This window comes from Trichomycterus rosablanca, chromosome 1, assembly GCF_030014385.1.
Source record: "Trichomycterus rosablanca isolate fTriRos1 chromosome 1, fTriRos1.hap1, whole genome shotgun sequence".
NCBI lineage: Eukaryota > Metazoa > Chordata > Actinopteri > Siluriformes > Trichomycteridae > Trichomycterus > Trichomycterus rosablanca.
This window is the reverse complement of record NC_085988.1, coordinates 17,346,030-17,490,208: the sequence shown is the minus strand read 5'-3', so window position 1 is coordinate 17,490,208 and position 144,179 is coordinate 17,346,030. Positions and strand designations below refer to the sequence as shown.

Genomic DNA, 144,179 nt, shown 5'->3' with positions numbered 1-144,179 from the left:
TGAATTAGACATTCACAAATCATACACGCACCAAATTTAATGAAACTAAAAGTCATAATTAAAAGAATAAACAAGCAATTGGAGCGCTTCATTATTCAGTCCAGTCTGTGATGAAGTTCATAGTGAGTTCTGGACATTGAATGTGGACAGTAATAACTATGTTCTGTGAGTGTCTAATTCATTTTAATTAGTAGCTTTTAACAAATGCAGTCAAACAAGCTCTGTTTCTATGGCCACAAAGCAGAGATGGGGACTCGAGTCTCACGTAAGTCGCACACACAGTGACTTCAGACTCGACTCAGACTCGTTTCAAATGACTCAGACTCAACTCGTGGACAACAAAAGTCAGCAACATTAGTTACGTGTGATAATTATATATATATATAATATCATTCAGATCGTGTCATTTTCTGCTCTCTAATAACGCTCCGGCCGTCTTAACCCACAACGCACGCAATGGGTAAACGTTCCAGCCAGCTTCCGGCATAGTGATGAAGCGTCGCTCCCTACTCCCTACTTTGAATTCCAATCTCACTTAAAATGGTGGAATACGTAGTGCACTTCACAGTAACAGATATTGTGAATGGAACGCTCCTACAGATTTGGCACTAATTATTGAAAAAAAAGTATTTGGTTTGCAGTGTCACACAGATGATTGTCAATGAAACATTGGCTTTCTAACGAGTTCGTGTTTTACTTCACAACCGGGAAAAGTTTGGAAGTTTTTAATTCTAAGCACATTTACAAAATAACGGATTATATTCCTAATGGGACACACGCTCATAAATTTAATAAAATCTGGAACAACATAAGCTAAGGTAAGCAAAGGTTATGGATATGTTGCTGTGTTTGGGATTTTGGCCGCTGTGCCGTAATTTGCAATGAAAACAAAACATCAGTTGAAGCTTTTAAATGGTACCTAGGAAAGTAAAGGCACGAAGTAAAACAGCAAAATACAGTCGCCAATCTCTTGTTGTTTTCTATCTGAACTTACATATTATTTGTTTATTTCTACACTACATTTCCAATTTATGTTTTGTGTATATTATATTAACTCGTGACTTGACTCGGACTCTAGTCTAAAGGCTCGTGACTCGACTCAGACTCTAGCCTAAAGACTCGTGACTCGACTCGGACTCTTATTTTGTGACTTGTGAACATCTCTGCCACGAAGAAGTCACCAGCTATGGTCACTTGCAATAAGTAACAAAAAATTATGAGCTATCTGGACCTGCTTACCACAATCTCTTACAACCTCTCACATCATTAATAATCATGATTGCTGTATGTACATTTTGAACAGCATATTACTAGAAACCCCATTATTTAATAAACAAAGTACTTAAATGAATTGAATAATTTTAGACAGAGGAGTGTGTTAGTTACAAAAAGGACCACTGAAAGCTCAAGACTGCCAAGACAAATATCCCAAATAAATGTTACATTTTCTGCATTTAGCAGATGTTCTTATCCAGAGCGACTTTCAGAAGTGCTTCCACAGTACTCTAGTTTTAGTGGACAGCAGTCCAAGAATACAAATCTACTGAAACCCTGTTAGAACAAAGGAATAGGTAGAAGGTCTTTTTGACTGACAGTGTTACGTGTTCTGTGGGACACGTGTTTTTTTTCTGTTTTCTTGTATTTGTGTTTGGTTCTCTCTTTCTGCTTTCTGTAGTACAAAAGGCTACTGATTGGTTGCAGCCTGTTCTCCACTGCAACCAATGAGAGGCATGGTGGAGTGACTGGGGGCGGGGCTTCCAGTATAAAAGCAGCAGGAGGAAGTCACAATTAGTGGTGGTAAATTCGATTCATTTTATGGACTTAATTAATCAGTTAATCTGAGTCACTCAGTAATGTGATCCGGTTCACTTGAGTCACTTGTACTGACATCCTGATTTATATGCATTTTCGGGTGGCACGGTGGCTCGGTGGGTAGCACTGTCGCCTCACAGCAAGAAGGTCCTGGTTCGATCCCCAGGTGGGGCGGTCTGGGTCCTTTCTGTGTGGAGTTTGCATGTTCTCCCCGTGTCTGCGTGGGTTTACTCCGGGAGCTCCGGTTTCCTCCCACAGTCCAAAAACATGCAAGTGAGGTAAATTGGAGATACAAATTGTCCATGACTGTGTTTGACATTAAACTTGTGAACTGATGAACCTTGTGTGAAGATAAACTACCATTTCCTGTCATGAATGTAACCAAAAGTGTAAAACATGACGTTAAAATCATAATAAACAAACAAACAAAATATGCATTTTCATGCAGTAAATTGTCTTCCGTTCACTCATCTTCTGTAAATAAATCCCCCTCTCTTAATTCTCTTGGCACCTCACACTTCTCTTGTCAGTGACAAGTTGACACTTTTTTCTAAGTGGAATCTTGATTATGAGGGATAGGGACAAGGAGGGGGGAGAGGGGGGTGGATTCACCTACCAATCAGCTGGGTCAATGGTTCAAGGGGGATGGTCAACAACAAATTGCCATGGTAACTTGACCCAGTCAGGCAGCCACAGTGGCACCAAAACAAATGGCAATAAATTACCATGGGGGCTATGATACTCCCTAAGTGGTACAGTCCTAAAGTAGCCTGTAAGCATTTGCATTTTAATAATAATATAACTATATTTTGTTGTTGTTTTGCTTACAAGAAAATATGCTGCATTACTAATCTATACCACTACTACTGATAATAATAATAATAATAATAATAGCATGTGCATAAAATCAGCCACATAACGAACACCAGTGTGTTTAACCACTTGTTTATTGGAATATTTAACTTTGTGTTTGTTTGTGGCCACCACAGTAGTTATGGGAAGTTTTTCTTCTCCTTCCCCACTTCCTCCATTGTGAACAGGCAGGCAGGCAGCCATACCTTCATACACGTAGGTATTATTATTCTGTTTAGCCCACTAGGTAAGAGGTGGGTGCCACCTCTTGTATTTTTTGTTTGTTTGTTTGTTTGTTTGTTAGTTTAGGCCTGGCTAGACAGATTAGCTGTTTTGTTTCTTTCTTTTATTTGGCCCCATCTACAGTTCACTTTGTGAGTGGGTGTTTTGTTGGATTTTCAGTTCTAAGTTCTACATTTGTGTTGTGTAATTAGTATCCTTTGTTTGTAAAAACCTGTAATATTTAAAGACCTGCTAAGTAAAGTTGATTTAGCTGGGTACAAATCTGGTTTTCTACCTCCTCATTTCACACCATTTCACTAAGTTATGTAGCACCATGGCAATTTACTAATTTACCAGCAATTAAGTACGGTACCCTTTTATTAAGGCTAACTATGTACACATAACAGGTAGTATAGAGGATTAGTATGTGCATGTTAGTGTTAGTTCTCAGCTGAAGTGCTTAGTCAAGAGGTGATGAAGATCTTTAATCATCTTTTGAAGATGGTAAGACACTCAGATGTATGAAAATAAGCGCTAGTACAGAGAAGAGCCTTGATGCATGTCTCCCTCGAGTTCTGTGTGGAGGATCAAAATGAGCAAGACTTGTGGCTCGGAGGTTGTGTGCTGTTACTTACTGCTGTTGTTGGATCGGCCTTCAGCCTTCATTTGCCTGTGCCAAACTGTGAGAATTGAATGAGCAATCTGATCAAGCACTGACAAGGGAAGTGAAACTAGCCCTCTTTAACCAGTCATACATCAGTAATCAGTTTTACCCACTGGGACGACAGTCTGATTTGCATTAACAGTACAGAGTATCAGAATAGATCACAGACGTTCAGCATTCTGCAGTCAAACTCACTCAAGCACAATACACAATAAACAGGTGTGGGGCCCTTATAACCTGAATGCTAAACCCGTATCAGTTGTTTGTTTGTTTATTAGGATTTTAACATCCCCACCTGGGAATCGAACCCTCTTGCTGTGAGGCGACAGTGCTACCCACTTAGCCACTGTGCCGCCCTGTATCAGTTGTATAGGATATTGTGTGCTGACTGAGACACAGCCCTTCAGCTTTCTGACTAAATGTGTCCCTAAAGCTCTATATGTCAACCTGATACAGCAAGTTTAGAATATTTTACGTAAATATTTATGCTCAGTTATCATATACACATTCGTTTAAGTTAACAGCAATTTCAGACACCCAAAGCAATCACAATGTCATGTTTGTTTGTTTGTTTATTATGATTTTAACGTCATGTTTTACACTTTGGTTACATTCATGACAGAAACGGTAGTTACTCATTACACAAGATTCATCAGTTCACAAGGTTATATCAAACAAAGTCTCTGACAATCAATTTAGTGTCTCCAATTCACCTCACATCTTTGGACTGTGGGAGGAAACCGGAGCACCCAGAGGAAACCCACACAGACACGGGGAGAATATGCAAACTCCACACAGAAAAGACCTGGACCGCTCCATCTGGGGATCAAACCCAGGACCTTCTTGCTGTGGGGCGACAGTGCTACTCAAGTAAAAATGCCACTGTGTGTTTGGAGTCACAAACTGTTGGAGTCGTGTAATAAAATAAACCTTAAATAGAATTCTGCTTACAGTTACAGTACTGCAGATATTTTGTTTAATAAAATAATGATTATGATTGTAAAGCAAACCGAGCTGCATAGTGTCTATGAATACTATATAAACATAAAAATCATTGTGTTTTTAAAGCTGGTCACTTCTTAAATCATCTGCTTCAGCAGCCGTTCTCTTCCAGGTGTAATTGGGGAATTAACTGAATTGAAAACATCTTTGATATTTTCATACCTAGATGAGACTTTGCATTAGCATTTCATGCTTCAGAGCTCTGAGAGTGTTTATAACACCACGACTTTAACACTTCAGGACTGAAAGTTTCTGCTACAGCAGCTTCACCCACAGCTACCATGACTTTAATCCTCGTCTTCATCTGCACTCTGATCCTCTGGACTCAAGGTGAGACTTTTTATTCTCATATTTTATTCTGAATGTCCAAACAAACACATTTATAATATTTTATTAATGCAGTTTTTGATTTTTTAGAATCTGTAGGTCAAGTCACTGTGACTCAGACTCCTGCAGTGAAATCTGCTCTTCCAGGAGAAACAGTTACCATCACCTGTAAAACCAGTGCTGATGTTGGTTACAGCAGCTCATATGGTCACTACTTATTTTGGTACCAGCAGAAACCTGGAGAAGCTCCTAAACTTCTGATTAAATATGCTAATCAGGTTCTGTCAGGAATTCCAGCTCGTTTCAGTGGTAGTGGATCTCATTCTGATTTCACTCTGACCATTAAAGATGTCCAGAGTAAAGATACAGGAGATTATTACTGCCAGAGTTACCATTACATCAGCAGCAAGAACCTGTTCACACAGTGTTAGAGAGTCGTACAAAAACCTCTGGGTCAGATTGTAGAGAAGCTGCTGCAGCTGCAGGTGTTCAGTTAGAGGATGTGATGCAGCTGAATAAAGCTCTGTGGAAGGAAAACAAACACTAACACACTAACTCACAACTACTGTTTGAAATATCTGAATATTCATAATGTCATAATATATTCTGCACATCTACTACAACCCCAAATCAGAAAAAGTTGGGACAGTATGAAAAATGGAAATAAAATAAAAACACAGTGTTCCTTACATTAACTTTGACTTTTATTTGATTGCAGACAGGATGAACCTGAGATATTTCATGTTTTATCTGCTCAACTTCATTTCATTTATTAATAAACAACCATTCCTGCATTTCAAGCATGCAACACATTCCAAAAAAAGTTGGAATTTGGGGCAATTTAGGGCTAGTAATGAGGTTAAAAAAACTAAATAATGATGTGATGTCAACAGGTGATTGTAATCATGGTAATCAGGAAAGGCTGAGTCTTTGATGAGCAAAGATGGCCAGAGGATCTCCAGTTTGTCAACAAATGTTTAAAAACAATGTACCTCAAAAAGATTAGAAGGGATTTGCATATTTCTCCCTTTACAGTGCATAATATCATTAAACGATTCAAGGAATCAAGAGGAATTTCAGTACGTAAAGGCCAAGGGTGCAAGCTTAAGCTGAACACCTGTGATCTTAGGTCCCTCAGACAGCACTGCATCAAGAACTGATATAATCACTTGGGTTAAATAATTTACACTTCTGTGATGGCAACATTAATGCAGAAAAGTACATTGAGATCTTAGAGCAACATGTGCTGCCTTCAAGATGTCATCTTTTCCAGGGACGTTCATGAATTTTTCAACAAGACAATGCAAAACCACATGCTGCACACATTACAAAGGCATGGCTGTGGAAGAAGAGGGTACGGGTACTGGACTGGCCTGCCTGCAGTCCTGATCTGTCCCCAATAGAGAATGTGTGGCAACGAAGTGTGACAAATATGCAAAAATTATGCAAAGAACTTATACCTATATAGTACTTTTCATGGTACTATATAACAGTAATAGCAGTAACTGTTGTAAAACTATAACAGTCTCTGGCAGTTTGTCAGATTTTTGTTTTTCAGATCCACACCCAGTAAATCCAGTCACACCTAGTCACCCTAGCTTTTGATTTATCCTTGGTTTATTGTTTTCACCTGTTCCCGATGTATTGTTCAATGACTTGTTTTAAATGCTTGATTTTTCATATAGGTTGCTGTTAGCCTATCTTCACTTCCCTGCCTCAGTATTCCTGAGTTTCATATTGTTCTCTGTTCTTGCTAGTTTGTTTGTATACTTATCAGCCTCCACCTCGTCGTTCCCTGATTCATTCTCAGGTGGCTCGGTGGGTAGCACTGTTGCCTCACAGTAGAAAGGTCCTGTGTATCTGTCTTTAGCTGTATTAACTTTACGTGTGGTGGTTCTGCAGCTCAGGGTTCTGAATCCGCCTCTCGGGAAAGTCGAAAAAGCTTCACCCAAAAAAGCGTAACGTGGCTTAATGTACTAAAAGTACGACACAGAAACACTCCATTTCTCTCCATTATTACTGGTTATAAGTGCTCTCCCAAATTCATCAGTCATTGTTTTAGTACAACAAGCCACGTTATGCTTTATTTTTCATATTAAGGTCACTTTTACCATGTCATATCACACAGTTCAGGTGAATTTGAAAAGATGAAAGTGCAGTACAAACGAGGTTTAGCAGCTTCTCTCGAAAGCACCCAAACCTCTACACTGTGACACGCCCACAGATGACGTCACTGTTAGCACTGAAAATCCAACTATTCTGTGGTGCCAGATTAGAACGCTAGTTCGCTGTCTGGAACCTCTTTTTTCAGTGGAAACACACGGAACCGGTTCAAAATCAGGTTTGCGAACCGGAACGGAGCCAGATCCGCGTTGGTGGAAAAGGGGTATCTGTGTTTTCTCCAGGTGCTCTGTTTTCGCTCACAGTCCAAACACAAGCAGTCAGGTTAATTAGAGCTACTAGAATTGCCCTAAGTATGAGTGTCAATGGGTGTATGTGTGTTTGCACTGTGATGGACTGGGGGCCTGTCCAGGATGTTTCCTACTTTTCGCCCAGTAAATTTGACCCACCGTGACCCTGAATACATTTTACATTTACATTTTCAGCATTTAGCAGACGCTTTTATCCAAAGCGACTTACACAGTGAGCGGAACACAATGAGCAATTGAGTGTTAAGGGCCTTGCTCAGGGACCCAACAGTGGCAACTTGGTGGTGGCGGGTCTTGAACCGGCAACCTTCTGTTTACTAGTCCAGTACCTTAACCACTGAGCTAAAACTGGCCGAATAGGATAAAGTGGTGGTAAAATAGACAATGTATGAATGAATGACTGATGTGTTTTCAGTTTACTCAAGTAACTTATTCATCAAAGAGGTACAGTTGTGCATAATGCTGTGTGCCCCAGTAGAATAGAAACACCCCTGGCAGCAAGACCAAAATCATAATATATTTTGGCAGGGACATGTCACCCCCCCCCCCCCTTCCCCCAACCAATATAGATGTAAAAAATACAAATATTCACATTCCACTCACTAGCCTTGTGTAATGGTAGGATCTGTCAGTGTTTCCATCAGTTGTTAATATGGCAGGAATGTTTTAGAATGACCACCACCCTCTCCTTCCCCAATCACTGTAGACCCCCTCCCCACCACGTTCAATTCATGGCTACATCCTTGCCTGGCAGGCACTGTTACTCATCAGAGTGTGAAACTGACCCTGGTAGATTGCATTACACTGAGAATCACTTTACAATTTAGACCACTAGGGGGAGACATAACCATAATAATGTCACCTAAAAGTTGAAACGAATATTGAAATATTTATTTATTTTTATAAATATATTTATCCTGGGCAGGGTTTTACTAAAACAAAACCTTTTCTGGAAACTGAGTAAAAATACCATCCATTTGGAATATAATAATTTAAAGTATATATTTCCAGGTGTTTACTAGTTTTTTTACTAGTTATAAGCAAGTGGGTCATTATGATAAAGTATCAAACGTGTCCTCTGATTCAACCAGCAATAATCATTTATGCTGGAAACAGACACAAGTAGTCAAATGTGCTACATGGCCTAAAGAATGTAGATACCTGGCAATAGTCTTTCAAAACCATGGACACAAACTGTGGCTGTTAACAGCTAACATTCCTCTGGTAAGGCTGTCCAAAATGTTTGGAGTGTGTCTGTGGAAATCTGTGCCCGCTCAGTCAGAGGGGCATTTGTTTAGTCAGGCACTAATGAAAAGGATTGGCTTGCAATAAATGTTCCTGTTCATCCTAAAGGTGTTCAATGGAGCATGGCATCAGGGCCACGGTGGTTCAGTGGGTAGCACTGTCGCCTCACAGCAAGAAGGTCCTGGGTTTGATCCCCAGGTGGGGCGGTCCAGGTCCTTTCTGTGTGGAGTTTGCATGTTCTCCCCGTGTCGGCGTGGGTTTCCTCCTGGAGTTCCGGTTTCCTCCCACAGTCCAAAAACATGCAGTCAGGGTAATTGGAGATGCTGAATTGCCCTATAGGTGAATGGGTGTGTGTATGTGTGTGTGTGTGTGTCTGCCCTGCGATGGACTGGCGCCCCTTCCAGGGTGTTACTGTGTGCCTTGCGCCCATTGAAAAGCTGGGATAGGCTCCAGCAACAACCCACGACCCTGATTGGATAAGTGGTTAATAAAGTGAGTGAATGAGTGATTTTATACATCTGTTAGCAATAGCTCTGGTAGTTAAAACAACTTAATAATTAGGAGAGGTGTCCAAATACTTGTGATGAAACTTAAAAAGCCCCTGCTTCTGCTGTGTACTGAAAACACTCCAGCAGGGTGTGAACAGTTCTGGATTTAGATTAATACAGTAACTGTACCTTGGTCTGTTACACTCCCAGATGAAGGTAACATATGTACAGAATGGCTAACATGATGAGTCTTTCTAGTTCCTGTTTTTCTATGCAGGAGCATGTAATCACCACCAGAGCTTTTCAATTAGTGGCCAATGAGCCAGCTCCAGCCTATTAGCAAATTACTTTTTTAGCCTTATTTTGGTTCCTACCAGCTAATTAAAAATGGCAGTTGTCTGTGATATTCAGTCAGAATGTTTCTGTTATTTGGTGAAGTGCTTTATTCTGTTTAGAAGCTGATAAGACTCTCAAGTGGTTTCAGGTTTGAAGTTGAATACTTTCTTCCCAGTGTACCTCAAGGGTACTTTGATATCCTACCATCTTTCAAAAACTGTCAAGTAAATGAATTGGCTACTCTGATGTGAGTGAATTAGATTCACAGCTAGTCTAGTGTCTTTGCATTAGGCCAGTAATTCCTGACTTTACCTCCAAACACTATCTTTCAGGAAACATTAACCTTCAAGTTTGCTCTAACTCGTCCATTGATCGATTGATTGATTCATTCATTAATTGATTCATTCAGTTTCCTTAACTACCCACTTCAGTTTATCAGGGCCATGGTTTAGCCTGAAAATACTGACCACAGGGCAGGAATACACGCTGGACAGTGTGTGAATTAATTGCAGGGCATCACACACTTATCCAGGTACATATATAATCACATTTAAAGGCAGTTCAGAGTAGCCAATCCACTTGCTGGCATCCTTACTTGCCCATTTTTCCTGCTTCTAACACATCAACTTTGAGGATAAAATGTTCACTTGCTGCCTAATACAGTATATCCCACCCACTAACAGGTGCCGTGATGAAGAGATAATCAGTGTTATTCACTAATGTTATGCCTGGTCGGTGTACAACCCGATTTTATAAAAAAAAGTTGATACAGTATGGAAAATGCAAATAGAGAGATTGAACCTGAGATATTTTTGTCTGGTCAACTTCATTTAATTTATTAATAAACATCAATTCCTGCATTTCAGGCCTGCAACACATTCCAAAAAGTTGGGACAGTAAAGCATTTACTACTTTATAATGTTGCCATTCCTTCTCACAACACTTAAAAGATGTTTTGGCACCGAGGATACCAAGTGATGAAATGTTAGGTGTTATTTTGTCTCATTCTTCCTTCAAACACGTCTTAAGATGTGCAACAGTACGGGATCGTCGTTGTCACATTTTTTGTTTCAAAATTCTCCACACATTCTCTATTATGGACAGGTCAGAACTGCAGACAGGCCAGTCCAGTACCCAAACCCTCTTCTTCCACAGCCATGACTTTGTAATGTGTGCAGCATGTGGTTTTTCATTGTCTTGTTGAAAAATGCATGAACGTCCCTGGAAAAGATGACGTCTTGAAGGCAGCACAAGATCTCAATGTACTTTCCTGCATTAATGCTGCAAAAAGAGAAGTGTGACACAACCCCATACCGTGACAGACCCTGGCTTCTGGTCTGGATGGTCTGGAGCACAAAGACTCAGCCTTTCCTGGATGCTGCTTTTGTACCAAATCATGATTACAATCACCTGTTTGGAATCACATCATTATTTAGTTTTTTCACCTCATTACTAGCCCTAAATTGCCCCGTCCCAACTATTTTTGGAATGTGTTGCAGGCCTGAAATGCAAGAATGGAGGTTTATTAACAGATGAAATAAAGTTGAGCAGATAAAACATGAAATATCTCAGGTTCATATTTTGGGAATTTTCTACATTTTAAAACATTTTTATTACACATATTTTTTGTCCAATTTTATAAATGTGGCCAATGAAATTACCAATGTGGTCGAGCAGTCACAAAAGCATTTCACTGCCAGTTGTACTGTGTATGACTATGTGTATGTGACAATAAACTTTGATTTGATTTTGATTTCAACATTGCAAAGGTCTATCAAGTGTGTGCATGTATTATCAACATTAAGCAGAGTTAATGTTAAGATCTTAAAGTTCTTAAAGTTCCCCAGTAACATTACTGTACAGACAAAGAGCAGATACATGTCTGAGGAACTTTTCAATCTGAACAGTTCACTTTAATGCTCTTCCTGGTGTCTCTTTACTGTGGTAATGCTTTTAAATTAGATCAGTATTTATTAATGCATCGACTTTTGTCCATGCATTTATCTTCTGGTTTATATCTATATCAGTGTTTCACTATATCAGTGATATTAGCACTTTGATGATGCTGTAAGTGAGCACAGTCCTGACATAAGTCACTAAAACAGTGATGACTGGCCATTAAAAATTTCTCTACACGTCGAATATGGTTTGAGTTGAGCAACTAACAACTTGAAGCTACGTCTACGTCTGGAATATCACAGAATCGAACATCACAATTACCATAAAATACAATCACATTTACAGTGTAACATCTGTTTAAGGATAATGGTCCATTGTGTGTGTGTGTGTGTGAGAGAGAGAGAGAGAGAGAGAGGGAGAGAGAGAGAGAGAGAGAGAGAGACTCAGAAAATGAACATGCATTTATTACATATTTACATTTAGCATGTGTACAATTTTTAAACTAATTTCATTTTACAACCCCAAATCAGAAAAAGTTGGGACAGCATGGAAAAAACATTTTCTTACATTTACTTTTATTTGATTGCAGACAGGATGAACCTGAGATATTTCATGGTTCATTTATTAATAAACATCCATTCCTGCATTTCAGACCTGCAACACATTCCAAAAAAAGTTGGGACAGTAAAGCATTTACCACTTTGTAATGTTCCATTCCTTTTCACCACACTTAAAAGACATTTTGGCACAGAGGAGACCAAGTGATTTAGTGTTTCAGCTTTTATTTTGTCTCATTCTTCCTGCAAACACGTCTTCGCATTTTTTGTCTCAAAATTCTCCACACATTCTCTATTGGGGACAGGTCAGGACTGCAGGCAGGCCAGTCCCGTACCCGTACCCTCTTCTTCTTCCACAGCCATGCCCTTGTAATGTGTGCAGCATGTGGTTTTGCATTGTCTTGTTGAAAAATGCATGGACGTCCCTGGAAAAGATGATGACTTGAAGGCAGCACATGTTGCTCTAAGACAGGGGTGGGCAATAAAATTTTTGAAAGGGCCACATAAGAAACTGGGACTGTTGTGGAGGGCCAGACCAATAAGGTGAACTTAATTCTGCTCAATATTAGTTAAGGGCCAGCAGCAACCTGGTGGTGGTGGGGCTTGAACCAGCGACCTTCTGGTTACTAGTCCAGTACCTTAAGCACTAGGCTACAACTGCTCACTCTTTATTAAAAGCAGTAAATTGTACAGTTCTAATAAGCTGTTAATGTTTAGATGTTACAATCAGACAATTAGAAGTAGGCAGAGTAAAAACATCAACATTATTTTACTATTTAAACAAACAAATGCAAAAAAAAAAAAATTGAACAAAATGTGCAGGTTTTTAAACTTTACACTATTTTATTTTGAGTGTAATTACATCATTTGTTTTTCAGTCCTTTGTTATTGTTGGATATTCTTATTAAATATGCGGTTGGGGATGTCTTGCGGGCCGGATGTGGCCAGCGGGCCGTACAATGCCCAGGTCTGCTCTAAGATCTTAATGTACTTTTCTAAATTAATGCTTTATACATTAATTACCTCGCCAAGGGCACTGACACAGCTCCATACCATGACAGACCCTGGCTTTTGGACTTGTTGCTGATAACAGTCTGGATGGTCTTTTTCATCTTTGGTCCACAGCACACGGCGTCCATTTTTTCCAAAAAAGACCTGGAATGCTGATTCATCTGACCACAATACACGTTTCCACTGTGTGATGGTCCATTCTAGATGCCTCCGAGTCCAGAGAAGTCGATGCCGCTTCTGGACATGGTTGACACAAGGCTTCTTTTCTTGCACAGTAAAGATTTAAGTGGCATTTGTGCATGTAACTCTGTATTGTAGTGCTTGATAAAGGTTTGCTGAAGTAATCCCTCACCCATGTGGTTATATCAGCTATTGTTGAGTGGTTGTTCTTGATGTGCTCGATGTAGTGCCGTCTGAGAGATCACGGGCTTTCAGCTTAAGCTTGCACCCTTGGCCTTTAAGCACTGAATTTCCTCCCGATTCCTTAAATGGTTTAATGATATTATGCACTGTAGAGGGAGAAATATGCAAATCCCTTCCAATCTTTCTTTGAGGTACATTGTTTTTACACATTTTAATCATTTTCTCACATATTTGTTGACAAACTGGAGATCCTCTGATCATCTTTGCTCATTAAAGTCTCAGCCTTTCCTGGATGCTGCTTTTGTACCAAACCATGATTACAATCCCCTGTTGACATCACCTGTTTTGAATCACATTGTTATTTAGTTTTTCACCACATTACTAGCCCTAAATTGCTTCTAGGAATGTTTTGTAGGACGCAGAAAGCAACCAGAATGCTGGAGCGCTAAAACATCAGACAATTTCAGGAGTGTACTGTATATATAAAACATCACGTGTCAGATACGTTTCCTGTGTGATTTTGTGCTATTAAAGCAGGCTTCGGATCAGATGGTGAATTCTCATGGTCCAGACTGCTGCTGAACATGGCTTTGTGGAACTTAAACTTCACTGTGTGATCTGCACTGCTTAAAACTTGTGGAACAGAAACAATGTGATAGTTCTGTTGTTCACTGGGTCATTCAGAGGACATCCACACCCTTTCTCTTTTAGGTCATCCAATCAGTCCTTTCCTTCGACTCATTACCACTCCTCCTTCTCTTGTGTCCCACATTGTCTCATCCTCCAATAGTGCCTGTGTTTTTTTTACTCAGCCTTCTCTTAGTTTTTCCAAATTTAACGTCTCCTCTTTCTTGAAAACGTCACTGACTGATTACCCCACCCCTCACAGACGGACATCTCACACATCTTTGCATAGTCGCTTCACTCATTCATAGATTATATTGCACAAAACGGTTTAATAGTTTAATGATTTTAATCTATTTATTACTAAGATAGATAGATTAGATAAATCAAACAGGCGGATAGAGACATGCAGGCAGTTAGATAGATACGAGGGATCTTCAAAAAGTTTCTGCACTTATATATTTTGGTTGGAAACAGTGAGGGCGGGGGGAGTAGTTACTGGTCATGTCTGAGAGACTGAGAGAGAGCTTATAGTCCGGATTTAGCACCATCTGAGTTCCACCTTTTTGGACGCTCAAAGAAGCTTTAAGGGGAAGATTTTCATGTGATGATGATGTGAAAGCAGTAATGCATCGGTGGCTACACTTGTAGATGGACAAATGGATGACAGACAGACAGACAGACAGACAGACAGACAGACAGATAGATAGATAGCGTGGCGTGGCGTGTACTGTAGTTCTGTTCACCGATCAGTCATAAGATTAAAACCACCTCCTTGTTTCTACACTCATTGTCCATTTTATTAGCTCCACTTACCATATAGAAGCACTTTGTAGTTCTACAATTACTGACAGTAGTCCAGCTGTTTCTCTACATGCTTTGTTAGCCCCCTTTTATGCTGTTCTTCTATGGTCAGGACCCCCACAGGACCACTACAGAGTAGGTATTATTTGGGTGGTGGGTAATTCTCAGCACTGCAGTGATACTGACATGGTGGTGGTGTGTTAGTGTGTGTTGTGCTGGTATGAGTGGATAAAACACAACAGTTTTTAAACACCTCAATGTCACTGCTGGACTGAGAATAGTCCACCAACCAAAAAATCCAGCCAATAGCTCCCCGAGGGCAGCGTCCTGTGACCACTGATGAAGGTCTAGAAGATGACCAACTCAAACATCAGCAGTAGATGAGCGATCGTCTCTGACTTGACATCTACAAGGTGGACCAACTAGGTAGGAGTGTCTAATAGAGTGGACAGTGAGTGGAAACGGTATTTAAAAACTCCAGCAGCGCTGCTGTGTCTGATCTATTCATACCAGCACAACACACACTAACACACCACCACCATGTCTGTCACTGCAGTGCTGAGAATGATCCACCACTTAAATAATACCTGCTCTGTGGTGGTCCTGTGGGGGTCCTGATCATTGAAAAACAGGGTGAAAGCAGGTTAAAAAAGTATGTAGAGAAACAGATGGACTACAGTCAGTAATTGTAGAACTACAAAGTGCTTCTATATGGTAAGTGGAGCTGATAAAATGGACAGCAAGTGTAGAAACAAGGAGGCTGATCGGCGTATGTATTACACAGAATAGAAGTGTAACCCAGACAAAGTGAAACAGGAGCGTTTGGGACAGGACGTGACACGGTCAGGCCCTATTCAGGTTAAAGTTCTGAGATCTGAAGGACAAAAGTACTCTGCCCTGACAAGCTGAATGTAACTTCACACTGAATAAAGAAAGTAGCACAGAACACATCATGTGAATGCAACCATTGTGCTCTGCAGGCACTGTCAGTGTGTGTGTGTGTGTGTGTGTGTTAGTGGAGCAAGTCTACTGAGAGAAAGTATACTGAGATAGGTCACCACAGACTACAGTAACACTCTGATCTGAAAACATACACACACACTCACCAAAGGGAAGGTGGCTAAGGGATTATAATAGATGAAGCGAGTCATCTGGCTTCAGTGTATCAGAATCTAGTTCATTGAAGTTTACCCTCCCGATACTAAATCTATTATTGATATTAACTCTTTATTTATCTTTATTAACTGCTTTATCCTGGTTTCGGGTCTATACAGGGCACAGAAATGTATTAAAGCCAATACACACTCATACACACATTTGGTCACTCAACCACACACAATTAGGTATAGACAGTCAACCTACTGGCATGTTTTTGGGAGCCCACATGATCAAATAACAAGACACACTGCAAAATAACAGTAAGAGAAGACCATGTGACAAGGACCCATGTTGCACCTGCACTACCCAGTGCACCACTGTCCCACTCACAAACACTCACTCACTTTCTTAACCGCTTATCCAATCAGGGTTACGGGGGTGGGGAGGGGTTTGCTGGAACCTATCCCAGCTTTTCAATGGGTGCAAGGCACACAGTAACACCCTGGACAAGGCGCCAGTCCATTGCAGGGCAGACACACACACACACACACACAGACACACACCCATTAACCAATAAAGCAATTCAGTGTCTCCAATTAACCTGACTGCATGTTTTTGGACTGTAGGAGGAAACCGGAGCTCCTGGAGGAAACCCACGCAGACACGGGGAGAACATGCAAACTCTGCACAGAAAGGCCCGGACTGGGGATCAAACCCAGGACCTTCTTGCTGTGAGGTGACAGTGCTACCCACCGAGCCACCGTGCCGCCCCACTCACAAATCATTTTCAATCAATTCATTCATTTATTCACTTACTTTCTGGGGGTTATTAATTAACACTCGACAATCCACCTTTTGCATGTTTTTATACCTTGTTTTTGACCCCTAATTCATTGCAAAAAGAGCTATCCAAATACAGTATATGGCCAAAAGTATTTGGACACCTGACCTTGTTGAGTTTGTTGGACATCACATTTCAAAAACAAATACATTTGATCTTTTCAGCCTCAACAACAGCCACTATGCTGAGAAGGATCCTCACAAGACTTTGAAGTATGTCTGTGGGAATTTATGCCTATTCAGTCAAAAGAGCATTTGTATGGCTGGGCACTGATGTTGGTGTTTGTCCATATAGTGTAAATCTGACTTGATTTGAATATTTGCAGGTTCTGTTATCTTGCTCTTTCAAAATCATATTGCTTTGTTTATTGTTATTTAAAACCACACAGGTACAGTTTATTGCTTTTGTTCTGAATTTGCTGAGCATGGAAACTTAAATCTAGCCTGAACACTTTATTTGCCTGCTCATGACATGACAGATTACTAGAATAGTTAGAATATCTGCTAAAAAGTGCTGACTGAAGTTGTATTTTTAAACATTGCAAGATTTACCATATGAATGTATTAAATTAAAAATACATAATAATTTATAGCCTCCCAACTTTGCTGGATCAGGAAAGGGGCATCCCCAAACTGTTGCCAGAAAGTTAGAAGAAATATATTTAATATTATTTATTTAATATATACAGTGTATCACAAAAGTGAGTACACCCCTCACATTTCTGCAGATATTTAAGTATATCTTTTCATGGGACAACACTGACAAAATGACACTTTGACACAATGAAAAGTAGTCTGTGTGCAGCTTATATAACAGTGTAAATTTATTCTTCCCTCAAAATAACTCAATATACAGCCATTAATGTCTAAACCACCGGCAACAAAAGTGAGTACACCCCTTAGTGAAAGTTCCTGAAGTGTCAATATTTTGTGTGGCCACCATTATTTCCCAGAACTGCCTTAACTCTCCTGGGCATGGAGTTTACCAGAGCTTCACAGGTTGCCACTGGAATGCTTTTCCACTCCTCCATGACGACATCACGGAGCTGGCGGATATTCGAGACTTTGCGCTCCTCCACCTTCCGCTTGAGGATGCCCCAAAGATGTTCTATTGGGTTTAGGTCTGGAGACATGCTTGGCCAGTCCATCACCTTTACCCTCAGCCTCTTCAATAAAGCAGTGGTCGTCTTAGAGGTGTGTTTGGGGTCATTATCATGCTGGAACACTACCCTGCGACCCAGTTTCCGGAGGGAGGGGATCATGCTCTGCTTCAGTATTTCACAGTACATATTGGAGTTCATGTGTCCCTCAATGAAATGTAACTCCCCAACACCTGCTGCACTCATGCAGCCCCAGACCATGGCATTCCCACCACCATGCTTGACTGTAGGCATGACACACTTATCTTTGTACTCCTCACCTGATTGCCACCACACATGCTTGAGACCATCTGAACCAAACAAATTAATCTTGGTCTCATCAGACCATAGGACATGGTTCCAGTAATATATGTCCTTTGTTGACATGTCTTCAGCAAACTGTTTGCGGGCTTTCTTGTGTAGAGACTTCAGAAGAGGCTTCCTTCTGGGGTGACAGCCATGCAGACCAATTTGATGTAGTGTGCGGCGTATGGTCTGAGCACTGACAGGCTGACCCCCCACCTTTTCAATCTCTGCAGCAATGCTGACAGCACTCCTGCGCCTATCTTTCAAAGACAGCAGTTGGATGTGACTCTGAGCACGTGCACTCAGCTTCTTTGGACGACCAACGCGAGGTCTGTTCTGAGTGGACCCTGCTCTTTTAAAACGCTGGATGATCTTGGCCACTGTGCTGCAGCTCAGTTTCAGGGTGTTGGCAATCTTCTTGTAGCCTTGGCCATCTTCATGTAGCGCAACAATTCGTCTTTTAAGATCCTCAGAGAGTTCTTTGCCATGAGGTGCCATGTTGGAACTTTCAGTGACCAGTATGAGAGAGTGTGAGAGCTGTACTACTAAATTGAACACACCTGCTCCCTATGCACACCTGAGACCTAGTAACACTAACGAGTCACATGACATTTTGGAGGGAAAATGACAAGCAGTGCTCAATTTGGACATTTAGGGGTGTAGTCTCTTAGGGGTGTACTCACTTTTGTTGCCGGTGGTTTAGACATTAATGGCTGTATATTGAGTTATTTCTGCTCGGTGCACAGTATGTCTGACCTGTTTTACTCAGACAAGACGTACAATGGTGCATGCACTTGAGACGACGTGATAATGGTGCAGGTAATACTATAGCGGAAGTGTCTGACCTGCCTGTCTAACACACACACACACTGCTGTATACACCGATCAGCCATAACATTAAAACCACCTCCTTGTTTCTACACTCACTGTCCATTTTATCAGCTCCATTTACCATATAGAAGCAATTTGAAGTTCTACAATTACTGTATGACTGTAGTCCATCTGTTTCTCTACATACTTTTTTAGCCTGCTTTCACCCTGTTCTTCATTTACATTTACATTTTCTGCATTTAGCGGACGCTCTTATCCAGAGGGACATTTCATTTCTCAAACAACGGTAAAAGAACACAAATCTGCTGAAACCTGTTAGAACCAAAGTTTTTTTTTTTTTTTTTTTGGAAATGGAAAAAAAAATGTTAGTAAATAGGTACAAGTCAGCTTAAGTGTTTAGTAAAGAGGTGATGAAGATTTTTAATCGTTTTTTAAAGACAGCAAGAGACTCAGATGTTCGGACAGACAGAGGAAGTTTGTTCCACCACTTGGGTGCCAGTACAGAGAAGAACCTTGATGCTTGTCTTCCTTTAGTCCTGGGTGGAGGATCAAGTCGAGCGAGACTAGTGGCTCGGAGGTTGCATGGTACAGAGCGGGGTTTGATTAGGCCTCGAAGGTAGCTTGGGGCTGGTCCATTTTTTGGCTTTGTAGGTGAGCATCAGTGTTTTAAACTGAATGCGTGCAGCTACAGGAAGCCAGTGAAGAGAACGCAGCAGTGGGGTGATGTGGCAGTGTTTAGGTTGGTTAAAAACAAGACGGTTTTTCTTCAATGGTCAGGACCCCCTCAGGACCACTACAGAGCAGGTATTATTTGGATGTTGGATCATTCTCAGCCCTGCAATAACAATGACATGGTGGTGTGTTAGTGTGTGTTGTGCTGGTATGAGTGGATCAGACACAGCAGTGCTGCTGGAGTTTTTAAATGCTGAGTCCACTCACTGTCCACTTTATTAGACACTCCTACCTAGTTGGTCCACCTTGTAGATGTAAAGTCAGAGACAATCCCTCACCTTTTGCTGCCGTTTAAGTTGGTAATCTTCTAGACCTTCATCAGTGGTCACAAGACGCTGCCCACGGGACGCTGTTGGCTGGATGTTTTTGGTTGGTGGACTATTCTCAGTCCAGCAGTGACAGTGAGGTGTTTAAAAACTCCATCAGCACTGCTGTGTCTTATCCACTCATATCAGCACAACACACACTAACACACCACCACCATGTCAGTGTCACTGCAGTGCTGAGAATGATCCACCACCTAAATAATACCTACTCTGTAGTGGTCCTGGGAGAGTCCTGACCATTGAAGAACAGCATGAAAGGGGCTAACAAAGTATGTAGAGAAACAGATTTACTACAGTCAGTAATTGTAGAACTACAAAGTGCTTCTATATGGTAAGTGGAGCTGATAAAATGAGCAGTGAGTGTAGAAACAAGGAGGTGGTTATGGCTGATCAGTGTAATTGATACAATATAGTTGATTTCATACTTCTGAGAAATGGATGTGCCTAAAAACACTTAAACACCTAAACTCAATAATGAAAATAGGGGGCACTCACATGGCACCATTTCAAACTCGTCATTTCAAATCTCAGCTCTGCCATCCGGCAGGCAGGGCAGCTGCATGAACAACGATTGGCTGTTGTACAGGGTGGGAGCTGGACAGGGATTTCCTCATAACTGATGCAATTACGACCTCTGCTGGCATAGAGACGTGGGATAATGCGTTGATCAGGGTGTGGCTCTCCGTACACAAAACTGATCCACATATGAACCCACCTCATGCAGGTGAAAAAATGCAGTCGACTACTGCACACGTGTCGGAGGGGGCGTGTTGTCCATGTTGGACAAGAAATCCTGGCTCACAGTTAGGATTCCAATGTATTCCAAAGGTGGTTAACAGGTTTAAGGTTAAAGTTTTGTTCAGGCCGCTGGAGTTACATCCTTTACACAGGTGTAGTCAAGGGCCTTAAACAAAGTTTTGCCACTAAATTAAAAACATTGCTTTTATATAACTGACTTTATTAATCTTATAGCAATGTGTGGCTGAAATGCTTGGACTCAAGAATTAGGTGGGATGTCCGCATACTTTTGGTCATCTTGTGTATGTAGGTACTGAAATGGTATAAAAATATACATGTTGGGAGGACCTTAAAGGATAAAGCATGTGCGTCTGCAAGAGCTGACCTGCTTTTCCAACACACACACACTTCAGTACGGTCTAGACGCTATGTAACGACAGTGTGTTTAGTACAGACTGACCTGCTTTTCACATTTAAACATGGAGCAAAGCTTCCATATGGAAACCCACAGTCTCTCTGAACCCACAGTCTCTCTGAAAGGCTGCGGGTGGTTCTGCTACAGCCAGTTGATTAATAAACAGACAGCTGACCTCCACTGGAGGACTGTACATGGGCCACTGGCCATAAACAGACATCTGGTTCACTGTAATTCCGGTGCTTTGGAGGTTGAATATTTTGTTCAGAGTCTGCTTTTTACTTTTTTTGTAGAGCGAACACAATTAGACAATTTGGTTTTTCCTTTTGGCTAAAGTTTTCTCTTTTCAGATTTTTTTCCTGAAAGGCCCTTAGCTCTTAAGTTGGGACTTCATGGAAAATGCAAATAAAATAAAAACACGGTGTTCCTTACATTTACTTTGACTTTTAGTTCATTGCAGACAGATATTTCATGTTTTATCTGCTCAACTTTATTTAATTTGTTAATAAACCTCCATTCCTGCATTTCAGGCCTGCAACACATTCCAAAAAAGTTGGGACGAAGCAATTTAGGGCTAATAATGAGGTGAAAAAACGAAATAATGATGTGATTCCAAATGTGATGTGATTTACTCATCTATCATTGTGTTTATACACTCACACAGAAACTGCAGAGCTCTTAGATTTTAGAAACAAAAACAATATTAAACTGCATATTAAAAAGAGTATCTAAGAAATAAGTGACTTTGTGAATTGAATTATATATTTAATATAAAAACAGAATAAATAATATACAGTATGATATGTATATATGTATAAATATAAATAAGGAATTAGACAAAATACTATATCAATACTATTTTTTTTACCCTGCCCTTGATGTTCTTGTGGCAAACTCATAATGGCCACTTAGATATCATTTTTGGGCCTCAGAAACTCTCACTTGCTCTAAACCAGAAAAATAACATGCAGTAGAATGAATTACGAGGCATTTCGTGAGCCAAAATACGTAGAAGTGTCCATTTGTACCCCTCCAGGTTCTTGTCGACTTTCGGATCTCCACTAAGGGATGAAGGAAAGTTGGTCAGATAATTGTCTGGGTACTGCAGGTCAGTAATGCAGTCCTTTGATGTTTCAATACTTGTGAAAAGCACCCCGTGGCCCTTTAGGGATCAGTAAAGTTTAATCTGTCAAGTTTTACTGTATAGAGTTTGATATTTGTTAAATTAAAGTGTGCAGTGAACTCTGTCGGGCTGAAACTCATTCTGGCACTATTAAGTTGCTATTCGCTCCCAAGTTTTCTTTCCTGCCAATATGGTGGTGTAAACAGAAGAAGTCACATGACGCCCAGGACTGACTTCTGATATTATGCTTAACTGTTTTGCATGATCTCTTCTTTTTATCATTTTTTTAATCTATTCAGTATTTAATTCTTTAATCCTTATGGATATAACAGGAACCTGACGTGTTTGCACCAAAAATGTCCAGAACTAATTTAATGTTGTGTAAGTATGATTTGTGTAAATCCTGTTCAGATCCTAGGCCACCCAAGGATGATGAAGGTCCCTGTAAAAAGCGCTATACAAATAAATTTGACTTTGACTTTATTTATACAGTATTTTAATCCTAATTTGATTAATCAACATTCCATCTGTGCAGCCCAAAGGCCCATTTGAGTCCTTTTAAGATTTCTTACTTATAACACTTTTCTTGTCACTTTCATTTCTGGTTTGTGCATTAAGGTTTGGGACTTAGATTTTCTGATGTTCTGTTATATAAAGGGATATACAGCGGTACCTCAAAACTCAGCGTCAATTGGTTCGGGGAATGGCGTTGAGTTTAAAAGACGTTAAGTTTCAAGGTATTTTTCCCATGAGGATGTTTATCCTTATCCGGTCGGCTGGGCGCCATCTAGCGGGCATAATTGGCAGTGCCTGCAGCAGACCCGTCTCCGCTAGGGCAGGATGACCGGACTATGTGAGTGGGGTCTTCAAACACTGTGTCTGGACCCTGATTGGCAGTGAAATTGAAAAGTGAAACAGTGAGGAAAATCCAGCTAAACACAGATACATGTGGAGCTTTCAGAGTGAATCTGATGATTATGGGTGACCACATGGGTGAGGGATTACTTGAGCAAACCTTTGTCAAGCACTACAATACAGAGTTACATGCACAAATGCCACTTAAAACTTTACTGTGCAAAAAAAGAAGCCTTATGTTAACCATGTCCAGAAGTGGCGTCAACTTCTCGAGGCTCAGAGGCATCTAGGATGGACCATCACACAGTGAAAATGTGTATTGTGGTCAGCTGAATCAGCGTTCCAGGTCTTTTGTGGAAAAAAATGGACGCCGTGTGCTCCAGACCAAAGATGAAAAGGACCATCCAGACTGTTATCAGAAACAAGTCCAAAAGCCAGGGTCTGTCATGGTATGTGGCTGTGTCAGTGCCATGAAATATCTCAGGTTCATCCTGTCTGCAATCAAATAAAAGTCAAAGTAAATGTAAGAAACTCTGTGTTTTATTTTTTTATATGGCAAAGGTCATTAACACTGCTGTGATGGCAGCATTAATGCAGAAAAGTACATTGAGATCTTAGAGCAACATGTGCTGCCTTCAAGACGTCATCTTTTCCAGGGACGTCCATGCATTCTTCATCAAGACAATGCAAAACCACATGCTGCACACATTACAAAGGCATGGCTGTGGAAGAAGAGGGTACGTGTACTGGAATGGCCTGCCTGCAGTCCTGACCTGTCCATAATAGAGAATTTTGAAAGGAAAAATGTGACAACGACGACCCCGTACTGTTGCACATCTTAAGACGTGTTTGCAGGAAGAATGAGACAAAATAAAAGCTGAAACACTAAATCACTTGGTCTCCTCGGTGACAAATCGTCTTTTAAGTGTGGTGAAAAGGAATGGCAACATTACATTAAGTGGTAAATGCTTTACTGTCCCAACTTTTTTGGAATGTGTGGCAGGCCTGAAGTGCAGGAATGGATGTTTATTAATAAATGAAATGAAGTTGAGCAGATAAAACATGACATATCTCAGGTTCATCCTGTCTGCAATCAAATAAAAGTCAAAGTAAATGTAAGAAACTCTGTGTATAATTTTTATTTCCATTTACCATGCCGTCCCAACTTTTTCAGATTTTGGGTTGTATAAAAAAGGTGGACTAGCTGCTCTGCATTGCCCATGTGTGAGTGGGTGAATTCCTTTTTTGTACCCAATACAAGGGGTTAATACAAATATTTGAATAGGTATAAAGGTTTGGTATCATTGTAGAGATATGATTGTTAAAAACAGGATTTTTAGTCATTATTTTCTTTTTTTTTCAAGTGTCCCCTGGTGCACCATGTACTCCTGGTTCTCTCAGGAGCCATCGCGCCATGTTAATCAGAGTGGCATTTCTATTGTGTCAGCGATGTACCTTGCCAACTGTGTGTTGGGTTTCACACACACACACACGCACACACACACACACACGCACACACACACAATTAAGTATATCTAGGTCAGGGATGACATGGAAGAGTGTAGAGAGTACACAACTCATAACCAGGTGGCTCTAACCTCTCCATATTGCTACTTTTAATAACCATCCACCACACACAAGCACACACAAGCACACAGTGCACATTCTGTACCTTCTTTTCATCTGGCCTTTGTACTTAATGTTGATACAACTCCCTCACCCCCCGTCCCCAGACACACTATACGCCAGCTCTATTGTAAGTTTCTCCGGGTGTCCTCGAATGACCCAGCGTTGTCTTGTAAGGACTTTAAATTAAGACTAGACTCTCCTATTTCTGCTTCGCAGCCTGCAGGGAATTACGCCATTCTTACACAATGTTTCTACATTTTGCACTAAACTACAACATTGTTACCCCCTAAAGTCAAAGCACTGGTTTTAAGCTCTTAATCTGTATCCTAAATAAATAAAATGGAATTCCATTACTGCCTGACTACCTGCCTGATAACATAAATGTATCATGTTTCATTTGCACTGAAGCAGACTGGTGCAGTTTAATTTAGACAATTTATGAATTTATAGATTTTTAGAAACACTCTGATTTAGTAATGTTTAGTAATATCTCCTAAACATATATATTTTGTATTGTGTAAACGACAGAATATGCAGTTTATTGTACTACAACCCCAAATCAGAAAAAGTTGGGACAGTATGAAAAATGCAAATAAACTAAAAACACAGTGTTCCTTACATTTACTTTGACTTTTATTTGATAGCAGACAGTTTGAACCTGAGATATTTCATGTTTTGTCTGCTCAACTTCATTTCATTTGTTAATAAACCTCCATTCCTACATTTCAGGACTGCAACACATTCCAAAAAAAGTTGGGATGGGGGTAATTTAGGGCTAAATAATGATGTGATTCCAAACAGGTGATGTCAACAGGTGATTGTAATCATGGTTTGGTACAAAAGCAGCATCCAGGAAAGGCTGAGTCCTTGATGATCAAAGATGATCAGAGGATCTCCAGTTTGTCAACAAATGTGTGAGAAAATGATTAAAATGTTTAAAAACAATGAACCTCAAAGAAAGATTGGACGGGATTTGCATATTTCTCCCTCTACAGTGCATAATATCATTAAACCATTCAAGGAATCAGGAGGAATTTTAGGGCATAAAGGCCCAAGACGCAAGTTTAAGCTGAATGCCCGTGATCTTCTATACCTCAGACGGCACTGCATCAAGAACCGCCATTCAACAATAGCTGATATAACCACATGGGTGAGGGATTACTTGAGCAAACCTTTGTCAAGCACTACAATACAGAGTTACATGCACAAATGCTACTTAAATCTTTACTGTGCAAAAAAAAAAGCCTTATGTTAACCATGTCCAGAAGTGGTGTCAACTTCTCTGGGCTCGGAGGCATCTAGGATGGACCATCACACAGTGGAAACGTGTATTGTGGTCAGATGAATCAGCATTCCAGGTCTTTTTTTTTTTTAAATGGATGCCGTGTGCGTCGAACCAAAGACAAGTTGACAAGTTGTCAAAGTAAATGTAAGAAACTCTGTGTTTTATTTTTATTTTGCATATAGTATGGTATATTCTCAATCTTTCTGGGTCCCAGCTGCTTTGACAGCGTATTAGGTGGGTGATCCCACAATGCATTTTATAAGACATAATCAGCTTGTTTAAAAGGTTAACCAACACCAATATAACCCTTGTAAAGAAAGGACTGCACCCTTTACATAATAAATGCTTTTGCACCACATTTGCAATGACTGAAACTAAACTCTCTTCACCCAATTTAACGTAGTCAATTCGTCCTCCGCTGCTGGAGACTCTAGGTCATGCCTATTTTGCTTGCCTCATGCCAGTATTCTCACGCGGAGAGCAACGCACCGATCTTCACGTTCCTTCACTTTCTGTACAGGTGCCTCAGGCTACTAACCAGGGTCCTTACACAGTGTCAAATACAACACTCACTTTTCAATCCAGTCTTTTTTCCACTCGGGAGACTTTAATGGCCAATTTTGTCTGCTCCAGGCACTGCCAATTATGGGGCTTGAACCAGCGACCTTCTGATTACTCTTCCAGTACCTTAACGGCTAGGCTACAACTGCCATTACACCACTGTTCAAAACTGAAATGTACACCGATCAGCCATAACATTAAAACCACCTCCTTGTTTCTACACTCACTGTCCATTTTATCACTTCCACTTACCATATAGAAGCACTTTGTAGTTCTACAATTACTGACTGTAGTCCATCTGTTTCTCTACATACTTTTTTTAGCCTCCTTTCACCCTGTTCTTCAATGGTCAGGACCCCCACAGGACCACCACAGAGCAGGTATTATTTAGGTGGTGGATCATTCTCAGCACTGCAGTGACACTGACATGGTGGTGGTGTGTTAGTGTGTGTTGTGCTGGTATGAGTGGATAAGACACAGCAATGCTGCTGGAGTTTTTAAACATCTCACTGTCACTGCTGGACTGAGAATAGTCCACCACCCAAATAATACCTACTCTGTGATGGTCCTGGGAGAGTCCTGACCATTGAAGAACAGCATGAAAGGGGGCTAACAAAGCATGCAGACAAACAGATGGACTACAGCCAGTAATTGTAGAACTACAAAGTGGAGCTGATTAAATGGACAGTGAGTGTAGAAACAAGGAGGTGGTTTTAATGGTATGGCTGATCAGTTTATGTTCTTTATAAATATAATTATGGCTTCGTTCAGTTTAATTTGGATTGATTTGGAAACACTGCTCATGTCCTTCAACAGAATTTACTAAAGCAGCTGCACTGAACATCTGCACTTCGGCAGTCTTAAGTTCCATATACTAATACTGCTTAAAATCTAGACATCCCAGATTTCCACTGCACCATCAAACTGTAATCAGTCCCAGTTTGTGAAGCTGGAACTCCTAATACACAGTCTTTAAACACGCTAAACATATTTATTTTCACTTTTTGATTCCATCCAGGATTTTTTTTTACAGGTGGAGCACGCTCTGTGCATCATGGAAGACTGGGCTGGATACAAACATTTCAACTGAATTCAAGATGGCAGGGATCAAAGCCAGCTGTATGGCACTGAACTACAGATACCTGAAATCCACAAGCGTAGAGAGAAAACAGAATAACAGACGATCTTTAATGCTGGATGTTAAAGATTCACAGTGTGTTTACTTAGAAACAAAAAGGCTGGTGTGTTGAGGTTAACGAATGACCGCTTACTTTGGCCAATTTCTTCAACAAAATACATGGAATTATGAACAACCAGCTTTTGGCTTGTACCTCAGACAACGCCTCAACAGCCAGCCAGCCAACTACATTTAGCATCCTGTTTAAATGTTCCACAAAAGTGATGCCTTCTCTGAAAATCCCAATGATTCTTAACTAGCCTGCTCTCTGATGTTGGTGACAGCTCAGTTGTGTTTGGTGAAGGGTTCAAACATAAAAATACAACCCCAAATCAGAAAAAGTTGGGACAGCATGGAAAATTCAAATAAAATAAAAATGCAGTGTTCCTTACATATAGACTTTTATTTGATTGCAGACAGGATGTTTTATCTGCTCAACTTCATTTCATTTATTAATAAACATCCATTCCTGCATTTTAGGCCTGCAACACATTCCAAAAAAAGTTGGGATGGAGGCAATTTAGGGTTGGTAATGAGGCAAAATATCTACATAATGATGTGATTCCAAACAGGTGATGTCAACAGGTGATTGTAATCGTGGTTTGGTACAAAAGCAGCATCCAGGAAAGGCTTTGATGAGCGAAGATGATCAGAGGGTCTCCAGTTTGTCAACAAATGCGTGAGAAAACTATTGAAATGTTTAAAAACGATGTACCTCAAAGAAAGATTGGAAGGGATTTGCATATTTCTGCCTCTACAGTGCATAATATCATTAAATGATTCAAGGAATCAGGAGGAATTTCTGTAATGGCCAAGGGTGCAAGCTTAAGCTTCGATCCCTCAGACGGCACTGCATCAAGAACCGCCACTCAACAAGCAAGATATAACCACATGGGCATGAGATTACCTTGGTAAACCTTTGTCAAGCACTACAATACAGAGTTACATGCACAAATGCCACTTACTGTGCAAAAAAAAGCCTTATGTTAACCATGTTCAGAAGCAACGTCGACTTCTCTGGGCTCTGAGGTATCTAGGATGGACCATCACACAGTGGAAATGTGTATTGTGGTCAGATGAATCAGCATTCCAGGTCTTTTTTGGAAAAAATGGACGCCGTGTGCTCCGGACCAAAGATGAAAAAGACCATCCAGACTGTTATCAGCAACAAGTCCAAAAGCCAGGGTCTGTCATGGTATGGAGCTGTGTCAGTGCCCTTGGCAAAGGTCATTTACACTTCTGTGATGGCAGCATTAATGCAGAAAAGTACATTGAGATCTTAAAGCAACATGTGCTGCCTTCAAGACGTCATCTTTTCCAGGGATGTCCATGCATTTTTCAACAAGACAGGATAGGCTCCAGCACCCTCTGCAACCCTAATTGGATAAGCAGTTAAGAAAGTGAGTGAGAGTAAAAAAGAATTTGTTATTGTTACTTCAGCAGCAACATTTTTGTTTATACAATGTTGTGTTGCCCTGGAAAGCTGTTGGTTAAGATTTGGTATTTTGTTTTTGGACTCAAACATTATAGGACATCATTAAATGACACTCAAACCTCATTACAATATTGCATAATTTTGAAATGACTTACCACCAGACTAACAACAAGAGACACAGCCGACATTGTACAAACTCTATTTCCAGAAAAGTTGGGTCACTTTCTAAAAATGCAATAAAAATAAAAACTAATTTGTTAAACTGCTTCATGTTGAATTTTTCTGTAATTGATAAAAGAACATAGAAAACCTATTTGTGTCTTGTAAATAGAAACACTGGTGAGTTCTCCGGGCATAAAGTCACCCAAGATGGACCGATCGACAGTGGAAAATTGTTCTGTTAATATTTCCACATGTTTCTGGGTAAATGGAAAAAAGCATTTGGCCCATTTTTTTCCTCTGACAGGTTAGTTGGTAAGCAATGATGTATAACACTTTTTATGTTTGACAACAGACGTTTATTAAGATTAAATTTCTTAATCATAATTAATTTACGTGTTGCTTTGGCAATGTTTTTTTGCTATTTTATTTATGCCTTTTTCCCAATTTAGCGTAGTCAATTCGTCTTCTGCTGCTGGAGACTCTGGTCATGTCCTGCCTCACGCTCCTTCTGATCCCTTCTTATTCATGAGGCCAGTATTCGCACACGGAAAGCCACGCACTGATCTCCACGTTCCTCCACTTTCTGTACAGGCGCCTCAGGCTACTAACCAGGGTCCTTACTCAGTGTTAAATACCCCACTCACTTTTCAAACCAGTCTGTTTTCCACCCAGCAGACTTTAATGGCCAATCTGGTCTGCTGCAGGCACTGCCAATTATGCCCGCTATAGAGCGCCCATCCAACCTGTGGCAGAGCTGAGGTTCGAACTCGGGAGTTCCGAATCCCAGCGCTGGTGTGCTAGGGGATTATCCCGCTGCGTCTCCTGGGCGCCTCGGGAAGGAATTTTTATTCATTTACGTATTGCTTTGGCAATGTTCTCTGGGTCACAGTCTTCAACAAAGAGCAATATGCTTTTGTCCAAGATCTCTACACATTTCTTTCATAATTCCTGATCAGACTGCCAGTCCCTGCTGCTGTAAAATACTCCCATTACATGAAGCTACCATTATTAGATTTTACAATGAGGATGGTGTTACCTGTGTGACGTTCCTTGTTGGTTTTATTCCACACATACAGCTTAGAATTCAAGCTAAAATTTGCATTTGTTATGTATATTTGTAAATCAAGGATATAACAGAAGCGGTAGCTTAGTGGTTAAGTTAATGGACTAGAATTGGAAGGTCACTATAGTTTAAGCGCCAACCACTACCAGCTGACCTTTAACCTTAAATTGCTTCCATTCTATTCAGTCACTATGTTAAGTCGATGTGGATAGAGTATCAGCTAAATGCTCTTAATATGAGTGTATGCATTTTTAAAAGGACTTCTTTGCAATTATTTAATAAAGACCGTTTTGGTGTATATAACACTTTGTATATTGTTTACTGTTTTGTTAATGCAGTAAAAACAGGAATACCTTTAACTTACAAGATTAAAAGAAATACTTTAAATATTTGTAAAATTTCTCAGGTGGTGCAGCGGTAAAACACGCTAGCACATCAGAGCTGACATTTCAAAAGCTTCGGTTCGAATCTCAGCTTTGCCATCCAGCAGGCTGGGCACCTAAATTAACAACGATTGGCTGTTGTTCATACAGGGTGGATGCCGAATAGGGACCCCGTAACTGATGCAATTACTACCTCTGCAGGTTGATTGATGGCTCCTGCACAGAGTCAAGGAATAATGCGTTGATCAGGGTGTGTCTCACGGTACACAAAGCTGATCCGCATATGAACTCGCCTCGTGCAGGTGAAAAGATGCAGTCGGTACTGCACATGTGTCGGAGGGGGCGTGTGCCAGTCTCGCTCTCCTCAGTCAAGATCGGCATCAGGTAACAGATAAGAGTATCATAATTGGGTATAAAAGGAAGATCCACCAAAGTCTCAGTCTTTGCAAACAAAGATGGGTCATGGCTCACCACTTTGTGCCAAAATGTATAAAATAATAGTAAATCAGTTCAAAACTAACATTCTTTAATGCAAGATAATACTTAGAATAATAGAAATAATATTACATAATATTATAAAAATATTCAGTGAATTGAAAGAAACCTTAGTCCATGCAGAGCAAGACCGGACACCACCGTTGAAATGTATGTGACCTTTGTACCTTCCAACGGCATTGCATGCAAAAAACTTCAATCTATTTTGATCAATATAACTTCAAAAGCATGGGAGTACTTCAGACCACCGTTGTCACTTAACACAGACCGTCTCTGCATCAAGAAATGCAACCTGAAACTCTATTATGCAAAGAGAAAGCATAACTCAATTCTATGCAGAAATGCTGCCAAGTTCTCTGGGAGTGAGTTCATCTTAGATGGACTGGAAGACAGTGGACATGTGTGCTGTTGTCAGATATGTCCAAAGACGAAAAAAGACCATACAGACTTTTATTAGTGAAATGTGCAAACGCCCAGGACATACAGTGGGGAAAATAAGTATTTGATCCCCTGCTGATTTTGTAAGTTTACCCCCTTACAAAGACTTGAACAGTCTATAATTTTTACGGAAGGTTTATTTTAACAGAGAGAGACAGAATATCAACAAAAAATCCAGAAAAAAAACATTAAATAAAAGTTATAAATTAATTTGTATTTAATTAAGGGAAATAAGTATTTGATCCCCTACCAACCAACAAGAATTCTGACCCCCACAGACCGGTTATGTGCCCATGAGGCACACAGATTAGTCCTGTCCCTGTATAAAAGACTCCTGTCACAGAATCAGTTTCTTCCGTTCAAATCTCTCGACCACCATGGGCAAGACCAAAGAGCTATCAAAGGACGTCAGGGACAAGATTGTAGACCTGCACAAGGCTGGAATGGGCTACAAGACCATCAGCAAGAAGCTTGGTGAGAAAGAGACCACTGTTGGTGCGATAATTCGAAAATGGAAGAAATACAAGATTACAATCACCCTCACTCTGGAGCTCCATGCAAGATCTCACCTGGTGGGGTAAGAATGATTCTGAGAAAGGTGAGGTCAGTCCAGAATTACACGGGAGGAGCTTGTCAATGATCTCAAGGGAGCTGGGAGCAGAGAAATGCTGGATATGACCCCAAGAACACCATCCCCACCGGGCATTTCTTTGCCTCCAAACACGACAAGTGGAGTTGATGCCAAAGAGCTCAATTTTGGTCTCATCTGACCATATCACATTCTCCCAAGCTTTCTCTGAATCATTCAGATGTTCATTGGCAAACTTCAGATGGGCCTGTACATGAGCCTTCTTGAGCAAAGGGACTTTGCGGGCACTGCAGGATCTCAATCCATTACGGCGAAGTGTGTTACTAATGGTTTTCTTGGTGACTGTGCTCCCAGCTCCCTTGAGATCATTGACAAGCTCCTCCCGTGTAATTCTGGACTAACCTCACCTTTCTCAGAATCATTCTTACCCCACCAGGTGAGATCTTGCATGGAGCTCCAGAGTGAGGGTGATTGACTGTGATCTTGTATTTCTTCCATTTTCGAATGATCGCACCAACAGTGGTCTCTTTCTCACCAAGCTTCTTGCTGATGGTCTTGTAGCCCATTCCAGCCTTGTGCAGGTCTACAATCTTGTCCCTGACGTCCTTTGATAGCTCTTTGGTCTTGCCCATGGTGGTCGAGAGATTTGAACGGAAGAAACTGATTCTGTGACAGGAGTCTTTTATACAGGGACAGGACTAATTTGTGTGCCTCATGGGCACATAACCGGTCTGTGGGGGTCAGAATTCTTGTTGGTTGGTAGGGGATCAAATACTTATTTCCCTTAATTAAATACAAATTAATTTATAACTTTTATTTAAAGTTTTTTTTTCTGGATTTTTTGTTGAGGCCATTAAGGAGACATCTTTTCCCGGTAAGTGCATGGTTATTTAGCAAGATGGCGCAAGGCCTCATTCTGCATGTTCTGCAAAACATGGCAAGTAGCTTCATAGACAAAGAGTGCATGTGCTTGAGTGACCTGCCAGCAGATCAAGTCTGTTTCCTTTTGAATTTCTATGGTGCCTTAAGAGAAAAACCAGTCAAATGTAACCAAGGGTAAGTCCCAACCTTTACAGAGAAGGGACTGGATTAGGGTTTAGGGTCAGGGTCGTTTTCTGTCATAAGTACTGACTGGTGGAACCTTATAGTAACAGCCGGTGTCACTGAAGCCGCAGTCCGTTGATTAAAGTTTAAAGAGATAGCTTGACCTAAGTACTATAGTTGTAATTCCTTTGGAAACTATGTCGAAATTACAGTGAACTAGGGCTGGGCGGTATATCGCAAATATCGAAATATTCGGTATTACTTGTACACAATGTTGAAAATGTCCATATTTTATATATCGAGTATGTGTAGAATATACAGGTTACCATTTGAGAACATTTTAAAACAGAGCATAAAAGTGCTGCACGGAACGCTTTCCTTTGCGTATGAGCGGGTGGGCTCAACTGGGAAATTGAATCACTGAGTCAACAAGTCAGAAATGACTCTTTTCAAATGAATTATTCATTGGAATCGAATCAGGGAGCTGTGTTCTTATCTATGGTAAAGATTCATTCGTTTGCTCACTCTGTTTCAGTTCATTTGTTGAAGAGATTCAGATGTACAGTGTATCACAAAAGTGAGTACACCCCTCACATTTCTGCAGATATTTAAGTATATCTTTTCATGGGACAACACTGACAAAATGACACTTTGACACAATGAAAAGTAGTCTGTGTGCAGCTTATATAACAGTGTAAATTTATTCTTCCCTCAAAATAACTCGATATACAGCCATTAATGTCTAAACCACCGGCAACAAAAGTGAGTACACCCCTAAGAGACTACACCCCTAAATGTCCAAATTGAGCACTGCTTGTCATTTTCCCTCCAAAATGTCATGTGATTTGTTAGTGTTACTAGGTCTCAGGTGTGCATAGGGAGCAGGTGTGTTCAATTTAGTAGTACAGCTCTCACACTCTCTCATACTGGTCACTGAAAGTTCCAACATGGCACCTCATGGCAAAGAACTCTCTGAGGATCTTAAAAGACGAATTGTTGCGCTACATGAAGATGGCCAAGGCTACAAGAAGATTGCCAACACCCTGAAACTGAGCTGCAGCACAGTTGCCAAGATCATCCAGCGTTTTAAAAGAGCAGGGTCCACTCAGAACAGACCTCGCGTTGGTCGTCCAAAGAAGCTGAGTGCACGTGCTCAGCGTCACATCCAACTGCTGTCTTTGAAAGATAGGCGCAGGAGTGCTGTCAGCATTGCTGCAGAGATTGAAAAGGTGGGGAGTCAGCCTGTCAGTGCTCAGACCATACGCCGCACACTACATCAAATTGGTCTGCATGGCTGTCACCCCAGAAGGAAGACTCTTCTGAAGTCTCTACACAAGAAAGCCTGCAAACAGTTTGCTGAAGACATGTCAACAAAGGACATGGATTACTGGAACCATGTCCTATGGTCTGATGAGACCAAGATTAATTTATTTGGTTCAGATGGTCTCAAGCATGTGTGGCGGCAATCAGGTGAGGAGTACAAAGATAAGTGTGTCATGCCTACAGTCAAGCATGGTGGTGGGAATGCCATGGTCTGGGGCTGCATGAGTGCAGCAGGTGTTGGGGAGTTACATTTCATTGAGGGACACATGAACTCCAATATGTACTGTGAAATACTGAAGCAGAGCATGATCCCCTCCCTCCGGAAACTGGGTCGCAGGGCAGTGTTCCAGCATGATAATGACCCCAAACACACCTCTAAGACGACCACTGCTTTATTGAAGAGGCTGAGGGTAAAGGTGATGGACTGGCCAAGCATGTCTCCAGACCTAAACCCAATAGAACATCTTTGGGGCATCCTCAAGCGGAAGGTGGAGGAGCGCAAAGTCTCGAATATCCGCCAGCTCCGTGATGTCGTCATGGAGGAGTGGAAAAGCATTCCAGTGGCAACCTGTGAAGCTCTGGTAAACTCCATGCCCAGGAGAGTTAAGGCAGTTCTGGGAAATAATGGTGGCCACACAAAATATTGACACTTCAGGAACTTTCACTAAGGGGTGTACTCACTTTTGTTGCCGGTGGTTTAGACATTAATGGCTGTATATTGAGTTATTTTGAGGGAAGAATAAATTTACACTGTTATATAAGCTGCACACAGACTACTTTTCATTGTGTCAAAGTGTCATTTTGTCAGTGTTGTCCCATGAAAAGATATACTTAAATATCTGCAGAAATGTGAGGGGTGTACTCACTTTTGTGATACACTGTATAAACCAATCAGAACTTCCGAATTCAGATTTTGGGCAGAATTTCAAGCTCTCTCTTCATTGGTGGTTGTATAAGTGACAGCTTAGTGAACGAATTACCAGATTCAGTTTCTTACCTTGATAGCTGAGAGAATAAAGGTTCTAAGACGGTTTTCATTAGTTAGGTGGATAAACACAGTTAAATATGTTTTTTATGTTCTGGAAATATACAAGATGGCCTCCAAGGTAAGCAGCGGTTATAATTTTATGCTGCTGTGTGATTGATCTGGGTCGGGGTGCTGCTGTTTACCGTGCGCTTTTATTTTGCAATGATAGCAAATCATTATCAAATATTAAAAGTTTTCGGGATTTTTTCGATGCTCTTTAAAAAAAAAAAGTAAAATAGACAGAATAATAGCCCCTCCGGTGGCGCAACGGTAAAGTACACTAGCTCACCAGAGTTGGGGTTTCGAATACATTGTATCGAATCTCAGCTCTGCCTTTCCGACTAGGCTGGGCGGCAGCATGAACAAGGATTGGCTGTTGTTCAGGGTTAGGGGTAAGAAAGTCGGACCATAGGTCCTCATAACTGGTGCGACTGCGACCCCTGCTGGCTGACTGATGGCGCCTGCACAGGGCTGAGCAATAATGCTGATGGGGGTGTGGCCCTCCATACACAGTGCCATCAACCAGAGCTGGGATCTCAGATACATCGTATCGAATCTCAGCTCTGCCTGCCGGCTAAGGCTGAGCGGCCACATGAACAACGATTGGCCTGTTGTTCAGATATGGGCAGGACTAAGCCGGATGAGTTCTCTCTTTCCCATGACTAGTGCAATTATGACCTCTGCTGGCTGATTGATGGCGCCTGCACAGAGATGAGAAAAGAGTGCTCTCAGGGTGTGTCTCTCCGTACACAATGCTGAGCTGCACTGCACTAGTCAAAGTGTAGGTGATAAGATGCATACAGCATGCTGCCCACGTGTCGGAGGGGGCGTGTGTTAGCTTTGCTCTCATCAATCAGAGCAGGGATCGGCATTGGTGAAGAGGAAGCATGATGCAATCGGGCAATTGGACGCTCTAAAAAGGGAGAAAAAGGGGAGAAAATGCATAAACACACAAAAGCACAGTATAAATGTGACTGTGAGATTCTGCTAGTTTGTTTGATATAAATATTGTCAATATTAATACAAATACAGCCTTGTAATAATACAAAATATAAACACTGTAATTAGTCAGAATTGATCAGAACTACAGTATTTTGTGTTTTTAAGACTTATAAACAATAAAAGCTAAATACGGGCAGTGGCCTGCCATTGTACTTTAAGTTTACATTATATCGTAGCTTCCTTTCATGCCATTCTTCAATGGTCAGGACCTCCACAGGACCACTACAGAGCAGGTATTATTTAAGTGGTGGGTCATACTCAGCACTGCAGTGACACTGACATGGTGGTGGTGTGTTAGTGTGTGTTGTGCTGGTATGAGTGGATCAGACACAGCAGTGCTGATGGAGTTTTTAATCACATCACTGTCACTGCTGGACTGAGAATAGTCCACCAACTACTAATATCCAGCCAACAGCGCCCCGTGGGCAGCATCCTGTGACCACTGATGAAGGTCTAGAAGATGACCAACTCAAACAGCAGCAACAGATGAGAGATCGTCTCTGACTTTACATCTACAAGGTGGATCTACAAGGTAGAAGTGTGTAATAGAGCGGACAGTGAGTGGACACGGTATTTACAAACTCCAGCAGCGCTGCTGTGTCCGATCCACTCATACCAGCACAACACACACTAGCACACCACCACCATGTCATCGTCACTGCAGTGCTAAGAATGATCCACCATCTAAATAATACCTACTCTGTGGTGAACAGGGTGAAAGCAGGCTAAAAAGGTATGTAGAAAAACAGTTGGACTACAGTCAGTAATTGTAGAACTACAAAGTGCTTCTATATGGTAAGTGGAGCTGATTAAATGGACAGTGAGTGTAGAAACAAGGAGGTGGTTTTAATGTTATGGCTGATCAGTGTATGTCCAAATTACAGTCAACTCAATAGAACGTTACTGTTCCATGTTAACTTGTTACATGTTAAATATGTTAACCTGTTTTGTCTCAAACACTGTATTCTAATTGCAGATGCAGCTATTTTCCCTGACTAATCAAAATGTAAAACAATTAAAACACTTTGTTATGTTTAGTAAGACCAACAACAATCCAAATTTCTATTTGTCATTTAAAATGTAATGAATACAGGCTCTTCAACAAGCAGACAAAAGCAGAAAAAGATGAAAAAAAAAAAAACAGTTGATTGGACTTCCTGTGTAAATGTGCTCTTTAAAGCCTCTCCAACAACACATCATCAGTTAAGTAACGACCTTAATCCTAAACTGGGAAACTAAATTGTTATGAAACTGTATGGTCTACATTCATTTGTTTCTTCGGGTACTAAAAGCAGCAGGAGGGGGCACAAAAGAAGTCAAGTTTTAGAAAAGAGCAGTGCGCATTTAAGTTCGAAGCCTAATCTTTGTTCAGCATCAGTCCGAGAGCAACAGTGAAATAAAAACAGACGCGCTCCCAGATGAGCTGAAAGTGGCGTCCAACTTCTCAAATGTTTCTGCTTATGGAGAACCGATAAATACCTTATATAACATTTTCACTGGTCAATATTCAAGTGTTCTTAATATTGCAAATAAGGTAAAAATATCTGAAGAACAAAATAAAACAGTATTATTGAAATACACAGATCAGCCATAACATTAAAACCACCTCATTTCTAGACACACTGTCTATTTTATGAGCTCCACTTACCATATAAAAGCACTCTGCATGCTTGTTAACCCCCTTTCATGCTGTTCTTCAATGGTCAGGACTCTTCCAGGACCACCACAGAGCAGGTATTATTTGGGTGGTGGATCATTCTCAGCACTGCAGTGACACTGACATGGTGGTGGTGTGTTAGTGTGTGTTGTGCTGGTATGAGTGGATCAGACACAGCAGCGCTGCTGGAGTTTTTAAACACATCACTGTCACTGATGGACTGAGAATAGGCCACCAACTAAAAATATCCAGCCAACAGCGCCCGTGGGCAGCATTCTGTGACCACTGATGAAGGTCTAGAAGATGACCAACTCAAACAGCAGCAACAGATGAGCGAACCAACTAGGTAGGAGTGTCTAATAGAGTGGACAGTGAGTAGACATGGTATTTAAAAACTCCAGCAGCACTGCTGTGTCTGATCCACTCATACCAGCACAACACACACTAACACACCACCACCATGTCAGTGTCACTGCAGTGCTGAGAATCATCCACCACCTAAATACCTGCTCTGTGGGGGTCCTGACCATTGAAGAACAGGGTGAAAGGAGGTTAAAAAAGTGTGTAGAGAAACAGATGGACTACAGTCAGTAATTGTAGAATTACAAAGTACTCCTATATGGGAAGTGGAGCTGATAAAATGGACAGTAAGTGTAGAAACAAGGAGGTGGTTTTAATGTTATGGCTGATCAGTGTGATCGTTGAGCAAATTTAATGTAGACTAAAAATACACAGCTGGACTCACTTGGTGAATAAAAAAAGCCTTTAAATTCAATGTAATCTGTAATCTTTACTGCTCACAAATATAAACATGGAAAATTTCCCTGCTAAATGTTCAGCATCATTTGCTGGGAAAAGCACAGTTGCTCCCAGAATCCTATGCTATACACCTTTTATAGGTACCCTGTTTACCTAGAGAAGAAAAAGGTAGAACAGGGGTCAGGACAGACAGAAAGACTCAAGCTTTTATAGTGTTTTCAATTGAGCTGCAGTGGACTCATCTTTCTAAAGCTCTGTGTGTGTGTGTGGGGGGGGGGGGGGGGGGGGAGATCAAGTACTTCATTTCCTCGCTCTCACACACACACCCCAAAGCAGATGGAGGACACTAAGCTTTTGTTTCATTCAGTTCTCTGATCATTTCGATAAAAGGGGACTGAGCAGCGCTTCCCAAAAAAAAACCCCTTTCCTCCTGGCATTTAGAGCAAGACTGCTGCGAAATAACGACCAACTATTTCACAAAGCATTATGCAACACGCACTGAATAAGCTACAACTCCAGCTGCAACTGTAACTCTTGGTACTATATTTTAAATCCTCCATTAACATCATTCGGTCAGAATAACCCCAGTACACATCTAAGATATTTAAGGGCAGCTTCCCAGACACTGATTATGCCAAGTCAGGAACACAATTTAGAAGAATTTGCCATTCGAAATCAATTTTACTTCTGAGGCCGGTTTAATGTCTGCCAGACATGCTAGTATTTCAGTTTGTAGTGAAATGCCCAGCAAACACGAAGGATAAAAGCGGCAATACTTAATATTATGTGTTAATTATGAAGAGGAATTAGTGCCAAATTGAAATGCAATCACTACAGTGGAAAAATATAAAATGCAATACACACTGCATTGCTTTTCCACAGTTTGTTTGTTTTATTAAGATTTTTAACCCTAGCTTACACCCTTCGGTTACTTCCATGACAGGAACGGTAGTTACTCATTACACAAGATTCATCAGTTCACAAGGTTATATCAAACACAGTCATGGACAAATTTGTATCTCAACTTGCGTGTGTTTGGACTGTGGGAGGAAACCCGGAGCACCCAGAAGAAACCCACACAGAATGGATTTGGACCGCCCCACCTGGGGATCGAACCCAGGACCTTCTTGCTCAACTTAAAGCCTCAGCATACTTCACGGGTAGGCGACATTCGTCTGGCTTCGGTGACCAATGTGACGTAATTGCGGAGAAAGCAAACAACCCTGTACATCTCGCAGAATCTTTGCTCGCCTTGTCACGCACATGGAAGCTGGGCGAACTACGCGGACGACGATGATCACATGACAACGTCTGTGATTAGTCGGGAAAAAAAGAGGCGTGCCATGAAAACAAACATGAAAGATTTTGAGGAGCGTCTCAACTGTGATCATCGGCTGCGTCTGAAATCGCATACTTTCATACTGAACAGTACACAGGAGTGGGTAGTGTGCCTGAATACGTATTATTTATTAAACACTACGCGAAAAGTACTCAGATAATCTACCATTTTTGTGTATGCAAACACAGCACACTTGCGTACTGTTCTGTACCGGCCGAGCAGTGCGCACTGCCTCTAATTTAGTATGTACAGTTTAAGTATGCGATTTCAGACACAGCCATCGTTTTTCAGTAGTCATGGAACTTAACATCATAAATGTCACAACGTCACCTGCAGACGCAACAGGCAAAACGAAACCTCTGGAAGTATGCCAGCTTGTTAGCTCGCGAAGGCGCGTTCAGCTTTGTGCAACGCTCACAAATTTAGTTTCGCAGGAAGAATGCGGAGGCCTTTAGCCACCGTGCCACCTGACTTTTCCATAGCAACATGCAGAATATGTGCCAAAATGAAAAGCAAATTCTCTATTACGTTGCTTTTACATTGCTTTACCTCTTTACTGAAAAACAATACACAAGGATTTACATAAAAAAAAAATGCTGAATTAGTGTCAGAACTGTATACAGTCGACTGTGAAATTAAATCAAGGCACAGCTTTATTGCTTTCCACTGTGCTGTGCTTGAAACATGTATGCCTCATTAAAATGCAATCATTACAGTGAAAAAAAAAGTTAAATACAATGCAGACGAGACCGTGTTTAAATTGAACTGAAATGCAGAAATTGTGCCCAAATGAAAAGTAAAAGATACAGCGCATTGATTTAACGTCGCTCGACCTATTAACAGAAAAACAACACGTGTAGGTTTGCATTTAAAAGGGAAATGTTGAACTTGTGGAATCAGCTCCCTGCTGTACAGATGGGATATCTGATGGACGGGCCGATCTACTTACCGGTCCAAATTCCAGTCCACATCTTGTGCTGGACCATAAACCCTCCATAATTTAACATAATGTAACATGAGGCACTTCACTGATCCAAGTTCCATTACACATCTTACCATGAACCCGTGACAACTTCAGTCAGTAACGGGGAAAAAATAACATTAGCTGCTTATTTTACTAAAATGTCATTTGTATGGAAATATTTCAGTCTGGAAACGCAGAAAAGCAAAACAGCTACATGCAAGGTGTGCAGAGCTAGCGTGTCAAGGGGTAGAAGTAAGGTTTCTTCGTATAACGTGACTAATTTAATCAAGCACCTGCAGAAGTTCACATTAAAGAGGCACTAACACCACGAGGCAGCAGAGAAAACAAATGCAAACAATGTTATTTTTTTTGCTCTTTTAATATGATGTTCTGTGTGGTTTCAGCCTCATAATGTAACCCTTAACACAATAACAATCATAATATTAAAGTATCAGAATCAGTATCGGTATCAACAGTTGTGTATCAGAATCGGATCGGAACTGAAAAACTGTGGATCGGCCCATCGCTAATATAAATACTCTAAACTAATGCAATAATGCTATGCTAAAAGACCTAAATAATGTGAAAATACTTAATAACTTAATCATTTATATTTGCCTGGCTAGAACTTTAAAGTAAAATCTTTCACAACCCTTTCTCAAGCTGCAAATCCAGGGCAGAGACCAGCTGAAAATATCGACTTTGAATACATAACACAGTAGACCCTTGAGTTACGAACGGTTTACCATACAAACATTTTGTACGAACGATTTTCGGATTATGAACCGAAATTTGCAAAACACGTGACGTCACGAACAAGTTAACTCAGAGCGTCTCTCTCTGTATATAAATATACAGTGAGCAGACTGTGTTTTTTCAGTGTTTTCTTTATATTTTGTAAAATTCTATATTAAAATGGCCCCAAAGAATGTGCAGAGAAAGCATAGTGGTGAGAAAATGTACACATCTATTACATTTGTTGTGCTGTATAATTACTCCTGCCAGTAGCTGTCATTGTGTATCAGACAGCGGAGACAGTAAGTGAGAGAGAAAAAGGAAGTTCTTTTGTGCAATTACACCTACAAAATACAACGCTATTGAAATAAAGAAGGAAATAATAGAGAAATATGAGAATTGTTGTTGTTTCTGGTAGATACATTTTATAAAAAAAAAAAAAGGAAATTTGTATGGTACAGCACACGTACTGTACAGAAATGTGGTGTTTTTTATGTACAGTACAGTACTACTACGGTGTATTGTTGTTTATTATTGTTGATTACAGTATTATCTATTCTATAATTTAAGATTTAAGGGAAAATATAGTTGTATTTATAACAAAAAAGACCATTTAAGACATTAGAAAGGTTAGGTAAGGGGGGGTTTGGGAGGTCTGGCACGGATTCATTCTATTTACATTATTTCTAATGGGAAAACTAGGTTTAACTAACGAACATTTTGACTTAAGAACAGCCCTTCAGAACCAATTAAATTCGTAAATCAAGGGTCTACTGTACAAGTTCTTTCATTAACATCTTAATAATCTACTGTAATAAAAAGGAATATATTAAGAATGAAAAAGTGTTATACCATCTTGTAACAGTAAGACTAGTTTTAAACTGCCAGTTTGCTTAATTTGTTGATGATCGTCACCTGTGTAAGAAATGTATGGAACAGCTGTTTTTAAGAACATCCCAATGACAAAGAGATTAGTCCACCAGCATGATAAATGTCAAATAAGCAGGTAAAATAGGTCAGAAATCTGAACATAGGCACTAAAGTCAGTTTAGCTCATTTCAGTTTATGATATAAAAGTGTAAAAAATACATAAACCTACAGAATATATAAACCTACTGGGTGTGTTCGAAAACCTAGTGAGCTGCCTTGCTGTCTTACTGTCTACACAGGCAGCTATCTAAGTAGAGAGGATTCTAATAAGTCATCGACTTATAAGTCAGGTTATTCAAACGCACTACTTAGACAGTGATAACATTGGTTTTCGCTTACTAAGCTAACACAGTTAGCATCATGCCATTCAAACCAATGGGATGAGGTGGCACAATGCGCTAGCATGTCAACTAACATCTCCCTCCGTGTGCCGGAAATGGTTAATTTGTCCTTGACAAGCCCGAACTTGCAAATAAATACAGTTGTACACGTTTATACAAATTAAAAACCAATGCTAATTTATTTACATTTGACAATAAGTCAGTTTTTTTGCCCCGCATTGTCCGCCATATTTGTTATCTTTTTCGTGCTGCACTGAATGCTGGGATTGCCTTCACCGCTAAGGAAGCATCGGATGCTCACTTGTTCTCCGATCAAAATACTGTTGAAATTTTAAGAGAGCATATTAAGGCATCTAGGATTTCGAACAGCCTCCTTCTCGGAAGCGTGCATAGGATGCTGTAAAATGATGTCTATGTAGAGAGCGCACTAGGTCACGTGTGCTATGCTCACGGGTTGTGTCGGCTTAGCCCATTGGTTTGAATGGCCTGAGGCGAACTGTGTTAGCTTAGGAGGCAAAATCTGTGTCGCTGTTTAAGTAGTGTGTCCAAAAAATCTGCCTTATGAGTCGATGTCAGATTTGCTGGCACTGCGTGTTGGCTTCTGGCTGCGCCTGATCTCTGAGCCCTAGGACCGGAGCTGCACACCCCGACTATAGAGAAAGGTGCAGAGCTTGGGGGTTCTAGGTCATAGAAAGTTGTGATCAGGGATGTTGGGTTGCTGTCGTTCTGCCTCTCTTGTCCAATGACGGTGGGGGAGGTGGGCGCTGATGTCCTGTGAAAGCCTTCATGACTGTGTTACCTACTCGCTATCCCTTTTAGTTATGCTGTAATAATTTGAGGTGCCGGAGTCTAAAACTCTCTGACATTTAACTCTTAACAATTTCACATTTTAACCACATCTTCTGTTGTTTTACCCCGAGATGGTTCTGATGGAAACTTGTTTACCCTTTTGAGGTTTAATCCTGCAAGTCGAGACTGCTGTGCCAACATTGCTGCTCCTGCTTGTTGTGACGGAAACCTGGCGTGTTTGCACCAAAAATGTCAAGAACTCACTACGGACTTTATTACAGACTGGACTGAATTATGAAGAACTCTGATTGTTTACATTATTATTTTATTTTTTTGTGTTTGTATGATTTGTGTAATTCCTATTTATTCAAATTATCCTCCAGGTCACCCAAAGAGGATGGGGGTCCCTGCTGAGTCTGGTTCCTCTCAAGGTTTCATCCTGTATTTTTAGAGGAGTTTTTCCTTGCCACTGTTGCCCATGGCTTGCTCAACAGAGGTTTTTGGTCTTTTGTTCCTGGATTCTGTAAAGTTGCTTTGAGACAATGTCTGTTGTAAAAAGTGCTATACGATTACATTTGACTTGAAATTTTACTTATTAGAATCCTCTCAACAGCTCACTAAGTTTTCAGACAGACCCTATGACTTTTGGCCATGTTACCCAGCACTTAAAGACAGCATTTTACATGAAACCCTCCACAACTCTGGATGTTTAGGTAGGCTGTGTTTTATTGGATTACAGCAGACAACATCTGTCTTTTGAAGAGTAGTATTAAGCAGGACCTCGGTATACATACAGTATTGTAATATATGTGAAGCGGTCACTACAGAAGCAGTAAATATGGAATGTTTATCCGGTACCGGGTTAATTATTTCTACAGGCAAAGTTAAACTAGCACTATGTTGTTAAACCGACAAACATAAAAGCCAGCGATAGATGTGTTTTTGCAGAAAAAGGACAAAACAGGTTTGCAGATTCGTCCAGCAGTGTGTTTAACAGCAAAGTGATTTTTTCCTTCTTTTTTTTTTAAAACATATATTTGTAAAATGTCACATTATAAGAACTGAAACTTTAGCAAAAGCAACGGTAAGTAATCTCCAGAAAGTGAAACAGCACCTTGAACCAGTCATAAAATGCACTGATTTAAAGTCCCTCCAAAGTGAAACTGTACTAAAAGTTCAGCTCAGCTCTCAAATTGTATTCATGTTTTGCCGATGCCAGTAGTTATGCATGGTGTTGTTACAAAATGTAGGACATGTAGGACACGTCCACTGAAAAGAGCAGCCAGAGCAAAAAACTTGGGGGGGAAAGGAAGGGGGGGACTTGCTCCCGTTATAAAATGTAACAAAAGTTCAGCCAAAATTGTACAAATCTGTAGCATTACATGAAAAAAAATATGTACAAGAACCATTTTTTTAAAAGTGTAGTTATGCAGCAAATCCAACTTTGGCACTCGTCGGTCTTGATCTCTTTTCAGCGTTTACTCTGCTCCTTACTGCACGGACACCACGCTCAGAGAACGCTCCCCTTCCAGTGATGCTTCAGCATGTGACAGGTCCCCTTCCGGTTCTGACTAGTGCCGTGTACTAGCTGTCGCAGTGGAAGAGGCCAAGAGTATATTCACTGGTTCCAAAAAATTATCCAGACTAAGCCTCTGGTCTTCTTTCCTGTGCAAAATGACAGCGGCAGCAGTTTCTACCTGTGGAGAATTGGAACAAAGCCATCATTAGCACACTGACAGCCTGAGTCATTTACTACTCTGCCTGATTTAACACCCCCCTCCAAAAGAATCATCACACACTGGCAGTAGCACACCGTGTACCTGTACACATTAGCTCATGCTGATAGAGAGACTTCGGTTATGCTGCCACAAAACAAAATAATTGAATCGTTTAAAGACATCAGAGGAGGAACTTGCAGTGATAAAATCTATCCCACAATGTCTGACTTGTACACTGTTCTATCAGGTTTATAAGAGTTTTATAATTACCTGAAAATAAAAGTGTTAGTTCAAATAAAGTGCCTGGAACCATTCAAATAGTCTATGTAATTGTATTTGCAATGTATACACTGATCAGCCATAACTTTAAAACCACCTCGTTTCTACACTCACTGTCCATTTTATCAGCTCCACTTACCATATAGAAGCACTTTGTAGTTCTACAATTACTGACCGTAGTCCATCTGTTTCTCCGCATACTTTTTTAACCTGCTTTCACCCTGTTCTTCAATGGTCAGGACCACCACAGGACCACCACAGAGTAGGTATTATTTAGATGGTGGATCATTCTCAGCACTGTAGTGACACTGACATGGTGGTGGTGTGTTAGTGTGTGTTGTGAGTTAGTGTGTGTTAGTGAGTGGATCAGACACAGCAGCGCTGCTGGAGTTTTTAAATACCGTGTCCACTCACTGTCTACTCTATTAGACACTCCTACCTAGTTGGTCCACCTTGTAGATGTAAAGTCAGAGACGATCGCTCATCTACTGCTGCTGTTTGAGTTGGTCATCTTCTAGACCTTCATCAGTGGTCACGGGACAAAGCTGTTGGCTGGATATATTTTTGGTTGGTGAACTATAACTCAGTCCAGCAGTGACAGTGATGTGTTTAAAAACTCCATCAGCGCTGCTGTGTCTGAGCCACTCATACCAGCACAACACACACTAACACACCACCACCATGTCAGTGTCACTGCAGTGCTGAGAATGATCCACCACCCAAATAATACCTACTGTGTGGTGGTCCTGTGGGGGTCCTTACTATTGAAGAACAGCATGAAAGGGGGCTAACAAAGCATGCAGAGAAACAGATGGACTACAGTCAGTAATTGTAGAACTACAAAGTGCTTCTATATGGTAAGTGGAGTCTGGAAACGGACAGTAAGTCTGGAAACAAGGAGGTGGTTTTAATGTTATGGCTGATCAATGTATAACAACAATAGCCTAATAAATTGTAAACATTTGTGTTTGCCTTGTGATGGACTAGGGTGTTTCCTACCTTTTACCCAGTGAATTGTACCCACTGTAACCTTGAATAGGATAAAAGCTGTGAAAAACAGAGGAAAACAACCTTAACTGCGTCTTGGACTACTCCGTTTGGGGTCCTGACCCCAAGACTGACAACCACAGTATGCGATCTGGGATGCACCCAAGTTAGCAACATGCCAGAGCATGCCAGCTAGCTAACTTTAGTATGTCATTTATTTGCATAATTTTATTTGTTTAATCGTTGATTTTGTAACTGATACACACACTGTATTTTTGCACCTTACTCTTTTTATATCTCTGCTGTTATAAAAACCCTACGCTGAATATGTTTTTACCCCACTTATCATTTACTTAGTACCATGTACTGGCCAGCACTACTTTTGTCTCTAGTCTCGTCCCCCTCAACTCCATTAGATTAGAAATGTCTCTTGTATTTATTGTAGGTCTTTGTATTTATTGTACTGATTTTTATCCGCACTGTTATATTGTATTGTCTTGCATTTGTAATCTGACCTGAACCCTGGTCCTGGAGGAACGTTTTTTTTGTTTCAATATGTACTTGTATAGAGCTGAAAGGACGATAACGCCACTTTTGAACTCTTGAACTTAACAGGACAAATAATTTTTCCACACAAGTTTAAAATCGACTTTTTTCCTAAACAAATTGAATAATTAAATATTGTATTTTCTGTTGAATGTGGTCGTTATATTGGATTTTTCCCAAATATATGAAAAACACTGACATGGTGGTGGTGTGTTAGTGTGTGTTGTGCTGGTATGAGTGGATCAGACACAGTAGCGCTGCTGGAGTTTTTAAACACCTCACTGTCACTGTTGGACTGAGAATAGTCCACCAACCAAAAATATCCAGACAACAGCACCCCGTGGGCAGCATCCTCTGACCACTGATGAAGGTCTAGAAGATGACCAACTCAAACAGCAGCAATAGATAGAACAGCAGTGATCGTCTCTGACTTTACGTCTATAAGGTGGACCAACTAGGTAGGAGTCTAATTGAGTGGACAGTGAGTCGACACGGTATTTAAAAACTCCAGCAGTGCTGCTGTGTCTGATCCACTCATACCAGCACAACACACACTAACATACCACCACCATGTCAGTGTCACTGCAGTGCTGAGAATGATCCACCACCTAAATAATACCTGCTCTGTGGTGGTCCTGTGGGGGTCCTGACCATTGAAGAACAGCATGAAAGCAGGCTAAAAAGGTATGTAGAGAAACATATGGACTACAGTCAGTAATTGTAGAACTACAAAGTGCTTCTATATGGTAAGTGGAGCTGATAATATGGACAGTGAGTGTAGAAACAAGGAGGTGGTTTTAATGTTATGGCTGATCGCTTCATTATCATGTAATAGTTAAAATGCTGTTTGTAAAGCAACTTGTTTTAAGTTGTGTATGAGCTGGAAAGTTCTTAGCTTCTAAAGAAATTCTAGGATAATCCCGCCTGCTACAAAATAGAAATCAATATGCATGCCACAAGACAAATGCAAACTGTGGTTAGCCATCAAGTCTGCGTTATTTGCATAGCAACATCTCAGTATGTCTCAACCCCCTGCTGCACAGCTTTGCTTTTCTTAACGGAACAACATCAAAGAGCCCAACCTGGGTTCCAGTCCTCTATTCCAAATCGCCATGGAAACAGCCAAATATGTCCTTTGATGAGGAGCGGTCTATTGTGTCCCCTCGGTCTGTATAATCACTAGACTGGAAAAGCATAAGAAAATTGTTGTAATCAAACTTACTCTCTTGTCTCGTCTCATCTCCGTTCTGTTCCCTAATCCATGTCTGAGACCAGCTCTCGTGACACCACTTTAGTCCCCATGGCTTCATCCACCCAACCCCTGTACTCCTCGTCCCTGCCCCCATTCGGACCTCCATTCCTCCCCACGTCTTGCCCACGCTGGCCCAGTGAGTTGCTGAACCACTCCTTGATCTCTCTGCTGCTTAGTTTGGCACACTCTGCGGTAGGCATCTTCCATGCTTGGCTGGGCAGAGAGACGCTGCAGGGTTGATCCGAGATCAGCCGGCCATTCAGCTCGCTGCCGCCAAGCTTGTGGAACAGCTCCTTCCACTCCACTGTCCCGCTGCGCAGAGCCAGACGATTGTCTTTAAACCATCTAACAATGTCCGTACGAGCCAGACCTGTTTGTGCCTCAAGGCGACTGTATTCCTCGGGTGAAGGCCACCGTGTTTGAATAAAGACATCTTTAAGAAGGTTAAGGGACTTCCTGTCCACAGGCACAGAAGATGAAGTAGGGGCAATAATAGGAGGCAGAGGGTCCATGAATAGCCCACCATGTTTGTAACCTCCGTTAAGAAAAGAATGCTGGTGCTGTGAATGTAATCTCCTCTCTGCAACATCGGTTCTTCTGGAACCCATAGAATTTAACAGTGCTTTTTCCAAATTGTCTCGAAGTGCTCGCCGTTCTGAAAACCAACTGTCGATCTCCTCTCGGGAAAGTCTGGTATTGATCGCAATCTGGTCAACTTCACCAGGTGATGGAAAACTATTTCTCTGAAAACTCTCCTCCAAAACCTTCAGCTGCTCAGCAGTTTTCCCTTTAAGTCTCTCCAGGAGAGGGAACTGGGTTGGGACCGTTTTCGGACGCTCCTTTGGAGCAAATTTGTTACTTAAGTGCCGTAAACCATTGTGGGCCAGTGCACTCTGGTCAGAAAACCAGTTCTTACCATCCCCACAGGGGACGCCATTATTTCCATTCTGACTCTCTGTGGATCGCCTCTCTAAGCCTATGGATTTCTGCTCCAAAGACAGCTCTAGTGGCTTACTCTCCAGAGAGAAAGTGGGGAACAAGGTTGGTGGAACAGGTGGGGCTCGTGCAGTCTGAATAATTGTTGGTCTTTTAATTTGAGAAGCCACCAAGGGGGGCACTAAAGGTAAGTTCAGATCGTTAGGAAAAGGTGACAGTTTGTCTCTAAAAATGACAGAAAAGGGATAAGCTGGATTTCTTATTTGTGGGGAAGCTGCTCTCCTCTTTATATCAGTGGAAATTAGGGGCAACATGGATGGCCTTTCTCTCAGTAACAGGGGAGGGGGAGGCATATATACCTTATCTTTGGGGGGTATCAGTGGGTATACCATTGGCAATTTCACCTTGGGCAAAGCATAAGGGTAAACAACCGGTCTTTTCATGTCTGCAGTAATCAAAGGTGGGAGCGTGTGTCTTTTACTGTCAGGAGGTACAGACGGAGGAGCCATGGGTACTCTCTCCAAAGGAGGGACCAGCGGAGGAGCCATGAGTAGCTTCTCTTTGTGTTCCTCTGTTGAGATAATGGGACGCTTTACTTCGTGGGCCACCACTGGTGTTCCCAAGGGGCGTTTAAGACTTTGCATGCTATTAACAGTTGTCACAGTGACCATTGCACAGGGAAAAGATGCTGCATTTGCTGTGGTGCCAATTGAGAGTGCGGACTGTCCGGTGAAGTGACAGGAGACTGCTGGTGCAACAGATTGGCTGGTGGTAATAGGTTCGCTCACAGGCGTAGGCAAAATGGTGAACGTGTGGTGAGCAGGAGGCACGCAGCCATTAAACATTTTCTTGCGCGCTTCTTCCACTTCTTCCGGTGACCAGGTGATGCCCTGCTTTAGCCGCTGGGTGGTGAACCACACCTTTATCTGCTCCTCAGGGTGCTTGGAAGCAACAGTGAGCCATGAAAGCTCAGCATGGGTTGGATATGGAAATTTGTTGAAGGATGTGATGAGTGTAGTGTTGGTGTCCAGCAGGGGATTGTACCTGCTTGTGTTTAGAGGAACAGCGATTGTTGGAATGGAGTTAAGATTGGGTGGACGCTGCAGAAGAGGCATGACGTGAGAGAGCCCCTCTAGCATCATAGGCTCTGGGATGATGATTGTGCCATTTACATTGATTGCAGTGATTTGATCCTTCAGCAATAGATTATCTATATTGCTCTCGATGTCTTTTTCATTATAGCTGATTGGTTTTTCAACATTCGGCTCGGTTGAAGGGCACAAAGGTATAAAGTTGAAGGCATTGTCATCGTCTTGCATAAGCTTAGATACTGAAGAGTTGGAGTCAACCTCACTCTCGATGGTTTGCTCTAGGACAGTCTGATTGTCGAGTCTGATCCGCTTGAACTTGAAATTGCTCTCGCCTGGATGCTCCGTTTCGTTGTGTTCCGTTAGACATTCAAACTTCTTGGTGCTGAAGTTACAGACTGCACAAAGGTACAGAGGGTTTAAAATGACATCGGGGTGTGTAGAGTACACATGGTCTTTGAAGTCGCCGAGGCTCTGGGTGTAAAAGGAGCAGTACTTGCACTTGTAGATCTTACTGTGTTGCTTCTGTGACGTGGGGGACGTTCCTTCCATTTTCACTACTGCTTCGTCCATGTGACTCTCCTCGTCACAGTCAGCTTCGCACTGCCTCGCTGATTCTGAATGAATTTCTAGTGAATGCTGCAGGAGTTCGTCCTCCTCCACTTCATCATTCAGGATATTCATTTCCATTGGTCCACCCATTGCCGCATCCCTAGCAGAGACCATGCAGGGAGTGAAAGACTTCCGTCTGCTAGACATGGTAACTGTACTGATAGGGTTCAGGGGTAGACCTGACAAAAGGGTTTGACTGGGTGAAAAAGTAAGGAATGATGGGATTAAGGTGAACAGAGTAGATTTCTGGGACAGAAGCGGGCCTTTTTGGTTCCTCAGTCCGCTCCGGAGTCTCCCAGCCTTGGCTCCGGAGTGCCCCGCCGACTGGGAACATCAGCTCCAATGCAGAGATTCATAGGTCCTCATTACCCACAACTTGCCTGTAAAAGACAATAGAAAATGGTTAGCAAACTAGCAATGCTACAAAATGGTTAAACTAGTGTGAACTGCAAGATACACTCATTAGCTATTTAATTGGGCACTCCTAACATATGTAAGGACCAACAAGTGTTGAACACTTTTAACACCACTGCCTTCATGTCCTCTGGCATCAATGAGTCTTGGCCGCTCAACAACCTGTAAGCAGTTCTTGACTTGTCCTTCATGAGACCATTGTCACTGGGTGCTCACCACGGCTGCCTTTGAGCACCCCTTGCTGTTTTAGAGAGACTTCAACCAAGACCTTTGGCCATAACAATTTTGCCCTTATTGACGTCGCTCAGGTCTTTATGCTGCATTTAATGTGTGAATGCACAACTTTATAAAATAGATGTTGACATGCAAATGTTCTAATATTTTGGTTCATCAGTGTACACTGATCAGCCATAACATTAAAACCACCTCCTTGTTTCTACACTCACTGTCCATTTTATCAGCTCCACTTACCATACAGTAACACTTTGTGGTTCTACAATTACTGACTGTAGTCCATCTGTTTCTCTGCATACTTTGTTAGCCCCCTTTCATGCTGTTCTTCAATGGTCAGGACCCCCACAGGACCACCACAGAGCAGGTATTATTTAGGTGGTGCATCATTCTCAGCACTGCAGTGACACTGACATGGTGGTGGTGTGTTAGTGTGAGTCGTGCTGGTATGAGTGGATCAGACACTCCTATTAGACACTCCTACCTAGTTGGCCCACCTTGCAGATGTAAAGTCAGAAACGATCGCTCATCTATTGCTGCTGTTTAAGTTGGTCATCTTCTAGACCTTCATCAGTGGTCACAGGGGCGCTGTTGGCTGGATATTTTTGGTTGGTGGACTATTCTCCTTCCAGCAGTGACAGTGAGGTGTTTAAAAACTCCATCAGCATTGCTGTGTCTTATCCACTCATACCAGCACAACACCCACTAACACACCACCACCATGTCAGTGTCACTGCAGTGCTGAGAATGATCCACCACCCAAATAATACCTGCTCTGTAGTGGTCCTGTGGGGGTCCTGACCATTGAAGAACAGGGTGGGCTAAAAAAGTATGTAGAGAAACAAATGGACTACAGTTAGTAATTGTAGAACTACAAAGTGCTTCTATATGGTAAGTGGAGCTGATAAAATGGACAGTGAGTGTAGAAACAAGGAGGTGGTCATAATGTTATGGCTGATCAGTGTAATAGCCAGTATTATAGACTAAAGCCTTTTGTCTTGTTAAAGAACATAGATTGTTTTTTTTCTCCAATAAACATGCATGCTAATCTTTTAGTCTTTCTTTTATTTCGAATTTTTGACCTCATGAAACTGTCATATGGATATGTCTTTTGTTGGTGGAATACTCTCAACCCCGAAGTAACATCAAGGTGTCAAATTTTACCAAAACACTGCACTTGATACACTTGTACCAACCTTTACTAGGTCCGAACATGCCTAGATTTCAATTTCTTTTTGTGTCTGTTTTACCACCTGTTTCTGGTGGGTACAGTTCACTGGGAGAAAGGTAGGAAACACCCAGAACAGGTCACCAGTCCATAACAGGGCAAACACATACACTTAAACCTAGGGCAATTTTAACATCTCCAATTAACCTGACTGCACGTCTTTGGACTGTGGAATGAAACTGGAGCACCTGGAGGAAACCCATGTAAACACAGTGAGCACATGCAAACTCCACACAGAAAGGACCCGAACCACTTCACCTGGGAATCGAACCCAGGACCTTCTTTCTGTGAGGCAACAGTGCTACCAACCGAGACACTGTGCAGCCCAATAATACAATTTATTTATTAATGACTGCCTAACTACATGAAGGGGTCCTGGTGGGTCTAATGCCACCCAGAAACACTGGGCACAAAGCAAACATACACACTGGACAAGGTGTTAACCAATGGCAGAGTAACATACATGCACACACACACACGCACTCTCTATCTTGATGATGTCAATGCCATGCTGACACACAGATACACTGGTGTGAGGAAGTCATTGCAGACCTTGGTGTGAAGATGACAAAGCAGTGAGAGCAGAGCAGGACTGAACTGTACAAAGAAGAGTAAAACAGAAGGTCTACACACACACACACACACACACACACACAATCTCACATATACAATCACATATACACACAAAGCTGTAAAGAGAAGAGTAGAACAGAAGGTCTACGAGTTTGCTGGAGAGGTCCACAAGTTCAAACATTCCACACACAGCCAGCCAACACAGCTCAACACCCAATACAAGATTTATCATCGGCTGTCTCACGCACACACACACACACACACACACACACACAATCACATATACACACAATCACATATACACACACAATCTCTCTCCCAATCTCACACACACCCAGCCACCACAGCTCAACACCCAATACAAGATTCATCATCAGCTGTCTCACGCACACACACACACACACACACACACACACAATCACATATACACACACAATCTCTCTCCCAATCTCACACACACCCAGCCACCACAGCTCAACACCCAATACAAGATTCATCATCAGCTGTCTCACGCACACACACACAATCTCACATACACAATCACATACACACACAATCTCTCTACCAATCTCACACAGTCGTCAGCCAACACAGCTCAACACCCAATACAAGATTTATCATCAGCTGTCTCACACACACACACACACACACAATCTCACATACACAATCACATATACACACAACCTCTCTCACAATCCTACAAATACAAATACACAAACTTACATACACAATCTCTCTCACAATCTCACACACAGACACACAACCTCACATACACAATCACATATACACACAATCTCACACACACACACACACAATCTCACATACACAATCACATACACACAATCTCTCTCCCAATCTCACACACAGCCAGCCAACACAGCTCAACACCCAATACATGATTTATCATCAGCTGTCTCATGTGCACACACACACAAACACACACACACACAATCTCACATACACAATCACATATACACACAATCTCATATACACACAATTACATATACACACAATCTCTCACAATCTCACACACAGCCAGCCAACACAGCTCAACACCAATACAATATTTATCATCAACTGTCTCACGCACACCCACACACACAGACACACACATACACAATCTCACATACACAATCACACACACAAATACACATCCTCACATACTCAATCTCACACACACACAAACATGTACACAATCTCATACACAATTATATATACACACAATTATATACAGTACACAAACATATACACACAATCTATTTTACACAATCTTACACACAGACACAATCTCACATACACACTGACACAATCACATACACACACAGACACACTGACACAATTTCACATACACAATCACATATACACACACAATCTCACATACAGAATCACTTAAAATCTCTCACATAATCTCACAAACACACACACACAATATATATATATATATGTATGTATACACACAATCTCACATAGACAATATACAAATACGTTCACAATCACATAAACACACAATCTCTCTCCCACAATCTCACACTCACACATACGTACACAATGTACACAATCTCATATACAGACACACAATCTCACATACACAATCACATATACACAATTTCACATACACACATACATACACAATGTCACATATACAATTACATATACACACAATTTCTCTCACACAATCTCACATACACAGTTACATACACAATCTCACATACAGAATTACATATACACACAATCTCTTACATAATCTTACATACACACATACACAATCTCACATACAAAATCCCATACACACAATCTCACATACACAATTAGATACACAGTCCAAACATTGGAACCATCCACATTATATGATGTCAAAAAATCTCTGATTTCTGAAGGAGTCCTGTTGTATTTGGTACCAGAATGTTACTAGCAGGTCCACACTTTAATACTTTAACCCAGTTGTCTGGCATTAACAATTTGGTTCTCATCATAGTCACTCAGGTCTTTATGCTGATCAGATCTGCATTAATATTTAGGTATCATATAAACAGAAATGAGGGCGCACCTACATGTATCTCACGCTGCAATTGGCTCATGGGCCACAAGTTGGGAATCTCTGGCCTAATAGCTAAAAGTTGAAGACATAACTGAGCACCACTAAGATTTGATGAGACATTAGCAGAGCCTGTTACTTAAAGAAAACCTCTCTACTTCTTTCCCTGCTTTACAGTTTTCTTATTACTTCTGTTCTGTTGCTCCATTTCTATTCAGTAAAGTAATTCTCAAAGTGAGGTGTAGGGACCCTGGGAGGTCAATGACATCGTGTTACGGGGTCTGCCATTTTTTTTCACTAAACCAGAATAAATGTTGGGAAAAAAGCAATTTAAACATGATATATGACAGCAAGCTGGACACAAATCATTTGTCAGTGCTTGAGGGTGTAATTAGTAATTTGTCCTTTCTAAATAATCAGATTAGCAAACATACAGAAACATCAACAACTGTCAAACAGTGAGGACGTGGATTCTAATTCTCATTTCTGTGCACTGAATCATCAATCAGGACAGAATAATTTTATCTAATTTTAATAACTGTTGTTATTTATTATAGTTATTAAAATAAGATTTGTGCTCACTGTTTAAACAATTAGTTTTATTGTTTTGTTTTTTACATTTACATTTTCGGCATTTAGCAGACGCTTTTTATCCAAAGCGACTTACAGTACTTTGACAGTTTGTTGTCTAAGCAATTGAGCGCTAAGGGCCTTGCTTAAGGGCCCAACAGTGGCAACCTGGCAGTGGTGGGGCTTGAACCAGCGGCCTTTCGATTACTGGACCAGTACCTTAACCACTAGGCTACAACTGCCCAGATGCCAAACATTTACGAACATTAGGTAACCTTTCCCAACCAAACTGAACCAAACCTAACTCAAACCACCTCCCCGGGTCTGGTGGTGCATCATAAATCAAGATAGAACAGAAGAATTAAGAACAGAACAGAGGTTTTCATGATTGTACAGACTGGATTGCCATCCTCCATGATCTGATAAGTCCTCACCCTCGCTCCATGTATCCCAGCTACCGAGAGCTCAAGTGAAAGGATGTCTAGAAAGTAAAACAATAATTTTCTAGTGATTCCAGTGGTTAACCAAGAGTTTCTTCGCTGCAGTTAGGGCACAAAGTAACAATTGCTTCTGTCAAAGTGTGATCTTGAGTAGAGAAAAATCGTTCCAAAGCAAAATAGGAGCTGAGCATAGAACATCATGATTCAATAGAGCCGTGAGATCATCAGCCGGTTGGTGCCAGAATGTAAGAACATCGGGGCAGAGAGGTTTAGGGGCCTTGCTCACAGGCCTAACATTGGCTGCATGGCAGCGCCAGGATTTAAACATTTACATTTACATTTTCGGAATTTAGCAGACGCTTTTATCCAAATCGACTTACAGTTGTGACAGTATACAATCTAACCAATTGAGGGTTAAGGGCCTTGCTCAAGGGCCCAACAGTGGTAACCTGGCAGTGGTGGGGTTTGAACCAGCAACCTTCTGATTACTGGTCCAGGACCTTAACCACTAGGTTACAACTAGGCTACAACTGCCCAAACCCACAACTTTCCAGTTGGTAACCCAACAGCTCTATCCACTAGGCTACAACTGTCCCAAAAAAAATAAAAAGCCAGGGCTCAAGGATTGTTTTCACATGAAGAGGCACCAGCTTCAGAAATTTTAAGCACCACTATTTTATAGCAACCATGCCACCTTCCATTCCTTCCAATACTTGTGTTTTTTAAACAGAATAAATCTGAGGTTCAAATTCCTATCACTGTTACTGGCAGTCGGGTGGGGCAGTGGTGAAATACATTAGCCCACTACCAGTGTTAGAATCAAAGCTTTCAATTCAAACATCTACACAGACATGATTAGCCTAGTCTGGAAAGAAGGGCACCAAACCGTCTAGCTATTAGGAGGTGCACTTGTCAGTGTGGTCTCAGATAATAATTAGAAGAGTTGCTATCCAATGTAAAAACTGTGCCAAATCCGGTGTTTGGTTTATTAGGATTTTAACGTCATGTTTTACACTTTGGTTACATTCATGACAGGAACGATAGTTACTCATTACACAAGGTTCATCACTTCTCAAGGTTATATCAAACACAGTCATGGACAATTTTGTATCTCCAGTTCACCTCACTTGCATGTCTTTGGACTGTGGGAGGAAACCGGAGCTCCTGGAGGAAACCCAGGCGGACACGGGGAGAACATGCAAACGCCACACAGAGATGACCCGGACCGCCCCGCGTGGTAGTGGTGTGCGATACTGCAAAATTTTGTATGATCCGACACCAAGTAGATACAGGGCCAGTATCGCCGATATCGATACTGATACCGATACTTTTTAATAATTAAGGTAGATGCTTCTTCAAATTGCTAAATCTGAATACATTTTCATGACATTTAAGTGTATTATTGTAATACATACATTTTTCGTAAGTAGCTGCTCTCAGTAGGGTTGTAAATAAATTCAGTTGTTTAAAGCGATCCGATTTCTTGTTTCTGGAGCTTTACTTTCTCACAACGTTACCATCATGGCGTATCACCACAAAGTGGCTAACGCAAACCACGTTGTTGTGTTTGCTGGGTGAATACATTTGTGCATTTTTAATAGTGACCGAATACACGTTTCTTTGTTAATTTAAAATAAAAATTAATGCTATTCTGTTTACAAGCACAAAGTCAAAAGAAAAGAGCTCTCATTCACCAAAACACAGTATAAGAGCCTCACTATGCGTGCTCCGATTCATGTGCGTAAGGTGCGTCTGTACTTTACATACGTATAGTTTACACTATTATTTTTATAAAATCACCCCTATTTCTGTATCTGCAAAGCAAAGTATTAAAAAACTTACAATCTTCTAATGCCTCGTAATGTACTGATGTCTGTTAGGATTATAACAACAAAACAACGTGACGGTACCACAACAATACCACAACAGAGCAGGAGGGGAGGAGCGAGGTGAACATGTAAGATGTGAGAGGAGCGGCGTCTGTACAGACATGATCTTTACTTTCTGACGAAACGGGAGAAACGTGCTGAATGTAGAGGACAAAAAGTAAAACTAACGTATCAATCCCATCACACTAGTATCGATCCGATACCAATACCAACCTTGGTATCGATAATATCGATATTTGGATCGATCCGCCCACCACTACCACCTGGGGATCGAACCCAGGACCTCCTTGCTGTGAGGCGACAGTGCCACCCCAAACCAGAATGATCTGCTGTGGTGAGCCCTAAATATGGAAGCAGCCAAAAGAAAGAAAGAAAGAATTTGTGCAACCTGGATACATTCAGTCAGACACAATGATTTAGAACTGTGATTAAACTGACCGAATGTATTTTAGATCAGTCCTGTTATAAGGAAATAAGATACTTATTAGCCAATTAGAAAATAAGATTTTCTTAGGATTTATAGGAAGAAAAATACACAAAAGAAAGGCGGAATTGAAAATCATTATTTACCAGCTAACTGATGAAACAAGGGATTAAAGTATTAAAGAAAATGAACACAATCCCAGAAAAGGAATGAGCAAACAAAAGAATAAAATTGAATCTAAACTGATTTTCCACAGAGATAAAGCAAAGCAAACATTTTCTCTCAGGATGATGAGATTGATGAGTAGAGGGATTTTCATCCTTTTGTGTCACATCACAAATCAGCTCTTTAGTGCATCTTTACGGTGACTCAGCAGTTCAGTACCTGATAAAAGTTTCAGCAGCAGGAATCTAATATTTGTTAGAGCAACTCCACAGTGGAGAGGAAATAAAGTCAAGTCATTTCCACTTTAGAAAAGCAAATCTCACAAAGAGAATTTATTTATAAGAGTTGTATTCCTGTATAGTTATTGCACACATCAGCGAAAGCTTACTTACAGACAAACCTCACAGTGCATTTTTTTAAAACCCAGTACCAGCTAATAATTTCTGTGATTTGTTTCTTTTTTGTCTGTCAACATGATAACATGGTCATAATACCAATTAAGGGACAAAACGTCTGTACTGGAGAGATTAGGACACCCCATGGAAACCTTTGTCTTTTTAAACATATGAACATTTAAGCTTCATTTGAGCAGTACTGAGAGATGGAGCTTAAAAATTACTTTTAAACACAAGTTGTAAAATGTAATGAACAAAAATGGAAATTTATTGTGAGGAAAAAGTTTGGACATCCCCACATTTATTACTACTTAAAATGTCTAAAATTAGAATCCGGTACACCACATCAGCTGCAATGATTAGAGCATCATTAGAGGACATTGGAACTTATTTAAACCTCAGACATTAGTTTGGTCTGAGGTCTTCAGAAAGAAGGTTGTAGATGCATATGAGTCTGGGAAGGGATTTAGAAAGATCTCAAAACAATTAGAAATCAGCCATTCCACTTTACGGAAAATAATTTACAAGTGGAGAACATTTAAAACAACTGCCAACATGGCCAGGTCAGGCCGTCCTAACAAGTTCAGCCCAAGAGCAGACCGCAAGATGTGTAAAGAAGTCTCCAATAATCCTACACTGTCATCACGGGACCTACAGGTAGCTCTTTCCACAGTTGATAGCAAGGTACATGCATCTACCATCAGAAAGAGACTGCACAAGTTTGATTTTCATGAGAGGTGTGCAGGGAGGAAACCCTTGCTGTAAAAAAAAAAAACATCAGGGCAGGACTAAAGTTTACCAGAGAACACCTAGACAAACACCAGGACTTCTGGAACAATGTGCTTTGGACAGATGAATCCAAAGCTGAATTATTTGGGCACAGTAACTGAAGACATGTTTGGCACAAACCAAACACAGCATTTGAACACAAGAACCTCATACCAACTGTGAAGCATAGAGGTTGAAATGTCATGGTTCGGGGCTGCTTTCCAGCAGCAGGGCCTGACAGGCCCTCCATTAAAGAATCCACGATGAATTCTTCACTGTATCAGAGGGTGCTTGAGGAAAATGTAAGACCATCTGTTCAAAAAACTAAAATTGAAGTGGAGGTGGACCACGCAGCATGACAACGACCCAAAACATTCCAGTGAATCCTCCAAGGAATGGCTCAAAAGAGAGAAATGGAGAGATCTGGAATGGCCAAGTCAAAGCCTGGATATTAAACCTATTGACATGCTGTGGGGTGATTTGAAACGGGCTGTGCATGCAAGAAACCCCTCAAACCTCACAACAGCTGAAGAAATTCTGCTGAGGAGTGGGAAAAACTTTCTCCCAGTCGATGTCAGAGACTGGTAGATGAATCCGGATGCTATCAACTGTGGAAAGAGCTACCTGTAAGTCCCGTGATGACAGTGTAGGATTATTGGAGACTTCTTTACACATCTTGCGGTCTGCTCTTGGGCTGAACTTGTTAGGACGGCCTGACCTGGCCATGTTGGCAGTTGTTTTAAATGTTCTCCACTTGTAAATTATTTTCCGGATTATAAAGCCAGTGATAGCTCAGTGGTTAAGGTACTGGACTAGTAAACAGAAGGTTTCCGGTTCAAGCCTCGCCACCACCAAGTTGCCACTGTTGGGTCCCTGAGCAAGGCCCTTAACCCTCAATTGCTCATCGTGTTCTGCTCATTGTGTAAGTCGCTTTGGATAAAAGCGTCTGCTAAATGCTGAAAATGTAAATGTAGATGGTTATAGGAAATGTCTAATTGAGGTTATTTCAGCCAAAGGGGGAAATACCAGCTATTAGGGCATAGGGTGTCCTAACTTTTTCCTCACAATAAATTTCCATTTTTGTTCATTGTTGTTTTATTTGTTTAGTTATATAAGCTCCATCTCTCAATACTGTTCAAATGAAGCTCAAATGTTCATATGTTTAAATATGTTCAAAAAGACAAAGGTTCTCATGGGGTGTCCTAACTTTTTCACATGACTGTAAATTCCAGTTAAATATTTTTTACTGGTGTTTAATAGTGGTGGTGGAGAGCATGTAAATCTCATACACTGGGTGCTCAATTGGGTTGAGAAATCATTAAATTTTTTAGTGACTCTTCATAACCTGTAGAGTAAATAGTGATCCTCAAGGAGACCATTCCCATCAGAAGAGAAATGGCCCATCATTTCTCTGAATACTAATTAGACACGCAAGACAGAATAACTTTGAAGCAACATGCCCACCCCAGCATAAGCCATTGCCAGCAACTGTTCATCTTATGTTGCCCAATGGAACAAAGTTGTTTAGTGTGGCTAAATATGTATACCATAGGCATATAGTAATGTCTTTCTAGCAGATGGTGTAAAAATAGGGTGGCAAAGCGGCTCAGTGGGTAGCACTGTCACCTCACAGAAACAATGTCCTGGGTTCAAGTCCCCTTTTTGTATGGAGTTTGATTGTTCTCCCTGTGCCCATGTGGGTTTTCTCCAGATGCTCTGGTTTTCTCCCACAATCCAATATATGTTCTTCCAGTAACTGTGTGGTTTTCCAAAAACACGCAAACGGTGGTTTGGCTTTACAAAATCACCCCCTAGGTATGAGTGAGCAAGTGAAAGTCTGAGCGTGATACCCATTGGATTAGATTGGCACTGTGTATTTCTGGGTGGTGTTTGCCCCCTCTGCAACTCGGAATAAGAATAAATGGTAAATAATAAAAAGAAATGAATATATCTTCTTTGTAGCAATTTCTTGACCTGTTTTCAGTTTACACCAGTGTAAGAAATGTACAAATCAGTTGTTTAATGCAATTATGTCACAAGGCTGAATATCCATCTCTGTTAAAGTCTATCGTATAGTACAGACTGTTCACAGAACAAATTTAAATGTACTTACAAAATTTCTGAAAGCATGTCAGTGTTAGTAAAGCATCTGGTGAAAGATACGAGACCACATCGAAGACACTAAACATAACTTTGAGTCTAGTTCCATCCATCATAAAGATGGACAGACACTGATCAAAGCATCAAAAGGGAAACTGGTGACAACTACGTCAACTGTCACTCTGGCTGTGATTGAAGGTGATGTCCATCATCAACCACAAAGAAGTGTTAGAGCCAGCATTGCAAAACATTTTCTGGAAGACTTAACTCAAACTCAAACAAATAACAAAAAATCTTGTAGTCAGATAAAACTACAGTACAGTAGAATCTTTAGTATTTAATTATTACTGTAATGTGAAAGTTAAATATACTAAAGCCAGCTAACACAACCTCACTGTAAAATATGAAGGTGGATGTATAAGGTTGTAATTATTTTAGCAGCAAGAACATACTGGTCAGTGTTAATTGAACAACTGACTGTTCAAATTACAGAGAGATGCCGCTTATGTCTAGTTCACACTACACGATTGTTGCCCTGGTTTTCGCTCGGCGACTGGTCGGCGCTAGATTTGCCGGCTCTGGAGCAACTTGGTGTTCGCTCGGTGATCGAAACTTGGCTCTCAATCGCTATGTGTGAACTACCCAACAACTCGATCTGAGCGGCTCGAGATTTCTAGCATGTCAGATATCTGATCCGAGTTGGGCGACTGGCAATGAGTGCTATGTTGAACAGCCAATGAGAACACAAGATACGGTGTGAGGGAAACGCAGGGTAGGTGTGTGGTGGTACAGGGGCATAATATAGTTTAAATCAGAATACACTGGCAAATACAAGTTTTACAGTATTTCTGACCTTATTGTTCTCTACAAAACACCAACGCTGCATTGCAAAAAATATTTATTAACCTCCAACTCACTATAGAACAGAATCCATGCTGTTCGTGTTGCCAAATCCACTCAGATTTATATATTTTTCCTCTTTGTTTTACGCTGCACATCAGCGCACAAACTCTGATCACTCGCTACTTCTTGACATGCATTATTGGAAGTGGTATCATTAATCAGAATCAGAATCAGAATACTTTATTGATCCCAGAGGGAAATTGCAGTTTTTTACAGTAGCACCCATTTATGAAAAACAAAAAAAAAAGAAGAAAAATTTAAAGTTAAAGTTAAAAAGTTATATGCACACAATTAAATAATTAAAATGCTTACGTTATTATTATTGCACATATGAAAACTGAATATTGCACGTATGAAAACTGAATATTGCACATATTAATACTGAATACTACACAGACCCCACAAACCCCTCGTCACGTCTCGCATTTGTTTTTGTGACAAAACGTAGTTTGGGAGACCAGAGAAGCTCCCCTGCAATTCCAGTTGGTGATAGATGGTGTAGTGTGAAACCCCCTATCGCCAATCAGTCATGTAGTGTGAAAACCACACTGACTTGAAAGACTCCCGATTACAAGAGATCCAGTCGTGCAGTGTGAACTGTACAGCGATCTGACGACTTGCAAAGTCGTGTAGTGTGAACTTGGCATTAGGTGGCGCAGCGGTAAAACATGCTAGCACACCAGAGCTGGGATTTCGAATACATCGTATCAAATCTCAGGTTTGCCAGCCGGCTGGGCAGCCACATGAACAACGATTGGCTGTTGTTCACAGGGTGGGATGAGCCGCACCAGGGTTCTTCATAACTGGTGCAATTACAACCTCTGCTGGCTGATTGATGGTGCCTGCGCAGAGTTAGGGAATAATGTTGATCAGGGTGTGGCTCATCTCATGCAGGTGAAAAGAGGCAGTTGGTACTGAGCATGTGTCGAAGGGGGCGTGTGTCAGTAGCAAAGCTCCTCAGTCAGCAGTGGAGGGTTGTATCGGTGGAGGTGAAGCGTAATGCAATCAGGGTAATTGAATACGACTAGATTAGGGAGAAAATTGGGAAAAAAGAGAGAAAAAAAAATTACAAAGACATTTTCTTATGTGCCAAAATTTTTTTTTTGATTGGACGGATAATTAAACAAAGAATTAGCAGCAGCGAAGTGATTATAAAATAAAGAAAATAAATATAAAAGAATGCATGTCCTTAAATGGCCAGTCAGGTTTCAGGTTTTAACTCCAGTGAAACAACCTAAATAGTTTTGTTAATAGGAATGGGTCGAAATTGGTCACCTGGGTTATTCAAAATAATACGGTCTTGGACTGCTGGCTATAATAGCTGACAAAAATAGTTCAGCCAAGTACTACACTAAAATACAATGACATTTATCTCATAATTTACTCTAAGATTCAGGGGTGCCAATAATCCTAAAGCAAATAGTATATTGTAGATAGACAGATGGACATTATTGGCCTCCAGTAGTTAAACAAGCAAAAGAAGAAGAACTAATACAAATAAAGTAAGTAAGGTGTAGGGAATGTACAACTTGTATATATACAATATACGGTATGCAAAAAGTATGTGCAAATGATGCATCTGCCTTAATAATAATAATACAAGTAGAGTGTCTACATTATGATCACTAACAGGTGAAGTGAATAACACTGATTATCTCTTAATCATGGCACCTGTTAGTGGGTGGGATATATTGGGCAGTAAGTGAACATTTTATCCTCAAAGTTGATGTGTTAGAAGCAGGAAAATGGGCAAGCATAAGGATTTGAGTGAGTTTGACAAGGGCCAAATTGTGATGGCTAGACGACTGGGTCAGAGCATGTCCAAAACTGCAGCTCTTGTGGGGTGTTCCCGATCTGCAGTGGTCAGTATCTGTCAAAAGTGGTCTGTCAAAAGGAAGGAACAGTGGTAAACCGGAGACAGGGTCATGGGCGGTCAAGACTCACTGATGCACGTGGGGAGCGAAGGCTGACCCGTGTGGTCCGATCTAACAGACGAGCTACTGTAGATCAAATTGCTAAAGAAGTTAATGCTGGTTCTGATAGAAAGGTGTCAGAATACACAGTGCATCACAGTTTGTTCCATTAGGAAGGTGGTCATGATGTTATGCCTAATCGGTGTACATATGGGTATAAATATAAGAATGAAAATATCAAAGAGGAATATGTAGGCCTGGAAATGGTAGTGCAAATGTGTTTCTTAGTTTGAGTTTAGTTTAATTTCGTTTTTATTCGTACAGCACCAAAATCAAAATCTACCAACCACAATAAGGTCACAAAACACTGAATATTGATGGTTGGCAGCATCTTGTTAAAGCTATGATTTCTAGCAGAGACTGGCTGTCTGGTCAGCGTTGATTGAAAAAAAAAAAAATCAATTGACACAGTACAGGCATAGCTCGGATGATCTTATTTGCTAGAACACTTACACTGAGGGGATGGATTGAGGAGACTGACCCAAAAAAACACAGGAGTGGATTAAAACAGAAAACTGATGACCACTTTTTTAAGGGTGACAATTATTCTGGAGTCAGTTGGTATATCTGAGAGCATCAGAACATTCAATAGGTTATAATGCACCAAAAGCAAAATCCACCAATCATGACTGTGTAGTTAAAATGAATTGACTGATGAATTTTCCATCAATCTGCTGCAACACTGTGATTAAAAAGGACAGTGTGGTTAAATCAAAAGCCCAAAAAATTCCTTTTCATGCTCAGAGAAAGCCACAAGTCTTAGCTTTTATTCCAACAGGAAACTTGTACATCCTCTTTTCTAAATTTAATAAACGATTTTTCGCTCTCAGACAATTAAACTGATAAAATACGAAGGCTGACTTCATATCCATGCGGTCGTTATGGCAACTGCAGTGCAGTGTGACCTCTGCGCTGCATATTAATGACTCCGCCTCTCTCTCAGGTGCTAATTAGAAACGCACTCGCAGCCGCCCAGTGGAGCGCAGACGAGTCCATACGTGTGATGATCAGTGTGTGTGTGTGTGTGTGTGTGTGTGTGATGATCTGTTGCGCATGGTGAGTGACGGGGGGTACGTGTTGGCATCACCGAGGTGACGAGCCCATCGTAATGAAACATGCATGAGGCGTCTACTGGGCCCAACTGGCACCACACACTCCTTAAAGACAGGCGCGAGCAATTACAGACACAGTAACGTCTCTGCATTTCCATTTAGGAAAGTATACGTTGTTTATTTCATTTTTCTAACCACTCCATTGTGGTCAGGGTCACAGTGGTCATCTAAACACATTAAGAGAGACAGACATCGGTCCACTTCAGGCACATTTGCACCTATGAAGTACCTGTTGTTTTTCTAAATCTGGTCTCTTTTTGTACCTCATTCATGCAGTTATTTTTACTAACCATTTTAGCTTGGTCAGGGTCATGATGAGTCCAGCAAAGCTCAGAAACAGTGCACACAGAGAATAATTTCACCCTGGACAATATACACCAATCAGCCATAACATTAAAACCACCTCCTTGTTTCTACACTCACTGTCCATTTTATCAGCTCCACTTACCATATAGAAGAACTTTGTAGTTCTACAATTACTGACTGTAGTCCATCTGTTTCTCTACATGCTTTGTTAGCCCCCTTTCATGCTGTTCTTCAATGGTCAGGACTCTCCCAGGACCTCCACAGAGCAGGTATTATTTGGGTGGTGGATCATTCTCCGCACTGCAGTGACACTGACATGGTGGTGGTGTGTTAGTGTGTGTTGTGCTGGTATGAGTGGATAAGACACAGCAGCGCTGATGGAGTTTTTAAACACCTCACTGTCACCACTGGACTGAGAATAGTCCACCAACCAATAATATACAGCCAACAGCACCCCGTGGGCAGCGTCCTGTGACCACTGATGAAGGTCTAGAAGATGACCAACTCAAACAGCAACAGATAAGCGATCGTCTCTGACTTTACATCTACAGGGTGGACCAACTAGGTGGGAGTGTCTAATAGAGTGGACAGTGAGTGAACACTGTGTTTAAAAACGTCTGATCCACTCATACCAGCACACCACCACCATGTCAGTGTCACTGCAGTGCTGGGAATGATCCACCACCCAAATAATACCTGTTCTGTGGTGGTCCTGTGGGGGGTCCTAAACAGGGTGAAAGCAGGTTAAAAAAGTATGTAGTAAAAAGGATGAACTACAGTCAGTAATTGTAATTGTCTAACTACAAAGTGCTTATATATGGTAAGTGGAGCTGATAAAATGGACAGTGAGTGTAGAAACAAAGAGGTGGTTTTAATGTTATGGCTGATCAGTAGACTTACTCACACCTGAAAGCAATTTGAAGCAACCAGTCCATCTACTTTATACATATACAAGTTGAAGTGAACTTAAAGTCTCCGATCAAAAGCACAAGGACATATGACTTGTATATCTGCATTATCTAAACACTGTAGCATCCTGATATGTCCAGTGCCATTTCTCTGGCAACCCATTAAGCTGATATATAAGCCAGTGCAAATGTGACCATCTATTACACACCAGATTGTTTTTAATTATTTATTAAATTATTTTTAAGACTGTATGACTAATTGCCAGAATAATGAGTAGACCATGAATGGAAAAAGTTCAGATTTAAAAATCTGGCTCGGTAACAGCATTAAATTTTGGAACAGCATGTGTTGTGGCTAAACCCCCACAGAGCACAGGGCTGCAGGAAGCAAAAGGTTAATTAGCAGAATGAATTTTGTGCCACCATGAGTATGTTTTTACAAAATTCAGACACCAAACATGTTGCTTACCAAGTGTCCTGTCATGTTTTTTTTTCTTAATAGAAAAAAAGAGCTACCATATGCTGAAGATAGCTATTATTCTGCTTTGTGTTATAGCTAAAAAAGCAAATGAAATGACGACAGAACAGCAATAAAATAACGAATCACTGTGTATTATGTGCTTTCAATTTTCTGTTTTATTAAAGCGTTGGCATTTGCAGCCACTGTGGATGTACAACTCCAAATCAAATGGGGTTCAAATGAAGTGTTCCTTACATTTACTTTGACTTTTATTTGATTGCAGACAGTTTGAACCCAAAATATTTCATGTTCTGTCTGGTCAACTTTATTTCATTTGTTAATACACCTCCATTCCTACATTTCAGGACACATTCTAAAAAGGTTGGGACGGGGGCATTTTAGGGCTAGTAATGAGGTTAAAAAACTAAATAATGATGTGATTCCAAACAGGTGATGTTAACAGGTGATCATAGTTTGGTACAAAAGCAGCATCCAGGAAAGGCTGAGTCTTTGATGAGCAAAGATGATCAGAGGATCTCCAGTTTGTCCACAAATGTGTGAGACGAAATGATTAAAATGTTTACAAACAATGAACCTCAAAGAAAGATTGGACGGGATTTGCATATTTCTCCCTCTACAGTGCATAATATCATTAAACCATTCAAGGAATCAGGAGGAATTTCAGTGCGGAAAGGCCAAGGGTGCAAGCTTAAACTGAACGCCTGAGATCTTCAATCCCTCAGATGGCACTGCATCAAGAACCATCACTCAACAATAGCTGATATAATCACATGGGTGAGGGATTACTTTGTCAAACCTTTGTCAAGCACTACAATACAGAGTTACATGCACAAATGCTACTTACAACCTTACTGTGCAAAAAAGAAGCCTTGTGTTAACCATGTCCAGAAGCTGCGTCAACTTCTCTGGGCTCTGAGGCATCTAGGATGGACCATCACACAGTGGAAATGTGCATTGTGGTCATATGAATCAGCATTTCAGGTCTGTGCTGTGCGCTCCGGACCAAAGACAAAAAGGACCTTCCAGACTGTTATCAAAGGTCATTTACACTTCTGTGATGGCTGAAACACTAAATCACTTGGTCTCCTCGATGCCAAACGTCTTTTAAGTGTGGTGAAAAGGAATGGCAACATAAATGCTTTAGTGTCCCAACTTTTTTTGGAATGTTTTGCAGGCCTGAAATGCAGGAATGGATGTTTATTAATAAATGAATTGAAGTTGAGCAGATAAAACATGAAATATCTCAGATTCATCCTGTCTGCAATCAAATAAAAGTCAAAGTAAATGTGAGAAACTCTGTGTTTTTAATTATTTGCATTTTCCACACTGTCCCAACTTTTTCTGATTTGGGGTTGTAGAAGGAATTGTTGTGTGCTGCGAGAGCTTGTATTTATACAACAGAGAAAATCTGGTTATATATTTAAATTAATATATTTACACCTGTCAAACACTTGAACAGTTGAACAGTGTTAAATGTTAAGGACTCACACAGCAGTTATAGAACGACTCGTTAATTAGCAGATACATTACAGGCAAAGTAGGTGTGTAAACTGACCATGAGTTTATTACTCTTTTTAAAACCATGTCCATTAATATACAGTTGGCCCCCATTGTGCAGATATGAGAGCCACCACTCTTGAAGGCCCATTCAGCCAAAAGAGCATTCGACTCAAACTTGACAGGCTGATCCACCTTCAGCGCCCATAACTGCAAACTCTTCACATAACTGGATATCAGCTTTTCACATCACAGAATTCTTTTATTTTTTGGCCCTCTCTTGTTTGGAGAATTACTTTAAATTGCTTTAATTAAATCACACAGAAGCATAAAGTGCCCTTAAAAGGTCCTGTCACAGCATCTCAATCTTTGATTAGACCACTCCAAATTCTTAATTTAATTTTCTTTTAAAATTGATCATGTATGCCTCATTGAAATGCAGTCATTACAGTCAATGTTAAATGCAATTAAAATTGGAGTGATGTGGAAAACATGCCAAAATGAAAAGTAAAAGATCCACTGCGGTGATTTAACGTCACTCAACCTGTTAACAGAAAAAATACATGTAGGTGTTCATGCCTCAACGACTTCAACTAGATAGTGATTACTTTTCGTTTTGGCATGAATACTGCACTGCTTGGACTATTTTAGTCGATTCTTTTTCTAATGGTTTTAAAAATACATTCTAAAAAAACAACAAAACAACATATTTGTAAATAAGCTTATGTAGCCCTACCAGGTTTACATAGGTTGTGAAAGAGCAATTTGGGACATAGCTGTTCAAGAATGGACAGCGTTTTAAAAAATTTCTGGTAAGTATTTGCCGCTGACTGCAACTGGACAGTGATTACTTTTTGTTGTGGCACGATTACTGCACTGCTTGGACTATTTTTCTACATGCTCTTTCTAATGGCTAAATTATATTCTAAAAAGCAATATGTTTGTAAATAAGCTTATGTAGCCCTACCTACAGGTCTATATGGGTTGCAAAAGAATGTTGTTCTAGAATGGACTGCGTTTTTGAAACTGGTAAACTGATCTTTTGCCACTGACTGCAACTGGATAGTGATTACTTTTCATTGTGGCATGAATACTGCACTGCTTGGACTATTTTTGTCCATTCTCTTTCTATTGGTTGAATTACATTCTGAAAAGCAACACGTTTGTAAATAAGCTAATGCAGCCCTACTAACAGACTTATATGGGATGTGAAAGAGCAATTTGGGGCATAGGTGTTCAAGAATGGACAGCAGTCTTTGATGCTGACTGCAACTGGATAGTGATTACTTTTCATTGTGGCACGAACACTGCACTGCTTGGACTATTTTTGTTCATTCTCTTTCAAATTGTTGAATTATATTCTAAAAAGCATTAAGTTTGTAAATAAGCTTATGTAGCTCTACTAACAGGCTTATATGGGTTGTCAAAGAGCAATTTGGGGCGTGACTGTTCCACAATGGACAGCATTTTTTGAAACTGGTAAGTCTTTGTTGCTGACTGCAACTGGATAGTTATCACTTTTCATTTGGGCACAAATACTGCACTGCTTGTACTACTTTTGTTCATGCTCTTTCTAATGGTTGAATTATATTCTAAAAAGCAAGACAATTGTAAATATGCTTATGTAGCCCTATTAACAGTCTTATATATGTTGTGAAAGAGCAATTTAGGGCGTGGCTGTTCCAGAATGGAGAGCGTTTTTTGAAATTTTTTGGAAATCTTTGCTGCTGACTGAGAGGACCTGTCCCATGTTACCTAAAAGCCACTTGACTTTAAAAAGCAGGTAGTCATCTGTATGTAAACTATCCTCCACTTGTTGAATTAAAGTGTTTATTTTCTCTGTTACTTTGTCTCAAAAAAAGACTTTTTCTCATTATGCAGCTATGAGTGATTACTTTTGTCTGGTCTCTCTGCCACGCCCCAAATTCAGTAGAGGATCGTGATTGGATAGTGATTACTTCTAATTTTGGCACGAATACTGCACTGCTTGGACTATTTTTGTCCATTCTCTTTCTAATGGTTGAATTATATTCTAAAAAGCAACAAGTTTGTAAATAAGCACATGCAGACCTACTAACAGGCTATATAGGTTGTAAAATAGCAATTTGGGGCGTGGCTGTTCCAGAACGGACTGCATTTTTGAAACTGGTAAGTCTTTGCTGCTGACTGCACCTCAATAGTAATTATTTTTCATTGTTCTAAAAAGCAACAAGTTTGTAAATAAACCTATGTAGCCTTATATAGTTTGTGAAAGAGCAATAAGGGGCATTGCTGTTTTAAAATGCACTGCTTTGCCACCGACTGTGATGACCTGTCCCATGTTATCTAAAAAACATTTAACTTTGAAAAGCATGTAGTCATCTGTAAGTAAACTGTCCTCCAATTGTTAAATTTAAGTGTTTATTTTATCTACTCTGTCCTAAAAATAAATTTTCTCTGCATAAAGTTACAGCAATGAGCGATTACTTCTGTGTGGTCTCTCAGCCACGCCCCAAATTCAGTAGAAAGTCACGATTGGACAGTGATTACATTTCATTGTGGCACGAATACTGCACTGCTTGGACTATTTTTGTCCATTCTCTTTCTAATGGTTGAATTATATTCTAAAAAGCAACAAGTTTGTAAATAAGCACATGCAGACCTACTAACAGGCTTATGTAGGTTGTAAAATAGCAATTTGGGGCGTGGCTGTTCCAGAACGGACTGCATTTTTGAAACTGGTAAATCTCTGCTGCTGACTGCACCTCAATAGTAATTATTTTTCATTGTTTCATTGTTCTAAAAAGCAACAAGTCTGTAAATAAACTTATGTAGCCTTACCAACAGGCTTATATAGGTTGTGAAAGAGCAATAAGGGGCATTGCTGTTTTAAAATGCACTGCTTTGTCACTGACTGTGAGGACCTGTTCCATGTTATCTAGAAAACACTTAATTTTGAAAAGCATGTAGTCATCTGTAAGTAAACCATCCTCCACTTGCTGAATTAAAGTGTTTATTTTCTCTTTTACTTTGTCTCAAAAAAGACATTTTCTCATTATGTTACAGCTATGAGTGGTTACTTTTGTCTGGTCTCTCTGCCACACCCAAAATTCAGTAGAGGATCGTGATTGGATAGTGATTACTTCTCATTTTGGCATAATATACTGAACTGCTTGGACTATTTTTATCCATTCTCTTTCTAAAGGTTGAATTATATTCTAAAAAGCAACAAGTTTGTAAATAATCACATGCAGACCTACTAATAGTCTTATATAGGTTGTGAAAGAGCAATCTGGGGCATGGCTGTTTCAGAATAGACTGCGATTTTTAAATCTGTTGTAAGTCTTTGCTGTTGACTGCAACTGGATAGTGATCACTTTGGCACAAATACTGCACTGCTTGTACTACGTTTGTTCATGCTTTTTTAAATACCGGTAGTTGAATTTTAGTAAGTTAGTAAGTACGTTTATGTAGCTTTACCAACAGGCTTACACAGGCTGTGAAAGAGCAATCTGGGGCGTGGCTGTTCCAAAATAGTCAACTTTTTTTGAAACTCTTTGGAAGTTGCCGCTAACAACCTACATGTGTTGCTTTTCTGTTAAGAGGTCTAGCAACGTTAAATTAATGGAATGGATCTTTTTCTTTTCATTTTGCCTTGATTTAATTTCACAGTCAATTGTTTACACTTCAGCATTTTGTTTTTTATATGCAGATCCTGATGTATAGTTTTTCAGTAACAGTGTAATAGTGGTGTTGCTTTTTATTTTGGGACTTATTTTGGATGTTACTATGTAAAAAGCAAAGATGTGTGTACTGCGTTTCCACTGCAGTGATTGCATCTCAACTAATTCCTCTCCATAAAGCTAGACCCTTAATTGATGGTCTTCTAAATGCCATAAATGTAAAAGTCCAATCTCTTTTAAACAATTCAGCTCAACAGTCCACAGAACATTATCCCAAATGGCTTGGTGGTCATCAAGGTGTTTTTTTGGCAAATGTGATGCTGATTGGTTTCTGCCTTTCAACTGTTCCATGGATACGATTTTTGTCCACTCTCGTTCTAAAAGTTAAATTACATTCTAAACTGCAACAACACACAGGCTGTGAAAGTAAAATTAATTACACTGCTATCACAAATCAAACAAACAAACAAATAAATAAAAATAGGTTTGCACCAGCAGTAGCCTTTCCACAGTCTCACGGTGCAGCACGCTTCTGTCTTCTGAGGCTTTTTGAGGGGTTCAACATTTAATGGCACTTCACAGCAGCACCCCTCGGGGTGACAGGCCCGTGATTGATGTTAAAAGCCAGATTTACTATCCTTTCATGAGAATGAACCCCATGTGTATGGGTTCCTGAACAAATACAAAGAAAAAAGGAAGGACCGCAATATAAAGGAAGAGAACGAGAGAATGCGAGGAAAATAGCGAGAGGTGCTTCTCTCTGTGGGATATCTGAATTTGAATACGCCCCGAATTAATTTCAATCTTATCAGAAAGGTCGTTAATACCTTATCAGTTCTGCAGAGACAATGAGGATAATCGCTTTAATACTCTGAGCCTCTGCGAGAGAGAGAGAGACATAAGAGATCAGTGCTGAGATCAGGACAGAAAGACAGAGCGAGAGGTACATATTAAAAAAATCATAACACTAAATCATCCTACTACAAATGATTAATTAAGGAGCACAACAGGTGTAATACACGCACAGCACGAACAGGCTACGTGCTATTCCAAACAGTAAGAAAACCAAGCTGCGTCGGTGAATCAGAGCAATCCGAGCACGAGGGCACAGGCACGACTGTGACGTCTCGAGCCCGAACGGGAGCCTGACGCTGCCGTTTCGCATTTTCTGCTCGGTAACGGAGCCTCATTAAAATAATCAGAGTTTAATGGCAGATTTGGGGTGAATCCCCTGGCAGGAAGACTCGAGCACAGAACGGGACACTGGACTAGTTGCCTTGGTAACCAAAGCAAGCCCGTAGCGTGATTGGATCGCGTCCTCTTCAGGCGCCGAAGAAAGAGCCACTCAAGATGAGCGCCGTTGATTATCGATCTGATTGATTAAGCTCTGCAGATGAGACTGTGTTTAAAATTCACACAGGAGGCTTAAAAAGGTTTAGAGAGAAAAAAGTCTCAAATGGAATACAGTGATTTTTATTTTAATACAAATTTGAAGATCGTAAAGAAGATCTAATCACAGGCATACACTCAAAATATTATACAATTAAAACACACTCAAAATATTATACAATTAAAACACACTTAAAAATATACGTACATTTTTTATACATTATTAGTGTAATGTTTGGTGTTTAATGTTTGCTCAAATGTCTATAATTTACACTTGTTTTAACTTACATTTTTATTTTGATGGGTCTTCTTGTGACCATGGTTATGTCAGTCTGTGGGATGGATTCACCCCATGTTCCAAATTATTATGCATGTGCCATTTTTGTTTGTTTTTCCTAAACAGTCGGTATGTGCAAAGATTTTGTTTTATCCTCAACAGTAATATTACAGTGTGGATGTTATTACAAGTGGAAGTACTGATAATAGCAATGGCTTTATTTATTTTTTGAAAAGAATGCAAGATATGTTGTTCCAAATTATTATGCAGAATTCAGTTTTTAAAAACATTTAATGGTCATAATGACATTCATATCATTTCCAACAGAAATCTGTTATTTGCTGCATACACAGCAAATACACAAAAAGTGAGCCTTTCTTTGAGATGACTTTAACAACTCTCTTATGCATGAAACGTAAGTCCATTTAAAGTTTCTGCTTGTATTTCATTTGAGGATGCCAGTATTGCCTCCCAGAGCTGCTGTTTTGAGGTATACTGACGATCACTCTAATACATCTTCCTTTTACGGATACTTCACAGATTAACAATAAGACTGAGTACAGGAAATGATGGTGGCCAAATCATGATTTAGTCTCCTTTTAGGCCCATAACAACTAATGCGTCAAAGGGGTTTTTGCAGCATGGGATGGTGCATTGTCTTGCATGAATATGATTTAATTTCGGAAGGTATTATTCTTACTTTTATACTACGGCAGAAAATGCTCAGTTAGAAACTCCACATATCGTTTAGAGGTCATTTTAACACCCTCAGGGACCCTGATGGGCCCTACCATTTCACTTCCCAATATTCCGGCCCAAATCATCACTCCACCACCTCCTCGCTCATGATGAAGTCTTGTAGGAACAGGGTGGCCGTTTACCAGCCATTCAGACCTCCATCCATCAGGACCATCCAGTGTAGCATGATATTCATCAGTGAATAAAACTGTTAGAAAATTAGTCTTCATGTATTTCTGAGCCTTCTCTTGGTGAGCTTTGTTTAGGGGTGGCCAAACTACAGGTTAATATACAACTGCCAGCCTGTGGAGGGTCCTTCATCGAGAGGTTTGTGACACTCCGGAGACACCAGCAGTTTCAAATACATGTTTGCTGCTTATCAGTGGCATTTTTACAGCTGCCCTTTTAATAAGATTAATTTGTCTGACAAAAACTTTCCTTAATAAGTCTTTATCAGATCACATGTGAATCACTCACAAATCTTTTTACTTTTTGATGATCTCTCTTCAGTTTTCGTGAAATATCAGTTGTTTTCATGTCTTTTGCAAGACATTGAACTTTTTCATGCTTTTTATCTTTCAAAAGGTCTTTCTTCCTCACCATATTGCATGAGAACTGTGACTTGCTTAATAATGTGGAACAATGTATTTAAGTTACTTTCCCTTTAACCAAGATCATCTGGCAATCTAATTAACAAACATGCCTTAGATTGATACCAGACATGTAAAAAGATATGAGTAATAAAACATGCAAACACTTTATTTTAAAAACTAAAACCTAATTGTTCATTTTATCGAATTAATATTAATATTTCACTTGCATAATAATTTGGAACGCAGTGTAGTGTGTCCAATTTTTACCCGATTGCATTATGCTTCCTTTCTACCGATTGAGGAAACCGAACTGACACATGCCCCCTCCGACATGTGAGCAGTACCCGACTGCACTTTTTCACCTGCACTAGGTGAGTTCATATGCGGATCAGCCTTGTGCATGAAGAGTCACACCCTGATCAGCATTATTCCTCTACTCCAGGGGTACCCAATAAGTCGATCGCGATCTACCAGTCGATCGCACAGTGCACACTGGTAGATCGCGCCTCATTCAAACAGGTCAACGTGTTTGACATGAAATGTGGCCACTGTTTCTTTCATTTGCGGTTTGTAACCTCCACCTAGTGGACAATTTGTGAAATGCAATTTATTACGGGTTAGAACAAACTGGTGCATGCACTTCCCATGTCTGCGTGGCTTTTCTCCAGGTTTGAAAGCATGCCAGTAGGTGTAATTGCTGCTCTAAATGTCACCTGTATGTATGAGTGAGTGAATAAATGAGTGTGTTTGTGACACTGGACCCATGCTTGCCCTGTAATGCTGAATATCAATATAGGAACTAAATAAAAATAAGCTACAAAGCATTTTTAAAAGATGATGAGGCCAACCTTAAAATTGGATCGCGAAGACCTGTCAACGGAAATAGCAGATCTCAAGCCACAAAAGTATGGGCACCCCTGCTCTACTATGTGCAGACGCCATCAAAGGTCGTAATTGCATCAGTTATGAGGTCCCTATCCGGCTCCCTCCTTGGATGAACAACAGCCAAACGTTGTTCATGTGGCCGCCCAGCCCAGCCGAATGGCAGAGCTGAGATTCGATACGCTGTATTCGAAATCCCAGCTCTGGTGTGCTAGCGTATTTTACCGCTGCGTCACCTGAGTTGCCACCCCATGTATGTTTAAGCCTTAACTGTGCCATAGCCATCTATTTTCAGAAGCTGAAAACAAAATAACTGGCAACAATTTATGGTGGCATTTCTGTATTCCTTTTTGATCAGGGTGACACTAGCCAATCATAAACATCTTTGAGATTATGTTTTTTAAAGGGGGCAGTGTGCGCCCCATTTTTTAAAAAATATTTTGTTTATGCATTTTCTCCCCTTTTTCTCCCATTTAGCATGTCCAGTTGCCCGATTGTGTCATGCTTCCTCCCCACCAATGCAGATTTCCGCTCTGATTGAGGAGAACAAAGCTAACCCACGCCCCCTCCGACACGTGGGCAGCAGCCGTATGCATTTTGTCACCTACACATTAACGAGCGCATATGCGGATCAGCACTGTGTGTGGAGAGACACACCCTGACAGCACTCTTTTACCGTCTCTGTGCAGGCGCCATCAATCAGCCAGCAGAGGTCGTAATTGCATCAGTTATGAAAGAGTCCCTATCTGGCTTAATATCTGTGCCACCCCTATCTGTGCCACCCAATCGTCGTTCATGTGGCTGCTCAGCCCAGCTGGCAGGCAGAGCTTAGACTCGATACGATGTATTCGAGATCCCAGCTCTGGTGCTCCAGTGTGTGTTTTTACTGCTGCACCACCTGAGCAGCCGTGTGCCTGTTTTAAGTGTCCTGACTTCCCCAATGATCGGCAAGGATTTTTTTTTTCATTTTAGTGGGACACATCTGATTTGTGGTTAAAAATGTGAGTAGAAATCTGATTTGTGATCAAATAGTTATTTATTTTATATTTTTTAATTATCATCAGTTAAACCATGATGACCGCGATGATGACAATGCCGGTGTGAACACAGACTGATGAGTGATCAGCAATTTGGGCGACAAGAGGCGAAAAGATGCTGCCGGTCTGAACGTAGAGTAAAATGGACATAAATATAAATTGGTAGCTGTTCACACTAGTCAGGTCGCAACTGGATCTCTTGTAATCGAGATACTTTCAAGTTGGTGTGTATTTCACACTACACGACTGATCGGCGATAGGGGGTTTCACACTACACCATCTATCACCAACTGGAATCACAGGCGAGCTTCTCTGGTTTCCCAAACTACGTTCTGTCATGAAAACAAATGCGAGAAGTGACGAAAGGTTTAATGATACCACGTCCAAAAATGCACATCAACAAGTAGCGAGCGATCAAAGTTTGTGCTCTGATGTGCAGCGTAAAATCAAGTAGGAAAAATAAATGAATCTGAGTGGATTTGGCAACACGACCAGCATGGATTGTTCTATAGTGAGTTGGAGGTTAATCAATATTTTTGCAATGCAGCATTGCATGATAAGGTCAGAAATACTGTAAAACTTGTGTGTGTGTCGATGTATTCTGATATAAACTATATTATGCCCCTGTCCCACGTTTTACAACTTCTCCCCTGCGTTTCCCCTCACACCGTATCTTGTGTTCTCATTGGCTGTTCGACATAGCACTCATTGCCAGTTGGGCGACTCAGATTCAGATATCTGACATGCTAGAAATCTCACTTCGGAGAGCCGCTCAGATCGAGTTGTTGAGCAGTTCACACATAGCAATTGAGAGCCGAGTTTCGATCACTGAGCGAACACCGAGTTGACCCCGAGCCGGCAAATCTAGCGCCGACCAGTCGCCGAGCGAAAATCAGGGCAAAAGTCGTGTGGTGTGAACTAGGCATTATTGGCAGTGGTGACAGTGGTAGTTTAGCAGGTAATGTATTATTAATTAGAAATTAATCCATTTAATTTGAATTATTAATTAGACAGTGAATTGTTCCAGCACCCCTACTGCCAGGTTACCAATGTTGGGCCCCAGATAAAGGCCCTTAACAACTTAATTGCTTGAAAAGTATTCTGTTAATGTGTTACAAAAGTCACTTTGGATAAGTAAGTGCCACTAAATGCCATTAATATAAATACTGCCACTTATACAGGCATACTGGTTTGATTTGTACTGGGACTTAATCTAAAACATTTGAGAACCACTGATCTGGAAGAAAAACCCAAAAGAACCAAATCATTTTCCACTCACTAGATTACAGACTATAAAATAAAAGACTAAAATAATCTGATACCTCCAGACAGAACGATTCCCACTCATTCCTGTCTGATCATTCGTGATGGAGAGGCTATGCTATACGAGAATCGCCATTAAGCAGGTCCAGGCCCGAGATCCTGCTCACCAGCCAAGCGGCAAATATTTTGGCTGCACAGAGAGTACGGCCTGCTGAAGTGCAGATCTGAAAAACGCCTGTCTCCTCTCTCATTCTTTCGTCCTATCCCACTCTGGCTCTCCCTCATTCTCCCTGTCCCCCGTGAATACATGCAGCATGGATCTGTTTACAGAGGGGCGGAGACGTGTTTGCGGTGACGCTAAACACCAGCAGGAACTAGGAGGGAAAGAAAGGGTACGGCTGGAGAAAAGAAAGACGGCACTGTTGACTATGGAATAAAGGACAGAGATAATAAACACAGGAGCGGCTGTGTGTATCTGGCCCTGCCAACGTACAGCAGCTGGTAAGGATGTTTAAAGATGCCGTCTGTGGTAGTACCATTATTACATTTTCAGGCCATCATAGTGGTCTAACATTTATTCATGGTTTAGGATATTTTCACGAGGACATTTTTACTTCACTAAAATAATCGTTCCTCTGGTGCAGCCAGATGGGAACCACCAGGGCCCTAAGATATTCAAAAAATAACATATTATAATCTAAACCTAATTCAAACAAATCCTTGTGACTTCACTGTGTCCTATCACTGTGTCCTATAAATGAAATTTCTCCCCAGTAGTACAGTACAGTAGAGTGAACCGGCGACAGGGTCATGGGTGGCCAAGGCTCATTGATGCACATGGGGAGCGAAGGCTGGCCTGTGTGGTCCGGTCCACCAAACGAGCTACAGTAGCTCAAACTGCTAAAGAAGGTAATGCTTGTTTACATGAGTGAGAGACTTTATTTTGTCGGGAGGCTCGCTTTGTTCTCGCATTTTTCTTGGTCTTTTATGCTTTATTTATGCAAGTCGTAGTGCATAGTGATGCACCAGCGCTGTTTCAGTAGCCACCAGCAGTACTTCAGACTCAGAATAATAGAAACTCTGAGTCCCACTATATGATCCTCCACCACACATGGTAAATGAAATTTCTCTCCAGTAGTACAGTACACAAATTTTAATATTTAGTTACAGGTTGTACATTACATATTAATATTTCTATTCAAGTTGTTCATTTTACTATTTATCATATGTGTGTGTAGCACTTTTGTGGACCTTAGTGCTGTATTTTCGTAAATTTTCGCACCCCCTGGGAAAAAACCTTGCTGTTTCGGACAATCGCATTTTACGGACCAGTTCTCCCTCTTTCAGTCCATTAAATCTTTTTGCCCGCCCCCTCCGACACATGGGCAGCAGCCATATGCATCTTATCACCTACACTTTGACGAGTGCAGTGCAGCTTAGCACTGTGCATGGAGAGACACACCCTAAGAGCACTCTTTTCTCATCTCTGTGCAGGCGCCATCAATCAGCCAGCAGAGGTCATAAATGCATTAATTATGAGAGAGAGACCCTCTCCAGCTTAATCCCGCTCATATCAGAACAACAGGCCAATCGTTGTTCATGTGGCCGCTCAGCCTAGCCGGCAGGCAGAGCTGAGACTCGATACGATGTATTCGAGATCCCAGCTCTGGTTCCAGCATGTGTTTTTACTGCTGCGCCACCTGAGCAACCGTCCAGTGTCTTTTTTTATTTTGTTAATAAAATGCCTGTTCGACTACCAGTTCGGGTGTTAAAGGTCTGCTTCAAATGACACAGATAGGACAGCTAGAAATTACCACTGTGGAAATAGCAAAAAATGGTTCTAAGTAAACAAACTTTGCACCAAACATAGTTAAAACACAGTTGCAGTGAAACCATCAACAGTAATGTTTTAGATAAACAGCGTCAGGAAGAAAAAACACATGTTTAAATTAGTTAAAACAACAATTCCAATTACCACCAAGTTCTAGCCTCCAACCGGGACACATTTCTGCTTTATTATGCTGAACCGTGCACTCTCATCTAGTGTGTACAAGCTTATCAGTGGAGTTAATGTGAATAACACAGACGTGAGGGTCACGACAAGCTCCAATGTACTGCTCATTAAATGTGTGAACATTTTAAATGTGAGGGAAAAACACACTGCCCTCACTAATACAGTCCAACTAAAACTCATTCACACAAATGAACATCTTCACATTAAAATCTGAACCTAAAACCTCCTCTCTGTTGCTTATTATTGTCCTCAACACTAAATCAGCCTTCCACCAAGTCCTGTCATGTTTCTGACTTTGTGTTTTCTGTCTGTATGACTGTCTTCATTGTTCTGTAAGAATCCGAGTTACTGAAAAGCATGAAAACTTAATAATGTAAAATGTAGTATGGAATACAGTCCAACACTTTTAATTAAGGAACGTATAGTGAGAGACATTTATATTGAGGTGCTAAACCTACAGAATGAACTGAACAATATACACAGACCAGGCATAACATTACAACCACAGGTGAAGTGAATAACACTGATTATCTCTTCATCACGGCACCTGTTAGTGGGTGAGATATATTAGGCAGCAAGTGAACATTTCATCCTCAAAGTTGATGTGTTAGAAGCAGGAAAAATGAGCAAGCGTAATGATTGTGATGGCTAGACGACTGGGTCAGAGCATCTCCAAAACTGCAGCTCTTGTGGGATGTTCCTGGTCTGCAGTGGTCAGTATCTATTAAAAGTGGTCCAAGGAAGGAACAGTGGTAAACCGGCGACAGGGTCATGGGCGGCCAAGGCTTATTGATGCACGTAGGGAGCGAAGGCTGACCCGTGTGGTCCGATCCAACAGACGAGCTACTGTAGCTCAAACTGCTGAAGAAGTTAATGCTGGTTCTGGTAGAAAGGTGTCAGAATACAAAGTGCATCTCAGTTTGTTGTGTATGGGGCTGTATAGTGCAGACCAGTCAGGTTGCCCATGCTGACCCCTGTCCACCACCGAAAGCGCCAACAATGGGCACGTGAGCATCAGAACCGGACCACGGAGCGATGGAAGAAGGTGGCCTGGTCTGATGAATCACGTTTTCTTTTACATTACGTGGATGGCGGGGTGTGTGTGTGTGTGTCGCTTACCTGGGGAACACATGGCACCAGGATGCACTATGTGAAGAAGGCAAGCCGGCGGAGGCAGTGTGATGCTCTGGGCAATGTTCTGCTGGGAAACCTTGGGACCTGTCATCCATGTGGATGTTACTTTGACACGTACCACCTACCTAAGCATTGTTGCAGACCATGTACACCCTTTCATGGAAACGGTATTCCCTGAAGGATCTGCTGCTAACATCTTGGTGTCAGATACCACAGCACACCTTTAGGGGTCTAGTGGAGTCCATGCCTCGATGGGTCAGGGCTGTTTTGGAAGCAAAAGGGGGACCAACACAATATTAGGAAGGTGGTCGTAACGTTATGCCTGATTGGTGTAGAATGAATTGAAATTTTTTTTCAGAAAGTGAATAAACAAATATGATAATCACAAAATGTACATTTTTACAAGGCCAGCAGCGGATCGATACAGCATATATCTTTGTATTCTTTCTACACTATACAGCAGGACTCACTCCTTCCCTCTCTTAGACATCACAAACTGTGTCTGTTGAGTGCCCAGCCAAACCAGAAACACCCCTAAGCCTCGAACTAGGAAGCTTAAGCGTCCTGCGGTGATGGGTTACCGTATTAGACCGCTGTGCCACACACTGCATAATGTTTTGTGCCAGAATCAATTATTCAGTAAATGTTAATACTGGTGGCATAAAGGGCACCACACAGTGCACATCAGACCTGGCAAGTGAATAGGTCAGTGTGTTTGCCCTGTAAAGGACTGACACCCTGTCAACGATGTGTTTTTCCCCTGTGCAGACTGAACCACTCAGTGTGTCTAAACTACTGGTCAAAGGTGTTTGTTTGTTTATTACATTACATTTACATTTTCAGCATTTAGCGGACGCTTTTTTCCAAAGCGACTTAAAGTACTGTGACAGTATACAGTCTAAGCAATTCAGGGTTAAGGGCCTTGCTCAAGGGCCCAACAGTGGCAACCTAGCAGTGATGGGGCTTGAACCAGCGATCCTTTGATTACTAGTCCAGTACCTTAACCACTAGGCTACATCTGCCCCTTTTAACATTAATGACAGGAACGCTAGTTACTCATTACACAAAGTTATATCAAACACAGTCATGGACAATTTAGTATCTCCAATTCACCTCACTTGCACGTCTTTGGACTGTTGGAGGAAACCAGAGCACCCGTGGAAACCCAAGCGGACACGTAGAGAACATGCAATCTCCACACAGAAAGGACCCGGACTGCCCCACCTGGGGATTGCACACTGGGCCTTCTTGCTGTGAGGCGACAGTGCTACCCACTTAGCCACCGTGCCCCCCATCAGCAGAGGGCTTTATCAGGAACAAGTCATTAATTACCAACGTACAGCTAGTCTGCAGGAATACAAGTTAATTAAGCTTTGTAAATGGATAGACCAGCATTCTATTCTGCAGCACCATGCAATACCATCTGGTCTATGTCCAGTCAGTCAGGGGTTCATCCTACAGCAAGACAATGAACCGAAACACACCTCCACAATTCCATGATTACCTTTTTTAAAATCTCCAACAGTTTAATTCATTCTATGCCTAAATTTCAGGGTATATTGAGACACTGTTCTGTTTCAGTGTCCTTAAACTCTTGACCGGTAATGTATATCATACACTCTCCAAAATCAATGTAATGGTAAAAACTGGGATGTAAATAATTTATCAGGGAAAGGCAGTCCAGGGAATACAGTTCTTTTCCTGCTTGATACAGACAGAGTGGTGTTACTGGTTTAGCCCATTTCTCATAAATGGTTTTAAGGAAAACAATAAATTTTCATAGCTGGAATTACACAGCCGTTTGTGCTATTAAAAAGTAGCCAAATGAGGCTTATCTGTTTAAATCTATAAAGAAAATCATTGTGAGGAATATTTCCAGAACCAGGACATTCAAAAAAATTGAGCAGTTCCTGTTCTTACTGAAATTTCAGCTTGGTTCCAAGTCCACATTTGGAACTAAGTCTACAAAATATATGGTTTGTTAATCATTACTGCATTACTGGCTTTTAAAATGCTGCTATCTTGCACAAGGCTCAATATTAAAAACTGGCCTACTAAGAAATCCATAAATGTTTTATCATGTGCTTTGCTGACCAATCACAGACACGCCGGATGAGTTTCAAATGCTTTATGTCATTCCCACAATCCAATAAATGCAAATAATATCAGTCAAAATTTAAGTCAAAGTCCATAACTCTGCCACATTAGAGTTCACCAGTGGAGTTTAATGTATCACAATGCATCTGGCAATACTGCTGCATGGTGTTGTGACCATAATGAGAGCACTGTGATCAATTAGGATAAGTTTTTGCTGCATTTAATAGACTTCCTCCCAATCTAGTCATATCCTATTACCCGATTGCATTACGCTCCCTCTCTACCGATGCTGATCCCTGCCCCTGACTGAGGAGAGTGAGACTGACACGGCCCCTCCGACACGTGTGCAGTAGCCGACTGCATATTTTCACCTGCACGAGGCGAGTTAATATGCAAATCAGCTTTGTGTTGTAACCGCATCAGTTATGGGGTCCCTATCTGGCTCCCACCGTGTATGAACAGCCAATCGTTGTCCATGTAGCTGAGTTCAAAATGTCAGCTCTGGTGTGCTAGTATGTTTTACCGCTGCGCCACATGATTTCTACTGAGATTAAGATGTGACTTATAGTTCTGTGACAGCATATTTTCTAAGCAATTGAGGGTTAAGGGTCTTGCTTAAGGGCCAAACAGTGGCAACCTGGCAGTGGTGGGTCTTGAACCAGTGACCTTTTGATTACTAGTCCAGTACCTTTACTGCTAGACTACAAATGCCCTGTTTAACAACTTCACATCTGAAGACCAAAGACAAAGATTTCTACCAAGATTTAGATCCAAATAAAGTCTATTCCACATTCACATGAATTCTCATTATTAATAGTTATTAATATTGCAACAGATAGTTTAGTGATGCAATGTATCATTAGATTGTGTGTACTTTTTAGAATGTGCCTTCATCAAAATGCAAAGGCTGTGAAATGCTACAACAGTCTGTGAAAAAAATAAAAAACAAAGCAGTATCAATACATAATGTATGTTTTTTTTTTGTTTTAGCTTAATTTAATCAGGAATATTGTAAGAGGTTTTTACCTAAAGCGTAGCAAAATACAAAACACCACAAGCGACCAACTGACATTCAAATGCTATTAAAACCTAAGCCACACTAGGATTAATGAGAATTCAAATACAAGTTTGGCAACACAAGTTTGCAGATGGGTCCTTCAGTGTGCAGATTACAGCCCTGGCCTGGGTGTGCAAACTTCTGATCTGGGTTGCCAAGCAAAACTAGGCCACGTAACAAAGGGAACAGTTTTAAATCCCTCTGAAGGAGATGGTTCGAGAAAATGTCTCACTATGGGTTATAACTCTGGCAGGTATGAACCTTTGGCCTGAGATCTGCTTAGATGAAGCAACATGATAAGCTATGATTAGTGATAAGTCTTGGCAAATGTGAAGTGCTCTAAAGGCCAGAGGACCGGTCAGTGGATCCAAAGTAAACTATACTTTATATTACAGCACATCTGGAGAACTATAGATTTCCTATCAAAATATGTACAGTGAAAAGTCTGAGACCACTAGTGAACATGCTTTCCTTCTGGCATTTCTCTTAAATGTAATACAATTTTATCTAATGCTAATAATACAATCACCATAACCATTTAAAAGCTTAAAACATTTATGTAGAATTTAGAACTTCTTATTATTTGACCCAACAGAAAAGCAAAAAATCACATTTTGGAAATCGATTATGTCAATTCCATTGTACAAAAGGTCAGATTTCCTTAAGTCCTTTTCTACTAAAGCACATGACGGTGTTAAGCATGTGCTTCAGAGCTCACAGCTCTAATCACAGCTTTTATTTGGATAAGTGTGATGTAGACCTTACTTTGAACTTGCATGATAGTTAAATACCCTGTGTAATTAAAATAATAATATTAATGATAATAATATTAATAATCTTTATTCATATAGCAGCTTCCATACAGCAGCAGTTCAAGGTGCTTACAGGACAGAAAACTGCACAGATACAGCAATTCAAATAAAAAAATAAAAAGGAAAAATCTAATAATAATAAATGCTTAATAAAAATGAAATGAATAAATGAATTAATTAATACATTATAAATTAGCAAGGCACTGGGATTTTAAGCTAATTTTCTATTTATTTGCTAATTTGCTCTAACGTTCCAATTCTTGTTTTTGTGTATAATATTTTAAATAATTTTAATGCACACATTGTTTACTTGCTAAATTGTATATAACACTTAATATGGCATATGCAGAATTGCAGACGAGATGAACCTGAGATATTTCATGTTTTATCTGCTCAACTTCATTTCATTTATTAATAAACATCCATTCCTGCATTTCAGGCCTGCAACACATTCCAAAAAAAGTTGGGACAGTAAAGCATTTACCACTTTGTAATGTTGCCATTCCTTTTCACCACACTTAAAAGACGTTTTGTCACCGAGGAGACCAAGTGATTTAGTGTTTCAGCTTTTATTTGGTCTCATTCTTCCTGCAAACACGTCTTAAGATGTGCAACAGTACGAGGTCGTTGTTGTTGCATTTTTCCTTGAAGGCAGCATATGTTGCTCTAAGATCTCAATGTACTTTTCTGCATTAATGCTGCCATCACAGAAGTGTAAATGACCTTTGCCAAGGGCACTGACACAGCCCCATACCATGACAGACCCTGGCTTTTGGACTTGTTGTTGATAACAGTCTGGATGGTCCTTTTCGTCTTTGGTCCGGAGCACACGGCGTCCATTTTTTCCAAAAAAGACCTGGAATTGTTTCATCTGACTACAATACACGTTTCCACTGTGTGATGGTCCATCCTAGATGCCTCCAAGCCCAGAGAAGTCGAGGCCGCTTCTGGTCATGGTTAACATAAGGTTTCTTTTTTGCACAGTTAAGTTTTAAGTGGCATTTGTGCATGTAACTCTGTATTGTAGTGCTTGACAAAGGTTTGCCAAAGTAATCCCTCACCCATGTGGTTATATCAGCTATTGTTGAGTGGCGGTTCTTAATGCAGTGCCGTCTGAGGGATCGAAGATCTCAGGCGTTCAGCTTAAGCTTGTGCCTTTGGCCTTTACGCACTGAAATTCCTCCCAATTACATGAATCGTTAGAGGGAGAAATATGCAAATTCCCTTCCTCTGTAAACATTTTAATCATTTTCTCACACATTTGTTGACAAACTGGAGATCCTCTGATCATCTTTGCTCATCAGAGACTCAGCCTTTTCTGGATTCTGTACCAAACCATGATTACAATCACCTGTTGACATCACTTGTTTAAAATCGCATCATAATTTGTTTTTCCACCTCATTACTAGCCCTAAATTGCCCCTGTCCCAACTTTTTTTGGAATGTGTTGCAGGCCTGAAATGCAGGAATGAAGGTTTATTAATAAATGAAATGAAGTTGAGCAGATAAAACATGAAATATCTCAGGTTCATTCTGTCTGCAATCAAATAAAAGTCAAGTTAAATATAAGAAACTCTGTGTTTTTATTTTATTGGCATTTTTCATACTGTCCCAACTTTTTCTGATTTGGGGCTGTAGAAATGCAATTTAGCTGCAAAGTGGACAATACAAGAACCGATGCATTGATTTACATGTAGCTGTTCTAGAATCTAGACTCTGTTCCGGAAAAATTCCTGAATTCCTGAAGGAATAATATGAATAATCTGAAGAACAGTCTTTTATTCAGAGCTGAGGATTAGAACAGAGTATCATTATATTATTTACAAATTCACAAATCTACTGTTCATGCTTGTTGATCTGTAGCATTTGAGTATTGCTTTGTATAATACAATTTATTTACAACCATAATACTGAGCTGTAGCAGATAATTGTTAGATGTTTTATTTGTAACTGGGTGAGATTTCTAGAACCTTAGTATTGATCTCTGCAATGAGTTTTAAACCCCTTTTTTTGTACCACAGTCTAAAAGCTGGTCTGTAGCTGAGATTTATAGAGCTAAGAACTGTGTGACTGCAGTATTTTCAGTTCTTAGAAGTCTAGAACTGTCTGTACCCAAATTGTTAAGCCCTATTGTTCTGGGGCATCAACACAGACTGTGGAGTCGGTTGCTGATGTGAATCAGTGGACGGAAGAATAGGAACCGAAAACTACCTCTATCCAAGGCTGGTTACATATACAAAATGAGGCAGGGTCCCCAACTTAAAACCACAAACACAACAATTAGCATGTCACTCATATGGTTCGAATTATCTAAGTACACAGACTATCCTAATCACTGTATCACAAACCATTCTCATTACAAGTTATTCACGTTTCTGTTGGCTCAGTTTACAGGTGGCCTCATGGGTGGCTGCACCCCCCACCTGCCGTCTCAGAACGAAACAAAATGTTTAGATCGGTGGAGCACGTCAGGTAAGCTGGATCGTCGTGTCTTAATCCTAAAACTATAGCTATTTGTGTTAAAGTACTGCCATAATAGCCAATAAGAGCAGAAGGACGAGCCTACAAGAGGTTCCACAAAAAAAAAGAGATAAAATCGAGTAAGTGAAGAAGGCCCCACCACCTACCACCTCCTCCCTATCCAACTGGATTTATTACAGAACATTAGCAGCGCAGGAATTCCAGCTTTTGCCAAACTCAATACTGACTCCACAGGAACTGACTCTTCTGATACACAAACCAGATCAGTAAAGACTGCATTCAAACAAACAGAGGGAGTCCAATAGAGGTTTGGTGTGGATTATTTTAAAATGCTTTCCTATTCACCTCTATTCATAAACGTATTATAAGCTGAGAACATTCAGTCCTTAAAATGCACCAGTATCTACTGCACCATAATGCACTTCTATAAACTTAAAGCCAGTCTGTAAGCAGTAGAAGGCTCTTCGGGTAATTCCTGACTGTGTCTTAATGGACATGGACGTGCTTTCAGCCAAGTTATGAATTTTTTAAACCCATCCTTAAAGCACGGCCCAACCCATTCACCCATTCACAGACTGAATGTAAAAGCATCGGTTACACGTGTTCTGTCTGGGCTGCCAGAACACAACAGTACACAGATATTACAGCATGTCCTGTACTTATAGACTCTAAACCAAGGGTGTCGACGTTTTTTACAGAAACGGCAAGACTTGTTGGTTACTTTTTTTGTTATATTTGTTTATGAATTGGACATACGTGGTCTAGAAAGAGACATACACCGATCAGCCATAACATTAAAACCACCTCCTGGTTTCTACACACACCGTCCATTTTATCAGCTCCACTTACCATATAGAAGCACTTTGTAGTTCTACAATTACTGACTGTAGTCCATCTATTTCTCTACATACCTTTTTAGCCTGCTTTCACCCTGTTCTTCAATGGTCAGGACCACAGAGCAGGTATTATTTAGGTGGTGGATCATTCTCAGCACTGCAGTGACACTGACATGGTGGTGGTGTGTTAGTGTGTGTTGTGCTGGTATGAGTGGATCAGACACAGCAGCGCTGCTGGAGTTTTTAAATACTGTGTCCACTCTCTGTCCACTCTATTAGACACTCCTACTTAGTTGGTCCACCTTGTTGGCTGGATATTTTTGGTTGGTGGACTATTCTCAGTCCAGCAGTGACAGTGAGGTGTTTAAAAACTCCATCAGCATTGCTGTGTCTGATCCACTCATACCAGCACAACACACACTAACACACCACCACCATGTTTGTTTGTTTGTTTATTAGGATTTTAACATCATGTTTTTACACTTTGGTTACATTCATGACAGGAACGGTAGTTACTCATTACACAAGATTCATCAGTTCACAAATTTATATCAAGCACAGTCTTGGACAATTTTAGAATCTTCAATTCACCTCACTTGCATGTCTTTGGACTGTGGGAGGAAACCGGAGCACCCGGAGGAAACCCACGCAGACACGGGGAGAACATGCAAACTCCACACAGAAAGGACCCGGACTGCCCCACCTGGGGTTCGAACCCAGGACCTTCTTGCTGTGAGGCGACAGCGCTACCCACTAAGCCACCGTGCCGCCCCCACCACAATGTCAGTGTCACTGCAGTGCTGAGAATAACCCACCACCCAAATAATACCTGCTCTTTAGTGGTCCTGGAAGAGTCCTGAACATTGAAGAACAGCATGAAAGGAGGCTAAACAAAGCATGCAGAGAAACAGATGGACTACAGTCAGTAATTGTAGAACTACAAAGTGCTTCTATGTGGTAAGTGAAGCCAATACCAAGCATCCAAATCGAAGACACCAGACACATTAAAATGCCACAAGTGCCTTGAAGTTTGCTACACCCCACCAAAACATAGAATGAAAAAATATGTTACAGGTTTTACGGTCAAATAAGACATAAAAAACTTTCTGGAAACAAACATTTTACATGGGTTTGGAGTAAAAAAAAACAATCCCCACTCCCCAATCTATAAAATTTTCGAGCTGATTTTACTGTCTGTGTCAAGAATGAAAAACTGAGTCACAGTTGAGTCTTCCAGCAGGACAGTGATCCAAAACGTGAGTCAGAGTTCACACAAAAACGGTTTGATGACCAAAGACTTCTTGTGAATATTCACAAGAACATTCTGTTTACAGCTACATAGAGAGAGATATTACAGTAAGGATCCAGTTATAAACCCCTCATTACAAATACTGATGCATAAGTGAAAGCTAAGAGGTAATCTAGTAGGAACTAATCTAAAAAAAAAATGGAAGAAAGCGATATCATGAGAGGTGTCATGATTTACCATATTCTAAAGAAGTCAGGGAATGCATGCGCAGTGCACACCAAAAGTCATTGGCCAAATTGTTCACGCAGTCACTGATGAGACTAAATTTGCCAATAAATGACACTTGTACACCTTTAAACAAATGAACAATCAATGAGAATTTATTTGCATTAAAAAAACTCGTTTTTCCGCATCTGTCCGCCACGTGAAAAAAGTTGTGCCGCACTGAATGCTGGGATTGTTTTTACCACCAAGGAAGCACTGGATGCTCTATTGTTATTCAGTCAGATTATTGCTCAGAATAAGTCATTTCAGTAGGCAGCATTTTAAGGTATTTAAGAATGTAAATAGACATCTTCTTAAGAATGAGCATAGGATGAAATAAAATGCTGTCTATGTTGAGAAACAAAGACTAGATATACTGCCTTTCTTAAATTTCACTGTATAACCCTCTCCAGTTCATTTTTAAGCAGCGATATTATAACTTTTTTCCAGTACCCCCCTGTACATCTTGTACAATTATATACGTTTCCTCCAACAAATACCTTTGCCTAAAAATCTCCAAATGCCAGCACGTAGCACAATACCTACACAGATCAGCCATAACATTATGACCACCTCCTTGTTTCTACACTCACTGTCCATTTTATCAGCTCCACTTACCATATAGAAGCCCTTTGTAATTCTACAATTACTGACTGTAGTCCATCTGTTTCTCTACATACCTTTTTGACCTGATTTCACCCTGTTCTTCAATGGTCAGGACCCCCACAGGACCACTACAGAGCAGGTATTATTTAGGTGGTGGATGACATTGTGGTGGTGTGTTAGTGCCAGCTGTAGCCTAGTGGTTAAGGTACTGGACCAGTGGTCAGAGGGTCAATGGTTCAAGCCCCACCACTGCCAGGTTGCTGCTGTTGGGTCCTATATACAGTAACTGTAATGTAAGTCGCTTTGGATAAAGGCGTCTGCTAAATGCTGAAAATGTAAATGAAAATGTAAATGTAAATGTTAGTGTGTGTTGTGCTGGTATGAGTGGATCAGACACAGCAGCGCTGCTGGAGTTTTTAAATACTGTGTCCACTCACTGTCCACTCTATTAGACACTCCTACCTAGTTGGTCCACCTTTTAGATGTAAAGTCAGAGACGACCGCTCATCTATTGCTGCTGTTTGAGTTGGTCATCTTCTAGACCTTCATCAGTGGTCACAGGATGCTGCCCATGTCTGGATATTTTTGGTTGGTGGACTATTTTCAGTCCAGCAGTGACAGTGATGTGTTTAAAAACTCCATCAGATCCACTCATACCAGCACAACACACACTAACACACCACCACCATGTCAGTGTCACTGCAGTGCTGAATATGATCCACCACCCAAATAATACCTGCTCTGTGGGGGTCCTGACCATTAAAGAACAGGGTGAAAGCAGGCTAAAAAAATATGTAGAGAAAAATATGGACTACAGTCAGTAATTGTAGAACTACAAAGTGCTTCTATATGGTAAGTGGAGATGATAAAATGGACAGTGAGTGTAGAAACAAGAAGGTGGTCATAATGTTATGCCTAATCAGTGTATATTTAGCCCTACGAGATTATCCTATTAAATATACTGTAGAAGTGACACTGTCCACAGTCAAGCAAGCTTCATATCACAATGTGTTGAGGCTGTTTTTTTTAACAAAGCAAAAGCATGAGCAGCAGCTTCTTTCTTGCACAGCAGCCTCCAAGCCTGTTATCCATGATGATGTATAGCTTGACCGACTGTGGACAGTGTCAACAGTATATACTGTACAAGTAATGCTATATGCTATAAGTTGAGATATTGGACTAGTAATCAGGTCAGCTGGTTCAAGCCTCACTTCTGCAAAGCTGCCAGTGTAGGGCTCTTGATCAAGGCCCTTATCTCTCAATAGCTTGAATGCATACAGTCACAATTGTAAGTCATATTGGATAAAAGTGTTTGCCAAATATCATAAATGTAAATGTAGAGCTGTTGGGATTATTCTAAGAAGCTCATCATGCCACAATACCAAACAACAGCTCTGTGTAAGAAACATTAAGGGGTCCAATTAAAGTTTATTTGCAGGTTAATCAGTAGAAATTAATCATTCGATTAAGTTCCTAAAAAAAGACAATAAATGAATGAATAAAGAAATCAAGCACAACCTTTAAAAATACCAACAAAGTGAAATGACTGATAATGTTTTTTTTTTTTTTTTATTAGTAACTAAAACTAAATTATTTTCCTACATTTTTCCAACTAATTATTCTCCTAAATTATTTTAATTAAAATCAGCTTATTCAAGTTTTCACTGTGCCAGCCTAAATCCATTTTATCTCCAGCAGATTAAAGCAGGGATGACTCCTTGGCTAAGGTACAACATTAGCCATCGCTACGTCAAGGAATCAGTCTGAACCATTGCCGAGCTATCTGTTGGGCCCTTAACTTTAATACTTGTAAATTGCCCAATGTGTAAGAAATCTCTGAAAAATGGGGCTAGAACTGCTTGCATTGAGACGCATCTCTACATTAGGGACTGGGGGGATCTGGCCCCTCCAGATGTCCCTGTGGAGCAGTGCACGACGAAAAATAATGCAGTGTAATATGCAGCCCGATACGCAATAAACTGCAATACAGTGTATTCTGACACCTTTCTATCAGAACCAGCAATTTGAGCTACAGTAGCTCGTCTCTTGGCTTCGCTCCCCACGTGTATCAATGAGCCTTGGCCGCCCATGACACTTTCGCCGATTTACCTCTTTTCCTTCCTTGGATCACTTTTGATAGATGCTGACCACTGCAGACCGGGAACACCCCACAAGAGCTGCAGTTTTGGAGATGCTCTGACCCAGTCGTCTAGCCATTACAATTTGGCCCTTGTCAACTTGTCATATACTGTACACCGGTATATGTATATATGACAATTAAAGACATTCTATTCTATTCTACTAAGAAGCAGTAAGAGTCCTGTGGCCAAGACCTGATTAGTAGACTCATGTGTACAGATAGGGGCAGTTACGACCCTTTTCAAGTGTGCATAAGCCACATAAAGTGGCGACTAGCCTGAACAAGACGGTAGGAATTGGCAATGCCTGAACTGTTGAGAAAATGAGCTCAAATATGAACTTAGATTCCACTACTTAGAGTTTTGTTTTGGATTAGACTTAGTAACTGACCTCACCCCATCCATTACAATATTTACCAAAAAAAAACATCACTCAATTTTCTTTTTCTCATGAATCAGATAACTTACTCTCAGAACCTGAGATCTAACATGTAAAACAATTTATAAGCAGGGCAGCCACCACTGGACTTCGAGTAGATCAGAGATCAGAGGTGTTGAGATTGGATTATAAAAAGCCCACATCACAGGATCACTCGAAAAGAAAATCGTTTAAGACCAGAATAAAATCAAAAGACCTTTGAGTGATCGGCTTAAAAATCAATGTGATTATACAGTAGCGTGTAATGTAGAGTATAAAACCACATTTAGCATGATTATCATGCATTTAGAGGACTTTTAGACCAGAGACACCACAATTATTCTATTTAACCCCAAATCAAAAAAAGTTGGCACAGTATGAAAAAGGATAATAAGAATATGCAGCATTTCTTACATTTACTTTGACTTTTATTTTAACTGCAGACAGTATGAACCTGAGATATTTCATGTTTTGTCTCATCAACTTCATTTCTTTTGCTAATATACCTCCATTCCCACATTTAAATAAAGTTAAATTAATGTAATGCGTTTTTTAAATCTGCACTTTTTATACTGTCCCAACTTTTTCTGATTTGGGGTTGTAAATGAATGTGACTTCAGATATAAACAAACATGGTCAGTTAGACGCTTCTTCTTTCGGCTGCTTAAGTTAGGGATTGGCATATCATTCGTTTCCATCTCGCCCTGTCCTGAACATCCTCCTTTGTCCCCCTCAACCACCTGCATGTTCTCCCTCACCTCTCTGGTCTTCATCTCATCCTCCTGACTGGTGGCTTCATCCTCAGCACCCATCCCTTCTCTGCACATGCCCAGATCATCTCAACCATCTTAATCTGGCCTTTCTAATTTCTGTCCTCAAAACCTCCTACCAAGGCTGTCCCTCTAATAAACTTGTTCCTAATTCTGTCCATCCTCATCACTCCTAATCAGTCTTAGCATCTTCATCCCTGCCACCTCCAGCTTCCTTTCTTGTCTTTTTGTCCATGTCCCGCACTTTGTAGTTCTACAATTACTGACTGTAGTCCATCTGTTTCTCTACATACTTTTTTATCCTGCTTCCAGCCTGTTTTTCAATGGTCAGGACCACCACAGAGTAGGTATTATTTAGGTGGTGGATCATTCTCAGCACTGCAGTGACACTGACATGGTGGTGGTGTGTTAGTGTGTGTTGTGCTGGTATGAGTGGATCAGACATAGCAATGCTGATGGAGTTTTTAAACACCTCACTGTCACTGCTGGACTGAACCAAATATATCCAGCCAACAGCACCCCATGACTACTGATGAAGGTCTAGAAGATGACCAACTCAAACAGCAGCAATAGATGAGCGATCGTCTCTGACTTTACATTTACAAGGTGAACCAACTAGGTAGGAGTGTCTAATAGAGTGGACAGTGAGTGGACACGGCATTAAAAAACTCCAGCAGCGCTGCTGTGTCTGATCCACTCATACCAGCACAACACACACTAACACACCACCACCATGTCATTGTCACTGCAGTGCTGAGAATGATCCACCACCTAAATAATACCTGCTCTGTAGTGGTCCTGTGGGGGTCCTGACCATTAAAGCACAGGGTGAAAGCAGGCTAAAAAGGTATGTAGAGAAACAGATGGACTACAAAGTGCTTCTATATGATAAGTGGAGCTGATAAAATGGACATGAGTGTAGAAACAAAGAGGTGGTTTTAATATTATGGCTTGACTGCATTGACTGGGCTATGGATAAATTAATAGAATAGAATAGAATGCCTTTATTTGTCATATATACATATACAGATGTACAGAACAATGAAATTCTTTTTCCGCATATCTCAGCTTGTTTGGAAGCTGGGATCAGAGTGCAGGGTCAGTCATTTTACGATGCCCCTAAAGCAGAGAGGGATAACAGTGGCAGCATGGCAGAGCCGTGATTCAAACTCTTAACCTTTCGATTGATAGTCCAAAGCTATACCTTTAAAGATACCTTTATTAGATAATTAAAGGGTTTAAGATATGTTATACAGTCCCCAAACCACAAGACTATCAAAAGATCAAGATAATCTTTAAAGACCAGGGTGGAATTGAGACACCTTTGTAAGGAGATTGTATGGAGAGGCAAATCACCCTCAAATACACCCAATTATTCTGTACTACCCCTAGGCATAAATGTCAGATTGGGGCAATTTTTGTCATATTTCAAAGATTTTGTGCATCATTAATTTTTTATAATATGTTTCACTTTTGATGTTTGTCAAAAAAGCATAAAGTTTAAGAGATTATCTGAAAAGGTGTGTGAGTATATTTCCTAGACAGTTTCAGAAACCTGCCTAATACATCTTACAGTAAACAGCCATTCTTTTATGACCTCCTGTACAGCCGCCATGTGATACATTAGCTAATATCAGCTTACCAGCGTCCTTCTATTCTTATAGCGCTGCTTTTTGAGACCTTCAACCAAGCCCAGCATTGTGCGTGTGTGTGTGTGTCAGGCAGATTAGGAGACTGATTTAGCTGGAGTGTGAGACACAAGACTGAGTATCATCCTAACACACATTCACACATTCACACACACACACACACAGCTCAATTATCACGCATCCTCTTCCACACTGTGGTTCGAGTGGAAGGGTAACAGGCCAGTGCACACATCTTGAGACAAGGCACAGAATAAATGTGCACCAGCCCAACGAAACAACTAGAGGCCAAACATATCTAATGAGAAAGATCACCCCATGCTGAGGAAACCAAATTAGACTCTGTGATGAACGTGATGAACGTCATTATTCAGTCACGACCGGAGGGGTGGAGTACAAATTACGATTCTGTGTTAGTGAGCTAACTTTGGGATTTATCAGACACCCTGAAAACTTTCTCTCAACGAGTTATATGCAGCAAGGCACATACAGCTGCAATCCAGCCAGCGAGGTCTAAACCAATCAAAATGGAAACTAGAGGGAATTTATAATCTATGAGACCAGTTATAATGGATCAAGAAGATAGGTTGGTCCCCTTTTTGCTGCCAAAACAGCCCTGACCCATCGAGGCATGGACTCCACTAGACCCCTGAAGGTGTGCTGTGGTATCTGGCACCAAGATGTAAGCAGCAGATCCTTCAGGGAACACTGTTTCCATGAAAGGGTGTACATGGTCTGCAACAATGCTCAGGTAGGTGTTACGTGTCAAAGTAACATCCACATGGATGACAGGTCCCAAGGTTTCCCAGCAGAACATTGCCCAGAGCATCACACTGCCTCTGCCAGCTTGCCCTCTTCCCATAGTGCATCCTGGTGCCATGTGTTCCCCAGGTAAGCGACGCACACACACCTGGTCATCCACATGATGTAAAAGAAAACATGATTCATCAGACCGGGTCACCTTCTTCCATCGTGCCGTGGTCCGGTTCCGATGCTCACGTGCCCATTGTTGGCGGTTTTGGCGGTGGACAGGAATCAGCATGGGCATCCTGACTGGTCTGCGACTATGCAGCCCCATACGCAACAAACTGTGATGCACTTTGTATTCTGATACCTTTCTATCAGAACCAGCATTAATTTCTTCTACAGAAGCTCATCTGTTGGATCGGACCACATGGACCAGCCTTCGCTCCCCACGTGCATCAGTGAGCCATGGCTGCCCATGATCCTGTCGCCGGTTTATCACTGTTCCTTCATTGTCAAACTTGCACAAATCCTTACTCTTGCCCATTTTTCCTGCTTCTAACACATCAACTTTGAGGATGAAATGTTCACTTGCTGCCTAATATATCCCACCCACTAACAGGTGCCGTGATGAAGAGATAATCAGTGTTGTTCACTTCACCTGTCAGTGGTCATAATGTTATGCATGGTCGGTGTACATAATGTCCTTGCTTATTAATTTGTTAGTGAAAGACGTTTGACAAAGTGATGAAATGAGGCATTTAATGTATTTATTAGTGATTATAATGGACTACAGCTGCTAGTATTTTTCTGCCCATATAAATAAGCCTAGGTTGACTTATTTAAAAGTGCCAGAGTTTGAATCTCAGCTCTGCTACCGGCAGGCTTGTCTGCAGGTGGGATTGCCGAAATGGGTTTTGGCAATTGCGTCCTCTGCTTGCTGATTGATGGTGCCTACACAATGAGACAGGTGATGACGGGGATCAGTGCGTGATTCACCGTATTTACTGAGTGACATATGAAAAGAAGCAGTCGATACAGAAGACGTGCCGAAGGGGGCGTGTGACAGTTTAGCCTCTCCTAGATCTGGTCTGCAGCAGTAGAGGTGATAATACAAATGGGGTAATTGGATACGACTAGATTGGGAGGAAAATTTGGTCATTGGGTCATTAAGCTGGACATGTCTAGTCCTATATTGTAAATTTTAATAATGCATCCAGACTAAATAGCATAATAATATATTTAAGCTTGATTTTTACATTTATATTTAACCATATTTATACAGTATGTGTACACGAGTAGCAGGGTAGGCCACATCTCACCACTGAAACAGCAGGTGAGGCCTTGTACCTGCGAGACAGTGAGGAGTGAACCCACAACGCAGGATGCTTAACCAACACAAAACAGTACTGTGGCTAAAAGAGGAAATGAAAAACTAAAAGGTGGCCAAAATAATGGAAACAAGTAAAAGTTTCCAAAACCGACTAAAAACCACAAGTGGAGAGATGAAAGAACAGTCAAACGCATTAGTGGATTAGGGTGTATCACACTCCACACACTTACAAATCTATTCCTGATGACATTTGTGAATAAAAGATGGTCAGGAGTGTCCTTCCTTTATAATGGGTGTATGGAAATTATATATTTTTGAAAATAAAATGACACACATCCTCGTGTCACTACTACATTTAGTCAATTAATTGTCAAACTAACAGCTCCATGCTTTGCATAACTGTTCCGTTTTTATAATTTTAATCATTTAAGTGATTAAAGGAGAACAGTCAGGCATGGCTGTTAACAACAGCAGAAAAGAGCTGATTCATTTTTAAAACTATTTATTAGAAAATGACTAAAGCATTAGTAATGTACTGCGCACAATAAGAGAACTTAACTATATTTGTCAGACTGCCTTTTCATTAATAAATCATGTTCGAGTTTACGTAACGATAAGACAGACAAGACAGATAAGACACAACCATGTCATTGGTCCAATTCAGTAATTACCTTCTTATGATTTATATGCAATGCAAAATTTCCAATCTGACTTAAGATCAAAAAATACTTTCCTAATACAAGAGGTGCAAAGTTCAGTACAACACTGGTCAGCAAGCTCGCTGAAGGGGTCAAATTCAGCAGAGACAGTTTTTCAGCACAATCAGATTTCTGTCTTTGGATCTTTATCTAGCTTTTCCTCTCGATTTCTGATGTGTGACATTCCCAGCTTAGCTCTCTCTTTATTGAAATACACTATATGACCGAACATACAAAGACAAATGATTATGAGCTTGTTAACTCTAACCCTAACCCTAGCTCTCTCTCTATTAAAATACACTATATGAGCATAATGTATATAGACAAATGATTATAAACTTTTTCTACCCCAACTTTAACCCTAAATCTAACCCTAACCTAAACTCTAACTTAAACCATAACCCTAACTCTCTCTCTATACTGAAATACACTATATGGCCAAAACGTATATAGACACCTGATTATAAGCTTGTTAACCATAACCTTAACCCAAACCCTAAATCTAATCCAAATTCTTACCCTATCCCAAGCCCTAACCCCACTTTTTTTAAGTGTGTTTGAAGGAAAATGTGTCTATTTAGTTAGTGGAGCAATTGTGAGGTCAATCCTAACCCTAACTCACTCTCTATTGAACTACACTATATGACCAAGACATATAAAGACACCTGATTATGAGCTTGTTAACCCTAACTGTCTCTCTTTTAAAATACACTATATGACCAAAATGTATAGACACCTGATTATGAGCCTGTTAACCCTAAACCAAGGCCTAACCCTTACTCTCTCTCTCTCTCTCAATTGGACTACACTATATGACCACTATATGACACTCTATTATGAGCCTGTTAACCTTAAACCTAACCATAGCTCTCTAAATACATAAATGACCAAGGCATATAGACAGCTGATCATGAGCTTATTAACCTTAACTCTAACCCAAACTCTAACCCAAACCCTAATCCATTTAATTCCAAAATCATAGATGCTAATATTGGAGTTGCCTCTCTGTCCATTACAGTTATAACAGCCTCTACTCCTCTGAAAACGCCTTCCACAATATTTTGGAGTGTGCTTGTCGGAAAATGTGCCTATTTAGTTAGTGGGGTAATTGTAAGGTCAACTCTAATCTCTTTTGAAATACACTATATATAAAGACACCTGATTATGAGCCTGTTAACGCTAACTCTAACCCTAACCCTAACCCAGCTGTAACAGCCTCAACTCTTCTGGAAAAGCTTTCCACAACATTTTGGAGTGTGTTTGTAGGAAAAATGTGCCTATTACTTTAGTGGAGCAATTGTGATTTACCGAAAAGGTGCTCATTAGGGTACTAAAACTACCAAAACACCAAACCTGTTGAGTCATGTCTTAATGAATTTTGTCTTGTAAACAGGGGTACAGTCCTGCTTGAACTGAAAGGAACCTTCCCCATATCTTGTGTAGTTATAACATCGGAACCAAATAATCAGGAGGGGCAACACATCCACTTGGCCATACAGAGTACGCCAATTTAACAATCCACCACTACAATTTTATATGTGGCACTACTGTTTTGTTGACACTTTATTAATGAATGCTTATATTTCATTATTAAAAAGCCTTCAAGTGTTGTGATTAGATCTGAACTGATATCTGAACTTTCCAAGGCTACAAGCATGGCCTAAAATCTCGATAATTCATTATAATGCATACAATCACTCATTCAAACACAAACACACTGCACACAGCATGTGATCCCGTGTGTGCTTTAGGAGTGTAACTTACTAGCTCGTGTTTAGCAGCTGTTATTTCCATAAGAAACAAACCCACATATGACCGCCACTACTGTGCTCTCTGTTTTCCTGCAGGTCCCGCCCCTAACAACATCATCATCCAATAGTAAAAGGCATTCCATACTCACAGAGTGGTTTTCCCCAGGAGAAGGCCCCTGTAGTGCTCCAGAGTGTCTCTGTCGGTCCAAGTGTCTCCCTGTCCAAACTGTTCTTGTCTACCGGTGTCCGTCTCTTTCAAGCAGCCACCAGTCTCTCCGTCTTTTCCCCTCTGTTTCACTGTCACTGGTCCTGCAGCTCACTGGAATCTGAGAAGGGAGAAAAATGTCAGCCGTGAGGAGGGGATGTGTGTGTGTGTGTGTGCGCGCGCGCTCTCCTAGATGGGCCCTGCGACTACTACTCTTTTGTATTTGCCAAGTAACCAGAAGGCTGTTACCTGGGAAACGTGAGGCATGGCAAATTTGGCAAGGTTATTTGAATGCCAAACCTGAGCACCACTGCAGCTTTGCCGAGCTCAGACTGGCACGAGCAGACAAGCGAGCAGTGACGCAGCACTTCACACAGTCTTACCACCAACTCAGAACTCACCGCCACACCTCTACTGAACTTAAATACTACAATCACACATTTGATTTACTAAGTGGAAGGATGGGACACCATTCTCCCAAAATTGGTGTTTTGATACTGATGGAGAGCACTGTGTAACTCATCCATCTGCCCTTCATAAAATCTTCCCTAAGTGTTCAAGTCTGGTGACTTCAAAAGCTATTTGCATGTTTTCTTTCTTTATTTCAATCCTGGAACAGATTATTTCCATCAAGATACAAATGTTTCTTTAGATTGATCAATGCCATTTTTCAAACACACTACAAAATGTTGTGGAAAGCCTTTCCAGAAGAGTGGAGGCTGTTATAACTGTAATGGACGGAGGGGCAACTCCATATTAACATCCATGATTTTGGAATTGAATAGGTTAGGTTTAGCTATTCTTATTTAGGCATTTTCTCCTTTTTTCTCCCAATTTAAGCATACCCAATGGGTCTTCCACTGCTGGAGACCCTGATTGCATCCAAAGACAGTATATTTGTCCAACACACTCCCTCCAACATGCACAGTCCACCGACTGCTTCTTATTTGCCCATACTTAAGGGGATTTGTGCGTGGGCCCAGTCTTGCACATGGAGAGTCACGCGCCGATCTCCGTGTTCCTTCACTTCTGTACATGCACCTCAGGCTAACAACCAGGGTCCTTACACAGTGTCAAAGAACCCCCCTCCTCTTTTTTTAAGTCTGGTCTTTTTCTATCCAGCAGACTAGTGGCCAATTTTGTCTGCTGCAGGCACTGCCCAGCTGAGCGTCAGCTGAGCTGAGATTTGAACTCGCCACCTGGGACCCTTTCTTTTAAGAGGACATGTGCCTTCATAACAAAACAGAGCCAACAACACCCTCAATGTAAGCGACAAGTATGCATGCCTGTAATGTTCTCTTGGTGTATGCTACACCAATGCCCAAATGTCAAAAATATAGTAAAGAATTCTAATGGAAGACACTTCATACTAAGAATACCAATAGAGCTGATCAGTGTTATTAAAGCACAGATGGTACGTTTAATGCTTTCAGGAATGCGTATTGTGATACAATGTATTGCAACTGATACTGTATCATCACAGTTCCCAGTCCCAGTCAGTAGTCATACAATAAAATGCACTACAAATTGCACTGTTGGTGACACAACAGAGTGGCTAATAAAGTTGATGGTGCATAGCAACATGAGTTCTAGTTCATGAGACCTGTACCCCACCCCAAGTCCACACTTCTCTTGTATTTCTGTCAAAAAATACTGTTTAAATTGAAACAAATCAATCAATACGAAACTATTTGTCCAAAGTGTACTTCAACTAATAGTACATCCAGCAGTGCCAAAACACTTAGTGCAAAGCAGGAATACACCTTGGTTAGGTTGTCAATCCATTACATAGCAACACACTCTCACCTATTTACTCACAAAGTACAAATTTATTTTTAGGGCGCCCAGGTGGCACAGCAGGATATTCCGCTAGCACACCAGCGCCGTGATTCTGAATTCCTCAGTTCGAAACTCAGTGTTACCACCGGTCGGCTGGGCGCCATCTAGCGGGCATAATTGGCAGACACGTTTCTGCTAGGGCGGGATGACCGGACTATGTGGGTGGGGTTTTCAAACGCTGTCTAAGGACACTGATTAGCAGATAGAGAGGCGCCTGTGCAGAATGCATGGGTGAAAAAGGGTTCCGCTAAGGGCTGGGCACGGGTGGCAAGATACCCACCTCGACTGCAATCAGGGATCCCCCAGCAGAGGAAGGCAAACTGACTACGCTAAATTGGGAGAAAATTAATAAATAAATAGAAAACAAATATTATTTTTGCTTTGGATCCCCAGCGGTGCTATCAGTCAGTCAGGCATATGCATGCAAACATTTATATTATTAATTTAGTACTAATATTAATATGTATGTTAAAAATGAAGGTAAATAAAATGAATAGTTACAATATTATGCTTTAAGGTAAGTGTTTTGTTCATTTACTACTTCCAAATTCTTCCAATTTTCTACTCCCTACATTTCAAAAGAAAATTACCTTTGAAACAAATCTTTAACTTTTTACTGAAATTTGAACCATATGCATATTAAAAGTTTTTTTTGCATATTGACAGTTGTTTATTAAGGTGTGCATTTTAGGCATTAATTATTGACTATTTACCTCACTTAAAAGCTTTGAACTTTTTAAAAATGGATTCAGATCAATTTCCAGGCAATTAAAAAACAATGAGAGTTATTTGGACTTCACTGTCTGCCTCCCTATGCACTAACTTTGGAAAAATTTTAATAAACTTTTGAATAGTCAGCACAAATAAATAAATAAATTTAAAAACTGAAACGACTTTTCCATTAACTGAAAATACTGACAATGATGATAGATACTAAGGTAAAAGACAGAACAGAACGTGCATGGTGGTACCTATGTCACCAATATGTTATACAGTATGAACACTGCTGATTATAGCACAGTGGATAAATATCTGGCATATAAATGTTGGTATATTAATATCACTGCGGGGTCAGTACATGGTCACTTAAATAGCCTGTGCATATATATATATATATATATATATATACACACACACACACACACACACACCCACACACACACACACACACACACACACCAACCATAACATTAAAACCACCTCCTTGTTTCTACACTCACTGTTCATGTTATCGGCTCCACTTACCATATAGAAGCACTTTGTAGTTCTACAATTACTGACCGTAGTCCATCTGTTTCTCTGCATGCTTTGTTAACCCCCTTTCATGCTGTTCTTCAATGGTCAGGACCCCCACAGAACCACTACATAGCAGGTATTATTTATTTAATTCTCAGCACTGCAGTGACGATGACATGGTGGTGGTGTGTTGGTGTGTCGTGCTGGTATGAGTGGATCAGACACAGCAGCGCTGCTGGAGTTTTTAAATACTGTGTCCACTCACTGTCCACTCTATTAGACACTCCTACCTAGTTGGTCCACCTTGTAGATGTAAAGTCAGAGACGATCGCTCGTCTATTGCTGCTGTTTGAGTCGGTCGTCTTCTAGACCTTCATCAGTGGTTACAGGACGCTGCCTACGGGGTGCTGTTGGCTGAATATTTTAGGTTGGTGGACTATTCTCAGTCCAGCAGTGACAGTGAGTTGTTTAAAAACTCCAGCAGCGCTGCTGTGTCTGATCCACTCATACCAGCACAACACACACTAACACACCACCACCATGTCAGTGTCACTGCAGTGCTGAGAATGATCCACCACCCAAATAATACCTGCTCTGTAGTGGTCCTGGGAGAGTCCTGACCATTGAAGAACAGCATGAAAGGTGACTAACAAAGCATGCAGAGAAACAGATGGACTACAATCAGTAATTGTAGAACTACAAAGTGCTTCTATGTGGTAAGTGGCGCTGATAAAATGGACAGTGAGTGTAGAAACAAGGAGGTAGTTTCTTTTGGGCCCTATTACACTTCTAGACCTTTTAAAATTAAGATCAAAAGCATCTACTATTGGTTTCAATCCTTCCTCTTTGCACACAGATTTCTTCTCTCTTTTTTTATGGATTGTTGTTATGCATTAGGATATGTTGTTTCTAAACTGGGGCACTAATGTTACCTTTCACAGTTTTCAGTTTTGAATATGTATGTCTATATTGGACTTGCTTAAGCTAAAAGAAAATGTATTACCACATATTTCAATTCACCCAATCATCAACCTCTCCAGAACTATGGGACGAGTACAGAAGATCCAGTACTACACATGGAAAAGAAACAGCTGAGGCAGTTGTTTCTAAAATACTTTTGCTAACATTCACTAGAATGCTGACATTCACTAACTGCCTGTAACAGCAGCTGTGGCCAGATGGAAAACAGAACAAAACATAAGCTCATGGGTCTCAGGATGGTCGAAACAGGACATGAAATCACAGTCTTTAGTGAATACTGGATATCACTGGCATATATGGGACTTTAGTGAGGGAACATCTGTTAAAAAAGATGTCATAACTGGAGGCCAGCAAGCAAAGGCTATCATAGTTAAATTCAATATGGATGTTTTACCCAATTGCTCCACAAAGATGTGAATTCATATGTCCACACGTGCTAGATCATTAAGCACAAGTGTTATTACCTTACTATTGTTTTACACTTGACATTTACATTCACAAAGTGACTTAAATGAGACTGAATTTAATCTGAGCACAGGGTAAAGCAAATCTGTGTTCAATGTCTTGTTTAAAAAAAAAACATAAGCAGCAGTGCTGGAAAATCAAAACCTTTTTATCACCAGCACCTGCATTTATTAAGTTGTAGCCTAGTGGTTAGGGTACTGGACTAGTAATCCAAAGGTCACTGGTTCGAGCCCCACCACTGCCAGGTTGCCACTGTTGAGCCCTTAAGAAAGACCCGTAACCCTCAATTGCTTAGACAGTGTACTGTCACAGTACTGTAAGTCCCTTGGATAAAAGCATCTGTTAAAAGCTAAAAATGTAAATGTATTAAGCAAAACCATGCCTGAAAAATAACATTATAGTTGAAGTCAAAATTTACAAACACCTCTATGGCCATGGAAAACCACCTCCTTGTTTCTACACACAATGTCTATTTTATCAGCTCCACTTACCATATAGAAGCACTTTGTAGTTCTACAATTATTGACTGTAGTTCATCTGTTTCTCTACATACAGTTTTAGCTTGCTTTCACCCTGTTTTTTAATGGTCAGGACCCCCACAGGACCACCACAGAGCAGGTATTATTTACAGTGGGGTACAAAGTACAAAGACTTCAACAGTCTATAATTTTTATGGAAGGTTTATTTTAACAGAGAGAGACAGAATATCAACAAAAAATCCAGAAAAAAAACATTAAATAAAAGTTATAAATTAATTTGTATTTAATTAAGGGAAATAAGTATTTGATCCCCTACCAACCAGCAAGAATTCTGACCCCCACAGACCGGTTATGTGCCCATGAGGCACACAAATTAGTCCTGTCCCTGTATAAAAGACACCTGTCACAGAATCAGTTTCTTCCGTTCAAATCTCTCGACCACCATGGGCAAGACCAAAGAGCTATCAAAGGACGTCAGGGACAAGATTGTAGACCTGCACAAGGCTGGAATGGGCTACAAGACCATCAGCAAGAAGCTTGGTGAGAAAGAGACCACTGTTGGTGCGATAATTCGAAAGTGGAAGAAATACAAGATCACAGTCAATCACCCTCACTCTGGAGCTCCATGCAAGATCTCACCTGGTGGGGTAAGAATGATTCTGAGAAAGGTGAGGTCAGTCCAGAGTTACACGGGAGGAGCTTGTCAATGATCTCAAGGGAGAATTATAGACTGTTCAAGTCTTTGTAAGGGGGTAAACTTACAAAATCAGCAGGGGATCAAATACTTATTTCCCCCACTGTATATGAAGAGCACCTGAGAGAAAGTAAAGGACATCTATGCATGATGTTGTTCTTCCAGCAACCACACTGTCCTCTTATAGTTCTTACTTGGTGTGACTGAGGCAAAGACATTCCTTTAGAAAGGAAAGCTTGTAAAATCTGTTACAGACAGATACATGCAAGTTCTGTGCTGTCTCTGGCTTCACTGTGTAATCCTTCTCCTACTTTTTCCTTCTTAATAGCTGGCTGCAGTTTGTTTTTGGCTCCAGTTACCATTTCTTATATACACCCCCCCCCCAGAAACTTCCTTACCTGCTATTCACATTTCTGCTATTCCAAGATTTTACAGTTTCTCATACAGACAGACAGACAGACAGATAGATACAAGCACTTTGTAGTTTTACAATTACTTACTGTAGTCCATCTGTTTCTCTGCATGCTTTGTAAGCCCCCTTTCATACTGTTCTTCAATGGTCAGGACTCTTCCAGGACCACTACAGAGCAGGTATTATTTGGGTGGTGGATCATTCTCAGGACTGCAGTGACACTGACATGGTGGTGGTGTGTTAGTGTGTGTTGTGCTGGTATGAGTGGATAAGACACAGCAGCACTGATGGGAGTTTTTAAACAACTCACTGTCACTGCTGGACTGAGAATAGTCCACCAACCAAAAGTATATCCAGCCAACAGCACCCTGTAGGCAGCGTCCTGTGACCACTGATGAAGGTCTAGAAGATGACCAACTGAAACAGCAGCAATAGATGAGCGATCGGCTCTGACTTTACATCTACAAGGTTGACCAACTAGGTAGGAGTGTCTAATAGAGTGAACACTATTTAAAAACTCCAGCAGTGCTGCTGTGTCTGATCCACTCATACCAGCACAACACACACTAACACACCACCACCATGTCAGTGTCACTGCAGTGCTGAGTACGATCCACCACCTAAATAATACCTGCTCTGTAGTGGTCCTGTGGGGGTCCTGACCATTGAAGAACAGGGTGAAAGCAGGTTAAAAAGTATGCAGAGAAACAGATGGACTACAGTCAGTAATTGTAGAACTACAAAGTGCTTCTATATGTTAAGTGGAGCTGATAAAATGGACAGTGAGTGTAGAAACAAGGAGCTGGTTTTAATGTTATGGCTGATCAGTGTATATCATGTAATGATATCTGAAAGTCCTATAGTCGTACCAGTTTCTGGATCTCATCCCATTCACAATTCTTCAAACGTTGGCCAAAAACCTTGTTTACTTTTATTAAGCACATGATCACTCCTATCCTCTGTTTTAATCACTCCTATCCTCTGTTTTAAACACGCCTATCCTCAGTGTGTCATCTATAATCAGTTATCTCTCTGTTATTCAGAGTAACTATAGCCCTGGAGTTGCATTCTCATATCAATATCTTGCAGTCACCCTGGACAACACTCAGATTGCAGCATTTAAGAAAGCAAGGAATATAAGTACAAGATCGTGTTACTGACCTGTCATGCTAACCTGACTTTATTGTTCAAGTTCTTCCTGTACGACACCAGGCGCATTAGACCATTTCTCTCACGTAAAGCAACTCGAATGCTTGTACAGGCTCTTACCACCTTGTTTCTTTTCTTTTATCCTTGCCCACGTTGCTTAAAGGATTTTAGTTGAATGACTCTTGGACAGTTTCTTACTTGTACTAGATTAAAGACACGTCTACTGAAGAGAATACAAAGAATTTCTGCAAGTCATTTTGAAACACAGAGTTTGCAAAATGCTGTAAATGTAAACCAGCTATAAACCCTGTCTATTGGACTATACTAAAAGCCTTTTCTACTAAAAAAATAAACAAGTCTGGTTAAAATCTTGAAATTCAACAAGAATGTTGTGTCAAAAACAACCTGAAATGCATTAACAGGTTTCCCATACATCCTTATGGGAAAAAATACCTTGAAACTCAACGCCTTTTAAACTCGACGTCACTCCCAGAACCAACTGATGTTGAGTTTCAAGGTATTACTGTATTAGAAACAAACTCTATAATGATCAGGACTGAGTGTTCGAGCTCTTCCAGACAAGAGAATTTTAAAAGATCTGTTATGTACGTTCTGTTGATGGCAACTACGTGGGTCTCTGACAACACACTGTACAGTAAATATCCCAAACTCCTGAGAGTGAAGGCAGGGGGTATGGGTGCTTGGAAGAAAGTGAGAAAAGGCAAAGAAGTAGAAATAAACAACCACTTAAAGTTTATAACTATTTGTATTAGCTCAGCACCTCTTAAGTATTTTAAAGCAATTTTAGCTCCAGCCTCAGAGCAGATTGGGGGGCAAGCAGTGCTCCACTTTCCATGCTATTTCCAAACTATAAGCTACAGAATGTGCCATGTAAACATCTTATTCCAGTTGTGCACTCCAAACAAGGCTGAAAGTCTGCAGTGGTTACTACATCAAGCAGATGGAATGTTATTCCAATAAGGCCTGTGACAACAATAAGATGTACTATGTACTACTTTGATTCTTTAAAGCTGACATAGTTGCTTTTTTAATGTTATGCCAAACAGCTAACAGGAAAAACCCATTCTTTCTCTTTGTTCTTTTATGCAGCATAAAAGTGATTCACTGGCTGTGTCCCAAACCGCATTTTGTGTACTACTTGGTGTGTCAGTATACTAGTGGCGATGTACCACTTAAATTATAAGTGTATTGATATGCACATGTTTATGTTTTTATTTTTAACACTGAGGTTTCTGATAGATGGGTGGCTTGGTGGGTAGCACTAACGCCAAAAAGCAAGAGAGTCCTGGGTTTGATTCCCAGATGGAGCAGCCCAGGTGCATTCTGTGTGGAGTTTGCATGTTGCATGTCTGGACCGGAGGAAACCCATACAAACACATGCAGTCAGTCAAGTCTTTCCAGGTATGTGTGTGTGTGTGTGTGTGTGTGTGTGTGTGTGTGTTTTCCCTGCGATGGACTGGCGACCTATCTGGGGAGTTTCCTGCCTTTCACACCGCGACCCTGACTAGAGTAAAACGGTGGTAAAACAGACTATGAATATATGAATTACCATTCACTTACTACCTAATCCATCCCACCACTTGAGAGATGCTATTGGCGGTTAAAACTCAGAAGTGGGTCAAACTTGAACCACAATGCTGCAAATAGATAATTATCTCACTCACTCACTTTCTTAACCGCTTATCCAATTGGGGGGGTGCTTTTCAATGGGCGCAAGGCACACAGTAACACCCTGGAAAGGGTGCCAGTCCATCGCAGGGCAGATACACACATACACACACAAATTCATCTATAGGGCAATTCAGTTTCTCCAATAAATCTGACTGCATGTTTTTGGACTGTGGGAGGAAACCGGAGCTCCCGGAGGAAACCCACGCAGACATGGGGAGAACATGCAAACTCCGCACAGAAAGGACCTGGACCGCCCGGCCGTCTGGGGATCAAAACCAGGACCTTCTTGCTGTGAGGCGACAGTGCTACCCACCGAGCCACCGTGCCACCCTAGATCATTATCTATTATTATATCTATCTTATGAAATAATCTTGAGATGCATATGTTAATTTAGCATTTTTCAATAGGAGACATGTATGGACTGCAGGAAGGTCAGTCTGGCACCTGCACTTTACATTTACATTGAATTTACATTTATGGCATTTAGCAGATCCTTTTTTAAGTGACGTATAAATGTGACTAATACAATGCAAGCAATTGTGGGTTGTGAACCTTGCTCAGAAACTGTGTAGAGGCGACTTATTGGTGGGGTTTGGACCAGCAACCTTCTGATCACTAGTCCAGTACCTTAACTGCTTGGCTACCATGGTGCAACAAAAGCATATGACAATTTTGACTGAATACAATGCAAGCGATTTAGGGTTATGGGCTAAGGGGCCTAACGGTGCCAACTTGGAGGCAGTGTGGTTCCGATTACTAGTCCAGTAGTCTAATTGCTTAGTTACTGCTGCCCAAATCCAATCACCCAAAAACAGATGCAATACAACACTGTAACGAATCGCTCTGCAGTGTAAGCTAATGGGTAAGCCTCTGATTATACAGCCATGCTAATGTGACACTTGCAGAATGTGGCTTGAAGTGTCATGTTGAAAAGAGCATGAACAAATATCACTGAAAAAGGCCACAAATGCTGCTCAAAAATGTGTCAATTTATTTTAACATAATTGGTGCGCTCACAGATCTGCACCCCAACACCACAACAGACCCTGGCTTTTAAATCTTACTTCTAAAGGTACTTTTACAAATTTACAATCTAAATGGTTCCTTTCATCATTATAGCTATAATATATATTCATAAACAACAAATCTGTTACAGAAGCATGTCGGTTTTGAATGCAGTGCTGTCTGAAGGATCATAGGTCATGGTCTATCAGTAGAGGTTTTTGGTCTTGCTCATAATTTGAGCAAATTTCCTGGATTTCCTGAATCTTTTAAAGATATTTTGCTCTTCAGTTGTTTGTTAGGATATGTTGTTCTTAAAGTGCTTTTATGTTTTTAAAATTTTACTAAAAATTTTTTTGACAAGTCGCAAGCCACATACCATCCAGGGTTATAGGCCTTTACTGGGTGCTTTTCTTTGCAAAGTGACCAAAACAATTCAAGCAATTGAGTATTAAGAACCTTGCTCAATGCCCAACATTGGCAGCTTGGTGGTGGTTCAGTATGTTTCTGTCATTTTAAGATTTAAAAAATGTTAAACAGACAAAAATCGTTGTTTTTTTTATTACTTTATGAACTAAAGTTAACACGGTAAAACTTTTCTTTTCTTAAATACAGGCAAGTTAAGAAGATTCGCTCACCACTACTTGTTGTGTTTAATTTGCATTGTAATATTAAGTTTGTACTTTAAATCCAGACAAGACAAGAGGCAAGAGTAGTGTTTACTCAGTACTATATACTGGCCAACACTACTCTTGTCTCTAGTCTTGTCTCCCTCAAATACTTTTAGGTTAATAATGTTTTTTTAGAAATGTCTATTTATTGTAGGTCTTTGTATTTATCGTACTGTTTTCTATCTGCTGCACTTTATAGACTCCCTTCTAGGGTTTTGAACAAGCTGTGGTATGGGCAAAATTCAGCTGCAAGGATTCACATCACCCCAATATTGAAACATCTACACTGGCTTCCAGTACAATACCGAATACAATATAAACTGGTGCTGGTTTTTAGTTCTTTATACGGCCTCGCACCTTTATGTTGTTAGTCAGATTACATCATATTCTCCAGCTCGGTCGCTTCGCTCTTCCACCTTGCATCTGTTAAAAGTTCCCCCTCTAAATTACGTACATTTGGTGACAGGGCATTCAGTATCGCTGGCCCCAAGTTGTGAAATAGTCTTCCTCTTGAGCTACGTGTCAGCTCATCTGCAGCCGTGCTCAAAACCCGTCTCAAAACCCATCTTTTCCAGCTGGCTTTTGGGTGACCCAGAACTGTGTCACATGTTTAGTGTTTCCATATTTGTAAATGTGTATTTTATTTATAATTTTTCTTAGATTTTCTTTATTTTTATTGTACAGTGTCCTTAGGTGTCATGAAAGGCACTTTTTAAATACAATTTTATTATTATTATTAATATTATTATCTGTACTGTCTATATTGTCTTGTCCTGCACTTTTTGTTCTGTGTTGCACCCTGGTCCTGAAGGAATGATGTTTTATTTCAATATGTACTTGTATATAACTGAAGTGACAATAAAGCCCCTCTCTCTCTCAAGAAACAATAAATCGAATTGATCAAGTTCAGAAAAAGAATGAGTACATCCTGAGATTATTGTATTAATATTAATATGATCCTGAGAATACTACACCCACAGTAAGGTATGAAAGTGGGAGCATCGTGAAATGGGGCTGCTGCACAGCAAATGATACTGGGACATTACATGTCAAAAGTAGAAGCAATTAAGAAAGAGATTGTTGGAGGAGAATTTCAAATTATTTGTTAAAAAATAAATCTAAATGTTCTAAAAGGTCAGGAACTCCAAACTTAATGACATATAGTCCATGCATGGCCTAGCTAATCTTAAATCTAACTGAAAATGTATGAATGTATTGCAAATCCGTCAGCGGGATCATCATAACCTTGAAAAATCGAATATCACTAGACAAAAAAATTCAACTGCAACCACAATGCTGCAAATAGATCATTATCTATTATTATAATTACCTCCTTGTTTCTACACTCACTGTCCATTTTAACAGCTTCACTTACCATATAGAAGAACTTTGTAGTTCTACAATTACTGACTGTAGTCCATCTGTTTCTCTACATACTTTTTTAACCTGCTTTCACCCAATAATTGGTCAGGACCACCACAGAGCAGGTATTATTTAGGTGGTGGATCATTCTCAGCACTGCAGTGACACTGACATGGTGGTGGTATGTTAGTGTGTTGTGCTGGTATGAGTGGATCAGACACAGCAGCGCTGCTGGAGTTTTTAAATACCGTGTCCACTCACTGTCCACTCCAAGTCAGAGATGATCGCTCATCTATTGCTGCTGTTTGAGTTGGTAATCTTCTAGACCTTTCTCAGTGGACACAGGATTCTGTCCACAGGGAGCTCTTGGCTGGATATTTTTGGTTGGTGGACTATTCTCAGTCCAGCAGTGACAGTGAGGTGCTGTGTCTTATCCACTCATACCAGCACAACACACACTAACACACCACCACAATGTCAGTGTCACTGCAGTGCTTAGAATGATCCACCACCCAAATAACACCTGCTCTGTGGTGGTCCTGACCATTATAGAACAGGGTGAAAGCAGGCTAAATAGGTATGTAGAGAAACAGATGGACTACTTATGGTATACATGGACCTATATGGTAAGTGGAGCTGATAAAATGGACAGTGAGTGTAGAAACAAGGAGGTGGTCATGATGTTATGCCTGATCGGTGTAATTATCTTAAGATGTAGACATCTCAAAGCTGTCACTGCAGATAAAGTTTGCAAAGTTTAAATGTTATGAATTTAAAAGGACAGATGTGTCTAAATTTAAAGTTGATAAATACATACATGAAGTACATAAAAAACTGGAATACTTTATTACCTTCACTGAGCTGTTAAAGGCTCACAGTATGTGTGTATTTGCATTTTTGCGCACTACATCCTATTTATTTTAATAAAGTGAGTTGTGGTACAGTGAACTCATGGCTAAACGTTTAACAAAGCTCAATCGTATGCAAATGAGAGCTTATTATGCACTGCGTTTAGTCAATCAGGCGAGTGCTTCATAAAGATGGGGACTTTAATTTACCATAGCCAAACCTGAATTAACATAAATGAAAACTCACCAGCAGCGAGTGAGCAGTGAACGTTGGTGCCGTGACAGAGTCACGTATGCAAAGCACCCATGTGTCAGGGGTACCATCACCGTGTGTCCAGTTTAAATCTGGTCGCAGTGAAAATCATCTTCACTTTGCTTCGGTTTTGCTTTAGGTGTTTTTATGGGAATCATGATTTAGTTTTAAGTAATTACTAATATAATATGTCGAAATTAGGCCCACTTTAAAAATCCCTCACCTGATGAAAAATCTTTTTTCCTTGATGAAATGTGCAGGGTCCAATCAAAGTCCAATTCTTTTTTAATGATTACTGACCATTATTAGTTGAAAGTTAATCAAAAAGCTTTTAGCAGCCCATTAAAATAATTAAAACCAGCAAAAGGCTTAAGCAAATGTGGCAGTAATGTAGAACAATTAATAAATATAAAAATTATAACAAGAGCTAGTTCATCATTCACAACAATAAAGTCAGTAGTAAGCAGTCAATTAAAACAATGTACAGTAGACCCTTGACTTATGAACCGTTTACCATATGAACATTTTGGGTTACGAGCTTTTTTTTTTTTTAAACTTAACGTACAAACAAATTTTGGATTACGAACTGAAATTCGCAAACGGACGAAACACGTGATGTCACGAAGAGGTATATACAGAACTTCGACCGTCTCTCTCTCTGTATATATGTATATATACATTGAGCGAACATTCGGACAGCAGACGTTTATATTCTGTAAAATTCAATATCAAAAGGGCCCCAAAGAATGTGCAGAAAAAGCGCAGTGGTGAGAAAATAAAAATATCTATTACTATTTGTAGTTGTTTAATTACTCCTGCCAGTAGCTGTCACTGTGTAGCAGACAGCGGGGACAGTGAGTGAGAGAGAAGAAGGAAGTCGGCTCAGTAAAGTATTCTTTCTTTCGTGCAATTACACCTACAAAATACAACACTATTGAAATAAAGAAGGAAATAATAGAGAAATATGAGAGTTATTGTTGTTTCTGGTAGATACATTTTATAAAAAAAGAAGGAAATTTATTATGGTGTATGGTACAGCACACGTACTGTACTGAAATGTGATGTGTGTTTTTATGTACAGTACAGTACTACTGTGTATTGTTGTTTATTATTGTTTATTACAGGAATGTCTATTCTATAATTTAAGATTTAAGGCAGATTTATAACAAAAAAGACCTTTTAAGACATTAGAAAGGTTAGGTAAGGGGGGGTGGTTTGGGAGGTCTGGCACAGATTAATTATATTTACATTATTTATTATGGGAAAAATAGGTTTTAGCCCTTCGGAACCAATTACATTCATAAGTCAAGGGTCTACCTACTGTAGTTATTTATCAAACATGAGATTCAGCTGGTATCTTAAAGCGGATGGCAAGTTGATGTCAGAAATGAACTTGGTCCTACAAGTATCTTACCATTATTTGCTGTTCACATGTGCATAAATAATAGACATGAACATTTCTTAATACATACTACATGCAGCCTTATTTTCTTATCTAGTTTCTTATTTTAATGATTTAAATAATTTATTGTTTAAATTATTTAAATAAAGAAAAATTTTGAATCAAGAATTCAAAGTGTGCTACCCAAAAAAAGTTTCAGATTTTGGAAAAACATCAGTGCTGCGGGTAACAATACGATACCTCGTCTCAATTCAAATATTAGCTGTCATTTTCTTTTCAAAACAATGGAATTATTACTGCAAACTACACTGATCAGTCATAACATTAAAACCACCTCCTTGTTTCTACACTCACTGTCCATTTTATCAGCTCCACTTACCATATAGAAGCACTTTGTAGTTCTACAATTACGGACTGTATGTTTCTCTACATACTGTTTTAACCTGCTTTCACCCTGTTCTTCAATGGTCAGGACCCCCACAGGAACACCACATATAGTCCACATGTATTATTTAGGTGGTGGATCATTCTCAGCACTGCAGTGACGCTGACATGGTGGTGGTGTGTTAGTGGATGCTGGTGCTGGTATGAGTGGATCAGACACAGCAGTGCTGCTGGAGTTTTTAAATTCCATATTCACTCACTGACCACTCTATTAGACACTCCTACCTAGTTGGTCCACCTTGTAGATGTAAAGTCAGAGACGGTCGCTCATCTATTGACCCACCACCCAAATAACACCTACTCTGTGGTGGTCCTGGGAGAGTCCTGACCATTGAAGAACAGCATGAAAGGGGGGTAACAAAGCATGCAGAGAAACAGATGGACTATAGTCAGTCATTGTAGAACTACAAAGTGCTTCTATATGGTAAGTGGAGCTGAGAAAATGAACAGTAAGTGTAGAAACAAGGAGGTGGTTGGAATGTCTGATCGGTGTATATTTATTAACATTCGTGATGAGCACATTTTACACACTATGCATCTACATTTTTGGCATTTAACAGACGCTCTTATCCAAAGCGACTTACAGTAATGTGACAATGTATAGTCAAAGCAATTGAATGTTAAGGGCCTTGCTTAAGGGCCCAACAGTGGCAACCTGGCAGTGGTGGGGCTTGAACCAGCGACCTTACCGTTACTAGTCCAGTACCTTATCCGCTAGGCTACAACTATCCTGCACTTCCCATATACATATACAGCAACATAATATAAAAGAACAAAGTAAATAAGGGACAAAAAATTACTAAGTAAATGGAGTAAAATTAACTGTCAGGCGAAATAATCTTGACAGGCCAAGCTCTAATCTGTGATACTGAGACATGTGATATACTCCAAAAATAACATTGGGTTGCACAATTATCATACTAAAAATAACTTTATATCAAATGCATTTTTAATATCCAAATTAGAACTGGAATGCAATGAAATATTTAAAGTCCATCAGTTTAGACAGCTTACCAATGAATGAAGACTTCAACATCTACCTGTCATTACCACTTGACTAACTGAAGATAAGGACCAGTAAGGGAACACAGCTAATGTAATTTTAAGTCCTGGAGAAGTAAAGTGTACGTGCTGCACATGATCTGCACTTTCTGCCAAGTCGACCTCAATTGCATAATCCTTCTAAAAAACTCTGCACTACATAAACAACTGAATTTTGCAAGATGGCAGTTCAGACGAAGTACAGATAAATGTGTTCTTTATACTAGAAGAGAAATCCAATCTTCCTTTTTTTTAGCTGTGTGTTAATACAATTACAGCAAAGAAAAGCTGACTGAGAGTTGCACAAGAAAGTGATATTACAACACCTTACAGTATAAAAACTGAAAGATGCAAGTTCTACCTCCAACTGAGATCTACAGTTTTACACTTTGGCATTTAGCAGACGCTTTTCAAAGCATCCAAAGCAACTTACAGTACTGTGACAGTATAATGTCGAAGCAATTGAGGGTTACGGGCTTTGCTCAATCGTCTTTTAAAGACAGCGAGAGATTCAGGTGTTCAGACAGACAGGGGAAGCTCATTCCACCACTTGGATGCAAATACAGAGAAGAGCCTTGATGCTTAAGTTGAGCAAGACTAGTGGCTTGGAGGTTGCGTGGTACAGAGCGGGGTTTATTAGACCTCGAAGGTTGCTTGGGGCTGGTCCATTTTTGGCTTTGTAGGCGAGCATCAGTGATTTAAACTGAATGTGTGCAGCTACAGGAAGCCAGTGAAGAGAACGCAGCAGTGGGGTGATGTGGCAGCGTTTAGGTTGGTTAAAAACCAGGCGAGCAGCTGCATTTTGAATGAGCTGCAAGGGTTTAGTAGTAGACATGGGAGCACCTGCCAGGAGGGAGTTGCAGTAGTCCAACCGTGAGATTACAAGTGACTGGACAAGAATCTGAGTAGCTTCCATGGAGAGAAATGGGCGAATCTTCCTGATGTTGTAGAGGAGGAACCGGCACACTCTCATCATGTTGGCTACATGAGGAGTGAAGGTCAGCTGGTTATCCAGGACAACACCAGGGTTTTGTACATTATTAGATGGTCTTATCTGAAAGTCATCAAGAAAGATGACTAGATCCTGGGATGGAGACTGATCTCCAGGGATAAGTAACAACTCTGTCTTGCTGAGATTAAGTTTTAGATGATGAGCTGACACCCATAGTGAGATATCTCGCAGACATGCTGAGATGCGAGCTGAGACCTAAAAGTCTAGCTAAGTCATCATCGCATATTATGTTTCAAACAGGCATCAGGCATGACATTATGACCACCTTCCTAATATTGTGTTGGTCGCCCTTTTGCTGCCAAAACAGCCCTGCAACTGCGATGCACTGTGTATTCTGACCCTTTTATATCAGAACCAGCATTAACTTCTTCAGCAGTTTGAGCTACAGTAGCTCGTCTGTTGGTTTGGACCACACGGGTCAGCCTTTGCACCCCACGTGCATCAATGAGCCTTGGCCGCCCATGACCCTGTCGCCGGTTTACCACTGTTCCTTCCTTAAACCACTTTTGATAGATACTGACCACTGCAAACTGGGAACACCCCACAAGAGCTGCAGTTTTGGAGATGCTCTGACCCAGTCGTCTAGCCATCACAATTTGGCCCTTGTCAAACTCGCTCAAATCTTTCCTGCATCCCACCCACTAACAGGTGCCGTGTTGAAGAGATAATCAGTGTTATTCACTTCACCTGTCAGTGGTCATAATGTTATGCCTAGTCTGTGTATGTTTCTTCTGAATTTGATAGCTACAACATCTTAAAAAAGTCAGGACAAGGGCACTTTTCCACTCTTTCATCACCTTTCCTTTATTATTAACACGTTCTGTTATAATTTAGGAATTGAGGACACCAACTGCTGTAGCTGTAAAAGTAGAATTGTCCCCATTCTTGCTGGATATAACACTTAAGCTGCTCAACAGGGGGTCTCTGTTAGCATAAAATGCTGTATAATGTACCAATTTTCAACAGGTGACAGGTTTAGACTGCAGACAGGCCAGGCACCAGCACTTTCCTACTAAGAGGTCGTTATGTTCTAGCACAGGCAGAATGTCATGTAGACGGCAGCATATGTTGCTCCAATATGTGTATGTACCCCTCAACATTTAAAGGAACCCCACTCGCTTTTGTACCTTGCATTGCTAACAATTGAGATGAATGTTTACTTCTTTGGCCTGGACAATATAATTAAAATAGGGCTGTCGAAGTTAACGCGATAATAACGCATTAACGCGATCTCAATTTAACGCGATTTAAAAAAATAGTGCCGTTAACGCAAATTCTATTTGGCCCTGCGAGTCATCCGTAGTTCATGTTGAGGCTTGCCACCGTTTTTCATTTGCGGTTTGTTAACATAATGTAACCGAGCGTGGTAGTGATGCACTCGCTTAATAAAGAAATAAATACACGGTATATTCACAAGTTGTCGGGAGCAGAACACTTTATTAACTCCTTCTGTTACGGTACCAAATAGTGGACAGCTAGAGTCAAGCACGCTAGCCAAGCATGTTATTCCATGAACTATGGAAGCCCCAAAGGGTCAAAAGACACTCACTTCGTGTAGAAACGTCCATCAAACCATTGTCACGATACAAGCACAGAAAAGTCTGTTACAATAACTACGCCTTATCCCACCTAAAGCACCGCTGATCTACAATGTTTGCTTATGGAGAAATTCTAACCTACAATCTGACATTTATACGAAGTCAAGGGTCTCTGCTCTGCCTAGTATGTGAATGAATAAAACTCCCTTACAGTTTTCTCTTGTCCCAGCAGTTTTTAACAGAAGTACATTTAGCATAAAATGTGTTCACCATTTTAATTGTAACATTTCACTTAAAAATCCTTGTTTTCTTCTTTTTTTTAAAAAATGCGATTAATCGCGATTAACTATATGAAATTCTGAAATTAATCGCGATTAAAAATGTTAATCGTTTGACAGCCCTAAATTAAAACTTTGAATTTATCAGACCACTGCACAAGATTATACTTTGTGTCAGTCTATCTCAGATGGGCTTAAGATCAGAGAAGTCAGCAGCATGTCCAGATGATGTTAATATATGGTTTCTGCATTGTGCTGTAAAGTCCTAGGTATTTGTAGATGCAGCAGGTGTGTTAGCTGACAAAAGGTTTTCAGTCTATATGATTATGTTCATTACAGAGGCATAACAATTTTAAATGCAGGGAATAGAACAAGATGGCATTATGTCACATATACATTCACACGTGTACAGTACTATCCCAGCTTGTTTGGAAGATGGGGTCAGAGCACAGGGTCACCCATTACATATGGCGCCCCTGGAGCCATGAGGGTTAAAAGTCTTGCTGAAGAGCCCAACAGTGGTTGCTTAGCATAGTCAGGATTTTAACCCACAATCTTACCATTGATAGCGAAGACAGTTTTGGTTTTTAGCCTGGCCCTTCAGGCACAGAGATTTTTCTGGATTCAGTGAAACTGTAGATGGCAAAATTCCTAAATTCCTGTGCATCACTCACACCTACAATAATTGTGCAAATTGGACAGACAGGGCCTAGGTCAGGGAGGCATTAAACATTACCCAGATAAAATTATCGTTATATTGAAACATGGTGGTGGTAGAATCATGCTATGGAGATGCTTCTCAGATACGAATTGAGAGACAAGAACAAGAACAAATACAAGAACATCCTTAAAGAAAACCATCTAGAGAGGGAACACAAACTCAGACTGAAGTAAGAGTTCACCCCAATGACCCAAACCATACAGTCCAAACAATACAATAAAGTGGCTTTGGAGCAAGTCTCTAAATGTCCTTAAGCAGCACAGTCTGAGTCAAGATCTAAACCCTATCTAACAACTAAGGAGAGGTCTGAAGATGGCAGTTCATATACAGTATACATGATGAAAAACATGTATCTCCAAAAACCCAACTTTTCAGGAAAAGGAAAAAACTTTTTCCCCTGACAGTAACGGTGCAATTTAGATTCAGCACAGAAAGAAAAATGCATCTATATCAGGTCGTCAGTCCGTCCGTTTCATATGTAAAATGGACTTGCGTGTATTGTAGACGGCAAACAAGGACATACACGTATTTCATTTTGTTGAATTCCAAAGAGCACGTCCAACTTCCTGCACAGCCTGTTGTGTGTTCTTTTAAATTAGTGCATGTAATATTACTATACTAGACTATACCTGGTCAAAATCAGTACATTTAATCTAGCAGCCAATGGAGATACTCATTAAAGAGATTGCGTGATTTTTCATCTTTTCACTGGTCATTTTGATATTAGCTGCTATGGGCAGTGGAGATACGTGTTTTTCATTGGATAGTGACGAGATGCTCATCATCTGATCTGACAGAGCTTTAGAGGATTTGCCATGAAGAATGGGATAAACTGCACATAATCTTGTATCTCCCTGCTTCCATTATTTATCATGTGAATATGGTCTTAATCAGATTAACACAATCAATGCCTGTTTAAATGATCAGATTACTGTTGGGATTTGATATTAAATCAGATTATTAGTAAGCATGTAAACACACTCACTGTAAGTAAAACTTTACATTTTATCCAAAGCGACTTACAGTCTAAGAAACTGAGGGTTAAGGGCCTTGCTCAAAGGCCAACCTGGCAGTAGTGGGGTTTGAACCAGCGACCTTCTTCTTACTAGTCCAGTACCTTAACCATGAGGCTACAACTGCCCTTTAGGAAGCTGCTGTCTTTTCAATTTTCAGTCTGAAACACGAGTCAGAGGTTGGGGTCAGTATTACATTATCCAGCTGATTATACTTTCTGTGTTTACTCTCTTACACTATAAGTGGTTATGCTAATAGGCTAATAATAAGAAGGTTAATGATTCAAGTCCCAGCACTACCAAGCAGTCACTGCTGGGCCTTTTAGCATTGCATAAATTGCATGGATTTATTCTGACTCAATTGTAAGTCACTTTACATGAAACAGTAAATGAAATATAAATGTGCGTTATTATTTGATTGTGCTTCTACTGTTAGAAAACACAGACAGAATGAAAGTACAAAGTGATATGACAAAGGAGCAAATCATAGCAATCAGTTCTCTCCAAAACAGCCCAATCTAACTGAGTCTATTTTCTTCTCTGTACTACAATAAATACAAGAATAAAAGAACATGTTAAAGTATCAACATTATATATGTTCTGGAAATACACAGATCAGGCATAACATTATGCCCACCTCCTTGTTTCTACATTCACTGTTTATTTTATCAGCTCCATCTACCATATAGAAGCACTTTGTAGTGTACAATTACTGACTGTAGTCCATTTATTTCTCTACATACTTTTTTAGCCTGCTTTCACCCTGTTCTTTAATGGTCAGGACCCCCACAGGACCACCACAGAGCAGATATTATTTAGGTGGTGGATCATTCTCAGCACTGCAGTGACACTGACATGGTGGTGGTGTGTTAGTGTGTGTTGTGCTGGTATGAGTGGATCAGACACAGCAGTGCTGATGGAGTTTTTAAACACCTCAATGTCAGTGCTGGACTGAGAATATTTCACCAACCATAAATATCCAGCCAACAGTGCCCAGTGGGCAGCATCCTGTGACCACTGATGAAGGTCTAGAAGATGACCAACTCAAACAGCAGCAATAGATGAGCGATCGTCTCTGACTTTACATCTACAAGGTGGACCAACTAGGTAGGATTGTCTAATATAGTGGACAGTGAGTGGACACGGTATTTAAAAACTCCAGCAGCGCTGCTGTGTCTGATCCACTCATACCAGCACAACACACACTAACACACCACCACCATGTCAGTGTCACTGCAGTGCTGAGAATGATCCACCATCTAAATAATACCTGCTCTGTGGGGGTCCTGACCATTGAAGAACACGGTGAAAGCAGGCTAAAAAGGTATGTAGAGAAATAAATGGACTACAGTCAGTAATTGTAGAACTACAAAGTTCTTCTTTAAGGTAAGTGGAGCTGATAAAGTGGACAGTGTGTGTAGAAACCAGGAGGTGGTTTAAATGTTATGGCTGATCTGTGTATTTATGCAACTTTTAAACACCTTCTTCTAGATCTTATATCAAGTGTATTTAAGATGTAGTAGCTTCATGTTTGGCTATGTCCAAATCTACGTACATCTGTACTGTAGTAAATAACTTAGTACAGCACTAGTGGTGGCACTGTTATTCAAGCAGCTCTTTATTATATAATATAAAGGTTGTGATTTAAATTGCAAGTTTCCCAGTAATGTGGCAAAATAAGCTATGCACAAAAATGCCATGTAATTGTAGCCCAAAATTGAACACACTAGACCCATCTTTGTGTTCCATATACGCAGTGTTAATACTGATACTGAGGAATTAGCAGCTGCAATTACATAACAATTAACAATAAAACCTGACTTGAGACAGTGGGACAGTGTAAACAACAGCATTTCTGTTGTTTTGTTTTCCAATGTCGTCCAATCATGTAAAATAAGGATTTTGTCAAACAAACAGATTACAATTTTAAACTCCCACAATATAGAGTAAAATGTTGCTATTTTAATGGGTTTTATAAAGTCACCCTTTAAGCTGTGTCTGCATCATTTCATTTTTATCACCCACTTTATCCTAGTTATGGTCACGGCAGGTCCAGTTCCACTGGGAAACGCTAGACGCAAAAGAGGTATTCCCTTGACTGCGCCAGTCCCTCAGAAACGGCCAGTCTGTGTGGATGCCGATAGCATGGCTGAGGTTCGAACCTGGAACGTATAGATTAGAACCCGGCGTAATAGACCGCTGCACCACCCAAGCGCGATCTGTGGCTGTATGTCAAATCTAATTTTCTTCTAAATGAAGTGCAACATAGCACTACAGTATTCAATTCTGACTTCATTGTAGATTGAAAATTAAAAATGTAAATAAAATCATTTTTATTCACTGCTTTACAAAAATACAAGGTGATGTTACATTCCTCTTCTAAGTAGGGCTGGCACCGATTCGATACTCTGTATCGGTATCGGTCCGATATTGGCCCAAATCACTGGATCGGATATGGGAAGGAAAAAAACGTGTAATCCGATCCGATACTGTTGCTTAATGTAAATAACACTTAATGTAAATAAGGCCATTGCTTGTGTGTAAAGCAAATAACACACAAAGATACGTTTTAACAGAGTGCCGCTTATTGCCAGCTCACTCGGCAACTGCCGTAACAAGGTGCATCTTGATGACATCATTAACATGTGCCACTGATCCATTCAAAAATTAAAACACACTGATCTACTTAAACTTTTAGCATTTAAAAATATTATCTACTACTGCCACATCTAAAAACACTGTTTAAACACAATGTAAATCGCTCACCTGAGATAAAGAAAACCTATCTTGTCCCGGCTTGGAGATCTCTCACATCCTCAACGATTAATCCATTAGTGTTATGAAATAAAACAAACCACACCGTTTCCCATTTAGCCACAGATGTTCTCTTCAAAATCCAGCAGGGTTTAATAATCTAAAAACGTGACAGAAATCTCAACTCTGCGTCAATTCTAATTGGTCCATCGCGTTTGATTGACATCCACATCTTCAAATTGTAGACACTTTGGACAACACGCCGTAAAGCGAGATGTGTCACGTGAACAACAGTTCGAACGTAAGTTTAGCATAAGTGTTATGTTGTAGGGTCTGTATTTATTCCTTTAGAATATTAGTTTCACAGTCTGAACATTGTTATTTAGACAGCTAGTTTAACCATGGTTCACTGAGACATGTATTATTACTGCTTAGTTGTTTGAGAGGTGAAATGACGTATCGGATTGGTATCGGTATCAAACATAAAGTGGTATCGAGCCAGCCCTACTTCTAAGTAACTAGCATCCCATAGCTAATTTATAATAATTTAATCATTTAATACTGAGTTTAATATGTAAGCGTAAAAAAGAGATAAGACTTAAAACAACTACAATGAAAGATACAGAGTTGCAGTGTACAGTACATGCCTCAAACAAAGCTGTGTGGATTGAAAAACATGCATAAATGGTAAAGTAATTGCTACATGTGACATATATCTATTAAAAAAACCATAAAGTAAATCCGGTGTCCACTAAAAGTCAGTTTTATATTTATTGTTCTTTTTGGTACATGAAAGCATGTTGAGAGTATTATTTGTGTCACTGACACATATACACTACAGATACATCAAGAGTATTAATTTCATCCATGCTGTATTTCCTGGTAGATTTATACATTAGACACATGTTAGAACAGGTCTAGAAATGTGTATAACACAAAGATGTTTGTTATTCATAGCTGTACAATAAAACACTGTAGTTCTTCTCTGTACTTAATTGAAACTGAAATGAATGTACATATTCCTGTAAAAAACATTATTAATTTACCATTTTAACCAATATTAATATTATATAACTAATACTCAATAAGCCTTGTATTAGGTACACCTCTCTTGTACGTACATGCACTGAACAGAATCATTTTGTTTGACTGTACCCCATCTGTTGCTCTGTAAACCCCATTTATCAATCCAAACGAACTCCCATAGGACCCCCACTGACCAGATGATGTTTGCGTGGTGGATCATTCTCAGCACTGCAATAAAATGAACCTGATAATAACATGGTAGTGTGTGTGTTCTGGTATGAGTGTATCAGGTGCAGCTGGTTTGTTGGAATTTTGATATACTGTTTAAAGTGCTAGCCTGTTTATTGAGAACACACATCATGTTAGTGCTTATTACAGATGGACATTTAGAGACCGGAGATATTGCCTTTTTCATGCACAGTCTGAGTTAACTTTCTCTAGTCTTTTATTAGTAGATGGTTTCTGATCTCAGGATGATGTTGGCTTTATATTTTTGGTTGGAGCTTCATTTTCCTCTCAGGACTGAAACTGAGGTGTTTAAAAAAATCCCAGTAAAGGTGCAGCACTTGATACACCGATACCAGTACAATTTGTTTATTAGGATTTTAACGTCATGTTTTACACTTTGGCTACATTCATGACAGAAACTGTAGTTACACAAGATTTCATCAGTTCACAAGTTTAGTGTCAAACACAGTCATGAACAATTTAGTATTTCCAATGCACGTCTTTGTACTGTGGGAGGAAACCGAAGCTCCCGGAGGAAACCCACACAGACACGGGGAGAACATGCAAACTCAATAAACTCGTTATAAAAAATATAACGGGTCTTACACAGTCATAGGAACATTATCAAAATCATGTTTTATTTAGGCTGTTTAACATTTATTATTTTCATTCTTTATAATAATAAATCAGAACCATATTTTAGGCAAAACAACATAAAGAACATCATGTAACATTTTTTCTCAATAGTGCAAACAATATTTTTACATAATCCATCTTTACACTGACATGCAGCCCCGGTTCTGGACTGCGTTGCTTAGGGGGGCAGTGGGAAAAGTGCCGGCCCTGCTTGTGTTATTTTACTTTCGCCCTAAGCCGGATTCGAACATAGGGCGGAAAAATACGCGCGACGCGCTCTGCCCACTGAGCTACTCAAACATTGAATTAATAACAGGTTGTTACGCTGATATGCCTGCACACACACGGTGTTACTAAGACTAAAAGTGAACATTACTTAAAATAATAACCAAACGCTTTTTAATTCCCATGGTAGCAGCGGTTTCCTTCTGTTTCATGCATATCGCCCTGTCTCAGTCTAATCTGCAGCATTTCTCTCCCATTGATAAAAATACGGAACACCACGTTTAGTTTCCAAATAAGGAACGATTACGTGTGATGCAAGCATATAAGTGCGAGCCCTCCCGGAACTCATTCAAAATGCATTGTAGCGCCTGCAGTTCGAAAAAAAAGAGCCTTAACATGAGAGTCTATGAGAGCAATCCGGGGTGATTTTCAGTCAGCCTGAAGTCGCCCCAAAAGGGGCGTGACTGTACAGAACACAACTCGACGCTGATTGGACTACAATATTCCGAGGCAAGACAGACCGTCACAGCTAGTTTAACACTGGTTGAATGTGATAGAAAAATTTCTTCCCTTTCACCCTTTGGTGGTGCGTCGCCCGATCGCCCTAAGGAACGAGCCGCCCCTGGTTTTGGGTTTGCTCAAGGGAAAGCAGTTGACAGTGGCAGTCCTGAGGCTTGCAATCATTGTTTACTGATGCAGAACCTTAAAAAGGCTTAAAATCAAGCCTTTATATTCAGCATTTGGGGACAGTGGTGGCTCAGTAGTTAAGGTTCTGGACTACATAATGGAAGGTTGAGAGGTCAAGCCTCAAGTTTGGTGTAATGCAATATAAAATAATGAATTACTGTAATCTGATTACTTTTCAATGCATCTAATTAAAATAAATATAGTTCTGCTGTTAAATTCTAATCAGTGATCTAATGTAACTGTAACTTGATTAGAAAAACTTTTGTCAGAGGTTTTAGGAACAGCTCTCACCACCATCATTAAACACCTATTAAGGAGAGACGTTGTGGAACACTGGAGTTCCATTTCTCAAGTAATGTTTCAGAGAACTGTGGAATGTATGCTAATGTGCACTGAGGCTGAAAAGTGTTGGGCCAATCCTTCATAAGAAACCTCTTGTTGATGTTTTCTCCCATCTGTATGTTCCTGTACCTTCCTGTACCAACTTGGGGGAAATTAACTTACATTCTTCTCACTAATAATCAGTATTGGCCCAGATAAAAACAAACTGCCCACACCCTACCATAAACTTGCCTTAAATTGTACCAGTAATGACATTCTGAATTCTGCAGCTGAAAAAACACTCACTCTGTAACAGGATTTCAACCTACAGCACATGGGACATTTGAGGACCACAACACACTTGTAGGTCTCTTAGTCATACATTGCATTTGTGTGGCCCACAAGGCTTTTGGCCTCTGTTGTGGCCCACTGTGGCCTGGCAGCTAAAATGAGAACTACAACAGTAACAAATATTGTTCACTTATGTCCTGTATAACCTACAAATTTGACAAGGCAGCTGAATATTAGCTCCAAATATCAGTCATCAGGCTATTTTATTACTAAAACTAAGTGTTATCAGCCATGACAAATACAAATAGATTAACTACAACCTCTAATAACTAGGACCACAGTGCAACACATGATGAACCAAAATTCAAATAAATACATACACTGATCAGCCATAACATTAAAACCACCTCCTTGTTTCTACACTCACTGTCTGTTTTATCAGCTCCACTTACCATATAGAAGCACTTTGTAGTTCTACAATTACTGACTGGAGTCCATCTGTTTCTCTGCATGCTTTGTTTCCCCCTTTCATGCTGTTTTTCAATGGTCAGGACTCTCACAGGACCACTACAGAGTAGGTATTTTTTTGGGTGGTGGATCATTCTCATCACTGCAGTGACACTGACATGGTGGTGGTGTGTTAGTGTGTGTTGTGCTGGTATGACTGGATGAGACACAGCAGCGCTGATGGAGTTTTTAAACACATCACTGTCACTGCTGGACTGAGAATAGTCCACCAACTAAAAATATCCAGCCAACAGCGCCCCATGGGCAGTGTCCCGTGACCACTGATGGAGGTCTAGAAGATGACCAACTCAAACAGCAGCAATAGATGAGCGATCGTCTCTGACTTTACATCTACAAAGTAGACCAACTAGGTAGGAGTGTCTAATAGAGTGGACAGTGAGAGGACACGGTATTTAAAAACTCCAGCAGTGCTGCTGTGTCTGATCCACTCATACCAGCACAACACACACTAACACACCACCACCATGTCAGTGTCACTGCAGTGCTGAGGATGATCCACCACCTAAATAATACCTGCTCTGTGGTGGTCCTGTGGGGGTCCTGACCATTGAAGAACAGGGTGAAAGTAGGCTAAAAAAAAGTATGTAGAGAAACAGATGCTCAACAAGTGCTCCCATATGGTGAGTGGAGATGATAAAATGGACAGTGAGTGTAGAAACAAGGAGGTGGTTTTAATGTTATGGCTGATCAGTGTATAAATCCCCATCAACCCATCCAGAGAACTATCATTCAAACTATGACTTTAGGTGAAGTGATAAACCTGACAGGCAGTCAAAGCAAACATAAGAATAGCCCAGCAATTAAGTTCTCTGCTTATTATAGTAACCTATATATTTTTAATCACCCACTTTCTCTGTTTGCCTTTTTTTTAAAGAATTCTAATAAGCCATGAAGAACATGAAGAGTCATGATGGTTAGTTGAATATTTGAGGCCCATGAAACAGGTCAGAGTTACAACTGTGCTGTGTTGCAAGACTATAGAGAATTATTTACATTTATTCATTTGGCAAGATGACTTTATCCAAAGTGAGTTACAGAACAGGCTGTACTGAGGCACAGAGCTGAACAGTTGAGAACTATTCAAACTGTTTGAAAACCTCTAAGCAAAACTGTTTTGCTTAAGAGGCTCAACAGTGCAATAAAAATTAGTTTTCTGGTGAGAAGAAAACAGCCATGGTTTGTTTATCTTTAATATTAAGATTATAACAGTTCAAACACAAACAGTTTCCAAGCACATCATACGAAAGTTAAAAATACAATCACTACAAAGGTCTTACATATGTAAATATGTATTAGTGTTATGGTTTTCCATAAAGAAACACTAATGTACACTTTAATGTTAATTATTTTATATATTTGTAGTCATCCATTGCCATGAGGCAGTTATAAAGGCACATCATCAGTCATAACATTAAAACCACCTCCTTGTTTCTACACTCACTGTCCATTCAATCAGCTCCACTTTCCATATAGAAGCACTTTGTAGTTCTACAATTACTGACTGGGGTCCATCTGTTTGTCTGCATGCTTTGTTATCCCCCTTTAATGCTGTTCTTCAATGGTCAGGACTAGGTATTATTTGGGTGGTGGATCATTCTCAGCACTGCAGTGACTCTGACATGGTGGTGGTGTGTTAGTGTGTGTTGTGCTGGTATGAGTGGATCAGACACAGCAGCGCTGCTGAAGTTTTTAAACACCTCACTGTCCCTGTTGGACTGAAAATAGTCCACCAACTAAAAATATCCAGCCAACAGCACCCCGTGGGCAGCGTCCTGTGACCACTGATGAAGGTCTAGAAGATGACCAACTCAAACATCAGCACTAGATGAGCGATCGTCTCTGACTTTACATCTACAAGGTGGACCTTGGTTTAATCAAACCCCACTCTGTACCGCGCAACCTCCGAGCCACTAGTTTCGCTCGACTTGATCCTCCACCCAGGACTCGAGGAAGACAAGCATCAAGGCTCTTCTCTGTACTTCCACCCAAGTGGTGGAACGAACTTCCTCCGTCTGTCCGAACATCTGAATCTCTTGTTGTCTTTAAAAAACGATTAAAAACCTTCATCACCTCTTTACCAAACACTGAAGCTGACTTGTACTTACTTACTAACTCTCTTATTCATTTCTTTTTTATAAAAAAAAAAAAAGCAGATTTTTAGCAGATTTGTGTTCTTGGACTGTTGTTTACTTGGACTAGAGTAATGAAATGTTCACTATGGAAGCACTTCTGTAAGTCGCTATGGATAAGAGCGTCTACTAAATGCCGAAAATGTAAATGTAGGTAAGAGTGTCTAATAGAGTGGACAGTGAGTGGACACGGTATTTAAAAACTCCAGCAGTGTTGCTGTGTCTGATTCACTCATACCAGCACAACACACACTAACACACCACCACCATGTCAGTGTCACTGCAGTGCTGAGAATCATCCACCACCTAAATAATACCTACTCTGTAGTGGTCCTGTGGGGGTCCTGACCATTTAAAGACAGTGGGAAAGCAGGATAAAAAGGACAGTAAGTGTAGAAACAAGAAGGTGGTAAGTCCTACTTCTTTATAAGCAGCAGATTGGGAAATAAATATCTTAGCTTTAACCTTTAAGTCTGTGTTAGTATTATTATAATTACTGTAACTCATGAAAGTGTCTGGCACTAACATCCTCACAGCTACTGAAACAACTCCAAAAGCAATTCATGCCAGATTTTACAGGTATGATGACAGCTGCTTTATATTCCAGTTGTTTTAATCAACATGTCACACAGTAAAAGCTAAAAATTGCTTTAATTGCATCAGTCACATGGAGTCCCTATCCGGCTTAATACCCCACCCCTATATGAACAACAGGCCAATCGTTGTTCATGTGGCCGCTCAGCCCAGCCAGATGGCAGAGCTGAGATTCGATACAATGTTTTCGAGATCCCAGCTCCGGTGTGCTGGCATGTGTTTTAACCACTGCGCCACCTAAACGGCAACTTATCTCTGCCTTAATTAAACATTTGAATTGTACATTTTTCTTTTTTTCTTATTTAAGATCTATATTTTGTAAATCATATCTCCCCATCCGACATTGAAATAAATTATTTTATTTCATTTAAAACTAGACCACAGTGTCTATAAACACAATTTCCAGAAAAGTTGTAAAAGATGATTCACCAAAGGCTCAGTCTTTGCAAACAAAGATGGGTCATGGCTCACCACTTTGTGCCAGACTTTATGAGAAAAGTGTCAATAATTTACATTTTCTCAACATATCACTGCAAACAATTTAAGTTTTTCACCATATGCCATACATAATGTTGTGAAAAAATTCAGGCAAGAAGTGCTTGGGTGGCGCATAGGTCTGTTATGCTTGCCCACCACCTCTGAGAACCGGGTCAGAATCTCAGCAGTGCTATCAGCCGGCCGTGCGTCTACACAGACATGACTGGCTACGTCTGGGATGATGACAGAAGCCCTGTAATGCAGTTGTCCCCAACCACCGGGCCGCGGACCAGTACCGGTCCATGGGTCATTTATCACCGGGCCGCACAGGAACAATAAATAATTAGAGATTGCTACAAGAGCAATTAAATTTCCGAAACTCTTTGGGTGTTATTGTCTCCAATCACCACTAGGTGGGAGCAGTGTCTCATTTCAGCAAAAAAAAAAAAAAAAAAAAAAAAAGCTCAGAATTCACACTAATTTCCCATTCTATAGTTATTCTATTTTAAATCCCCCTGCCCCCACCGGTCCGTGAAATTATATCTTATATGAAACTGGTCTGTGGTGCAAAAAAGGTTGGGGACCGCTGCCCTATCAAGGATATTCCTGCATTGCATTAAACGTTTCCAAGTGAACCTGACTTACTTTGACAAGACCAGGATAAAGTTGAAGAAAATAAAAAAATATTTAAAAAAATCCTAATATGTTTAAAGTAAGGCCAGAAGCTACTGCTAAATATGCATAACTGCCACTGAGTTCTCTGGACCCGAGCTTATCTCAGTTGAACTGAAAGACGTGTACAGTGATCAGGTGAGTCCACATTCCAGCTTGTTTTCAGTAAAAACAGTCATCAAGTTCTCTGTGCCAAAGAAGCAAAGTACCAGCCAGACTGTTGGTGCAAAAAATGCTAAAGCCAAATCTGTCATGGTATGGGGTGCATCAGTGCCCTCAGCACAGGGATTTGCATATTTGCAAAGGTACCATTGGTGAGGAATACTGGGATTATAGAGAGACATATGCTGTCTTTTTTCCCAGGAAGTCCATGGATATTTCAACAAGACAATGCCTGGTCTCTATCTGTATGTGATACAGCATTCAGAGAAAGAGTAAAGGTGCTAGACTGGCCTGCCTGCAGTGGTAGTGAAAATGTGTTGTGGATAATAAAGAGAAGAGCAGCTACAATCTTAACTTAAACAAGAATGGACAAGATTCCACTTGCAAAACTGCAACAATTAGTATCTTCAGTTCCCAAATCTTTAAAAGCTTGAATTAGAAGGAAAGGTGATGTAATACAGCTGTAAACATCCCCAGATTTTGAGCATACTGCAGGTATCAAATTCCAAATGTGTGCATATTTACAAAATAAAATGAACACAATTAATACAATTATGTTTGGGGTCCATAAAACTTCAAAGCCTCTTTACCAGCATATTGTCAGCTTAATAATGTATGCCTTTTCCTAATTTTATGGAAACTTTATGGCCAGCTCTGGTGTGCTAGCGTGTGTTTTTACTGCTGTTCAGGTGTTATTGTCTCCAATCACCACTAGGTGGGAGCAGCATCTCGTTTCATCAAAAAAAGCTCAGAATTCACACTGATTTTCCATTCTATACTTATTCTATTTTAAATCCCCCATCAAAGGTACCACTGATGAGGAATACTGGGATTATAGAGAGACAAATGCTGTCTTTTTCCCAGGAAGTCCATGGATATTTCAGCAAGACAATGCCTGGTCTCTATCTGTATGTGATACAACATTTATAGAAACAGAGTGTGTGTGCTAGACTGACCTGCCTGCAGTTCAGATCTGTCTCCTGTGAAAATGTGTTGTGGATAATAAAGAGAAGAGCAGCTACAATCTTAACTTAAACAAGAATGGACAAGATTCCACTTGCAAAACTGCAACAATTAGTATCTTCAGTTCCCAAATCTTTAAAAGCTTGAATTAATAGGAAAGGTGATGTAATACAGCTGTAAACATCCCCAGATTTTGAGCATACTGCAGGTATCAAATTCCAAATGTGAAGATATTTACAAAATAAAATTAATACAATTCTGTTTGGGGTCCATAAAACCCCAAAGCCTCTGTAACAGCTCCATGTCAGCTTAATAATTCATGCCTTTTCCTAATTTGATGAAAACTGCAAAAACCAATGTATTTATATTGATATTGTGTTTCAAACACCTCCTAGTTTATACGCTTATGTCAGAAATCCCAGCTAGAATACATGATTAAAGGCAATAGCTTTTCATATGTTAGTTCAGTTGTCTGGTGTTGAGGGTACAACTGATTCTTATTGTACCCACACAACACTGGGGTCTCTGGAACCCCAAAGAACAAGGCAATAAAGTCGATGTCAACAAACACCTGGGTTAAGACACTGAGAACACTGAGAATAAATACAAGAATTTTCATTGCTGGATCTAGGCATAGGCAAACAATACACCTGCCTTGGTTGATGCAAAATTATTACGCTACAGATGTATCCAGGTATACAGTGTATCACAAAAGTGAGTACACCCCTCACATTTCTGCAGATATTTAAGTATATCTTTTCATGGGACAACACTGACAAAATGACACTTTGACACAATGAAAAGTAGTCTGTGTGCAGCTTATATAACAGTGTAAATTTATTCTTCCCTCAAAATAACTCAATATACAGCCATTAATGTCTAAACCACCGGCAACAAAAGTGAGTACACCCCTTAGTGAAAGTTCCTGAAGTGTCAATATTTTGTGTGGCCACCATTATTTCCCAGAACTGCCTTAACTCTCCTGGGCATGGAGTTTACCAGAGCTTCACAGGTTGCCACTGGAATGCTTTTCCACTCCTCCATGACGACATCACGGAGCTGGCGGATATTCGAGACTTTGCGCTCCTCCACCTTCCGCTTGAGGATGCCCCAAAGATGTTCTATTGGGTTTAGGTCTGGAGACATGCTTGGCCAGTCCATCACCTTTACCCTCAGCCTCTTCAATAAAGCAGTGGTCGTCTTAGAGGTGTGTTTGGGGTCATTATCATGCTGGAACACTGCCCTGCGACCCAGTTTCCGGAGGGAGGGGATCATGCTCTGCTTCAGTATTTCACAGTACATATTGGAGTTCATGTGTCCCTCAATGAAATGTAACTCCCCAACACCTGCTGCACTCATGCAGCCCCAGACCATGGCATTCCCACCACCATGCTTGACTGTAGGCATGACACACTTATCTTTGTACTCCTCACCTGATTGCCGCCACACATGCTTGAGACCATCTGAACCAAACAAATTAATCTTGGTCTCATCAGACCATAGGACATGGTTCCAGTAATCCATGTCCTTTGTTGACATGTCTTCAGCAAACTGTTTGCGGGCTTTCTTGTGTAGAGACTTCAGAAGAGGCTTCCTTCTGGGGTGACGGCCATGCAAACCAATTTGATGTAGTGTGAGGCGTATGGTCCGAGCACTGACAGGCTGACCCCCCACCTTTTCAATCTCTGCAGCAATGCTGACAGCACTCCTGCGCCTATCTTTCAAAGACAGCAGTTGGATGTGACGCTGAGCATGTGCACTCAGCTTCTTTGGACGACCAACGCGAGGTCTGTTCTGAGTGGACCCTGCTCTTTTAAAACGCTGGATGATCTTGGCCACTGTGCTGCATCTCAGTTTCAGGGTGTTGGCAATCTTCTTGTAGCCTTGGCCATCTTCATGTAGCGCAACAATTCGTCTTTTAAGATCCTCAGAGAGTTCTTTGCCATGAGGTGCCATGTTGGAACTTTCAGTGACCAGTATGAGAGAGTGTGAGAGCTGTACTACTAAATTGAACACACCTGCTCCCTATGCACACCTGAGACCTAGTAACACTAACAAATCACATGACATTTTGGAGGGAAAATGACAAGCAGTGCTCAATTTGGACATTTAGGGGTGTAGTCTCTTAGGGGTGTACTCACTTTTGTTGCCGGTGGTTTAGACATTAATGGCTGTATATTGAGTTATTTTGAGGGAAGAATACATTTACACTGTTATATAAGCTGCACACAGATTACTTTTCATTGTGTCAAAGTGTCATTTTGTCAGTGTTGTCCCATGAAAAGATATACTTAAATATCTGCAGAAATGTGAGGGGTGTACTCACTTTTGTGATACACTGTATATGTGAAATTTAATCTCTCACTACAAACATTGTTTATTATTGTCGTGTAAGAACATGGAATCTCAGCCAATGTAATTTTATTATTTATAGCTTTTTTTCCACAGATTTAAGCCTATCTGTAATAATAAATGCTGTTAGACCTTGAAAAAGCTTGTGTGATGGTGAGTAGCCTAATATATGCTAGAATAATAATAGTATGGAAACAATACATGTGTGCATTTGTAATTTTTGCACACACTCATGTATGTAAATAAGGGATGGGTAGGGGGCTATGCTCTAGCCCTGAGGCACAACAAATGTAAATTTTATACCACAGCATCAGACCCAAAGCTATTATATTATGATCCCTTAATGCATTATTTACCTCTTGAACAATGGGATTTAACTAAAACCAAAATGCAAAAAACCTACTCCTAATCTCTAGCGTATTAACAATGTGCTACAGAGCCAGTATAGAAAGCAGAGTGGCAAATTCAGATGGCTGACAAATTAAAGAAAAACACAGATTAAATTATTGAATATTGTTCGGAGTTTTCTAGATGTTTCCAGACAGGTGTACTGCAAAATACAATGAAGCAGCTCACACCATGATCTTAATATAATTGTTGAGAAGGTCCAGCTTGTTGAGAAAATCCAGTTTTAAATGAAGATTGCAAGACAAAACGTTTCAAGAAAGGCTGAGCCAAAAACAAAATATACCATATTATCATAGTAGAAAAGTATTTACCACCAGTGGTATGAATAGATTAGCTGGGTTAGTAAACTATACAACACAACTGAAGTTTGTAATTGTGTTTGTTATTTATTGCTTATAATAAGTAAAGTAATTTATCATGATATATGTAATTGTACACCGATCAGCCATAACATTAAAACCACCTCCTTGTTTCTACACACATTGTCCATTTTATCAGCTCCACTTCCCATATAGGAGCACTTTGTAGTTCTACAATTACTGACTGTAGTCCATCTGTTTCTCTGCATGCTTTGTTAGACCCCTTTCATGCTGCTCTTCAATGGTCAGGACCCCCACAGGACCACCACAGAGCAGGTATTATTTGGGTGGTGGATGATTCTTAGCACTGCAGTGACACTGACATGGTGGTGGTGTGTTAGTGTGTGTTGTGCTTGTATAAGTGTATAATAAGACACAGCTGGAGTTTTTAGACACCTCACTGTCACTGCTGGACTGAGAATAGTCCACCAACCAAAAAAATATCCAGCCAAAAGCGCCCCGTGGGCAGCGTCCATCAGCGTGACCACTGATGAAGGTTTAGAAGATGACCAACTCAAACAGCAGCAATAGATGAGCGACCGTCTCTGACTTTACAACTACAAGGTGGACCAACTAGGTAGGAGTGTCTAATAGAGTGGACAGTGAGTGGACACGATATTTAAAAACTCCAGCAGCGCTGCTGTGTCTTATCCACTCATACCAGCACAACACACACTAACACACAACCACCATGTCAGTGTCACTGCAGTGCTGAGAATGATCCACCACCTAAATACTACCTGCTCTGTTGTGGTCCTGTGGGGGTCCTGACCATTAAAAAACAGGGTGAAAGCAGGCTAAAAAGGTATGTAGAGAAACAGATGGACTACAGTCAGTAATTGTAGAACTACAAAGTGCTTCTATATGGTAAGTGGAGCTGATAAAATGGACAGTGAGTATAGAAACAAGGAGGTGGTTTTAATGTGATGGCTGATCTGTGTATATTATAGTAATGGTATGTGTCATGATATGGTATGTTTTTGTAGAGAAGTGATCCTTAAGTTTTCTGCCAAACCATATTTACCCATATTTAACCATACTGTGTTCAGTTGGTGTCAGTTCTCTTCTTATATTCCTGAGCACTGTTTTGTGAGTTTAAAGCCATCCTGTTATCTTCTATTTATATCCTGGTAAACCAGTATAGCCCAATCTCTACCATACTACCATATTGCCAAGTTGTGTTACACTATTGAAGACATTGGTTCTTAGTAAATCAATACAGTGTTATTCTGACTGATCACCAGATCAATCAAATTGAACATTTCTATTATAATGGAAGTGCTCTTTTCCAGGATTATACCTACATCCACATAGCAAGAGGAATCATATGCCGTGACCTTCACAGTCATCAGATTTTACTCACTTTAACAGCCATGGGATATTTTTTAAGCGTCATCGGGATCAATATTGTTTTACTCTACCAAGCGGGCGGCACGGTGGCTAAGTGGGTAGCACTGTCGCCTCACAGCAAGAAGGTCCCGGGTTCGATCCCCAGGCGGGGCGGTCCGGGTCCTTTCTGTGCGGAGTTTGCATGTTCTCCCCGTGTCCGTGTGGGTTTCCTCCGGGTGCTCCGGTTTCCTCCCACAGTCCAAAGACATGCAAGTGAGGTGAATTGGAGACACTAAATTGTCCATGACTGTGTTCGATATAACCTTGTGTGAATTGATAAATCTTGTGTAATGAGTAACTACCGTTCCTGTCATGAATGTAACCAAAGTGTAAAACATGACATTAAAATCCTAATAAATAAACAAACTCTACCAAGCAGTTACTTATAGAGACTTATAGAATCAATGCAAATGTGCACTGAATCAGTTCTGGTTGCTGGTGGAGGCCTGTCACTAAATATAAAGACACTTTTTAGATCTTACTTTTGTCCAGTCATGTTAACGTATATACAACGTTAAAGTTATTGTACCTAAACTTATTCACATCTAGGACCTTAACACTTCACGCAACTTCGAAACCTGGATAGTTTAACACACATATTTAGCTGTAAATAAGCTCGAATATTAAGACTGTGTCATGGCAACAGGAGAGAAAGTGTTTGTTTTAGAAATGGACTTGTGTAAACAAATCAAAACAAGTCAGTGCGACACGGACGAAGTAGCACAACCACAGCTAGCACGCAGGCTAAAAACAAGCACTGGCTAACCGAACTCCGTGACTGTACTGATGAACACATATTTTTCGATAAAAACTGTAAGAACTACTTGTGTTCTGTTTCGATAGCACATGGTGTGTCGCTAGTTTTGCGTGTTTAAAAATTGTTATGCTATGCTAAGCTAAGCTAGCTGACTAGGCTAACAAGATATCCCGACTATCACCCCCGCAAGCCCGGTTGCCTGGGGCAACAGCGGCACTTTTAATGCTTTAAGTTGCTCTTAGTGCGGCTGTGCTTCATCTGTAAGTGAATATTCTTACTATTTTAAACGCATATAGATACACAAAAGCGATGTCTGAAAATGTATGGGGTGAATTTAGTTTGTAAACTGATAATATACTGTTTGTAATGTTTATGTAACATTAGAATTATGAGGTTTGTACTGCTGTGCGTCACCACAGCTGATTCTATATGTGTTAGTATAACTATGTATATGTTTATTCATATTTACACAGGTGTTTATTATTGTTTACGTGTATCATGCACGAAGTAAAGTCAGATTACGAACTATTAAAGCTAATAAAGCAGCTATACAGTCCAGGAGCAGGGTAAGAAGGTGTTAAAAGTGTAACGATAGAGGAGGGATTGAAGAAGAGACGCTTCATGCGTGAACTTCAACTCTGCAGTAACAGCGCAATCCGAAGCAATGCAATGCAAAGCAATTCAGTTTAATTCGATTCAACCGGGGAAAACAAACAAACAAACAAACAAACAAACAAACCACTTCAGATTCCTACCTGCTCTCGGAGGACTCCACACGCTTCAAAGATCGGAAATATTTCCTCCAAAGCCGTCGCTTTTCGAAATACCCCATTCAGCGCCCATAAGCAGCAATATGCTGGTCAGATCCTTAAAGATTGTGGGCGCAACCTAAAGCCAGACTGGAGAGAGGAGAGAAAGTGCAGTGCATTTGGGAGATCTGTTACGAAAAAAGCCCACATGATCCTGTACGTCAGAGATATATTTTCATACGGCACCCAAAATATTTTAATGCAACCCAACAGACAAATGCGGGCATTAACGCTCAGTACTGCGTATCAAAAAGGAGAAGGTGCGCTAAACTGCACCAACAGCACTGACAAATCACAACACATCCTATACTACTACAGTCTGTGCTTATAGTAGTGTACTGGTTTATATTTACTGGTCTTGATATTGTATATAATGTGCAAATACACCGATCAGCCATAACATTATAACCACCTCCTGTCCATGTTATCAGCTCCACTTACCATATAGAAGCACTGTGTAGTTAGTTCTACAATTACTGTTTCTCTGCACTACTCTGTGGTGGTCCTGTGGTGGTCCTGACCATTGAAGAACAGGGTGAAAAGCATGTAGAGAAACAGATGGACTACAGTCAGTAATTGTATAACTACAAAGTGCTTCTATATTGTAAGTGGAGCTGATAAAATGGACAGTGTAGAAACAAGGAGGTGGTTTTAATGTTATGGCTGATCAGTGTAAATAACCAATAAACAGCTGTTAAAAGCAAATGAAGTATACGTTGGTTCGAGTTTCTTAATGTTTAAAATTATGTACATTACATCATTGACAGTGTATTTAATCATTCATAACTCTTTCAAATCCTGTGTACATTAATGTTAAATCCCTTTAGTTTAGGTGTCCTTTCAGATACAAACATTATAATAAATAACAGTTGGTTTTGATATTAAAACAGTTATGTGTATTTGATAAAGGAAATGAAATCCACATCCTCACTGTTTGGCACTTTTAGATATTTCTGCTTTTCTGGATATTTAAAAAGGACAAATTAATTCACACTCTAACACTGACAAGTGATTTGTGTCCTGCCAACTGTCATATATCATGTTTAAATTGGCTTGTTTCAGCATTTATTCTTGTTCAGAAAAGAAAACCTCAGACACTCCACCATAATGCAGAAACCATAAATGTATCATGTTAGTTTCTGTGACATTGGGATCATTGTTTGTTGATGGTGGAGGGAAATGGACGTTGAGGTCTCAGAGACCCCTCATGGCTTTGTTACCCTCTGGTTATTCCTCAGTGGTTACTGTGTTTGGGTTAAGCTCTCATACCTGTGCTGCACTCATGATCAGACCACATCAGAGGACCTGCAGCTGTGAAACCTCCCATCTCCTTCAGACTGAGGATCCCGTGACATCAAAACCGTGTCTGTTGCAGTGACTGCACCCACTTTAAGCATCATGTCCAGAAACTCAGCACTAACTTGTTCTATTACAGACCAAACTCTGTTATCATGCCGAATGTGTAACATTTACTACATAGCTCATTTCTTTCATGATTTTCCTAATTTATTTATTAGGATTTTAACGTCATGTTTTACGCACTTTGGTTACATCAGTGACAGAACTGGTAGTTACTGGTTACACAAGATTCATCAGTTCACAAGTTTAATGTCAAACACAGTCATGGACGATTTCGTATCTCCAACTCACCTCACTTGCACGTCTTTGGACTGTGGGAGGAAACCGGAGCTCCCGGAGGAAACCCACACAGACATGGGGAGAACATGCAAACTCCACACAGAAAGGACCGCCCCACCTGGGAATCGAACCACAGGACCTTCTTGCTGTGAGGCGACAGTGCTACCCACCGAGCCACCGTGCCGCCACCTAATTTATTTAAAGCTAATATCATGGCAGCACAGCGATGCAGCAGGTAGAGTGGGTGCAGCACATCTCCAAATGGTTTGATTCACAACTCGGGTTACTGTCTGTGATGGTTTATCTATTTCTTCCTGTAACCTCACTGGGTTTTGTCGGAGTTTCATTTACATCATATTTCATCCACCTTCCAAAAACATGCACTGAACCAATGAACTGGTAAATTGATGGTCACTAGGTTTGAATGATTCAGTAAATGTGTGAGTGATTTCATGTAATACATTTGTGACTTGTTCAGGGTGTGTGTGTTCCTGGCTTGTGTGCAATATTTTTGGGTATGCTTTGGACCCACCATATCAAAATAAAGTGCTATTGACATGCAGACATGGTTCCTTGTAAATCTTGGTCCCCTTAAGGTTCACACTCATAATCTTAAGAGTGGGTTTTTACTGCCACTTGAATCTCTAATTGGAGATTTGAATAGTTTGTGATTTCTGCTTTAAAAATGTTCATTGTAAAAAGTGCTGAACAAAGAAATGTAAACATATTAATAAAAATGCAAGTAAAATAATCTTAAACGGTCCACTTTACCATATATACTAGAGATTAACACATTTTTGGCAATGCATTTGTTTTAGTATACGTTAAGATTTCATTGGCGTAAACGTGCAATATGTAGAACAGCGACACCTGCAGTTCAGATACAATTACATGCATACAGTGCATATTATTTTATTGTACTTTTTAAACTCTTAAAATCTGGGACAGGGGTGTTTTCAGAGACGTACAGGTGTAACCATAGGTACTGTGTGGTTTACTGTAATAGTCTATGGTTTGTTGTGGTACCCTGTGGTTTATCGTGGTACCCTGTGGTTTATCGTGGTACTCTGTGGTTCATCGTGGTACTCTGTGGTTTATCATAATACTCTATGGTTTACTGTGGTACTCCATGGTTTATTGTAATAGTCTAATACACACCCATTCCTGCATTTCAGGTCTGTAACATATTTCAGAAAAAAAAAGTTGGCACGAAGGCAATTTAGGGCTGTAATGAGGTATAAATAATGATGTGCTTTTAAACAGGTAATGACAACAGATGATTTAATCATGATCATGGGTACAAACACAGTAACCACGAAGGACTGAGTCATTGAGGAGCAAAGATGATCTCAGAGGATCTCCAGTTTGCCAACAAATGCATTTTTTTTTGCATATTTCTCCCTCTACAGTGCACAATATAAATAAATAATTCAAGGAATGTGGAGGTATATCAGTGTGTAAAGGACAAGGGTGCAAGCCTCAGCTGAACACACATGACCTCCAATACCTCAGACGGCACTGTATCAAGAACCCGTCATTCATCAATAGCTGATACACCGACCAGGCATTACATTATGACCACTGACAGGTGAAGTGAATAACACAGATTATCACGGCACCTGTTAGTAGGTGGGGTAGCGACAGGGTCATGGGTCATACTGTAGCTCAAACTGCTGAAGAAGTTAACGCTGGTTCTGATAGAAAGGTGTCAGAATACACAGTGCATCCCAGTTGCAGGGCTGTTTTGGCAGCAAAAATGGGACCAACATAATATTAGGTCATAATGTTATGCCTGATCAGTGTATAATCACATGGGCAAGGGATTACTTTGTTAAACCTTTGTCAAGCACTATAATTTGGTCACCTTATGTTAACCACATCCAGAAACAGCATTAAATGAAATGAAGTTGACCAGACAAAACATATCTTGGGTTCATATAGTCTGTAATGAAATACAAGTAAAAGTTAATGTAAGGAACACTGCATTTGTTTTTTTTATTTGCATTTTCCATACTGTCCCAACTTTTTTTTCTGATTTGGGTTTGTACATTTCCAAACATACTGATAGAAATTACAGGTTGTGATTATCATTAAACTAGCAAAAGGGATTGAAGAATGAAGATTAGTTTCTTTAAAGTGCAGTAAGTAAATA

At 40.4% G+C, this 144,179-nt stretch overlaps 1 protein-coding gene and 1 gene segment (V, D, J or C); one reads left to right on the top strand and one right to left on the bottom strand.

The window, feature by feature from the left end:
* Positions 1-1,677: 1,677 nt before the first annotated feature.
* On the top strand, positions 1,678-5,555 carry LOC134319309 (probable non-functional immunoglobulin kappa variable 6D-41). The segment is given in 3 exon segments: positions 1,678-1,797; positions 4,719-4,882; positions 4,970-5,555. Coding segments are annotated over 2 exon segments (390 nt in total).
* Positions 5,556-44,873: 39,318 nt separating this feature from the next.
* LOC134302448 (zinc fingers and homeoboxes protein 2) lies at positions 44,874-140,433 on the bottom strand. The gene is made up of 4 exons (XM_062987593.1): positions 140,336-140,433; positions 102,034-102,210; positions 48,918-51,963; positions 44,874-45,862 (listed from the first exon to the last, which is right to left on the bottom strand). The coding sequence occupies exon 3, from the start codon at positions 51,728-51,730 to the stop codon at positions 48,950-48,952; it is 2,781 nt and encodes a 926-aa protein (XP_062843663.1). The 5' UTR covers positions 51,731-51,963; positions 102,034-102,210; positions 140,336-140,433; the 3' UTR covers positions 44,874-45,862; positions 48,918-48,949.
* Positions 140,434-144,179: the final 3,746 nt, after the last annotated feature.

Bases quoted from the DNA above. Each gene is read 5' to 3' on its own strand.
- LOC134302448 (XM_062987593.1), bottom strand. From the start codon at position 51,730: ATGTCTAGCAGACGGAAGTCTTTCACTCCCTGCATGGTCTCTGCTAGG.